This window comes from Oncorhynchus nerka, linkage group LG14 (assembly GCF_034236695.1).
Source record: "Oncorhynchus nerka isolate Pitt River linkage group LG14, Oner_Uvic_2.0, whole genome shotgun sequence".
NCBI classification, from domain to species: domain Eukaryota; kingdom Metazoa; phylum Chordata; class Actinopteri; order Salmoniformes; family Salmonidae; genus Oncorhynchus; species Oncorhynchus nerka.
This window is the reverse complement of record NC_088409.1, coordinates 50,879,796-51,023,974: the sequence shown is the minus strand read 5'-3', so window position 1 is coordinate 51,023,974 and position 144,179 is coordinate 50,879,796. Positions and strand designations below refer to the sequence as shown.

General features: G+C 45.1%; 1 pseudogene; it reads left to right on the top strand.

Moving 5' to 3' along the window:
- Positions 1-24,330: 24,330 nt before the first annotated feature.
- Positions 24,331-142,605, top strand: LOC115141402 (PC3-like endoprotease variant B; annotated as a pseudogene).
- Positions 142,606-144,179: the final 1,574 nt, after the last annotated feature.

Genomic DNA, 144,179 nt, shown 5'->3' with positions numbered 1-144,179 from the left:
AAAAGGGTCACTAACTTTTTTGATGAATTTATGCTAAATTCCCAAAATTCCCAGGCTTAACTTCCCATGGAAAAATTCCTGGAAATTTACCGGAAAGTTTCCAACCCTTTGCAACCGTAGCCTGGGCCATGAATAATACATTGAGTTGACTTTCATCGGGAGTTATTAGACAGTGCCCCTCCATCTTGAACTCATACACACACACAGGCGCATACACACAAGCATACATGCACACACACACACACACATGTGTAAATGTAGCATCTCTTCTCCGGTATTAATGAGAGTGGGATCGGTCTCGAATCACCTCACTCTCTCTCTGTCTCTCTCTCTCTCTTTTTGTGTATAGTATAGTCTCAGCAACTTTTGTCTCAGCAGAAGAGGAACGCCAAGCCAACCATGTCAGGTTCCTGTAGCTCCTCCAATCTGCTGACTGGCCTGTTTTACCTGTCGCCACAGGCTGATGCTAAATGTCAATGACATTAAATCCCTTTGTTAAGTCAAATCCAATTTAATTGTGTCACCGGTGATTTGCTCATTGCATGCATACGACATTGTATATCAAGACGGGCACTTCACAGTTGACTGTGATATTTTTGAAAACATTGAAGTGAAATGAAAAGTTTGACAGCACGGCGGGCTTTGGAGGATTATGAGATCTGCTTCTGGCATTCCAGTGGTAATATCGTATGAACGGAATGGGAATCAAATGTCTACTGATGCTAGCACTCAACATATTGGTGGTCTCTTTGATTTAGTAGCGCACCTAGGAGAATGTCATCCGGTTTCTGTGCATTGTATTGTGCTGGCTTGACATATTCATTTCGACTGGGATAAAAAAGAAAGAAAGCAAAAAGGTAAAAACAGAGACAGCCTTTTTGACATGATACATTTTACAACAATATGCACTATAGGTCTCTTTACTTTCGGGGCACTCTTTCAATACTGTATAATACATCATAGCAGACATTATTGTAGGCAATTCAATATAAATTCATTCAGAAAGTAAAATGACGTTTCCAAATTCTAGTTTTCCTCATTGCTTTTTCAGTGGCAGAATATTCACCTTCCTGTTTTGGATTTTATTTTATGAATTGACTGTCACTGGGGAGATCCAAGAGGACACTTCCAGTTCGCTGTCCAGATATCTCCGTGCTCTTCTTCTTTGGTTTCTGATGATGATGGCCATGATTAAACATCATTTATGTTGTTTTTCTCTTACCATAGCGTACAGCTCCCAGATTTCACAGTCATATCAAAAGGGCCCTAAAGATACCTCTCATTTGAAGGGTGGTATTACAACCTTCAGCAAGCCTGTACTTTAGATGTCTGAACGTCAGAAAATCTTCACACGAGGCGCAGTGAAAATATACAACAGAACAAAACACACGTTTTAAGTTAGTTTCAGTTCTCTCAAGAGAGGATAAGGATGTGAGTTGTAGTATCATAAACTCCCCCATGCATGTGTTTGTGTGTACTCAGGATGGATTATTGTCAGAATGTGTGGTACAGGTACTCTTCCAAACCCATGTAGTATATGGTTGCAGTCAATTGTTGTGGTGTGTGTGTGTGTGTGTGTGTGTGTGTGTGTGTGTGTGTGTGTGTGTGTGTGTGTGTGTGTGTGTGTGTGTGTGTGTGACAAGAGCACGCTCAGACAGGGTAGGTAATAGCAGACATTACTGGTGTGAGGTTTCAGACATGGAAAACAACAGGATCGTTCTCAACCACTTCACACACACACACACACACACACACACACACACACACACACACACACACACACACACACACACACACACACACACACACACACACACACACACATTTCTCATGGCCCCTGGCATGTGTGAAGGATTGGCATGCATACACACCCTCCCCTTAATCTCCTCATACTCATTCTATTACACAGAACATCAGACTGACTCAAAGTACTGTACAGGCTTAAGAGCCCTCGCACTCACATGCGCAAATGCATGTGTATTTGCAAATGTCGTATCATGTTATTGCGTATTTGTTTTAATGACTGTAGATAGTGTGTATATGTGATAGTAGTATATATGACCGTATGTGTGTGTCTGTGTGTGGGTGTGTGTTTGTTGTTGTTGTTGTTGTGTACTCTGAGACCAGGAAGTCCCTCCTCTTCACCCAGTGGTGAAAGGCCTCCCAGAATTCCCCTCTCTCTAGTGATGTGGAACACTGCCGCCAGATTACCATATCATTACCATACCATTACCATACATTACCAAAGCACAGCTTGTGTTAGTGTCTGTGGACATTGTATCAGCTCATCAAGAGATTCAACCCCCCCCATGCCTATTTTACACATACCCTACCTTCCACCTGTCTCTCTCTACCAATCATACATGTGCTCTTGAGGTGTTTTTTCTATCTGAGTAAAGCACATGTAATTGATGTAGAGAACTGGATTTACTGGGCTAAATGAAATCAGAGCGCTCAGAGATCAGTCAACTCGGCTGTCAATCACGCTTAAAACTACCTTTGAACAGGGCTTAGTCTGTATGCTGTACCTCGTTTAGAATCTCAATATCCTTTCAACAAACGATACAAACCTGCGAGTTACAGACTGACCAGTCGACTGAGCGAACGTGCAATATCAAACCAGGACATGCCGACAAACATAAATGCTGCTTACATGAGCTAAAACAGATACAATATTGACAGTATCTGGCTAAATTATTAGAAAGTGCTGGTAAATACACAAATACATATATTCTATAAAGGTTTCAAGGTAATGGACATTTAAGTCTTCCGAACAACCTCCATTCCCGATGTGTTCATATGCATGGTGGATGGATGTTGGCTGAAATGCAATGACCAGACCCCAAAGCACACCTCTCTTTCCTCTCCCTCCTCCATCCCTCTCTCCTGTGTCCTCTCCCTCTCTTTGCGCAGGGCACTTAGGGGCACGGGGAGGAATACCAATACTCTAATGGCTAGTTGTGAGGCCCCATTCCATTAGTTAGAGGGCTGAAGGTTCACTCAACTCTCTCTCTCTCATATCTCTCTCTCTCTCTCTCTCTCTCTCTCTCTCTCTCTCTGTGTGTGTGTGTGTGTGCGTAATGGAGGCAGGTGATGGCCATTGCAGGAGGCTGGGCACCGCTGCACCAGCTGCACACTGTAAAAAGCACCGCATTTATTTGTATTATTTTTTTATTTGTTTTATTTTGTTTTAATTCACCTTTATTTAACCAGGTAGGCCAGTTGAGAACAAGTTCTCATTTACAACTGCGACCTGGCCAAGATAAAGCAAAGCAGTGCGACAAAAAAAACAACAACACAGAGTTACACATGGGACAAACAAACGTACAGTCAATAACACAATAGAAAAATATATATATACAGTGTGTTCAAATGGAGTAAGGAGGTAAGGCCATAGTAGTAATTACAATTTAGCAAATTAACACTGGAGTGATAGATGTGCAGACCATGATATGCAAGTAGAAATACTGGTGTGCAAAATAGAGAAAAAGTAAATAAAAACAATATGGGGATGAGTTAGATAGTTGGATGGGCTATTTACAGATGGGCTGTGTACAGCTGCAGCGATCGGTAAGCTGCTCAGATAGCTTAATGTTGGTGAGGGAGATATAAGTCTCCAACTTCAGTGATTTTTGCAATTCGTTCCAGTCATTAGCAGCAGAGAACTGGAAGGAAAGGCGGCCAAAGTAGGTGTTGGCTTTGGGGATGACCAGTGAGATATACCTGCTGGAATGCGTGCTACGGGTGGGTGTTGCTATGGTGACGAGTGAGCTGAGATAAGGCAGAGCTTTACCTTGCAAAGACTTATAGATGACCTGGAGCCAGTGGGTTTGGCGACAAATATGTAGCGAGGGCAAAGAGAAGAGGCAAAGAGTAGTCTCTGACTCTGGAAGATGGAGATGTTTCCCCCTTCCAGGTGGGAACGCCAGGAAGAAATGGAGGACGAGGAGGAAGAGAGCAGAATTATGTTGGGTGCTCTCTCTCTCTCTCCTCTCTCTCTCTCTCTCTCTCTCTCTCTCTCTCTCTCTCTCTCTCTCCCTCCCTCTCTCTCTCTCTCTCTCTCTCTCTCTCTCTCTCTCTCTCCCTCCCTCTCTCTCTCTCTCTCTCTCTCTCTCTCTCTCTCTCTCTCTCTCTCTCTCTCTCTCTCTCTCTCTCTCTCTCTCTCTCTCTCTCTCTCTCTCTCTCTCTCTCTCTCTCTCTCTCTCTCTCTCTCCCTCTCTCTCTCTAGGCTGAGATGATGTATGGCTGCAAAGGCCACATGTTGGCCGTGTGATGGATTAAAGCACTTTGTAGGAAAATTACCGAGAGCGCCTCAGCACCCCCGAGTCCAGCCTTAAATAAAACTCTCTTCAATATTGAAATGGAGAAAGGAGAGGACAGAGGAGGAAAAAGGTAAAAGAGGAGATGAGAGACAAACACAAACACATTTACCCACACAATGCACTTAAGCTATGTGAAAATAGACTTGCAATGAGAGATATTGCTGTATAGACCTTTCAGCGTATGGGGTTTAGCATTGTTATAGCTTCTGTAGATAAATGGTGATATTTGGAAGAAATTAGACTTAAATAAATGCGCTGAAAACTAAGACAAACACTAGCTTTTTTTAAATCCTTTATTTTTGTTAGATTAAAATCCTTCTTTTTTTTAATGTGCGGTGCAAAAATCATGTCACGCTCATTTTCATTCATAGGTTGTTTACAGTTTTTCTCAATTGCTAAAACACAATTTCTGAAACCCTGTTCCATTTCCTGAAAACATTAAACACAAAACCTCATCTTCAAGCACTATTTACATAACCTCTGACTCCTCTTGCAAAATGAAACATTCGCCTCAAAACAGTTTTTACCTGTGTTCAAAATCAAACACTGCTCTCAAATCATAAACAAAGTGATTAAAATGATATACACTCTCAAGCAGTCAGTGAACAATACACCGAAAAATGGAAAACACATTGATCAAAACATACAATTCTCAGGGAGAAGTACATTTTTTATCTAAAAAAATATTAATATTTTTCCATCATTGTCTTTTGATGAACGAAAACATGTTCTATCATAGTAGCTCAAAATTGATCAGAAATTACTACTCTGCTTTGCTCTTTGCAATTCTGTTTTTTGTTCTTCCTCCTCCTTGTACCCCTATTTTTACAGTACTGTACCCTGCATCTCACAAACGTGTCTTTTGTCTTTGTGATACTGTAATTCTTGTTCTTTGTTGATATGAACCTGCAACCAGTCAAAATCTATTGAGCAGTCAGTACTGTTACAGTTTTTCTCAGTCGCTTTGGTGCATTTTTCACATCATCCCTAACATGTGCAAAATAATAAGTGCATTTCTCAGAACAATTTGTACAAACTGCAATATACAATAGATATGTTTCTAAAGCTAGTCAGTCACTAAAAATCCTTAGTACATCTCTCAAAAGTAAATATTCATGCCAATGATCATGTCAGTGTCATCAGAATGATAAGTCATTGAGTCATTGTTCACGAACAAGGACGTCAAAATGTTTAGGCATGTTGTCAATGTAACTGTGATATCTCAAAGTGCTGTACAGAAACCCAGCCTAAAACCCCAAACAGCAAGCAATGCAGGTGTAGAAGCACGGTGGCTAGGAAAAACTCCCTAGAAAGGCAAAAACCTAGGAAGAAACCTAGAGGGGAACCAGGCTATGTGGGGTGGCCAGTCCTCTTCTGGCTGTGCTGGGTAGAGAGGAACCAGGCTATGTGGGGTGGCCAGTCCTCTTCTGGCTGTGCTGGGTAGAGAGGAACCAGGCTATGTGGGGTGGCCAGTCCTCTTCTGGCTGTGCTGGGTAGAGAGGAACCAGGCTATGAGGGGTGGCCAGTCCTCTTCTGGCTGTGCTGGGTGGAGAGGAACCAGGCTATGAGGGGTGGCCAGTCCTCTTCTGGCTGTGCTGGGTGGAGAGGAACCAGGCTATGAGGGGTGGCCAGGCTATGGCCAGTCCTCTTCTGGCTGTGCTGGGTGGAGCCTATGTCCTCTTCTGCCTCTTCCTCTGTTTTGCCACCATGCATCCTTGCTCCTCTTCCTCCTCCTCCTCTTGGCTGTTGACCCTGTTCATTTCCTGGTCCATCCATTATTGGAAAATTGCAACTCTGTGTTTTTGGTCTGTCTATATATTGCCAATTGATTCTTCATGAGATGCACCTTTGAGAAATTTAGACAACTGGTTGATTGTTGGTTGAACTAACACTTTACATTCCTTCATGAGTGAGGGTGAATTTCACCTGCACGATTCATCAATTCACGTTTTTGTACAAAAGGTCTAATAGAAATGTGTAAAACTATGCTTGACAGTTTATGACAAATAGTTCAACAATTTTGCATGTAATGGCTTATGCAAGGAACTAATGCCTAGATGTTTTGAGGGGTAAGACTATTCAACAGAGAACCATCTACTACATTTTGATCAACATGACATGAGCAATTGATAATGTGGAAAAAAGCTGACACGTGTACATTATCAATTGCAATTTGCTCAAAAGGAATAAGAAATTGCTTTAATGATGTGCACAAGTGACGAGATGATTTGGAATTTGTACAAGTAGTTTCAAGAATTGCACTTTTGATCTAAGAAATGCACCGAAGCGACTGAGAAAAACTGTAATAAATGGAAAGCACAGTGTTCAGGGCCATACAATTCATCCATTGTACTACAGTATCCATTCTCATACTTTCTCCTTCCCACCTTCAACAACCTGTTTGCTCTCTGAACTGGCTTATATTGGGTGTGTCGCATCATTTGAAACAGGTTAAATCATGTTCTCTATTTGTATTTGATTGTTGCCACTTGTGTTTACCAGTATGGATGACATGTGCATTAGAGTGCAGAATGTGTTTTGAGAATGAGAATGTGTTTAGAGTTTTGCTGAAAAGTCTAAGTGAGATCTGCAAATTGTGTTTTACCATGTGAAATGGTTTAAGGTATTGACAACAGACTGCATAATTAGCTAAATGAGTCCAGGCAACTGAGAACTTTGTTCAGCCAATTGGTTTTAGTGTTTTAGCAATTGAGAAAAACTGTAATCATGTAGGTCATTCTGTGTTTTTGATTGGTCAGTGTATTAGTGCTGTTAATGGTACTCTGTTCAGATTGGTCAGTTTAAGGTAGCATGCTGTCTTCCTCTGCTCATCACTTATTGTTCATCCAACCACAGGCAGAAATGAATGAATATTTCACATCTGTGGATAAGCAGTGTGAGGAGGACTCTAGATTAGCGGGCGATGTAAAGACGTTTCAGAACCACTACCACATTACTACCCTTCCCTCTGTGTTAGCAGCAGAGCAGACTTTCATCTAAAACACCTTTGTCCAACTACATAGCCCAGATTTCTCTACCAACCCTGAAGCCAGCAAGACATCACTGCTCACCCCACTTACCCCGTCCAACATGGCACCATTACAGCCCCCCCCCCCCGTTCTCCCTCTCTCTCTATCTCACACACGCAGACACATACACACAGATGCACACACACGCCTGGTCGTATCTCTTAGTTATTGCTTCTATTGGCTTCCACAGGTCTAAACCCCTGTAGAGCAGTAAGCATACACACCAGCTGTCTCTCTCTCCATAGGGTGGGCCCGCCACACGTGGCTCTTGCACATCGCCTCAGTGACTCTTGATGTCTCTGTTTGTTTTTGTTTTTCTTCCACGCTGTCCCCTCCCTTCCTTTGTCTGTCGGAGGCTGTCAGTGGGAGCGGCTCATGCGGCTTCTTTGATAGATGTGTCAGAGAGCTGTTCAAACCCATACTATGGCAGACCTAGGATGCGTCCTAAATGGAACCCTCTTCCCTTTATACTGTACTACTTTTGATCAGGGTCCATATGGCTCTGGTCAAAATGAATGCAAAATATATAGGGAATAGGGTCCCATTTGGGACGCAGGCTGAGAATGGAGGCGGGCATGGCTATAAAGGCACAGATAGGCTGCTACGCATCAGTGTATTGTGACCTGTTAACTCAAAGACATTGACTTGTAGCCCCTTCCTGCACTCAAATAATCAAATCATCCTCTAGTGACCTCATGGGTGGAATGTTATTCATATTTTTCATAATTTCATAATGAATAAAAACCCGCTGAAAATTTCTACGTCAAACGATTTTGTTATATGTCATGTGATGTATATAAAGCATAAAATTGGATGATACATTTCAACTCTTTATCTGACATGGTGTCTTCTTTTATTTAAACTCATTTTTTTTATTACTTTTATTTAACTAGTCAAGTCAGTTAAGAACAAATTCTTATTTTCAATGACAGGAACAGTGGGTTAACTGCCTTATTCAGGGGCAAAACGATTTGTACCTTGTGAGCTTGGGGATTTGAACTTGCAACCTTTTGGTTACTATCCCAACACTCTAACCACTAGGCTACCCTGCCGCCCCATAGAAGCATATCTTGAGGAGGGTTTCAACACCTAAACTCTACATAGATAAACACAAAGCAGACACGCCGTTGTGCACACGCACACACGCACGGACGCACACACACTCAATTAAGGATACCCTTTTCTGCCCATTATGCAATGTGAGTATCCCCCCCCCCCCCCCCTTGGTGGTCCTTATTGCAAAAGGTCACCTCCATAAATTAAAAGCCAATTAGATTTTTTTCCGGTTTAAAAAGAAGCAACATGTTTTCCGTCATATTTCTCTCCTTTCTCTCTTAAAGAGGGACTGGCAGAAATAGGTGCTTCTTTCATAGGTCAGGTCTAGGGGAGAGAGGGGAAGTGCTCGACACACAGCATTAACTGCATCCTCTGTAAACGAGGATCAGAGGGTGAAGGCTGAGAGGTTGGTTGGATGGCTGAGGTCAGTCCTTGGCTGTGAGAATGTTAGGATTCAGCTCATGTTTTATTAATATACAGTACACCAACATCAAGGACCCATGCACTCAAGGCCAAGACCACTTCTATTCTGTACTGCTTTATTCCACTCAGTATCGAGCTTTCGAGACAACACATTATTTTGATGACTCCATACTAAACACAACCTGAAGCTGGACTGATACATTGGCTGATGGGTTATGAGATAAGTTGACGTGTTAACACATAGCGAGGGTTGTAGGGACAGAGGTTCTGTCTGCTCCCGTCTGCGATATGATTAGTGTTCTCTCTCATTGGCGTGTGTGTGTGTGCGCGTGTGTGCGCGTGTGTGCGTGTGTGTGTGTGTGTGTGTGTGTGTGTGTGTGTGTGTGCGTGTGCGCGTGTGTGCGTGTGTGTGTGTGTGTGTGTGTGTGTGTGTGTAAGGCAGACAGGCCTTATACTTCCACACTGGAGGAAATGAGTGAAGGAGCGAATAATTGATAGTGACAAGTCTCTCCCCGCTTTAATTGCTGGTGGTGAATTAGATTACCTTTTCAAAGTGCCTTCATTAGCAGGGGGAAGATCCATACCAACTCTAACTCTGATTGTCCTCATATTGTTCTCCGCTGAACCTGCCCTGGCAGGGTGGCTATGTTTGCTTTGGCGGGATTGGGTAGGGATGTTTTGGTGGGTGTCATTGGTAGATGGATGCAGTCATTTTGTGTAATGTAGGTTGGCTTCCATGGTGTGTGTTCGAGTACAGCACCACCACCAGTCAGAACCCCAGCTCTATACCCTATCACCAGCCCCAGTCATACCCAGCCCCATCTATATCTATCCCTATCCCTATCCCCATCCCCATTGATCCCTATCCCTGTGTCTTATCCCCAGCCATAGTCATCCCCATCCCCATCCTATAGTCTCAGTTCACTTGCCAGCCCCAGTCAGCTCCATCCGCAGTCCCTGTTTCCAGCCTGCCTCCCACTGAGTCTAATGTAGTGTGCAGGAGCCAGGGGAGTCGCATGCGCTCAGCACAGCTCAGCTGGGCTCAGAACGGCCAGCATTATAAACTTACCGTGTGATTATTGTCAGAGCGGGACTCTGCTGCCCGGGGGGTCTGCACTGATGGGTAGTGTGTCACTGAGTACAGCCAGCCTGGGAGGGCGGGAGGGAGGAGGAGGAGAGAGAACAGGGAGTGGAGAACTCTGACTGAAGAGGGAAAAGAAAGCAGAGGGAGGGAAGGCTGAGATGATACATGGTGTGGGAGATAAAGAGAGCACGTAGGGGAGTGATATATAGAGAGAGGAGGATAAGAATAGAATAGTGTGGAAGAAAAAGGTAAGAAAGGAGAAATTAGATGTACCTTGGGGTTTCTCTCTCTCTCCACTTCCTCTCCCTCTCTCTCTAAACGATGAATCTGCCAAGGAAAAGGAACTGAAACTGAAGGAAGATAGAAGAATGAAACTGAAGGAAGATAGAATCAGCAAGAGACACACACACACACACACAGTCCACATACACAAACCCCTCTCGTACAAGGCACACAATTGCCACAAAGTAGATTTCACTTAGTTAGGTCTCCCAGGCGAGTCAAAAGGTTTAAGTTCATAAGGCTTGGAAATGAAAAGCCTGGGATTTGGCCAGATGAAATGTGGGCTATTGGATTTTAGCACCACCACCTCTTACAGAGACAGATGGTCAGGGTAACTGTTGAAATCGTGTTGTGGAAGGGGCCACATGGGTAGTAAAAGGGTATCTTCATGATATGCTCTCGTTTCTACACTTAGCTCAGGTGGAATCCAATCATAAACCTCTCTAACCCTCTACGTACGTAACCCCAACTTGGGGAAAGAGGTCCTAAACGTCATACTGTGTATGACTGCACAGGACATGAATGGAGCGATACTATAGCCGTGTGCTAGCGTAGCGTAGCGTGTGGTGTGTGTTTGTTTTTGTTTGTGTGTGTGTGTGTGTGTGTCAGTAACATGTCTGTGCTCGACCCAAACAGATAGGCCACCTGGAGGGCCACTTCACCCTGAGAGACAGCAGGGGGAGCCCTGGCAGAGAGAGCAGGGGTGAGTGTCTACTGCACTTCAGGTAGAATATTTAACCACTGATCTAGGGTCAGATAACCATATCCCTAATCCTAACCATCAGGGCGATGATAAAATAGCTGACCCCATATCAGTGGTTAGGAGAAGCTATTACCTATTCCATCTGCTATGAGCACAGAGAGACACATAACACCACCTGTGTTGTATCCGTACTGTATATGTATTTCCAAGCCTTTCTAGGGAGTTTTTCCCAGCCACTGTGCTTCTACACCTGCATTGCTTGCTGTTTGGGGGTTTTAGGCTGGGTTTCTGTACAGCACTTTGAGATATCAGCTGATGTAAGAAGGGCTTTATAAATACATTTGATTTGATATGATATGCACACATTATGGTGGGGTTATATGTTATGTGGTGACATGTTGCTTGAGTGTAAGCTGTCTGTAGGAAACTGATGTGAAAGAGAAACTATTCCATTTTATTCCGATGTGGCTATTGTATATATTTACCACGGCCCTGTTCGAAGCAAATTCACACCAACGTATTGAGTTTTAATTTTACGCAGCATGTATATGCAAATGTGGACTCATTTGGTTTTGCGTTGCCGCTTTAATCAAAAGCCTAGTGTTGATGAGAAAAGAGAGAGAGTGTGTGTTGATGTTTACCTCTTTGGTATGGACCCCCCCTAGCACCCCCGCCCGCCCGCCCGCCCTCCCCACCATCCCAACCCTTTTGTACCACCTCTATCACCCCATCCCCGCTCTGCATAACCCTCCGAGCATGCAGCCTCCTCGCACCGAGGCGTTGCTAGGGCAACTGTCACCCACGGCGACATCCCATGACAGCATGGGGCGACTGGAGGGGAGAGAGGGGCTGTGGCACATCCTGTGTCCTCTCTCTAAGGTCCCCTCTCTCTTTCTCCCCTGTAGACCTGGCCCTTTACCAAACCCTGCGCCCCGATCACACCCTTCATTCACTGTCCTGACCCCTCACACACATGCACACGGACGCGTGCAAGCAGACACACACACGCTCGCACAAACAGACATACACCTAGACGCACAACACACACACACACACACGCTCGCACAAACAGGCATACACCTAGACGCACAACACACACACACGCTCGCACAAACAGACATATACCTAGACGCACAACACACACACACACACACGCTCGCACAAACAGACATACACCTAGACGCACAACACACACACACACACGCTCGCACAAACAGACATACACCTAGACGCACAACACACACACACGCTCGCACAAACAGACATACACCTAGACGCACAACACACACACACACACACAATACCCCCTACAGCAGAGAGAAGATCCTCTAACTTTTACCATCTGAATCAGACTCCGTGTGATTAATTGAAGTAATTTATGCATCTCTAGTGACTCCATGTATGCTTCATGATTTCATTAAATTGTAAGTTTAATTACTTTTCTAGCATCTTAACTTTAGGTGAAAATGAATTCACACTCTGACAATATTGCATATTTGATAATGAGTCTCAAATGTAATGGATGGCGCAAATAATGTTTTGTAATCATGAAATATTACACAAATATTGCATATTTACATTGTACAACCATGGCAGTTTCCTTGCTATAACCCTCATTATACAGGTATGTTGTATTTGCATTATATTTACATTCTCCTCTCCATTCCCATTGGTTGGTGTTTGCTGTTTAACCCGCCTGTTGAGGATGTAGTTTAGAGCGGAACTACAGCTCTGACATCACTCTCTATAACATGATTAGAGAATTCCTATGTTTAGGAGTGTGAGACCTAGAACTCCTATGTTTCAGACTAATATAATCAGCTTAATTGATTTTTGGGGGGTTTAAAACAGTCAATATTGTAATAGGGTTATGAGAGACTTTTATTTGTGTGTGTGTGTGTGTGTGTGTGTGTGTGTGTGTGTGTGTGTGTGTGTGTGTGTGTGTGTGTGTGTGTGTGTGTGTGTGTGTGTGTGTGTGTGTGTGTGTGACAAATACAATTAGTGTGCTTCCTGGGCTGTAGCCAAGGCCTGCTGCTCTGCTCTGCAACCCCTGAGCCTCAGCTTTTCTCTGACTTGTTTTCAGCTCAGTTGATAGCAGTGGATCTGTCTACCAGTATAATGTACGTGAGATAACTCTATGGGGCTTACATCTTTATTTGATAGGATTGGTGGTTAGTCTAGTCTTGTTGTCAGTCTTGGTGTGCCGACAACAGACCTTTATGAAATGCAGAAGCAGTCCCAGCCTATGATCCCAATGTAGACCATATTGAGTTTTGAGTTGAGTCTTATTTCATGTGTGCTATGGCAGCTACTGAGTTGCAGACACATTTAAAGCAATAAACTGAGACACAAGAAACGTATAGTTTACTATAACATCCGGATTGCATAGAGATCAGTGAGTTTGTGGATGGGACGTGAGGTAATGTGGGAAGATTGCAAATAGACATTATCTCTCTCAGAGAGAGAAAGAGGGGCATGGTGGAAGAATGGTCTGTTGTGGTCCCCACGAGGGAGTGTGGGTTTGTCACCATGTAATCCCGACCCATGCAGCCCGAGCAAAGCAACAATTAGCCATTGTGCTAATTACACTGCTAATTACATGTTTACCAAGCCTCTGGAAAGCAGCTCATCACAGAGATCTTCAAGGTCTGAGACGACACGCAGATAAGGCCTCAACATACGCACACACGTGCATGAACAGCACACACTCGCACCTGCACACACCACACACACACACACACACACACACGCACACACACAGACTGACTGACTGAGTCTGCTGTGCTGAGTGTAGCTGCTAGGCTTCAGACTGCAGAGTTCCACGCTCTGACAGTAATATCATTTCCCAGTCTTCAGAGGGCATGTCTGTGTGACGTAAAACAGAATGAGATCAGACTCTCCCTCTCTCTCTCCCTCTTCCTCTATCTCTCTTTTTCCCTCTCTCTCTCTCTCTCTCTCTCTCTCTCTCTCTCTCTCTCTCTCTCTCCTCTTCCAGCTCTATGGCACACACTCTTGATTCACCTATCTCAGCCATCTCACCTGAATCACGCTCCCTGGGGGAACACACACACACACTGATTCTCAGAGACTGAACTCCACAGTGACCTTTTACAGAGCGTCTCAGACACAGACCCCCCACCTGCTTCTGACCTACACACACGTCACTGCTAGTGCGGAATAAAAACACACACACACACACACACACACACACACACACACACACACACACACACACACACACACACACACACACACACACACACACACACACACACACACACACACAGGCACACACACACACACACACACACACACACACACACACACACACACACACACACACACACACACACACACACATAGGCACACACATAGGCACACACATGCACACGTATACTCCCAGTGTACATTCAAATCCCCCCCAGTGTAGAATACACTAATTCACACTTAATTGGTGCAAAACCTGAAAGAATGGGACACCAACAAAGATGTCAACAATAGAGCAAATGCAAATGCAAAAAACATGAAGCTATAAATCATTTGTTTACCCGTCACAACGAAAGTAAAACAAAAATATTTTTCGGGGCTTTTTTATGTGGGAAAGATACGTTGTTTTTTTGTTTTTTTTACTAATCTCATGAAGTTATATCATGTAATAAAAATTGAAAATATCGTTATTAAATTACAGAAACATTACACACTGTGGCTTCAATATTCATTCATTTATACATACATACACAGAATACAACACTGTGTGCACTCAAGTACAGCTGACTCATGTAAACACTGTAAATAACAAAAATAGTACACACTATAAGGATGGTGCTCTGTGTCTACAGTGTTTCTCTTTGATGACCCCCCCCCCCCCCCCGTTTCAACCTCATTGTTGTGTGAAGGTTTGATTTTGCTTCTGATTCTAACGATACCCCACAATACCTTCTCTCCTCCCCTCCCGCCCTTCCCCTTCTCAATGCTCCTATCCTCCTCCCAAGGATGGAAAACATTAGATTTATTTTTTCTCTCTTTCTCTCCAACCTCTCTCTGTCGGTGTTGTGTGTGTGTTTTTTAAGACTCCAGTCACATCCGCAATCCCACGGCCCTATAAGGAGCTTTCACGCTTTTTGGTTTGCTTTAGATGTTTAATACCCCTCTCTTTTGTGTCAGGGAGCTGGAGAGGCGTTAAGAAGCACTGATAAACCCACTTAGATCCCTTCCTGGCCCGTCACCCCGGCCTGCCAGGCCGCTTTAGCAGGGAGCTGATCTGTGACGGCCTGCCACTCAAACTGAGAGCTTCTGAAGGCTGACACAATAGAGTGAGCAGCGCACAGGGCCCCGGCAGAGGGAGAGATGGAGGGAGGAGAGAGAGTCTTGGAGGAGAGGGTTGGGAGGGAGTGGGAGAGGGAGTCCAGGGGACAAGAGGTGCAGGGAAGAAGGGGAGAGGGGGTATGAGTCTTCCTTGACCCTCCCCTGTCTTCCACTGTGGCCTCTTCTTTCTGCTGTCCATCGTTCCCCCTTTCTCTCTCCTCTGTCATATCCTCTAACCTTTGTTCCGTCCATTTGCCTCTCACATTCAGCCCCAATCAATCTCCGTTTTGTTTCTCACTCCGGTCCATCCTCCCTCTCTTCATTCTCCACCTTTCTTTCTTCCTATCACAGCCCCTCTCTGTGTTTCCCCCCTTCTCTCCTTCCCTGTCTCTTTGTCCGTCAACCTCCTCCTTGTCTCTCTTTCTCCCCCTCCCTTCTCCCGTCTCTATGGTCAGGCTGTCAGTGAGGGAAAGGATGGAAAGGGGAGAGGAGAGAGGAGGAGATAGGGATCAGTGGCGTGCGTCCAGGCGTGGGGTGGCAATGGTGGTGGTGGTGTGCGACCCCACTCCGCTTCACCATAATGGGCTGGGGCAGACAGACAGACAGACAGCCGGAAGAGTGACAGGGAGTGGGGTGATTGACAGGGGCACACTGGCTCTGGCTCCCGCATCCCAGGGGGCCGTGGGGGGTAGCCGAGCCCGAAATGTCAGCCGTGATATCTGCACAGTTCCCAGTGTCTGCTCTGCCCGTATCGCACGGCTGCAGCTGGCTGCCATCGCCCGCCCTCACTCACACTCGTTCCTGCTCGCCCTCTGTCTCTCACTCTCCTTCACTCTCCCTTGCTCTCTCTCTCCCTCACTCATTCCCTCACTCACGCTCATTCCTGCTTACCCTCTGTTTCTCTCTCTTTCCATCTCTGTCCTCTGTCTCTCTCTCTGTCTTCTTCTCTCTCCCCCTGTTTATCATCTCTCTCTCTCTCTCTCTCTCTCTCTCTCTCTCTCTCCCACTCTCTTGCTGCCTCAGAAACACGCATACTCTTTCAACCAGTTTGTTTATCATAGCTGTCTCCTCATCTCTTTCTCCATTCATCTCTCAATCTCTCTTTCAGCCTCTCCTGTTCTCTCTCCATCTGGCCACACTTCATTGTGATTTGGAAAATGTCAGCTTCAGGTGGTCATCTTTTGTTTTGAACTTGGGTTTGCATTACAATGGCTCACTTTGTGTTCTCTATGAGAGAGAGAGAGAGAGAGAGAGAGAGAGAGAGAGAGAGAGAGAGAGAGTGTGTTTTTCTGGGTATAGAGGCAATAGGCTTTGTTGTGCGTGTGTGTGTTTTATGTTTGCTCATGTCTGTTTGTGTTACGCCCCTGAAAACAGGGGAGAAATAATCACGAGAGTGATACGGTGTTGTATTCTCAATTCAACTTTTAGTTCAATCATTTCACAAAAGTAACACATTACAAAACAACAGAAAACCCATTATACAAATAACACAGCAAAATATCTTATTAACAACGCACATGTTCATTCACAATCGATATAAGATGGCAGCTACTCTCAGTACGATGCTATTCTTCGCTACAACCGAGCAGGGCTAATATTACTCTCTGCAACCTTAACTCTAACTTCCTCAAGACGTTACTAAGACACACCTTACACACTCTTAACATTAGCGAGTTATAACATTTAAATTACTATTTTTATCATCAATAAAGTTTCTGAAAACAGGGGAGAAATAATCACGAGAGTGATACGGTGTTGTATTCTCAAATCAACTTTTAGTTCAATGAGAAAAGACCGCGATTTTCCCCAGGAATATGGGTGGAGACCAGTGCAATCGATCTCCGGCTCATAGATTAAGAGCATTTCGTAGATCACAGATTAACACTTTTAGGCACCACAAAATAAAGTAATCAATATAAAGTTTACACATTACTCTCACAATTCGTACCCTTTGACAGATTTTAACTTTAACACAATTATATGAATGTTATCAATCTCTATCAACTAATACTGAATGCATCTTTTTAACCTTAGATGTTTTAAGATCCTCACATACTATGAACTTACTAATACTTTTTAATGTATAACAGGCTATGAATATTTCCTTTAACCTGTCACACTCTCCCCGACAAAATAAATGTTGTCCCAACATTACCAACATTGTCTTCTTCAACAGTCCGTATGCACTGGACCTAGAAAATCCTCTTCTGTAAGGTAGTACTTGAGCAGAGGTCAAGGGTCACAGTTCAAATATAACTAACAAGTTATATTCACAGTCCATATCTGTTGACCAGCTATATAACATAAGCAGTATTTTCTCATACTATTGATCAACAGTCCATCAATTTTAATGATCTATATGCATAGTCTGCAAATTGTCTCTTTTGACAGTCTGTGAAATCAGACAGTAGTCCATGGTCAAACATGTCAACTCTGTAGCCTCATGTTTGCTGAAGCCCATACATGTAAGGTGGCTGAAAGTAACATTGCTGTAGTGATGGCAGCCATGGAACCAGTCCTGGTGCAGAGTAGACAGGGAACAACTGTGGCTGTGGCTGTATACTGTAGCAGGAAGGGATACCAAGCTGATCATAGGTGATACGTCTTGGAGGGTGTCTCTCTCTTTGTGGCAGCTGGTAGGCTGATTCCTCAGGTTCAGCAGCATCAGTATATGAAGGAAAGGCACTTGGTGGACGATCATCAGGCAAATTTTCAGCAGGCAGGTCTTTAACTGTTGTTGTCTCCTCCAGCCGCTTTTCAACAAGAGGCTGTGCTGGTAGCGTATCAGGGACTGGCACTGCAACTGTCTGTTTCACTGTTGGGGGCCTGTGTTCCCACTCTCTCGCTGGTTCAACATTCCTCTCCTCAGGTACTGTAGGAGATGTGGGAACCTGTAGCGGCTCATGATGAAGGTCATATTCATCCCCACTGTCTTCATCAGAATCTAGAGTCTGTGATGCAGGCTGGTGTCTCCTCGTTTTCTGACTTTTGTCCACTTTGGTCATTTCTGGTTGTGTATCAAAAGGTAAGTGGTCACAGGACATGAGCAGATTTCTGTGCAGGACCCTGGAGCGTCCCCTAACCTTTTCTGGTCTCAATTCATAAATCGGCAGGTCTGAACCCATTTGTCTCACCACTGTGTGAATTGTATCTTCCCAATAGTTACGGAGTTTTCCTGGTCCTCCTCTTGGTGTCAGGTTTTTAATCAGAACTCGCTCGCCAGGCTGTAGCACTGAACTCCTAACTTTAGTGTCATAGTACTTCTTACTTCTTTCAGCAGCTTTCTGAGCATTTTCATTTGCAATGGCGTATGCTTCTTCCATCCCTCGTTTCCAGTTCTCCACGTATTCTCGCTGGTTACTGGAACCTGCCTCTGTGCACAATCCAAAGAGCATATCAACTGGAAGCCTGGGTGATCTCCCAAACAGAAGATAAAATGGTGAATAGCCAGTCACTTTGCAACGGGTGCAGTTATAGGCATAAACCAGTTTGTTCAGAGACTCCTTCCAATTTGACTTTTGTGTCTCAGTTAGTGTCTTTAACATTTGCAACAATGTTCTGTTCATGCGTTCCGCTTGACCGTTTCCCATCGGGTGATAGGGTGTTGTCCTGGACCCCGCCATGCCACTGAGTTTCTTTAACTGATGGAACAACTGATTTTCAAATTCTCCCCCTTGGTCATGGTGGATGCGGGACGGGAACCCAAACTTCAAGGCAAAATCATTGAAGATGAGATTTGCAGCAGTTTTACCTGACTTTGATGTGGTGGCGTAGGCTTGAGTGAAACGTGTAAAATGATCAACAATCACGAGGATGTACTCATATCCCCCTTTGCATCTGTCGAGATGAAGGAAGTCAATACATACCAGTTCAAATGGCTGTGTTGTCACAATGTTTGTCAGAGGAGCTCTTGTTGCATGGGCTGGCTTTTTCTGCTTGACACAGCTACAAGTTTTAGTCACATAGTGCTCGATGTCAGATTGCATATATGGCCAGAAGAAGCGGTCACGTACTAGTGATACAGTGCGGTCAGTACCTTGGTGTCCCATGTTATTGTGCAACTCTTCCATCACTTTACCTTTGTACTGCTCTGGTAGAACTAACTGCTTGCGGGCTGTAGTGATTCTGTACAGAATGCCATCACTGTCTATTGTCAATTTGTCCCATTCTCTGAATAGGCATTTTGTCTTTGGACTGAATTTCTTTTGCTCTTTAACTGGCGGTTTGGAACCAGACAGTTTGAAATTGAGCACAGGACGGATGACCGGATCAGATTCTTGTGCTTCTCTTATCCCATCTTTTGGGATCGAGCTGGTTGTTGCAGTGGTTGTCTCCTCTTCAGCTGATACTGACATAGATGTAGCTGAAAATGACCAAGGTACAACAGCCTCTTTCTGTACCTCAACTGCTTGTATCGTGTCGGCGATGGTGTCTGGTGGAAGCTCCTCAGAACATTCTCTCATCAGTGACTCTACATCCAGTGGCATCCTTGACAAAGCATCTGCATCACCGTTCTCTCTGCCTGGCCTGTACTTTATTGTAAAGTGGAAATCAGCCAAGTCTGCAACCCACCTGGAAGTCGTTGCGTTCAGTTTTGCAGTCGACAGAATGTAGCAGAGCGGGTTGTTATCGCTGTATACAGTGAAGGTCGGAGCATAGTACAAATAGTCATGGAACTTATCAGTGATTGCCCATTTTAGAGCTAGAAATTCTAGCTTGCTCGAGTGGTAGTGATAGTTCTTCTCAGCTGCTGTTAAGGTTCGAGAGCCATAAGCAATGACCCTAAGCTTCCCCTCTTGCTTTTGATAAAGAACTGCTCCCAAGCCTTGGTGTGACGCATCAGTGTGTACAATAAATGGCTGAGTGAAATCAGGGAAACCTTAAACTGGTGGGTGAAGCAAACACTCAATCAGCTGTTTAAGTGCCTGTTGATGCTGGTCAGTCCACAGGATTGGCTTGTTTGAGGGCACCACATGACTTACTTTATTTGTTTTTGTTTTCCGTGGGTGGTCAGGTAATTTCTCTGAATCTGCTTTCAGGAGGTCATACAGGCAGCTGGCACTTTGATGTACTGTCTGTAGTAAGTGAGTAAACCAAGCATTTTTCTGAGCTGGCCCACTGTCTCTGGTCTGATTTCTTTCAATGCTCTTACTGCTTCAAAATCGGCTGGGTCAACTCGGCTGCCCTCTGCAGACACTATTCTGCCCAAATAACGGACCTGGGGTTTAAAGAGATCACACTTACTTGGTTTGAGTTTAATGCCATACTCTCTGAGACGCTGCAAAACTTTTCGCACATCATTCACATGGCTGTTGAATGTTTTACTGAAAACTAGCGTGTCGTCCAGATAAGGAATGCAGATGTTATCCCGGAGCCCTTCCAAACACTCCTCCATACACCGCTGAAAAGCTGCAGGAGCGTTCATGAGGCCGAATGGCATACGTATCCACTCATAGAGTCCCCACGGTGTCACAAATGCTGTCAGTGGTCTGCTTTCTTCAGAGATGAACCCCTGGTGATACGCTTTCCCCTGATCTAAGAGGGAGAACCAGGAATTACCACCTAAACTGTCCATGATGTCTTGGACCCGAGGGATGGGCTGGCGGTCTGGATGTGTCTTTCTGTTCAGGTCTCTGTAATCTATACACAACCGGAGGGTCCCGTCCTTCTTACGAACGCACACGACAGGTGAAGAATATGAAGAGTTTGACTTCCTAACCCAGCCCTGGACTATGAGGTCATAAATGTAACCCTTCATCTCCTGATACAGTGGCCTGGGCACTGACATGTATGTGCGCTTTACTGGTTCAGAGTCCTTTAGAGAAATAGTCATTTTCAATCGTTCAATGCAGCCAATGTCATTGTCTGATCTGGAGTGACACTCTTCTCTAAGCATTTGCCTAACAACCTCTCTCTGCTCTTCGGTTAGGTGAGTTAAACCTACTGGTGGATCCCACTGTTCAGTAGCAGTACATGGGGTTCGAACGCTGGTGTGATTCACTGTGGCTGAGGTGACAGTTTTTTCAAAGACTTGGGCTGGTAACACAGTCATAATGGTGTGTACTGTACCGATTATTGTGCGTCCTAGCAGGGCAATGTCGTGGTCAGTGGGGTTAGAGACATCAAGCAGGATAACTGGAAAAACACCTTTCCTGACTCTGACTAGTGTGTCAAAGAACTCAAGGTCGTCTGGCCACTGCGGGTTCAGGTCTGGCTGGAAAAGCATTGTCATGTCATCTTTGAAAGGCTGGGAAGCTACACGGCACTCAATCTGAATGCTACTGTGTTTTGGTACAGCAACCTTCTCTTTCTTGGTTTTCACTGCATATTCATCTGTCTGTTCTGCGCTAACAGCCTGTATAAAAGCTCTCACCTTGTTTCTTTTGAGGCTTGGGAAAGCTGTTTGTACTGTACTGTATCGTTTAGTCTTTTCGGTCATTGTCAGGATGTGCTCGATAACATTGAAACCTATGATGGGATGAGATAGGTGACAGCCTTTCATTACCAGCACTGGGATGATCAGTTCATTTGTTTGGTCAGTTTCAGAGGCTAGCCGAAAAGTTGTTTCAATCCATCCCAGGTACGGCATTTCAGTCCCATTTGCTGCAGTCAACCTTAGATCATCAGGTGAGTCCAGGATTTCTGAAACATCTCTCAGCCTTGCGTTTGGGAGAGATTCCTCTTTCCATCGTTCATCAATGACCGATACCTGAGAGCCTGTGTCCCATAGAGCTTGGAGGTGGTGGTGATTCAGGTGACACTCAATAAGGCACTGTCTGCCGACTAGCGAGGTGACCTTACGGGGGTGGCAACCTTGAGCTAGGGATGGTAGGAGTGGGCATTTTCCTCTGTGCAGGAAAACCTTTTACTGGTAGAGTCAATTTTCAGGTGAGTGCATTTTTCCTTATGTTTAGTCCAATGTTGGTTTTGACATACTTTGGAACAGTACAGTGTCTCTTTACATGATGTACATTGTTTCAGGTTCTCAAATGAATCTTCTCTGGCACAATTTGCACATTTCTGGGACTTTTTGGTAGCTACGGTTAACACTCGTCCCTCAGCGGTAACCCGTTTCCGTTTAAAGGGGCCTCCCTTGATGGTCTGGCTCCCCGGATTTTACATCCAGCTTGAAAATGTTCTCCACTCTCACATCGGAAGCAGTGTGTGCAGCGTGCATCTGTTCTGGCCTGCTGGCAGACAAAACACCTCCTTGGAGCTTGAGCAGAGCGGTTGGTATACCAGTTAGGTGCATATTGATGCTGCGCAGGGTCAGGTGCTTGGGACCGACTGTAGCTGCTGTAATACTGCTGCTGGGAAACAGGTGGCTGGGGGTCCCTATCTGGCCTCCTAACTGGGGGTGGGGCATAGGCACAAGGCGGTGACTGAAACATAGGCTGCTGTAATGTCTCCTTAATCTGAGCAATCTCTGCACTGAGACCTTTTAGAGAAGCTACACCTGTCTTAAGTTCAGCTAACTCTGTTAACAGTTCTGCGGGTATCGTAGTTTTGGCTTCCTTCACAGGACACTTTGCAGATGGCGTATCTTCTAACTGGACTACACTTACAGTTGTAGCAGGCTGTGGGGCATTAAACCGCTTTTTGTTTCGTCTTTCTCTCTCATTAGCACAAGCAATGTTAAGCTTCTCTAGCAAAACCTCATCTGATGTTTCGCTCTCTAGCAGGAGAGGCTGCATGTCTATCCTGATACTGTCACTCTGGAGACCCGTAAGGACTGTGTGTAAACACATGCTCTGGACTAGAGCAGGGTCATACTTAAGTCCTGATTCTGACTCCTGGGATGCAAACAGTACTTTTTGCCTCAAATCTAAAACGCGCATCAGGAAGCTTTGAGGGGTCTCCTTGCTATGCTGTGCTTCTGAAGCTAGCTGTTTGTAAAGCTCTGTTGCACTCTTCTCTTGGAAGTGGGAACGCAGGATACATCTAAGTGTGGGAAGAGTTAGCTGGGGTTTACCTTCCAAGTAGCTGCGTAGCTGTGAGCCTGGAGAAATAGCCCTGACTACTGCGTCTACTATTTCTACCTCAGGATAGCCTCTGTTAAGTCCATTTTCAATCTGATGGGCAAGGCTGGAAAAAATCTGTTTTTCTTTCTGGCCCGGTTCACCTATCTGACCAGAAATGTTAAACTCTTTGCGCCAGTATGAGCTGGGCTGTGCATTGGGTGAGAGCGGCACGCTCCCCTGAAGATTGGCATGGTGTTGGGGCTGACGCAGAGAATCACTGGCTTTGGCTGCAGTAATCTGCTCAGTTCCCACCCCTTGTTGTGGGGTTACAGTTCTCAGTTCCTCTATTCTGTGATGTGTTCCGGCTGGTTCAATATCATGGTCAATTTGCCCTGTTTTGTTATCTATGCCACTGATCATCTCTGTCATTTCGTCTCTAAATAGCAACAATTCCGACATGCCGCCATCTTCTAACTCTGCGACTTCCTCTCTTTCAAGGAACATCATAATGCGAGTCATTAATGCTATGCGGGATTTGTCTTTAACATCTCTTCTCTGTTCGCCTGATATTTCAAGGAAATCACATATCTCTAGTAATTTGTCTTTAGTCAGGGTGTGCAATTACCCTACTACCTCTTCCTGTAGTTCTTCCAAGGCGCTTGTCATGTTGACAGAACAGGAGGAACTTTTACTGTGCAGGAGTTGACTCTGAATTAGATGGTCCTTACTGTCTCTGATGGTCGATCAATGGCCTCAGTTGACACGTACTTTAACCACTAACTTCCAACTTCCCTCGAACAGCAACACTTTCCTCACTGCAGCCTGCCTGAGTTGTTATGTGGAGATTTAGCTGGCTCGGAATTCAGCGACCAGGGTGTGGAAACTGGACATCTGAGCAGCTATCTCAGCGGAGCCTCCAAAAATATTACGTCCCTGAAAACAGGGGAGAAATAATCACGAGAGTGATACGGTGTTGTATTCTCAATTCAACTTTTAGTTCAATCATTTCACAAAAGTAACACATTACATTTGCTTGTGTGTTTGCGAATGCGTGTGTCTGTACAATGTGTGTGTGTGTGTGTGTGCCTGCATACATGTCATTGCTGGATGATGAATGCATTGACTGTGGAGAGGTCAGTGTCACAGACTGGATGGTCAATGGCCCATGTCCCTGGAGCGGAACCGTGAGTGAGCCTCCCCATAGACTCTGAATCTGCCATTAAGACACACACACAGGCACGGCCACACATGCATGGACACACACACACACACGGCTCCCCTGTGAGTGTGCCATTAGGAGCTGGCAGGCCCCGGTCCTGACAGAGAGCGATTAGCTCCCTATCATGTGTATTGATCACTGTGTTCTGGCTGGCCCTTTCTGGGAGGGGAGGTGTGAGGTACAAGGGCACACGTCCAATCAAATGGCCATTATCTGTGTGTGTGTGTGTGTGTGTGTGTGTGTGTGTGTGTGTGTGTGTGTGTGTGTGTGTGTGTGTGTGTGTGTGTGTGTGTGTGTGTGAGTAGACTGAGGAGAATGAGTGTGTATGAGGAAGTGGGCAGCATTGCTCACTTGACTAAGCTGTGGTGGCTGGCTCGGTGAAGGACAGAGGGGATTGGGGTTGGTGTTTGCCAACAGAGCACCAGAGGTGTGTGTGTGTGTGTGTGTGTGTGTGTGTGTGTGTGTGTGTGTGTGTGTGTGTGTGTGTGTGTGTGTGTGTGTGTGTGTGTGTGTGTGTGTGTGTGTGTGTGTGTGTGTGTGTGTGTGTGTGTGTGTGTGGTGTGTGCGTGCATGCATTTTGGCCTGCCAACACCCTGTCTCAACCTAGCGCATTTCTCCCAGTTTCCTTATTGTTTTTCCCTGTGGGGATACAGATGTTGTCGCTGCTATGGAAAGACTTACACACACACACGTGGCAGGTGTCACTGATGGCAGGAATAAGGGACCTACCTACCTACATTTGGGGTATTATCAATAGCAAAATACTGTGAAACGTTTTACTGCAGCATACTGTAAAATGATAGTGATTGTGGAAAAATGTTGTTGGTGGAGATAATTCCATCCTACAGAATAGATTACAGTACCGTATTTTGGGTGGGTGAATGGTATTGTTGATTCTGTCTCATTCACACATTTTCAGTCGTGCCTTGTAAAAGAGGTTACATTGGCGCCCGTTCGTGAGAGTGCTGTACCAATTGAACTGGTATGTGGGAATAGTGCCCCATCAATTTAAAATGTAGAAGGGACAGATTGGAGTGGCATCACGTCTTCATCGTTGAGCATTTTGCCACGTCTTTTTGGTCTGATTTGCCCTGTAGCCGCTGCCAGTTTGGAAGCCTTTGCTAAGGTCTCTAGAAGTGCATGTGATATATATATATATGATAACTGTTCGCTGCTCTGGCCCCCCAATGGTGGAACAAACTCCCTCACGACGCCAGGACAGCGGAGTCAATCACCACCTTCCGGAGACACCTGAAACCCCACCTCTTTCAGGAATACCTAGGATAGGATAAAGTAATCCTTCTCACCCCCTTAAAAGATTTAGATGCACTATTGTAAAGTGGCTGTTCCACTGGATGTCTTAAGGTGAACGCACCAATTTGTAAGTCGCTCTGGATAAGAGCGTCTGCTAAATGACTTAAATGTAAATGTAAAATGTATATAAAACACAACATATTCATATAGGCTGAAATGTGTATAAAAATGACCTAGCCGCCAACCTACTTGCACCAATCCTATGTAATCCTAAAACACAGTGGAAATATACATTTCATCTCCAATCAATGAATTCCGTTCATCCATCCATTCATTCATTAATTACAATTACAGTAGTATTGACTTGATACAGCCAATTCTGCGGTATTGTACTGTTTGTAATTGCACAGTACTCGCTTTGATACTGTCTTTAGATTACAGTAGGTGTACTGCAATATGAACACTGTAACTTACTTGCCCTCTTCACTCCCTGTAAGTTACTGTCAAATTCACTGCAACCCCAAAGACCTCAGTCTTCTAGGATGGCACTGGCAACTAGATGCTGTTGGTTGCCGCTATGAAGTCCTTACTCGCGTTGGTACCTGTATATACCCAAATAAAAGTGTTACCTACTCAGCTGTAGCATGTTGCTGGTTTTTAATACAGATCTGTGAATGGCTGACTGCCCCACATCCTCAACCGGTCTATGTGTGTGTCTACCTGGCTGTGGGGCCTGTGCCAAGCTTCCCCTTTCCCTCCCACTCAGGTCCATTCAGCAGTAGGCAATAATTCACACACTCCAGCCAAAAAGAGGACACATTTTCAAGTGGACATGTGAATTAGAGGAATTCAGTGTCTGTAGGCGTCTCGCATAGCCCAGTTGTATCTGTCGGTGTTATCTGTTTTTTTTTTAAAGTGTGCTTTTTGTTGTTGATGAAAACTCTGAAAAACACCAAAAAAATGATGACGAAGCCTCGCATGGTTTGTCTATAATTGTTATTCAGGACTTGAAAAGCCATATACAACTTGAAACATTCTCAAGCGTGGTTTGCTTTCATTTGTCCTTTTTAATGGTTCATGATATGTGTAGATGCGTCTTTAAATTCATTTGTTTCATATCAATGTTCCGAGTGACCCATTAGAATTCTGAAGCACCTGTGAAGTACACACTCTGTTAAACACTCTCTCCTGCGTGTATTAGTCTACTCTAGATAATATAGAACAGACACAGTATTGTACACACACACACACATCCTTGTTGGTCCTGACAAGCTCATTTTAAATTGAGCCTAATTGAACAATTGAAAGGGAAATAAAGCCAAGAAGCTTTTAGCACATGAAAGATGCCAGTGTCCTATTGAACGTTATTTATTTTAGCCTCCTCCTCTGTGCTTCAAGTTCATGTCAGATACGGTGTGAGAGACTACAATAGGAGTCATGCACATATCTAAAAGTGGAGCTTGTGTGTGTATGGCAGTGTCCTATTGAACATTATTTATTTTAGCCTCCTCCTCTGTGCTTCAAGTTCATGTCAGATACGGTGTGAGAGACTACAATAGGAGTCATGCACATATCTAAAAGTGGAGCGTGTGTGTGTATGGCAGTGTCCTATTGAACATTATTTATTTTAGCCTCCTCCTCTGTGCTTCAAGTGCATGTCAGATACGGTGTGAGAGACTGCAATAGGAGTCATGCACAGATCTAAAAGTGGAGTGTGTGTGTGTGTGTGTGTGTGTGTGTGTGTGTGTGTGTGTGTGTGTGTGTGTGTGTGTGTGTGTGTGTGTGTGTGTGTGTGTGTGTGTGTATGGCAGTGTCCTATTGAACGTTATTTATTTTAGCCTCCTCCTCTGTGCTTCAAGTGCATGTCAGATACGGTGTGAGAGACTACAATAGGAGTCATGCACAGATCTAAAAGTGGAGCGTGTGTGTGTGTGTGTGTATGGCAGTGTCCTATTGAACGTTATTTATTTTAGCCTCCTCTGTGCTTCAAGTGCATGTCAGATACGGTGTGAGAGACTACAATAGGAGTCATGCACAGATCTAAAAGTGGAGCGTGTGTGTGTGTGTGTGTGTGTGTGTGTGTGTGTGTGTGCGTGCGTGCGTGCGTGCGTGCGTGCGTGCGTCCGTGCGTGTGTGTGTGTGTCTGTATGAGAGAAAGAGAGAGAGGAGACAGGAGAGGGTGCTGTGTCGAGAGAGAGAGAGAGAGAGAGAGAGAGAGAGAGAGAGCCATGAGTGATGCAGGTGGGTTGGAGAGGGGATTTTTTTTTTAGGGCCGATGTGTTTAACCTGGGTGAGAGAGCTAGAAAGAGAGATTGAGAAAGAGAGCGAGAGAACATCCCTTTGAACTGATGAGGAGGGATAGCTGTGGCATCAAAGGCTTCCTTTGTTCCCTGGTCCGTCCCCAATGGAGACCCCAGACCAGTGTCCTATCCGGTCCCATCCACCCTCTGCTCCTACACTCTATTGGGGCTAATATTAGCATTAGAAAGTTAGCATTAGCACCAGGTCGTTGCTGTGTTTTCTGTTTACACTTTGCCACATTCTGTCAATGTGCATACCATCGGAGGCAACCAACAAATACAATGGAGAAAATGTTTTCACATTCAAATAACTTCTCGATTCCTATAAGGAAAATCATTCTGTATTAATGTATTAAAGCTGAAATATGTAGCTTTTTGGGCTATCTGACAAAATGAACATAGAAATGTGAGTTATAGATATTTTATTCTCATTGAAAGCAAGTCTAAGACGTGGTAGAGTTGTTCTATGTGCTCTATTTCTATGCTTCCCATTTTTAAGTTTGGTTTTTGTGTATTTTATTCTCGGGTTTTGTACACCAGCTTCAAACAGCTGAAAATACAATCATTTTGGTTATGGAAAATATATTTCAGTGGTAGAATATTTTAGATGGTATAATGATTCTCTACACTATACTTGCTTGTTTTGTCACATAAACTAAAATTAGGGGAACTACTACATTTTTAGAAACAGGAAATGGCGGGGTGATTTCTTCATAATGAATCTTTAATGGTTGTGGTTGTGTTAATGTTGTATTTACAGTGGGGCAAAAAAGTATTTAGTCAGCCACCAATTGTGCAAGTTCTCCCACTTAAAAAGATGAGAGAGGCCTGTAATTTTCATCATAGGTACACTTAAACTATGACAGACAAAATTAGGAAAATAAATCCAGAAAATAACATTGTAGGATTTTTTATGAATTTATTTGCAAATTATGGTGGAAAATAAGTATTTGGTCAATAACAAAAGTTTATCTCAATACTTTCTTACATACCCTTTTTTGGCAATGACAAACGTTTTCTGTAAGTCTTCACAAGGTTTTCACACACTGTTGCTGGTATTTTGGCCCATTCCTCCATGCAGATCTTCTCTAGACCAGTGATGTTTTGGGGCTGTTGCTGGGCAACACAGACTTTCAACTCTCTCCAAAGATTCTCTATGGGGTTGAGATCTGGAGACTGGCTAGGCCACTCCAGGACCCTGAAATGCTTCATACGAAGCCACTCCTTCGTTGCCCGGGCTGTGTGTTTGGGATCATTGTCATGCTGAAAGACCCAGCCACGTTTCATCTTCAATGCCCTTGCTGATGGAAGGAGGTTTTCACTCAAAATCTCACGATACATGGCCCCATTCATTCTTTCCTTTACACGGATCAGTCGTCTTGGTCCCTTTGCAGAAAAACAGCCCCAAAGCATGATGTTTCCACCCCCATGCTTCACAGTAGGTATGGTGTTCTTTGGATGCAACTCAGCATTCTTTGTCCTCCAAACATGACGAGTTGAGTTTTTACCAAAAAGTTATATTTTGGTTTCATCTGACCATATGATATTCTCCCAATCTTCCTCTGGATCATCCAAATGCTCTCTAGCAAACTTCAGACGGGCCTGGACATGTACTGGCTTAAGCAGGGGGACACGTCTGGCACTGCAGGATTTGAGTCCCTGGTGGCGTAGTGTGTTACTAATGGTAGGCTTTGTTACTTTAGTCCCAGCTCTCTGCAGGTCATTCACTAGGTCCCCCCGTGTGGTTCTGGGATTTTTGCTCACCGTTCTTGTGATCATTTTGACCCCACGGGGTGAGATCTTGCGTGGAGACCCAGATCGAGGGAGATTATCAGTGGTCTTGTATGTCTTCCATTTCCTAATAATTGCTCTCACAGTTGATTTCTTCAAACCAAGCTGCTTACCTATTGCAGATTCAGTCTTCCTAGTCTGGTGCAGGTCTACAATTTTGTTTCTGGTGTCCTTTGACAGCTCTTTGGTCTTGGCCATAGTGGAGTTTGGAGTGTGACTGTTTGAGGTTGTGGACAGGTCTCTTTATACTGATAACAAGTTCAAGCAGGTGCCATTAATACAGGTAACGAGTGGAGGACAGAGGAGCCTCAAAGAAGAAGTTACAGGTCTGTGAGAGCCAGAAATCTTGCTTGTTTGTAGGTGACCAAATACTTATTTTCCACCATAATTTCCACTAAACTCATTAAAAATCCTACCATGTGTTTTTCTGGATTTAAAAAATAATTTTGTCTGTCATAGTTGAAGTGTACCTATGATGAGAATTACAGGCCTCTCTGATCTTTTTAAGTGGGAGAACATGCACAATTGGTGGCTGACTAAATACTTTTTTGCCCCACTGTATGTTAATCTGTGTTTTGTGTTGGTTCTCTAGGTGAGGTGTGTGTGTGTGTGTGTGTGTGTGTGTGTGTGTGTGTGTGTGTGTGTGTGTGTGTGTGTGTGTGTGTGTGTGTGTGTGTGTGTGTGTGTGTGTGTCGTAGACTGTGTACTTGTGTGTATTTGCACAGGCTTGGTTTTGTAATTGTGTGTCTGTATATGTGTGTCCACACGTAGGTAACGTTAAGCATATGTGTGCATGTATGTGTTCTCTCTGCTTTGTGTGAGTGGGGGTTGTGGGTGGGTTTGCAGGAGTGTGTGATGACTCACGTAGGGCTGCGGTGAGCCTCCTCTCTCTCTCTCTCTCTCTCTCTCTTTCTCTCTCTCTCTCTCTCTCTCTCTCTCTGCAGACTGGGACGTGCTTCCAGCCGTGGACATGCCTCGCTCTCTCTCTGCTCCTGGAGAAGGGAGAGGCCAAGGGAAAGAGGGAGAGGGTGTATGTGTGTGAGACAGCAAGGGGAGTGAGTGAAACATAGAAAGAAAGACTGACCGAGTGAAAGAGAAGTGAGCTCTAAGGCCAGCGAGGGACATATTGACACATGAAAGGCAGCGAAGCACTATGCCTACCTTTCGGGGTCTGTTAGCTGGCAGTAAAAGGTAGACACACGCAGGCGCAAATCATGTCAATGCCTTGCATTGTGTTTGAAGGACTGAAAAGGCAGGCACACGGCAAGGCTGCCTTTCCGCTGGCCTTGCGCATTTTTGTACCAAATCATTTTGTACCCGTGTTTGGAAATCTTTTTTTTTTATGCAGGAAAAACATGAAGAAATGTATTATTGATCAAATCTATATAGATTTTTCATTACAGTTCTTTTTTCATAAATTTTCACTACCTACTCTGATCGCACATCAATGTGAGAGAGAGAGATGTGCAGCCGGAGAGAGTGATGAGAGAGAGGCAGACAGTGAGTGAGAGAGTGATTGAGAGAGCGAGAGAGAAAGAGAGTGAGAGAGTGATTGAGCAAACGAGAGAGAAAGCGAGTTAGAGAGTGAGGGAGAGAGAGTGGTAGTGTGTGTGATATATGTGGGGTGAGGTGAATCTCTTGATGAGCTGATATCATGTCCACAGACACCAACACAAGCTGTGCTGTGGTAATGTTATGGTAATGATATGGTAATGCTATGGTAATCTGGTGGCAGTATTCCACATCACTAGAGAGATGGGAATTCTGGGAGGCCTTTCACCACTGGGTGGAGAGGAGGGACTTCCTGGTCTCAGAGTACACAGCAACAACAACACACACAAACACGCACGTGCGCACTCGCGCGCACACACACACACACACCAAAATAAATACACCAAAACAAATACACGCACTTATTCACACACACGCAAACACACAAACACAATGGCTAAAATAAGTACATATCCCCATTTCAATGGATTAAAAAAACCTCATGTAAACAGTTTAGAGCATGTATTAAAAGTGCAGTGAAATGCTTGCGTGCTAGCTCACTCATAGGCTAACACTAAATTGTAGAGCTTATTCATACCCACATCTCATATATGTTCCTGTCTGTCTGTCTGTCTGTCAGAGTTGCAGGAGAAGCAGAGTTAAGTTACCCAGCTGTCGACAGGACACTTTGAAGACTGAAGACCAACTGGATCATGCCCTGACCTTCAACGACCCTCTCTGGCCCATGCAGTGGGAACTGGTGGGTCTCTCCCAGAGTGTGTGTTAGTATGTGTGTGTGTCTGTGAACAGAAAAAGGCCTGGGAAGCATAGTATAGTTGATGTAGTAAAACACACAAACACACTTGCACACACACATACACTACATAGCCAAAAGTATGTGGACATCTGCTCATCGAACATCTCATTCCAAAATCATGCTCCCCCCTTTGATGCAATAATAGCCTCCACTCTTCTGGGAAGGCTTTCCACTAGAGGTTGGATCATTTGCGGGGTGGCAGGTAGCCTAGTGTTTAAAGCGTTGGACTAGTAACCTAAATCGAATCCCCGAGCTGACATGGCAAAAATCTGTCGCTCTGCCCCTGAACAAGGCAGTTAACCCGTCATTGAAAATAAGAATTAGTTCTTAACTGACTTGCCTACTTAAATAAAGGTTTAAAAAAATGATGTGGGGAATTGCTTCCATTCAGCCACAAGAGTATTAGTGAGGTCGGGCACTGATGTTGGGTGATTAGGCAGTCGGTGTTCCAATTCATCCCAAAAGTGTTCGATGGGGTCAGTGCTCTGTGCAGGCCAGTCAAGTTCTTCCACACCAATCTCAACAAACTGTTTCTGTATGGACCTTGTTTTGTGCATGGTGACACTGTCATGCTAAAACAGGAAAGGGCCTTCCCCAAGGCAGAATTGTCTGGAATGTCATGGCATGCTGTAGTGTTAAGATTTCCCTTAACTGGAACTAAGGGGCATAGCCCCAACTATGAAAACAGCCCCAGGCCATTATTGCAGTCAGGCACCATTATGCAGTCGGGCAGGCAGCATTCTCCTGGCATTCGCCAAACCCAGATTCGTCCGCCAGACTGCCAGATGTTCACTCCTGAGAACTCGTTTCCATTACTCCAGAATCCAATGGCGATGAGCTTTTCACCACTCCAGCCAACGCTTGGCATTGCACATGGTGAACTTAGGCTTGTGTCAGCTATTTGGCCATAGAAACCCATTTCACAAAGCTCTTGTGCTGACGTTGCTTCCAGAGGCAAGATTGGAACTCAGTAGTGAGTGTTGAAACAGACGACAGAACATTTTTACATGCAACGCACTCAGCGGTCCCTTTCTGTGGGCTTGTGTGGCCTACCACTTTGCGGCTGAGCCGTTGTTGCTCCTAGACGTTTCCACTTCACAATAACAACACTTACAGTTGACTGGGGCAGCTCTAGCAGGGCAGAAATTTTACAAACTGACTTGTTGGAAAGATGGCATCCTATGACGGTGCCACGTTGAAAGTCACTGAGCTCTTCAGTATGGGACATTCTACTGCCAATATTTGTCTATGGAGATTGCATGTCTGTATGCTTGATTTTATGCACCTGCCAGCAAAGGGTGTGGCTGAAATAGCTGAATCCACTCATTTGAAGGGGTGTCCACATACCTTTGGCCATGTAGTGTATCATACAGATATTCACATGTCCAGACAAACAAGTACACACACAAGGTTGTGTAGGTTCATTTCTAAATGTAATCCATTACAGTTACTAGTTACCTGTCCAAAATTGTAATTAGTAACGTAATTTTTGGGGATTACCCAAACTCAGTAACGCAATCTGATTACTTTCACTTGCCTTTGGATTACTTTCCCCCTATAAGGCATTAGTGGTCTCTGACTTGTGGTTTGACTCACTCAGGTGGAACAAACTTAAACTTGCGCCTCTTTTCAATATTGAATTGAATGCCATTGAGAAAAGAGAAAGGTGTCATAATGTATTTTTTGCAAACATCCTTTCTCAATTTAAAAGTAATCCAACAGGTAATCATCTAGTTTTTCAAAATTCTCTTTTTCAAAATTCTCTGTAATCTGATTACAATATGTTTGCCGGTAACGTAACTGTTTACAGTTACAGTTTTTTTTGTAATGAGATTTCATGTAACTCATTATGTAATAATTTACTCCACAACCCTACACCTAAGGCTGAACTGAACAACCAATCAATACAGCTGTGAGTTTTGATTGACATGTGAGTGTGTAATCTGACGCAGGTTGACTTTTATTTTCATGAATCTTGGACCGGAGGCAGAACTGAGTGATTTCCGCTATATGGGCCAGCTGCAAAGTAAAAAATTGGCTATATTGTACAAATGAATGAAAACAAAAATGTGCTATTTGGTCTTAAAGATCAAATATGCAGAAATCGCTCCACCATTTCCTGGTTGTTAAAATTGTAATAATTTGCCTAATTTCCGTTTATATTACAAAACAAGCACTCATAGTGTAGAGAATCATTGTACTGTCTAAACCATTGTGAAATATATTTTCAATAAGCCAAAATATTGTATTTTCAGCTGTTTGAAGCTGGTGTACAAAACCGAAAGTAAAAGACACAAAAACCACATTTAAGAAAGGGAAGCATAGAAATAGCATACATAGAACAGATCTATTGCTTCTTAGACTTGTTTTCAATGCGAATGACAGATCTACAACTCACATTTCTATGTGCATTTGGCCAGGTCGCTCAAAAAGTTACCTTTTGCAGCTTTAATTTAAGGTTAGGGTTAGGCATTAGGGTTAGCAGTCTGTTTAAGGTTAGGGTTAAGTTAAGGGTTAGGTTTAAAATCCTATTTTATGACTTTGTGGCCATGCCAGCGAGTGGGCACTCTACAGACCTGCCTCCAGAACAACATTCATGACTAAAAACACTAAACTGCTAATCTGACAGCCCTGTGGCTCAGGGGTGGGCTATGTCCCCAGTTCTGATGAACCATGGCAACGAATGACTGACAGGTCAGTTCTCAGGGGAAGATGGAGGGTAGAGAGAGAGACAAAGAAAGAAAGAATCGTGAGAGTGGAAGAATTAGTTTTCTCTGTTGGATGTGAAGTAATTCCAGGTTTCATATGGTCAGGCTAGAGAGGTTTATCCTGACTAAAATCTGTATGTATTCCTTTCTCTCCCCTTCTCTTTCTCTCCATATTTCTCTCTCTCTCCCCCCTCCCTCTCCGTCTCTCTCTCGCTCTCTCTCTCTCCGTCTCTCTCTCGCTCTCTCTCTCTCTCTCTCTCTCTCTCTCTCTCTTTTATCTGTTCTGTTTAATCAGCCTCTAGTGGACATGGATATTGATTGAGGGTCAGTAATCTGCCCAGGGTTGGTAGCCTGCCAGGACCAGATGTGGTGTGTGTGTGTGTGTGTGTGTGTGTGTGTGTGTGTGTGTGTGTGTGTATGTCTACTGTATCTGATCTCATAGTGTGTGTTTGTCTACTCACTCACAGTTGGTCTACGTCTGTGTTCGGTATCATGACAACAGTGTCACATGCACTTTTGTAACACACATACATTCTATTCTAGGAACGCTCCTGTGTATCCAGTGTTGTTCTGTCAATGTGGTTCTCTCTGGAAGTTGTGCATTTGTGTATGAAAGGTGTGTTTGGAAGTGTATCTGCGCATGTGCATTTTGTGTGTGAGTGTGTGTGCGCGCGCGTGCATGTATAATTGCAGTGGCGATTTTAGCATGAAAATCTTGGTGGGGAAAAACGGTGACAAACGGTGCCCACAAACTGCTAGGGCCTAAATAGAGCTGTCCCAACAGCAGTGCCAGCATCTTACCACTGCTACACCTGGCTATCAGTGTTGCCTTGTCCGGCAGGGAAACAGTTCATTCAGCCTCATTTACTGCCTTTAAAAAAAACTAAGCTGATATGGCTGACTTGCTTAAACAAATGTGGTTTCTAATGACAATTGAGACGTGCAAACTATAGCATAAGGGGACGACAAGCGCATGAGTGGCAATCCATAATTTCGGTTATGCCATTAATGAGCGAGCTAGGACGGACGTGGTCTATGTAACTATTTGTTTAGCACTTTTGAAATGTACAGCGACAGAATTCAGAACATGGGCCATTCTTACAGTGTTCTCCCTGTACACCAAGTCAGAACCGTAGGATAAATAAAGGGGGCATATAAGCGGACAATGAAACCTCTTACAATATTCAATGATTACATTTCTCTAAAACAGGTTATAAGCTACATGTGCGCCACCAAGTCAGAACAGTAGGAAAAATGAAGAGGGGTAAATTGACCAAATTATTAGGGTGAAGCACATGGGCTACTAATATCTTACTGCACAACATACACTTAGTATTGCTTTCTTACCTACAGTATACATACCTCCATGGCATATTACATCATTTTTTTGCAGCAGCATACAATACATTTTTGGACTCACCTTGTTGTGCTGAACAGGAAGGTGGCGCGGCGGTCCTTCGTGGGCAAATTTTGTCATCAAAGTCTGGCACTCTGGATTTATGGTGCTTTCAAAACAACTGGGACCTCTGGAAAAAACAAGGTCGAATCATGATGATGGTATTGATCTTCAGGTCGTAGCTCTAGTCTAGAACGAGGCCGGATTTACAGTTCCGAGTTGGATGACCGTTCAAAATGTATTTTCCCAGTCGGAGGTTATTTATTTATTTTATCTATATTTTCTCTTCATTTTTTATCTTCATATGACAAGGATTAAAAAGGATTTGTCAGTAGATTGTCGACTTGATTGCTATCTAAGGTTTTTAAAGTATGATGTTGACATGATCAGTCCATTCAAAGCTACTGTACATATAACATGATTTGACGTAATTCTATCTGTGGCCAATGACATTGAGCCTTCTTGGATTGGCACTTCTAATGTAACTCTGTGGCAGCACCCAAGAGGCTAGAATAGTCTAATTCTACCCGTATACTTGGATTTGACGTTATGTCCCCATGAGTGACAGAACATTGAGCTAATCACGGCGCAACGCTCTGTTTTCTGCTGGCTTGTCCCACCACCACAGAAAGCACTGAGCTAGGCTGAAACACCTGCATTTTGGAGCTGCCTTACTCAAGAAAACAAAATAGAGACCAAGTTTGTATGTGGCTTTATTAACTCAATTTTATATATTTTATTACATTGTCTGCAAACTGATATGTGACATGTATTAATGCCAAAATAACATGCAAACAGGCAAGCCCCCCACCCCCCAATTATTTTTTGTTTTTGCTAAAAATGTAGGGCTCAAAACAGGTGGGGTTCTCCCACCGGTTTGTATGTAAGGTACTTGTGTGTGTGTATGTGGATTTTTCTGTATGCGTGAAAGTGTGTGTGCACTTATTTCTCTCTCTCTGTGTGTGTGTGTGTGTGTGTGTGTGTGTGTGTGTGTGTGTGTGTGTGTGTGTGTGTGTGCATCCGCCCGTATGCTGAGCGCCGTCCCCCCAGTGTGCTGGTGGATTCCCGAGGGCCAGGCCTGTTCTGGTGGACGCTGGCTCCATTCATCTGGCAGGCCTTTTCTTCTTCCACTACAAAGCAGCACCGCTCCCCTGGCGCACCCCCCCCCCCCCCCCCACAGAGCACTATTTATCTATTGTATTTAGTTAGACTCATCTGAGCTGCTCGCTCTCTCTCTCTCTCTCTCTCTCTCTCTCGCTCTACATCTATTTTTTGCTCTCTTCCCCATTTTCTCTCCTCTCATTCCATCCCTCCTCCCTCGCTCATTAACTTTCACTCTTTACCTCTATTTATCTCTCGCTGTCTCTCCCTTTTTTCTCTTCTCCTCACTTTATTTTCCCTCAATCCACTCCACTTCTCTGTATTTCTCTCTCTTCCCCTCTCTCTTCATTATGAGAACAATAACAGAATAGAAACCTCTCAAAACACTCACTTTAAATATCAAATTGTCTTTGTGCATGTGAGGGAGTTTGACATTTTGGGGAAGGCTCTTGTTTGTTTTGTGCCCGTGTGGGTTCACCTTGTTCGTGTGTGTGTGTGACTGAATGGGCGCTGTGCGCTGGTTGTGGGGACCGGAGAGGCTTCTGGGTAGTTCTGCTCCTAGCTCTCTCTACTCTCTCTCCTCGTCACATGGGGTGTGTTATGGAGGCTGTTTTGATGTGTGGAGAGTAGGGCCTCTCTCTCGAGCGCTACACTGAACCTTTTCAGCCCTGTGCTTAGTCAAGGGGCTGTGACATTCGGGTATACACTCTCACACACACACTCACTGAAGAAAACACACAAATGCACATGCATACATGGACGGACACACACACGCACACACACACACACACGCACACACACACACACACACATGCACACATGCACACAAAAATACACACACATTCCCCCATTTGAATGACTGCATTTCTCCTAATCTTACCAATCCGCTTTTGTTCTCAACTTCTACGTAGCATGAGATTCAGTGGCCACTAAGGTAGGTTTTGTGATGCCTTTTGTTGGCAGAGTGTTGAACAGAAGAGGGTGAAAAGGCTTCCCTACCTGAATGGATTTAAATAGCACTACAGGAGTGAGTGATTTTAAGCAGTGAGAGAGGAGAGGGAGTGAGCAGATGAGGGAGTAAGACGTGGATTTAAATGACCATAAGTGAGGGACATGAACATATGATTAGTTATGTGATAGTACAGTAGTAGAAACTTTGTGGTTCCAGGTAGAACCCTTTTGAGTTCCATGTAGAGCCCTCTGTGGAAAGGGTTCAAGGAACCCAAAATGGTTCTACTTGGAACTAAAAGGTTTCTACCTGGGACCAAAAAGGGTTCTTCAGAGTGTTCTCTTATGAGGACAGCTGTAGGAATCATTTTAGGTGTTATCTTTTCTCCAAGAGTGTTTTGTCTTATAGCTATTATCTATGTGACATATATATGACTATGATGTGTGTGTGTGTGTGTGTGTGTGTGTGTGTGTGTGTGTGTGTGTGTGTGTGTGTGTGTGTGTGTGTGTGTGTGTGTGTGTGTGTGTGTGTGTGTGTGTGTGTGTGTGTGTGTGTGTGTGCGCGCGCGTGCGTGCGTGACTATGTTTTATTTTATATACCTGTGTTTTACTACAGTTCAACCATGGCCAATACAGCTCCTGTCACTTTGACCTGAACGTGATGCCAGTGTGGAGCAGGAACAGCACAGGGAATGGAGTGGAGGTCAGCATCATCGATGACGGTATGGCAAGACCAATCCAATACAAGACAGGGCCACGTTAAGCAGCGCACAATTTCTACAGATAGAAACCAATAATATAGAACAAACATGCCTCTATGACACATAGAATAAGGAATCACATCAACTCAATTCATGACTTTTATAACTGCAAGTTCCACAGCCATTGCCTACTGAACGTGGCTCAGCCATGCAGGGCATTTTATTCTGTATTAATGAACATCATTATTTATTTGTTTGTATTTTAATCTCCTCTCCTGTGGATTCTCTGCCTTCATTAACATAATAAGGGGTCGGAAAAAATAATCATTATTGTATTAGCTAAGGACTAATACAAGGTGTTTCAGATGTGTATATTTATACGTCCAAATCTGTTTTTATAATAGGAGGAGAGGATAGTGTAGGTAGTTTATTCGAGAAGATGTGTAGAAAGTGTGAAGGAGTGAGTCAGGGAGTCCCGTGTAAAAGTTGTGTATATCTTATCCCATCCACCTCGTCTACTGTTGGAATAGAGTGGTGTTATTTAGCCAAGCCAGCCAATCAGAGTGGCTGGTACTGGTCGCCTCTCAGTCACAGCAGCGCAATGAGGATACTTTTCACTACGATTAGTGGAATATCTGGCAACAAGGGAAATGAAAGAACAGCATCTTATGGGCTCATTCATCAAGAACTAATTAAGGCCTGGGTACACTCAAGTGCTGATAGAAATGGAGAAGTGTGCGTGTGTGTTTGTGTGAAAGCGTGTATGTCAGTGTGTGTGTTTGCGCATGTGTGTAGCTGAATTGTGCTGTGTGAGATTTGTTTTCCATGAGGAAGTGGCTCCGTGTAGTGGCAGGGTTGCTGTAGGCGGACGACTCCTATCTGCTCTGCATACTGAGAGAAGGAGAAAGAGAGAGAGAGAGTTAAAGAGAGAGAGAGAGTTGAAGGGAGAGAGAGAGAGAGAGAGAGAGAGAGAGAGAGAGTTAAAGAGAGAGAGAGAGTTGAAGGGAGAGAGAGAGAGAGAGAGAGAGAGAGAGAGAGAGAAGGATACAGATACAGAGAAAGAGAGAGAGAGAGAGATAAGGATACAGATACAGAGAATGAGAGAGAGAGAGAGAGAGAGAGAGAGAGAGGGAGAGATAAGGATACAGATACAGAGAAAGAGCAAGAGAGAGATAAGGATACAGAGAAAGAGAAAGAGCGAGAGAGAGAGAGAGAAGGATACAGATACAGAGAAAGAGAGAGAGAGAGAAGGATACAGATGCAGAGAAAGAGAGAGAGAAGGATACAGATACAGAGAAAGAGAGAGAGAGAGAGAGAGGATACAGAGAAAGAGAGAGAGAGAGAGAAGGATACAGATACAGAGAAAGAGAGAGAGAGAAGGATACAGATACAGAGAAAGAGAGAGAGAGAGAGAGAGATAAGGATACAGATACAGAAAAAGTGAGAGGGAGAGATTAAGCATAGAGAGGATGAAAAATAACAAGGAGAGAGAGAGAGTGAGAGAGGATGAAAGAAGACAATAGAGGAAGAGAGAGAAAGTATTAGACCTGCACCACTGACTCTCCTTTGAGGACATTGTTCCACCTCTCTGTATTGATTCCACCAAGCATGAATTCTCCCTCCGTCTTTCTCTCTTTTCTCTCTGTTCTTTATCTCTTTATTCCTTCCTTCCTCCTTTCATTTTGTTTCTGCCAAGCTGTCATCTTACCTTTCTCTAAATGCACTCCCTCTCTGTATCTCTTTCGCTGTCTCTCTCTATCCCCCTCTCTCTTTCTCCCTCTCCCTATCTCTCTCGTATGTCTGAGAGCCAGACTCTGAGACCTGAAGGATCATGTACACACACACATCACCTTTAGCCACCTTTAAATCAATGCTTATTGATTTTAATAGTGAAGGTGCCCACCTCTTCTCCTTCCTTCCATTCCTCCCTCCTCTATCTCCATCCTTCTATTTTAGAGGTAATGTCATCAGAGACTGAGACTATTCTTGCACAGAGCTCTATCAAATGTACCCCGCCACCCCCAATCTGGGTATGTGCTACATGAGTGAGAGTGTGTGTGTGTGTGTGTGTGTGTGTGTGTGTGTGTGTGTGTGTGTGTGTGTGTGTGTGTGTGTGTGTGTGTGTGTGTGTGTGTGTGTGTGTGTGTGTGTGTGTTTCAACCACTCATAATTGTTTTATACTGCAACATTATATTATAAAAATAGTATGATACTTTACATCAATATTTGACTTATTCTAATTATTGTACTGCATGTCATGGATTATCTACTAGTATGAAAAAAACATAACTTTTCATCATTTGATTAATTCTAAATGTTAGTGGCTTAAACCTAGACAGAAGTTCATTAAAAACAGTGAGAATAGGCATTGGTCTGAAGCCAAAAAATAAAGAAATTCACATGGGCACCACAAAGCCTACAGTACTTTCCCCAGGCTCTACCAAGGTCTTCCAGCGCACAGCTTTGACCTACTACAGTAGCTATGTTGGTATTGTACTTCAAACTATGTGTAGGAAGGTTGCTTAGGATTCAAACCTTCTCAAACAGCCTAATTCACACTCTTAGCGGAGGTGCTTCCACAATAATGTGATTTGTACCTCATACAAGGTAAAGTATTGGATTCTTCACACACCACAGTAAGACAGTATTCCATTACGCTACATTTTCATACTTTTAAAAATTAAAATAAAAACAAGCTTTGCTTTTATACTTACAAGACCACCAGGCTTGATTGAGCTGTTTTGTATTGTAGTAATGTGCTGCATGCCTGTATTTCCTTCAGTCCTTATTTTAGCAACACATGTCATAGAACAACGAAAAGCAGTAGGTGCCCAACATAACAACAGTTGGTGGTGTGTTGGACACAGTAGCTCAGATAGAGAGTCTGTCTGTATTCCTGATTTCTGTAACTATTACCTGTGTAATATTGAATTAAGCTCAGAACCACTTGTGTTTCAAACATGCTCCTGTTTTATCAGTTGCTGTGCTGATCCAATGGACAGTTCATTGACCTCTGCCGCCTAATAAAGCAATGTTTGTATTTGCATTTCTTTTTGCGATAAAGATGGTAATGCAACGATAATGCACATTCACAAATAAGCCTATATCAAAAAATATAAACAGCCAAACGTAACATATCATACGAATTTCAGTGTCCCGTATTTACTTTAACTATGTTACGTCTAATCTATGCGACCAGGCTGGCACGCAGCATGTCATGCAAGCAATGATCCTGATGTTGTTTTACCCTGATGCACCGTGGGCAGCCAGCCCCCTGACTACTTTCTACTTGTGTTTGGCAACTTCCGCATTTTCCGTGAACACACTGAAAAGTCATGTGAAACGGTGTTGATCAGTCAGCACAAATGTGGAGTATAAGACAGACAAAGACGGCAGGAGAGAAAGTGCATGCCGGATCCGGGAAATGTATTCTACACATGTTTGAAACAGTTCTTGATTAACCTCAGCTTGAATACCACCATATAGCTAGCTATGTACAGTAGCCTTAGTTTGTTCACGTACACTTCTATGACTGGCAGCCTGGTGCAAGCGGCTGCGTTGTTGCAGAGCAACCGACCTGGTGTTATTGAATTCTGAGCTTCGGCTAAAGAAGAGGTCAGCATTGTCAGAAATGCTACAAAAAGGTTGCACATCGTTGGTTAGTAACAGACGGGAATGTGCATGTGAGAGCGATAAATTATAAATGTAATAGAAAAACTGCTCCACCTACAAAATGAGTCAATCTGGCATTGTTTAAGTCACTTTGTGGACTCTATAGTCTAGAATATGAGCTAGGTAGGCGCAGGAAATACTCTTAAAACTCAATCGCTAACGACCCTGTTACAAAATCTGATATGTGTTTCTCGGTAGCGGACAAACGGCTCATGACGAGAAGCGGGGGGAGTGTGTTGTGTACCTCCAATCAAGTTGATCGAGATTGGTGTCATATTGACTTAGATATGATGGTAGAGAGATTTAAATTTAACACTGAGCTTCAACCAGTACCTATATATTGTTATTATAATACACGGTAATAGACGATCTAATGAAACTAAAAGTCCTTGGTCAATCACGTGAAAGGAGAGGGAACGTCATAAAATGCAAAAAAACACAATTCTTCATGTCCAATGCATTGCACTTCAACATCAACTGGAGAGATTTAGTCATATTATGATGATCATGAGAAGTGATCCGTAGTGCTGGGCAGATTAATCAGCTAATGGTGATGCCCCACCATCCCAGAGTGTCCCTGTCACCACACCATCAACACTGATTGGCCACTGTTCATCTCACCCCTAGTGCACTCAAACATCCATTCCCTACCTACCATACACCACTCTCCTTGCATGTCATTGGAACAGAGATAATAGGAACTCAGTTGGATGGAGAAAGGCTTGTCATGTTATCTCAAATCAAATCAAATTTTATTTGTCACATGCGCTGAATCCAACAGGTACAGTGAAATGCTTCCTTACAAGCCCTTAAGCAACAATGCAATTTTAAGAAAAATACCTACAAAAATATGAAGTAAAAGCAACAAATAATTAAAGAGCAGCAGGAAAATAACAATAGGCTATATACAGGGGGTACCGGTACAGAGTCAATGTGTGGGGGCATTGGTGTCGAGGTAATTGAGGGTAATATGTACATGTAGGTAGAGTTATTAAAGTGACTGCATAGATAATAACAGAGAGTAGCAGCAGTGTAAAAGAGGGGGAGCAATGCAAATAGTCTGGGGAGCCATTTGATTAGATGTTCAGGAGTCTTATGGCTTGGGGGTAGAAGCTGTTTAGAAGCCTCTTGGACCTAGACTTGGCGCTCCGGTACTGCGTGCCGTGTGGTAGTAGAGAGAACAGTCTGTGACTGGAGTCTGACCATTTTTAGGGCCTTCCTCTGACACTGCCTGGTATAGAGGTCCTGGATGGCTGGAAGCTTGGCCCCAGTGATGTACTGGGTCGTACGCACTACACTCTGTAGTGCCTTGCGAACGGAGGCCGAGCAGTTGCCATACCAGGCAGTGATGCAACCGGTCAGGATGCTCTCGATGGTGCAGCTGTAGAACCTTTTGAGGATCTGAGGACCCTTGCCAAGTCTTTTCAGTCTCCTGAGGGGGAATAGGTTTTGTCGTGCCCTCTTTATGACTGTCTTGGTGTGCTTGGACCATGTTAGTTTGTTGATGTGGACACCAAAGAACTTGAAGCTCTCAACCTGTTCCACTACAGCCCTGTCAATAAGAATAGAGGCTTGCCTCGGTCCTCCTTTTCCTGTAGTCCACAATCATCTCCTTTTGTTTTGGTCACGTTGAGTGAGAGGTTGTTGTCCTGACACCACACGACCAGGTCTCTGACCTCCTCCCTATAGGCCGTCTCATCGTTGTAGGTGATCAGGCTCACCACTGTTGTGTCATCGGCAAACTTAATAATGGTGTTTGTGCCTGGCCACGCAGTCGTGCGTGAACAGGGAGTACAGGAGGGGACTGAGCACTCACACCCGAGGGGCCCCCGTGTTGAGTATCAGCGTGGCGGATGTGTTGTTACCTACCCTCACCACCTGGGGGCGGCCCGTCAGGAAGTCCAGGATCCAGTTACAGAGGGGGGGTTTAGTTCCAGGGTCCTGTGTATAGGTGGGTGTTTGCTTGTATTTCAGAGGTACAGTATTTGAGACCACTATTCCTAAGGGATCTTGATCTAGTAGACATAACACTGTTATTAGCATTCACAGACTCTTACGAAGTGTCATGGAGCAATCAACACTTTCTAACGTCATGGCATGATACGGTATAACACCATTTACAGAGGCGTACGTAGAAGCACTGTATACTGTTTGTTGTATTGTCATACCGCCTTAGCTAATTGAGGTAATATACAGTAGGTATACATTACTTACATGACAAGCATTTATATGGTCACCTTGGGGTTAGTAGTGACTTAAAGTATTAGTAGTATGATGCATCTGTAGTGCTGCTAGTTAATTGACTCATGCAATAATAAAGACAGCCATTTTTCCACCTTTGATTTATTTAATCGCATCCTTCTTTGTGTTATTTCATGTCAAGGGCATATTTGTTTAATGTGTTTTATCCAAATGAGCCTTTTACATACAGTATATCCACATACAAGCATTTTGTTTCATAGTTGTTGAGTACCTGAGATCCCATAACAATATGTGAGCATGACACGAGTGGAAACGGTTACAAGGTACAGGTCTTAACACTTTGTGTTTGTGGTCATTTCTAAGTGTGTTTGTATGTCCAGTAAGTGGGCTTTTGACTTCAGTTTAACCCATCCTTTAAAGGTGCGTGTGTATGCGCGTGCGTCTGTTCGTGTGTGTGGATGCGCGCGGGCGCAGATAATATATCCACGCTTGCGTCCGTGTGTGAGAGTGCATGATTGCTCGTGTTATAGGGTTGAGATGTGTGTATGCGGGTAGCCTAGTTGTTTGGTATAAAATGACACTGTAAAAATCTTTCTGACAGGGGGAGTGACTGGAGTCAGCGCTTTTCCTCCCCCTTCTTCCTCACCCCCCAGCCCCCCTCACTGTTCAATCCATCCAGCCGCTGTCACGGCGGGGGAGAAGACAATCTATCAAGGCATCGGGAGGCATTCTCCTCACCTGCACCGCGCCTTTAATGAACAGCCAACGTGATCCCGGCTGACAAGCAGGAAATGGATGTAATAAAGATTGTTTCTGCATGCTCTTTGCATCCCTGATAAATCACCTCGCTGTGCAACAGATACGGGAGCCACATGGAAATTTGATTTCACACGGTGAGGCAGAGAGAGAGGAGAGGGGAGAAAGTAAGAGCTGGCAGTGGCAGGGTCACTTTATATTTTTTGTTCTCTATAGCTGGGACGTGGGCGGTGGCGGTGGTGTGTATTGGTTTATTGGGACCCTCCCTGGGTCCTCTAGTCCTGCCGAGCGTTGCTGGTTCTGTGGTGCCCCCAGCGATCGGATGATTTTCCTCTGAGCGGCCTCCTCCACACCTACTGCTCAACCATCTACACTTCTCACACCCACACACCTACCTTTCCCAAATCCTGTTCCACGCATACTGTAGTCTCCCTCAGTAGGTTTCTGAGGGCATTGAGGTCAGAAGGTCACTGTGACCACTCTTCTCTACGTACTGTCCAGGCTCTCCATCACCACCCACCCACACTCATCTGCCCTAACATCCCTGGTTCCCTCGAGACTTTGAATATGGCTTGTGAGATTACTAGTACTCTAACAGTAGAGAATGCAGGGAGGGGACAACGTGGGAGGATAGGGGAGAGGAGGGGACAGCGAAATAATGATTATAAGAGTAAGATAGAGGGAGTGAGGGGGCAAAAGCAAATGCTGGGAAGATGGAAAGGGGGGAGAATTAAAGGGATTGAGAGAGAGACAGGGAGATGCAGATATGTATAGAGTGGGCAATTTATGATTTAATCGAATGCAGCCCAGGTCTGCTGTAACTCACCACAGCAGAAAGAGAGAGAGCGGGAGAGAGAGGGGGGGGCTAGAGAAAGGGATAGTGAGAGACATTAGCCTTTCCTCAGAGAGACGCGAGCCGTTTTATCTGACTACACTCTTAGAAAAAAATGTTCTTTGGCTGTCCTCATAGGAGAACCCTTTGAAGAACCCTTTTTGGTTCCAGGTAGAACCCTTTTGGACCCTTTCCACAGAGGGTTTTTTACGTTGAACCAAAAAGGGCTCTCCCTGGAATCAAAAAGGGTTCTCCTACGGTAACAGCTGAATAACCCGTTTGGAACCCTTTTTTCTAAGTATTACCATCCACCCCACGTAAACCTTGGGTCTCCTCTCCTTTCCTCTTATATCCTCTCCCTCTCTTCCTCCTCATCCACCCTTCTCTACCCTTCTCCACAACCACCTCACCCAACATAGAACCTCGCCCTCCATATGCCTATAGTAGCTGTGTGTGTGGCAGTCTTTCACAACACCCTACAGTCAATTAATGCATTTTCAGAATGAATTACGGCCAGCCTCTTTGGTCTCAAGACTAGTCTTCATTATCATTGCACTGAATGAACCAATGATTTCCAACCACAACATCAGGAATGAGCCAATGAGACTGAGTAAGTTGGTGGCTGAGAGGCCAACTTGCCTCTCTCTTTCTCACTGCGACTTGTATGTATGTATTTGTATTTGTGTGTATCTCTCTAGAGACACATTAGCTAGGCTCTACATTGGTTTGGTGGCTGCCCCATTACATTTACATTTAAGTCATTTAGCAGACGCTCTTATCCAGAGCGACTTACAAATTGGTGCATTCACCTTATGACATCCAGTGGAACAGTAGTGCATCTAAATCTTTTAAGGGGGTGAGAGGGATTACTTTATCCTATCCTAGGTATTCCTTAAAGAGGTGGGGTTTCAGGTGTCTCCGGAAGGTGGTGATTGACTCCGCTGTCCTGGCGTCGTGAGGGAGTTTGTTCCACCATTGGGGGGCCAGAGCAGCGAACAGTTTTGACTGGGCTGAGCGGGAACTGTACTTCCTCAGTGGTAGGGAGGCGAGCAGGCCATGTAATGGGTTATGGGTTATGTGATGTTGTCTCTCACCGCAGCGTTGTCTGCTGTGGACGGGGATGGTGGATAAGCATCTGCCTCTGATTCCAAAGTCTGAATCCAGTGATACAAAGTTGTCTCAAAAAAAAAAGCCTATTCCAAACCTTAACTGTTACCTTCACCATTTGGAGTTAATGTCTGAACTTAACCCTAACCTTAAAAATGTGGAGTTAATGTCTGAACTTAATCCTAATCTTAAAAATGTGGAGTTAATGCATGTACTTAATCCTAACCTTAAACATTTGGAGTTAATGTCTGAACTTAATCCTAACCTTAAAAATGTGGAGTTAATGCATGTACTTAACCCTAACCTTAAAAATGTGGAGTTAATTCATGAATTTAACCCTAACCTTAAAAATGTGGAGTTAATGCATGAACTTAACCCTAACCTTAAAAATGTGGAGTTAATGCATGTACTTAACCCTAACCTTAAAAATGTGGAGTTAATTCATGAATTTAACCCTAACCTTAAAAATGTGGAGTTAATGCATGTACTTAAACCTAACCTTAAAAATGTGGAGTTAATGTCTTAACTTAACCCTAACCTTACATTACATTTACATTTAAGTCATTTAGCAGACCCTCTTATCCAGAGCGACTTACAAATTGGTGCGTTCACCTTAAGACATCCAGTGGAACAGCCACTTTACAATAGTGCATCTAAATCTTTTAAGGGGGTGAGAAGGATTACTTTATCCTATCCTAGGTATTCCTGAAAGAGGTGGGGTTTCAGGTGTCTCCGGAAGGTGGTGATTGACTCCGCTGTCCTGGCGTCGTGAGGGAGTTTGTTCCACCATTGGGGGGCCAGAGCAGCGAACAGTTTTGACTGGGCTGCGCGGGAACTGTACTTCCTCAGTGGTAGGGAGGCGAGCAGGCCAGAGGTGGATGAACGCAGTGCCCTTGTTTGGGTGTAGGGCCTGATCAGAGCCTGGAGGTACTGAGGTGCCGTTCCCCCTCACAGCTCCGTAGGCAAGCACCATGGTCTTGTAGCGGATGCGAGCTTCAACTGGAAGCCAGTGGAGAGAGCGGAGGAGCGGGTGACGTGAGAGAACTTGGGAAGGTTGAACACCAGACGGGCTGCGGCGTTCTGGATGAGTTGTAGGGGTTTAATGGCACAGGCAGGGAGCCCAGCCAACAGCGAGTTGCAGTAATCCAGACGGGAGATGACAAGTGCCTGGATTAGGACCTGCGCTGCTTCCTGTGTGAGGCAGGGTCGTACTCTGCGGATGTTGTAGAGCATGAACCTACAAGAACGGGCCACCGCCTTGATGTTAGTTGAGAACGACAGGGTGTTGTCCAGGATCACGCCAAGGTTCTTAGCGCTCTGGGAGGAGGACACAATGGAGTTGTCAACCGTGATGGCGAGATCATGGAACGGGCAGTCCTTCCCGGGAGGAAGAGAAGCTCCGTCTTGCCGAGGTTCAGCTTGAGGTGGTGATCCGTCATCCACACTGATATGTCTGCCAGACATGCAGAGATGCGATTCGCCACCTGGTCATCAGAAGGGGGAAAGGAGAAGATTAATTGTGTGTCGTCTGCATAGCAATGATAGGAGAGACCATGTGAGGTTATGACAGAGCCAAGTGACTTGGTGTATAGCGAGAATAGGAGAGGGCCTAGAACAGAGCCCTGGGGACGCCAGTGGTGAGAGCGCGTGGTGAGGAGACAGATTCTCGCCACGCCACCTGGTAGGAGCGACCTGTCAGGTAGGACGCAATCCAAGCGTGGGCCGCGCCGGAGATGCCCAACTCGGAGAGGGTGGAGAGGAGGATCTGATGGTTCACAGTATCGAAGGCAGCCGATAGGTCTAGAAGGATGAGAGCAGAGGAGAGAGAGTTAGCTTTAGCAGTGCGGAGGGCCTCCGTGATACAGAGAAGAGCAGTCTCAGTTGAATGACTAGTCTTGAAACCTGACTGATTTGGATCAAGAAGGTCATTCTGAGAGAGATAGCGGGAGAGCTGGCCAAGGACGGCACGTTCAAGAGTTTTGGAGAGAAAAGAAAGAAGGGATACTGGTCTGTAGTTGTTGACATTGGAGGGATCGAGTGTAGGTTTTTTCAGAAGGGGTGCAACTCTCGCTCTCTTGAAGACAGAAGGGAGCCAGCGGTCAGGGATGAGTTGATGAGCGAGGTGAGGTAAGGGAGAAGGTCTCCGGAAATGGTCTGGAGAAGAGAGGAGGGAATAGGGTCAAGCGGGCAGGTTGTTGGGCGGCCGGACGTCACAAGACGCGAGATTTCATCTGGAGAGAGAGGGGAGAAAGAGGTCAGAGCACAGGGTAGGGCAGTGTGAGCAGAACCAGCGGTGTCGTTTGACTTAGCAAACGAGGATCGGATGTCGTCGACCTTCTTTTCAAAATGGTTGACGAAGTCATCTGCAGAGAGGGAGGAGGGGGGGGAGGGGGAGGAGGATTCAGGAGGGAGGAGAAGGTGGCAAAGAGCTTCCTAGGGTTAGAGGCAGATGCTTGGACTTTAGAGTGGTAGAAAGTGGCTTTAGCAGCAGAGACAGAAGAGGAAAATGTAGAGAGGAGGGAGTGAAAGGATGCCAGGTCCGCAGGGAGGCGAGTTTTCCTCCATTTCCGCTCGGCTGCCCGGAGCCCTGTTCTGTGAGCTCGCAATGAGTCGTCGAGCCACGGAGCAGGAGGGGAGGACCGAGCCGGCCTGGAGGATAGGGGACATAGAGAATCAAGGGATGCAGAAAGGGAGGAGAGGAGGGTTGAGGAGGCAGAATCAGGAGATAGGTTGGAGAAGGTTTGAGCAGAGGGAAGAGATGATAGGATGGAAGAGGAGAGAGTAGCGGGGGAGAGAGAGCGAAGATTGGGACGGCGCGATACCATCCGAATAGGGGCAGTGTGGGAAGTGTTGGATGAGATGAGAGCAAGAGGGAAAAGGATACAAGGTAGTGGTCGGAGACTTGGAGGGGAGTTGCAGTGAGGTTAGTGGAAGAACAGCATCTAGTAAAGATGAGGTCGAGCGTATTGCCTGCCTTGTGAGTAGAGGGGGAAGGTGAGAGGGTGAGGTCAAAAGAGGAGAGGAGTGGAAAGAAGGAGGCAGAGAGGAATGAGTCAAAGGTAGACGTGGGGAGGTTAAAGTCGCCCAGAACTGTGAGAGGTGAGCCATCCTCAGGAAAGGAGCTTATCAAGGCATCAAGCTCATTGATGAACTCTCCGAGGGAACCTGGAGGGCGATAAATGATAAGGATGTTAAGCTTGAAAGGGCTGGTAACTGTGACAGCATGGAATTCAAAGGAGGCGATAGACAGATGGGTAAGGGGAGAAAGAGAGAATGACCACTTGGGAGAGATGAGGATCCCGGTGCCACCACCCCGCTGACCAGAAGCTCTCGGGGTGTGCGAGAGCACGTGGGCGGACGAAGAGAGAGCAGTAGGAGTAGCAGTGTTATCTGTGGTGATCCATGTTTCCGTCAGTGCCAAGAAGTCGAGGACTGGAGGGAGGCATAGGCTGAGATGAACTCTGCCTTGTTGGCCGCAGATCGGCAGTTCCAGAGGCTACCGGAGACCTGGAACTCCACGTGGGTCGTGCGCGCTGGGACCACCAGATTAGAGTGGCCGCGGCCACGCGGTGTGGAGCGTTTGTATGGTCTGTGCAGAGAGGAGAGAACAGGGATAGACAGACACATAGTTGACAGGCTACAGAAGAGGCTACGCTAATGCAAAGGAGATTGGAATGACAAATGGACTACACGTCTCGAATGTTCAGAAAGTTAAGCTTACGTAGCAGGAATCTTATTGACTAAAATAATTCAAATGATACAGTACTGCTGAAGTAGGCTAGCTGGCAGTGGCTGCGTTGTTGTTGTTCTATCTCTCTATAGTGCTGTTTCTTGTATTATGGTCTCTTGTTTCTTTAGAGGTTTCACTTTGTTGTCCTTTTTCTTTTCCTTTTTCTTCTGAAAAATTCTTCTTAAAAATGTGGAGTTAATGCATGAACTTAACCCTAACCTTAACAATGTGGAGTTAATGCATGAACTTAACCCTAACCTTAACAATGTGGAGTTAATGCATGAACTTAACCCTAACCTTAACAATGTGGAGTTAATGCATGAACTTAACCCTAACCTTAACAATGTGGAGTTAATGCATGAACTTAACCCTAACCTTAAAAATGTGGAGTTAATGCATGAACTTAACCCTAACCTTAAAAATGTGGAGTTAATGCATGAACTTAACCCTAACCTTAACAATGTGGAGTTAATGCATGAACTTAACCCTAACCTTAACAATGTGGAGTTAATGCATGAACTTAACCCTAACCTTAAAAATGTGGAGTTAATGCATGAACTTAACCCTAACCTTAACAATGTGGAGTTAATGCATGAACTTAACCCTAACCTTAAAAATGTGGAGTTAATGTCTGAACTTAATCCTAACCTTAACAATGTGGAGTTAATGCATGAACTTAACCCTAACCTTAAAAATGTGGAGTTAATGCATGTACTTTTTTTCTAACCTTAAAAATGTGGAGTTAATGTCTTAACTTAACCCTAACCTTAAAAATGTGGAGTTAATGCATGAACTTAACCCTAACCTTAAAAATGTGGAGTTAATGCATGAACTTAACCCTAACCTTAAAAATGTGGAGTTAATGCATGAACTTAACCCTAACCTTAACAATGTGGAGTTAATGCATGAACTTAACCCTAACCTTAAAAATGTGGAGTTAATGCATGAACTTAACCCTAACCTTAAAAATGTGGAGTTAATGCATGAATTTAACCCTAACCTTAACAATGTGGAGTTAATGCATGTACTTAACCCCAACCTTAAACATTTGGAGTTAATGCCTAAACGTACCCCCCCTTCCCCCCAAATCACACCTCCACTACTACACACAACAGAACATAACCACTACCTGTTTAGGCTGCCCCCATGCTCATTTGCATGAAATAGGATGGAAATGCAGCCCTTATTTATGCCAACAGAAATGGAGTGTTACTAAGGGCACCATTGTGCAACAGTGACGGTCGCACTGAGAATACATTACAGAGGCTATTTCTGGAGAGGCTCCAGCCACACAGAGGGTAATGCTTTACTGCTCCCTGATGGCATCGTCACTCCAGGTACCAGGGCTCTGTGTGTGAGTGTGTGTGTTTGTGTGTTTATAGGGCTCTCTGTGTGTGTGTGTGTGTGTGTGTGTGTGTGTGTGTGTGTGTGTGTGTGTGTGTGTGTGTGTGTGTGTGTGTGTGTGTGTGTGTGTGTGTGTGTGTGTGTGTGTGTGTGTGTGTGTATGTGTGTGTGTGTGTGTGTGTGTTTGGGGCTGTGCAGGTGGGAGAGTGGGTGCGTGTGTGTGTGTGTGTGTGAGCATATTTTCCGTGATTGTCAGTGATGGAGAGGTTACCAGTGATTGACAGTGTACGCTGCCCCTGCTGAATAACAGTTTGTGAGCTGTGGGTTGAGGTGAGAGGCAGATAGAGCCACAGTAGTACTCGCCATCTGTCTACTGGGCTGTGCAGCACGGTGTAGTTAGAAATGATCCTGTGTCAGATTCTATTCTTAATCCTACAATTATTAAGGTTATAACCAAAGAGGAAATCTGGTCTTAGACCAGTTTAACACACTAACATACACCCTCTAGAGTGACCCTGTTGGCCAGCCAGTAGCCTCAGTCTGACCTGTTCCCAGACCAGTCACCCCTGACCTCAGTTCACCCAAACCTGAACCTGCTCCCCACTGATCCCCCTCTGTGACCTTTGACCTTTGCCCTGGCTAGGCGCCGTCACTTGACCACGACTTCCTTGGGTAAATATGATGAGTTTCTCAACTGCATGCAGCTGCACGGGAGCAGAGACAAAGGACAGAGGGAGAGGGGGAGGTGTGTGTGTTCGTGTGTGTGTGTTTCAGAGAGGTTTAGCATCTTATTTAATGCTATGCAGGGGGTGGGGGAAGCCACCTGGGTGTGTGTGCTGTGATGTAGGGATTGAGTGAGTGAGTGAGTGAGAGCGAGAGAGAGAGAGAGAGAGAGCGAGAGAGACTGATTTGTGGACATGCTGCCTTTTTAAAGGCCTTGTAATGGATTTTATTAGCATGTGAGTAGCGGTAGGGGAGCATATGTAATCTGTCCTGTGCAAGGGTGGCCATTTTGAATACAGGATGGTAAAACAAAAGCAAAACAAGCTTGAGTCCATTAAATGAAAATCTTTCCTAGCTGAATGAGTACGTGTGAATGGTATTATTCCCCTTGTCAAAGAGATATTTAATGTTATGTACCGATGCCTAGTGTAAATTATATTGTCAGATAGGTGTATAGAAGTAACAGATCTGTTCTATGAATGTATCTACCCACTGAGCTGTGTAACTGTCCTCGCACAACAACATTTGTCATCATCTGTGTGTGTGTGTGTTTGTGTTTGTGTTTTTGTGTGAGAGAGAAAGAGGGAGAGGGAGGGTGAGAGAAAGAAAAGGAGGGGGGGTGACAAGGACTGGAAAAAAGAGAGAGCGAGAGAAAGAGAGTGGGTAGCCCGAGACAGCTGTTGTGTCTTGGAAAATACAGATCAAATAAGTTAATGTCAAGGCCTGCGCCGGCCCATAACTTCTCCATTCAAGCAGAGGGCAAACTGAGGTCAAATTCTATTGATTCTTCCGTAGGCTTGTTGCAATATATCTTTCTACTGAACCAAGTAGACCTTTCCAGTATTAACATTGGAAGTATTTCTGAGCAACATACATTATGAGAATACTATTTTTAGTGTAATTTTTTAACTAAATATGTTACTTGACACTTTATGTCCATCATACACGGGCAACATTACTTTGGAAACATCCCATTTTAAAAACCGATCCCTGTTTGTGATGGGTATTCCCCAAACCAATAAGCTTAATGTGGTCATTTTGAGTTTGAGAGGCTCTATAATAGTTGTGTTTGTGAGCGACCATGTGTGCGTGTGCAGTTGTGTGCATGTTTGTATGAATTTCAGTATGTGATTATATACATTAAGTGTTTATCAGTGTGTGTGTGTAATATGTGTTTATCAGTGAGTGTGTGTATATGTGTGTTTATCAGCATGTGTGTATTTGTGTTTATCAGCGTGTGTGTGTGTGTATTTGTGTTTATCAGCGTGTGTGTTTGTGTGTGCGTGGGTGATGGATCGCGCCCGCTCCGTGTTTACCTATCCCATGATTTCCTGTGTGCGTGCGGGTAACAAGTGGAGTTTGTCAGGATTAATGAGCGTGTGGGTGCTGAATGGATGTTTGGGGCTGTGTGGTGCTCCATCATGGTCCTAGCAGCCCAGAACCCCCCCAGAGCTTAGCCTCAGCCCCACCACCGCCAGCCGCCACAACCGCTAACGCTAGCTACCGCTCAGCCTGCTCTTAATTATGCATGCTTAGCAAAGTCCCATTAAACAAGCAGCAGCGTTAAACAAAGGCAAAGCGTTCACATCCTTTACTTACTTAGAGCTGTGGTTTAAAGGACTTCTCCAGTAGGGGGGGGGGGGGGGACGTCATGTTTGAAATGAAGGTACAGTAAATCAACGATAGTTCAAATCACAGGGTTCATTTACTCTACTGGGAGTTATCGTAACCCTCAAGAGAGTGATATGCTCCCTTGAGTTAGTGTTGATCACTGGAGCTCATTATGACGGAGTACTTTTAACTCCATTAAGAATAACCAGAGACAGGGAGTTAAAGCTATGGAGTTATCCACAGATGTGGGAGGGGCAGGTGAATTTTTTTAATTGTTTGTTTCAATATTTGTGTTTGTCGCATGTACATTGATTGTTTTTGATCTCACACAAAGATAAGAAACGTGCATTTTTGTAAAATAATCCAATCTTTAAGTGGTTCGATTTATAGCAACCATTAGTCAAGTCAAATGTTATTGGTCACATGCGCCCAATACAACAGGTATAGACTTTAAAGTGAATGCTAACATACGAATGCTAACATACGAATGCTAACATACGAGCCCATTCCCAACAGTTAAAACGTAAGACAAATATTTGCAAAAAGAAAAAGAAAACTATATATACAAAGAGTAATATAGTATGTACATGTGAGGAGGGGTAAAAGTGACTAGGCAATCAGGATATATAATAAACAGAGGAGAAGCAGCGTATGTAAAGTGTGTCGATGTGTGTGTGTGTGTGTGTGTTTGTGGCATCAGTATGCATGTGTGTGTGTGTGTGTTTTGTGTGTGTGTGAGCGTATGTACTGTGCGTGAGCGTATTGTGTGTGTGTGTTTGTGGCATCAGTATGCATGTGTGTGTGTGTGTGTGTGTTTTGTGTGTGTGTGAGCGTATGTACTGTGCGTGAGCGTATGGTGTGTGTGTTGGGGTGAGTGTGCATAGAATCAGTGCAACACTATTAAGACAAAGAAATAAATAGTAAAGGGGTCAATGTAAATGTTCCGGATAGACATTTGATTAACTGTTCAGCAGTCTTGGGGGTGAAAGCTGTTCAGTTGCCTATTGGTCACAGACTTGCTGCTCCGGTACAGCTAGCAGAGAGAACAGTCTATGACTAGGGTGGCTGGAGTCTTTTACATTTTTTAGGGCCTCCCTCTGACACTGCATAGTATAGAGGTCCTGAATGGCTGGGAGTTCGGCCTCAGTGATGTACTGGGCCGTACGCACTACCCTCTGTAGTGCCTTGTGATTGGAAGCCGAGCAGTTGCCATGCCAAGCGGTGATGTAGCCAGTCAAGATGCTCTCAATGGTGCAGCTGTAGAACCTTTTAGATGAATCCCGGAGCATATCCCAGTCTTTGCTAGCAAAACAGACCTGTAGCTTAGCATCCATATCCTTGGACCACTTCAGTATTGAGTGCGTCACTGGTACTTCCTGTTTGAGTTTTTGCTTGTAAACAGGATTCAGGAGGATAGTGTTATGGTCCGATTTGCCAAATGGACGGCGGGGGAGAGCTTTGTATGCGTCTCTGTGTGTGGAGTTAAGGTGATCTAGAGTTTTTATCCCTCTTGTTGCACAGGTGACATGCTGGTAGAAATGAGGTAAAATGGATTTTAGTTTTTCTGCATTGAAATCACCGGCCACTAGGAGCGCCGGCTCTGGATGAGCATTTTCTTGTTTGCTTATGGCCCAATACAGCTCATTGAGTGCAGTCTTGGTGCCAGCATCAGTCTGTGGTGGTAAATCGACTGCTACGAATAATACAGATCAACAGTCTATTGATAAAAATAGTATGGTCTACAGCTTGTCATGGGGTATTCTAACTCGAGACTCTAGATTTATACATTATCTGCCGTAGTCTCACCAGGGTGCCCGCACAATGGCCTCTATAGTGCCGTTTTCGCCTTTTACGAGTGTTGGGGATTAGGGCCTGGTCCGGCTCGTTGAAGTCCTTGTCCAAATTGAGGATAGTGATAGCTGTTTGAATGTCCAGAAGCTATTTTGGGTCATAGGAAACAATGGCAGACACATTATGTACAAGAAAAGTTATGAAAAAAATTCAGTTAAAAAAAGACACAAAATAGCACAATTGGTCAGGGGTCGTAAAACGGCCTCCATTCTGTTGATACACCCTAGTGAGATATTGTTCCAGTTTACATCGTGTCGGTAGTCTCCATGTACTGTATTTCTTTCCTTACTCTGACAGGAACTTTAAATGCAAGTGGTGATGTACAAGTGCTGTATATCTTCCTGCAAGTTGGATTCCAACAGAGATTGCATATCACATTGTAAACCACCATAATGTGACACATTAAGAAATATTCCAACAAGGTCTTACACCCTTGTAACTCAAAATAAGTTAACCCGGAAGAGAAATGTACTCTGCTGGAGTTGATTGTAAAAGAAAAAGAAAAATACAAATACAACTCTGAAAACAGTCAAATGGCAGTTGGAGGAAAATTTGAGAAACTCTCTGAAAGTTGAATATTTATTTAATTTAGTGTCGTTTTAACTCCAAAAATATCAACACCATCACCAGAGTAGTGTTAACACAAAATGGGGGAAGGGACCAGGTAAATCCCCAAATAGTCTTAAATTTGACTCCGTAGGAGTTGACTTAACTCCTATGGAGTTATGGTGCATTATCCAAGGAGAGTTCCGAAATCGAATATGGTGACTAGCTATGAAGTGCAATTCATTTTTGTTCTGTTTACGCATGACCCTTTTTGACCTCCGACCTCCAATGTTATGACATAATTCCCCAACATGACATTCTGTTGAGAAAGTAGACCACAAGTCATGCTATTAATTAACTCACCATCGAACCAATATGATTGATGAGGACTATGACTGTCTTGGTGGGGGACGCTGAGTGAAACAGGCAGATATTTTGTAGCCATTTTGACAGTCGGTTATTGGTGCTTCACAGTGATAATTCTAGAAGTGGTGTTTTCCATATTGGCAAAGATCACTTACTAACTTTTTTCCTCATCAATCTCCTCAAGGTGATTCCGTCAATTATTTATGTGTTGCAGGTGTCGGATGATGCTAATGCTTAGGTGGGATGTATAGTGGGAGTACTAATAAGCAGTACATACTGTATTGCCAACTCTTTGCATGTATGTGTCTTTATATATATGTGTGTGTGTGTGTGTGTGTGTGTGTGTGTGTGTGTGTGTGTGTGTGTGTGTGTGTGTGTGTGTGTGGTGAGCAGGGCTGGGAGAAAGGGACAGCATGGTAGAGCAGAAATCAAATCACTTAATTGCAGCATTTTTCATCTCCATCTTTTGTTTTATGGCGGTAGAGGGCCGGCGAGTGGCTGCCTGTGATTCATGGGCATCACAGCGCCCGCGAGCAGTGCCATCCCTCATTGCCGCCCGCCACTGCTACCCAAAGCACCCGCACAATTACGGTGATGAATATGACTTGTTTTTCTTTTTTTTTACTGTGTTTTTAGCAGGAGCAGGTTGTGCTTAATGCAGCCACTGAGCCGGGGAATCAGGGACAGCCTCTCTACCTCTCTCGCTGCTGCTCCTTTTCTCTGAGGAGAGCCTGCTGGGCCCACTGGGACTTTGAGTCACAGGGAGATACAGGGAGAGAGATACAGAAAAATAACGATATGGGGAGGGAGGAAGAGGGAGATATAGGGAACGAGAGAGATATGGGGAGGGAGGAAGAAAGAGATACAGAGGGAGAGAGGGAGAGATGGGGAAGGAGGAAGCGAGAGATACAGGGAGAGATATGGGAAGAGAGGAGGCGAGAGATACAGGAGATAGATCCAGGGAAATAATGATACATGCAGGGAAGGAGGAAGGAGGAGGGTGAAAAGGGAAAGACTGAAGGTGGAGAGGGGAGGGAAGTAGAGCAGATATAGCTAGAAAGGGAGGAAGATGAAGGTTGTAGTGGTTGAGGGAGGAATGGAGGTCCTACAGTAGCACATGGCCTTTAGATTTATACAGCCAAAGCATCACCGCAGAGAGCACTGTGTCATTCAATTCTACCTCTCCTCACAGTGACTCCTCACCTGAGTTCCTCTGATTTGGTCCAGACCGGTTTGAGTATGCCATTCTTTTCCCCGCTCCCAGATGCAGGCCTCCAGATCAACCCGTCAACACACACCCTTTGATCACACACTCTGGAGTGTAAACCCGTTCTGTCAGGCAGGGTTACCTCCCCATTGACTTTCCAAAAGGAGTCTCTGGGAGAGTCCCAAATGACACCCTATTCTCTATTCACTGGACTACTTTTAACCAGGAGCCGATAGGGCTCTGGTCAAAAGTAGTGCGCTGTATAGGGAATAGGGTGCAATTTGAGACACGGCCTCTCTCTTGCTTTGGGGGCTTCACACAGTGTTAAACAGAGAGGAAGAAGAAACGAAACCAAAGGTTCAGCTGTCACGCTTTTTCATTTGTTTGTTTGTTTGGTTTTGGACTCTTCATAGAGGGCGACAGGTGCGTGTTTGAGAGTGGCGGGGTGTGGGGTTTTTTGGAGCGTACAGACCTCGTCTGGCTCGCTCTCTGATGGTTGTGTGTTTGTGTACCGCTTCTCCCCTGGCCCCTGCCTGACTAAATGCGGGAGAGGAAGTGAGATGAGAGGATTCTGTCATGAAGCGAAAATGTGGAATCAGACGTTACTTCCATTTTCTCAGCCCCCAAACGGCTTAAGATACAATTTGCTTTCCCACCCAGAGAGAGAGAGAGAGAGAGAGAGAGAGAGAGAGATTGAGAGTGAGAGAATGGGGAGGCGGAGAATGATAGAGAGGGTGAATAAGGAACAGAATGTGAAAAAGGAGATGGACAGGGAGAAAGGATAGGGGGAGGAGGGAGGTTGGGGCAGGGAGAAGAGAAAGATGGCATGTGATCGAGGCTATATGCTCTCCCATCCAGCCTTCCCCACAACAACACTCCTCCTCCATCTTCTCTCACAGGCACTCACGCAAAAAAAAATTATAATAAGGAAAGGCTTCTAATAAGGAGGGCTACGTCAATGGCCAGCGGGTTTACAGTCTGCATGAGCCTTTGTGTGTGCTTTGGTGCATGCGTATATGTGTGTGTGTGTGTGTGTGTGTGTGTGTGTGTGTGTGTGTGTGTGTGTGTGTGTGTGTGTGTGTGTGTGTGTGTGTGTGTGTGTGTGTGTGTGCGCGTGCGTGCGTGTTTGTGTGTGTGTGCATGTTTGTGTGTGCGTGTTTGTGTGTGCGCAAGGGCGTTTGTGTGTTTAGAGACAGACAGTTTTTAAATATTAATCTCAAGGTCAAAGGCATAGAGGGTTTTGATATTCATGCAGCAGCCAGAATGTTGTTACCCTGTGTACTGGTGTCTCACCCCTACTGCTGCTGCTGATGCTACGCTCTCTGGCTCTCTGGGTCATTAGGACTGCTTGTCTGCTTCCCTATGCCTTTATATCGTTCGTGTGAGTGTGTGTCTGCATACATGGACTCAAGTCTGTTTGTGCTTAAAGTGTGCTGTGTGTGCTGTGTGTGTGTGTGTGTGTGTGTGTGTGTGTGTGTGTGTGTGTGTGTGTGTGTGTGTGTGTGTGTGTGTGTGTGTGTGTGTGTGTGTGTGTGTGTGTGTGTGCGTGCGAGCAAACATGTGTCTGTGTGTGTGTTATGTGTGTATATGCAGGAGTGTGTGTGCTTGTGTGTCGCCATTGTTTTCTGTATCTGTATCTGAGGCAATCCTACAGTCTAGTTAAGTGGAGAACTCCTGGGACTCTTTCATTATTTAAGTAATTCATCAAACTGGCCACCTCCTCCCCTGTGCCCCAGCATAGATCCACCACACACACACACACACACATACACACACACACACACACACAGAATCAACACATAATTTACAGTAGCAGTGTGAGAGTGACTAAAGGGAAAAGAATGACTAAAGTAAATCTCAATTCTCAACCTCTGCCTAGGATGGTGAGGTTTCCATATAGAAGGAGATGGGGTTTATTATGAATCAAATCAATCACATTTTATTTGTCACATGCGCCGAATACAACAGATGTAGACTTACTTATGAGCCCTTTAATGCAGAGTTAAAAAGTAAGAACATTTGCAAATAAGAATAATGCAAATAGTAACGCAATAAATAACAATAACAAGGCTATATACAGTACAAGGAGGACCAGTACTGAGTCAATGTGCAGGGGTACGAGTTAGTTGAGGTAATATTATGTCCACGTAGGTAAAAGTTAAAGTGTGTGTGTGTGTGTGTGTGTGTGTGTGTGTGTGTGTGTGTGTGTGTGTGTGTGTGTGTGTGTGTGTGTGTGTGTGTGTGTGTGTGTGTGTGTGTGTGTGTCAGTGTAAGTATGTGTGTGTGGGTAGAGTACAGTGAGTGTGTATAGAGTCAGTGCAAGAGAGTCCGTGCAAAAAAGTGTCAATGCAAATAGTATGGGTAGCCATGTCATTAACTGTTCAGCAGTCTTATGGCTTGGGGGTAGAAGCTGTTCAGGAGTCTTTTGGTCCCAGACTTGGTGTTCCGGTAACGCTTGCCGTGCGTAGCAGAGTGAACAGTTTGTGGCTTGGGTGGCTGGGCCATCTGCACCCCCCTCTGTAGTGCCTTGCGATCAAGGGCGGTGAAGTTCCCATACCAAGCGGTGATGCAGCCACTCAAGATGCTCTCAATGGTGCAGCTTTGTAACTTTTTGAGGATCTGAAGGGCCATGCCAAATCTTTACAACCTCCTGAGGGGGAAAATATGTGTTGTTTCCTACCTTCACCACCTGGGGGAGGCCCATCAGAAAGTCCAGGATCCAGTTGCAGAGGGAGGTGTTTAGCCCCAGGGTTCCTAGCTTGGCGATGAGTTTGGAGGGGATTATGGTGTTGAACGCTGAGCTGTAGTCAATGAACGGCATTCTTACATAATTTCTCACATAGTAGAATGGAGTGGAGAATAGTCATTTGATATTGATGATCTCCTTTCATGTTACTCCATCCATAATTTTGGAACCCAGAACCAGATCTTGGGACAATTAACATTCTAGTCACAAGAGCCTACTTCATCTATTACACCAATGGAACAGACAATAATTGCTTTTCAGGACTGGGCTTATACACATTCCCATATACCCAACAACCGCAGCATAAACATGTCCACGATGTAGTTGTCTGTCACTATTTTTACAGACTAACTCTCATTCAATGTCAATGTGACATTGTAGTGGGGCTGCCATCAGAAGTAAGTGACTCCCTTTCCCCTTGCCCTGTTTCTATCTCTCTCTCACTCTCTCACTCTCTCTCTCTCTCTCTGGCTGTAATTACATTGTGAACCTCGCTGAGTCGCCGGTGTGTGTGTTTGATGTTCGCCCCCGGCACAAACATGTCACTTCCCATGCTCCAGTCCTTGTCTGAGACATACAATATGAAACAGGAACCTGTAGTTGGTTTGTCTGGAGAGCTAGAGTCTCTGTGGTAGTGCTGTATTCTGTTTGTCTGTCTGTCTGACATCTGAAGTTAAAAGACAGACAGTTTCACGTTACTGTCAGTCTGAGGAATCTGAGGCTGCTACCCAAATGGCACCCTAGTCCCAATATAGTGCACTTTTTCTTTTCTTTTTTACCAGAGCCCTATAGGGCCTGCTCAAAGGTAGTGCACTGTAAAGGTAATAGGCTACCATTTAAGACTCACCCTGAGTTTCAGTCACAGTCTTTTTTATTATATTTTTCAGGTTGCAAAGTGCTCGATAGGATGTCACTCACTACTCAATCATTCCATTGCATATTCTACTGATGTTTCTTTATGTTGAGCAAAGTCGGGAATGTGTTTTCCAATAGAGGACAGTCAGACTCGATTTTCATAGATTACAGTTATATGTTTTCCCATAGAGCACAGTTACATTTCCCTATAGAGCAAAGCTACATGTTTCCCCATAGAGCACAAATATAAGTTTCCCCATAGAGTGCAGCTACATGTTTAACCATACAGCACAGTTACTGTACATGTTTCTCCTTAGAGCACAGCTACTTGCTTTCCATGGAGCAGAGTCAAATGTATTCATCCCCATAGAGCACAGCTACATGTTTCCTCATTGAGCAAAATTATGTATATGTTTCCCGTTAGAGCACAGTTATGTACACGTTTTCCCATAGAGCAGAGCACAGTCAGACCCATGTTCTCCCATAGAGCAGAGCACAGTCAGACCCATGTTCTCCCATAGAGCACAGTCAGAGCCCTGCTTTCCCTGCGGTATAGTCAGATCGCTGCTCCATAGGTCACGCTAGGAGGCACGCACACTTGAGCCCTTTTGACAGCTTGTTGTTTACAGTATGTGTAGCCAGTGTGGGGTGGTGCGGATGGGGCCTGGCAGGGGGTGGGAGGGGGTGGGAGGGGTTGTGCTGGCAGGGGGCTGGGGTAGGGTGCCTAGCAGGGGGGCCTGGCAGGACCCAGGCGCTCTTTGATGCTTCTACCGGCTCAGAGAAGGCAGCCGAGGGAGGGAAGTGCTGCTAGAGACGACGTGGAATGAAAGAGAAAAGGTTACCTGTAGATCCGCCAAACCTCCAGCGAGGAGGTTGGAAGGGTGAGGGGAGTAGGAGGGTGCTTTGATGTGAGGCCAGGTTGAAGGAGTGCATCGATCGCTGGGGGAAGGGGGGGTGGATCAGCTGGGGGCCACATCTCATCCATGCCATACTTCCAGTTTTCAGAGAGATCCATAGCCCAGGATGTGGGGTTTTATCCTCCATGCGGATAAGGTGGGAGATGTGTTAACTTTGCATGTGTTGATACAGAAAGTGCATTTTGGTTTGGAAAAGTTCAAGGGGTCCATCTTTTGCTGCATATACTGAAACAGAGTATTTCATATTTCTGAAGTATTTTTGTTGGGGTAGCATCCAGCAGGTACTCCACACTCTTTCAAATGATTTGGCAGATGTAGTGTTCTGTGTGTGTGTGCACGCAACTCTGTGAATGTCCATGCTGGGGTAATAGAGGGGGACTAGAGATCGTTTCCGGGGTCACCCATACATAAAATGTAAGCATGCATGACTTTGGATAAAAGTGTCTGCTAAATGGCATATATTTATATAAACTCAGCAAAAAAAGAAACGTTCCTTTTTCAGGACCCGGTCTTTCAAAGATCATTCGTAAAAATCCAAATAACTTCACAGATCTCCATTGTAAAGCGTTTAAACACTGTTTTCCGTGCTTGTTCAATGAACCATAAACAATTAATGAACATGCACCTGTGGAACGGTCGTTAAGACCGTAACAGCTTACAGACGGTAGGCAATTAAGGTCACAGTTATGAAAACTTAGGACACTAAAGAGGGCTTTCTACTGACTCTCAAAAACACCAAAAGAAAGATGCCCAGGGACCCTGCTCATCTGTGTAAACGTGCCTCAAGCATGCTTGGGGCGGCAGGGTAGCCTAGTGGTTAGAGCATTGGACTAGTAACCGAAAGGTTGCAAGTTCAAATCCCCGAGCTGACAAGGTACAAAATCTGTCATTCTGCCCCTGAACAGGCAGTTAACCCACTGTTCCTAGGCCATCATTGAAAATAAGAATTTGTTCTTAACTGACTTGCCTAGTAAAATAAAGGTAAAACATTTTTTTTAAATTAAATGCTCCAAGGAGGCATGCGGACTGCAGACGTGGCAGGGCATTAAATTGCAATGTCCGTACTGTGAGACGCCTAAGACAGCGCAACAGGGAGACAGGACCGACAGCTGATCGTCCTCGCAGTGGCAGACCACGTGTAACAACACCTGCACAGGATCGGTACATACGAACAACACACCTGCGGGACAGGTACAGGATGGCAACAACAACTGCCTGAGTTACACCAGGAACCTGCCTGTTCTAAGGCAGATCCTCACCAGACATCACCGGCAACAATGTCACCGTTGCTGGACCAGACAGGACTGGCAAAAAGTGCTCTTCACTGATGAGTCACGGTTTTGTCTCACCTGGGGTGATGGTCGAATTTGAGTTTATTGTCGAAGGAATGAGTGTTACACTGAGGCCTGTACTCTGGAGCGGGATCGATTTGGAGGTGGAGGGTCCGTCATGGTCTGGGACGGTGTGTCACAGCCTCATTGGACTGAGCTTGTTGTCATTGCAGGCAATCTCAACGCTGTGTGTTACAGGGAAGACATCCTCCTCCCTCATGTGGTACCCTTCCTGCAGGCTCATCCTGACATGACCCTCCAGCATGACAATGCCACCAGCCATACTGCTCGTTCTGTGCGTGATTTCCTGCAAGACAGGAACGTCAAATATAAATAGTCAAGTACAGATACCTAAAAAAAAGCAGTGCTTTAATGTATTTTTACTTAAGTACTTTACACCACTGCATCTGGCATTCTGTCTCAATGCTCCCTCACACTGAGAATGTTCTTACTCAAAAAGTAAAGTTTGTGGTCAGGGGGCACCAGAGGAAGCAAGAGTTTAAATTCATGTCAGCCGTCAAAGTCTCTCTGACTATATGCATGCCTAAGTGAATGTGATTATGTGGGGAAGGTGAGAATGTAAATGTGGATGTGGATGTAAGAAACACCATCTCATTTTGATAAGTTAAACTACTATACCTCCAGATGCTCTGAAGTGGGTTTCCCTAAACCTTTGTAGCTAAAGCACTATGTTATTTCTCTCTTGTAAAAATGACAAAATTGCTGTTTGACGGTCAGTCTTCTGTGCCTGCACGAACGTTATTCACCAAATGTAGCGTTTTGCTGTTCTACAAGAGGCATGAGTCCGGGTCAGTTAAAAAAGAACGTACTACAAAACCGACCCCTGCCCAGTTGCAGTTTGTTGGCAGGACTAAGGGAAGACTCCCCATGTCCTCTCCCCAAGCCTCTTCCTTCTTCCTGATATGTGCCCTGCCTCCAGTCACCCTTTGACCCCCCACACCCCAGTTGGCTTCAATCCTTCCTCTTGCGATGTGGTGCTCACCATGCTGGCCTTCCACACTCCAGGACACTGGCCACCACCAAATGTGGGAGTGATTTCAGAGTACAGAGGCTTTAGCCCATTCAGCCTGGCTAAGTGGAGTCCCTCGATTACAATGTCATCTTTGAGTGACTGACATCGGGTGGTGAGATGAACAGGGGACTTCCAGTGGGGTGTAAAGCTCTATGGGCACAGATGGACGGGGATATGCCTGTTTTTTTGCTGGGAACGCTGACAGACGGTAGGCAATTAAGGTCACAGTTATGAAAACTTAGGACACTAAAGAGGGCTTTCTACTGACTCTCAAAAGAAAGATGCCCAGGGACCCTGCTCATCTGTGTAAACGTGCCTCAAGCACTAGAAGCGCTAGAAGGAGCGAGTGAGAGAGATAACACGAGAAGGACTTGGAAAATGTGGGAGTGATTTCAGAGTACAGAGGCTTTAGCCAAATGTGCGTGTGGGCTGGGTGGCAACGGTACGTGCGTGCGTGCGGGCGTACACAACAGCGCCCTGTGATAGTTTATTGGTTTGGAGGACCTTCGATCATACCCTGATATAATTATACTGTATATCTATGCATCCGTGTTGCAGTTCCGAGGCTAGTGTTGTATCTCACGAGCTCACTTGGGTCTGTTTTTTTATTAGTGTCAATGGACTCAATCAATTGTGGTGACACACGCCACAGGCCAAACCCTACGACCACGCCATTGACTTGATACGACACACGCTGCAGATTGCTGGTATTTTTAAGGCATAATTGATTTCTTATTGAGGAGCTGCCAAGCAAATGAGAAAATTGCATTTCCCGCGAAGGTATTAGCCGAGCCGAGAGTGTTTAAGATGTTTTCAATGATCGTGCAGCGGCGCTGCTTTTCTGCCCCCGAGTCGCTTGTGTATAATGGACTGCGGTGAAATCATAATTGCGTGTTTATGAACAAACCAGCTGGAGGAGGCCGAGGGTAATTATTTTCTCGCCGTTCGCCTCCGCACTCACGCACACTTGCGTCCAACAACGGCTCTGATGGGAAAAAGAGGGGGGAAATACAGGTTCATTCTGACCACATGGTTGCTGTGTTTATCCATCCCTTTCACCTTCTACAGCCTTCCATTTTCCCCATTCTGCCAACAGGAATGTGAATTGTAGACTGGGATGTTTTTGTGTTACAGTATTATGACAGGGGCCTAAACAAAGAATTGACACATGCACGTACACACACACGCACGCACGCACGCACGCACGCACGCACGCACGCACGCACACACACACGCACACACACACACACACACACACACACACACACACACACACACAGGCACAAATGTGTTCATGCACGCATGCACAGACGGACGCACACATACCTCTGTGAGCTGACCTGTCCACACAGTAACACAGCCAGGCTGGCTAGCCTCATTACTGCAGCCACTGTTTCCACATCAGCCACATTAGCCTCGTTAGTGGTTCCTAAAGAGCATCCTCTCATCCCTGGGGGCTGAAGGGGTTAATTGTGGATCATTTCAACTTGGACCTGGCTAGCTCAATGACTGCAGTTATTGGCTCCTTTTGTGTGTGTGTGTGTGTGTGTGTGTGTGTGTGTGTGTGTGTGTGTGTGTGTGTGTGTGTGTGTGTGTGTGTGTGTGTGTGTGTGTGTGTGTGTGTGTGTGTGTGTGTATGCATGACAGCAGATATTGCCATTGGTTTGACCCAGGAGCAACCCCATATCACTCCTTGCTCTATTGACAGACTGTCAACCCCTGTCCTTGCTCCTGACACTGAACCTGTCCTATTTACACTCCTATATTTACACTGGTGGGCACCAGACACACACACACACATGCATGTGCACTCACACACATACCATCTACACGCACACACACACACATCCTTCCTCCCCAGCCCATGGGTATTAGACTATCGACAGTGATGGATTGTCCTGGGACCCCCAGCTCCCCCCTGGCCCTGTCCTGGCCCCTTGACACCCCCGAGCCCCTGACAGTGACCCTGCTGTAATGACAGAGCCTGGGCCTCTTAAATCATGCATGGTCGTTAGGTATGCACTACACGCCTGCTGATGTGCGACATGTGTTGGATATCTCCGGGGCAATCATGTGTGACAGAAATGAGGGGGGGTGGGTTCGGTCTCCTGATCACAAGGATTGGTTTCCTCTTCGGCCCCCTCCTCCTCATCCTTCATTGAAATCCCACGTCAGCATCTTTGTAGATTAAGTTTACATACAGTTTATAGGCGTGTACGCCACCTTCCTGATTAATGCAGCATTCTGTGAATTCTGTCTCAGTGTGGTAACACAGTGTATAACACTGCAGTGTATGAAACCTTTCCATTTGTTAACATATATCTGGAGTCAGGCAGGCAAACAGGCGTCCAGCTGACTGGCCGTGCGTGTGTATTTTGTGAGTGTGTAGTGTCAGGGTCTTAAGTGAGTGGACCACAGTCATTCAGCTCTATGCTGAACAATGGGACCGGGAGCAGTGTTCAAGTGCACTGAGAAGTACTCTGTGTATTTATGGCATTTCCTAATGGTGTTTAAAGTGCTCAGCAGGCTTTTTATTTTAATGAGAGCTGTGCCATGGTAAAGCACCCTAGTGTGTGTGTGTGTGTGTGTGTGTGTGTGTGTGTGTGTGTGTGTGTGTGTGTGTGTGTGTGTGTGTGTGTGTGTGTGTGTGTGTGTGTGTGTGTGTGTGTGTGTGTGTGTGTGTGTGTGTGTGTGTGTGTGTGCGTGCGTGCGTGTGTTCTTTTATGTGTGTTTATATCTCTCTCGTGTCTCGTTTTACATCTGTGTGCTTGTGTGTTTCCATTTTCTCGTGTGTGTGTGTGTGTGTGTGTGTGTGTGTGTGTGTGTGTGTGTGTGTGTGTGTGTGTGTGTGTGTGTGTGTGTGTGTGTGTGTGTGTGTGTGTGTACATTATCAGGCCATACCGACCTTTCAGGGGGAGGGAGCTCAAAATGTTAAAAAAAGAGCGCACCCTTTCAGAATCTTTTCTCGAAATTCATAACATACCAACTGCCTCTGTAGTGTAAATGAATAATGTAGTTATAGACATGATTGACATCGGGAAAAGAGGGTTGGCTGATCATTGATGTTGATGATTGTGTAAATCTGTTAGGTAGCTTGATTTGTTTTTCAGTGATTGTGCTTTATCTTTAATGCTCTTCAATTCTTAAATAACTTCACAATAGAATAGAATATTCTAACTCTTGGTATATGGCTGGCTGGCTGCCGGCTTGTGTGGATATTTTAGAATATGGTCGTCAGCTGGAGTCTAGACTACCTGCGTTGCTGCTGCCCTGACACACCTGTGCAAGTTGAGTCAGATGAATCCGCTCCTCATGCCTTTCTGCCTCTCTCTGCTGTGCGTATCAGCCAACCAGACCGAACATTAATGATGATGTAAATCAAGTGTTTTCAAGTGTTAATCAAATGTTATGCTACTGTGGCAGTACTGTTGCTATTTAAACTAGGTAGCTAGCTACATAAACTCAACCGGCGACTGCATCTCCAGTCGTACAGACCAGACCAACAGGCACAACCAATGGACAGGGTGGGGGTAAGGGGTGGCGAACTTGACGACGTCGACTTGCGGGCAATGGGTTTAGAACAACAATGACAAAATCTGTATACCAAAATTATACCAACACCCAAAAGGGCACTTGGTGAGTGGGAGGGCAAAGGGTGTGTGTATCACCACAGTGATCCTTTTTCATGCTCTGTCGTGTCTCAGCAGCTATCCTTTCTCAGATTAGATTTCTCGCTCTCACGCACGCACACACACACACACACACACACACACACACACACACACACAGGAACCAGGAACACTATCTCTGTTGACAGGGGAAATTGTATGAAGAGCTTTTAAGGCAATTAGTGGATTGATCCGGAGCCTTTCTTCCCATTCACGCTGTTCATTAGCAGCTCCTCCAGACCAAAAAAAAAAGGGGACGTGGATACCGCAATCACTCCCTTCCTGGCAGGAAAGCCGCTCCACCGCGTGCGTATGTGTGTGTGTGTGTGTGTGTGTGTGTGTGTGTGTGTGTGTGTGTGTGTGTGTGTGTGTGTGTGTGTGTGTGTGTGTGTGTGTGTGTGTGTGTGTGTGTGTGTGTGTGTGTGTGTGCGCGCGTGTGCGTGCCTTACACAACCTATGTCGACAAAGTTGCATAGTACCGAATCTGAAAATATATTCTTGCCTCCTTCGTTTTGGAGTAGACCTATATTTAACTCATGCAGTTCAACATGATCAGCATATCCAAGTGAATGAATGATCCATTTCAGTACTGTCATGTTGGTGAGTAACCGTTTTATTGTTAAGTGCGTCAAGAGGAGTTCATAAAACAGACTGTGGCCAAAAGCTCTCTCTGGACCGTACTTCTCCATTGTGTGGTACTGGAATGGGTTTTGCTCCATTTATTTTTTATTTGTTTGAAGATCCTTATACATCATGTTGACCAGTACATTGCTGTAGGAGCTCTGAGTTTATTCTATTTATTTTTTTGCTGGAGTAACTTTTGTATGAGCATGTTTACGGTTTCTTCCTTAGCTGTGTGTTAATTATGTAGAACACTAGAACATCTGGGAACATGGCCTTTGATGAGGGTATAACCAGGGGACTGCATTATTGATGACTGACACACATTGGTAGTCACACACACACACACAAGGATGCATGTACACACACATACATAGAGCCCCTTGTGCCCCATGAGTGAAATGTGTTACTTGCCACAGTGTCAATACCCAAGGTTTCCATCTCTCTCTCTCTCTCTCTCTCTCTCTCTCTCTCTCTCTCTCTCTCTCTTTTTTTTTTTCTCTCTCTTTTTCTCTCTCTCTCTTTCTCTCTCTCTTTTCTCTCTCTCTCTTTTCTCTCTCTCTTTTTCTCTCTCTCTCTTTCTCTCTCTCTCTCTCTCTCTCTCTCTCTCTCTCTCTCTTTCTTTCTCTCTCTCTCTCTCTCTCTCTCTCTCTCTCTTTTTCTCTCTCTCTTTTTCTCTCTCTCTTTTCTCTCTCTCTCTTTTTCTCTCTCTCTCTCTTTCTCTCTCTCTCTCTCTCTCTCTCTCTCTCTCTCTCTCTTTTCTCTCTCTCTCTTTTTCTCTCTCTCTTCTCTCTCTCTCTCTCTCTCTCTCTCTCTTTCTTTCTCTCTCTCTCTTCTCTCTCTCTTTTCTCTCTCTCTCTCTCTCTCTCTTTTTTCTCTCTCTCTTTTTTCTCTCTCTCTTTTTCTCTCTCTCTCTCTCTCTCTTTTTTTCTCTCTCTCTCTCTCTCTCTTTCTTTCTCTCTCTCTCTCTCTCTTTTTTCTCTCTCTCTCTTCTCTCTCTCTCTCTCTTTTTCTCTCTCTCTTTTCTCTCTCTCTCTCATCTCTTTTTTTCTCTCTCTCTCTCTCTCTTTTTCTTTCTCTCTCTCTCTCTCTTTCTAAAACCTCTGATCTGGGAGGGAATGTCACAGGCCCCCACCCACTACATTATTTAGCAGACAGAGTATTCAATACCTTTGCTGGGGTTGATCTGAGTCAATCATTAATGCTGAATCTGGTTGGAACCAGAGCATGTTTATTACACACACACACACACACACACACACACACACACACACACACACACACACACACACACACACACACACACACACACACACAGTTATTATTATCAGCAGTAAGTGCCCTAAATTAATAATAATCTGCTTCTTATTTGTGTTTCTCAAACTGACTGACTCTGTATATCACTAGTAAGGGTCTTGGATAAATAGAGCAACAATTTAAAGGCGGAAAAAAAACATTCAATTATTATCTATTGAGATCATACAGTGATTATAATGAGGGATACAGTGAACCCACATACACACAAAGTACCATACACAGAATGGTAGCTCCCTAAAGAATGCCATGCTGAGATGTTTAGAACTGTTTGTAAATGCACAGAGATCAAAAGATTTGGAGAGAAATATAAAATATTATTATATACCAAATTTTAGTTTGAAACTAGTTTGAACGTCTTGGAACATTACAAACACACACATTCTCACTCTTAGCAGCCACACCCAACAGTAATTTAAGGCCATGTATTTGACTAGCTGGTATTTGGCTAGCTATCAGTATAGTGCCATTTATGCCCGGTCCAGTGGGACACATTTGTTTTTATGGAAGGATATTATATTTTTATGGGGTCAGAGTTCAACCTGCGTACTCTAGGCTGGAGCTGGGGATCAATACTCTGCATTTCATATGTGGCCCTGATATTGATTAATGAATATAAATCGTATGTCCTACAGCATTTCTGTGTACATAGATACGCATTCGTATGCACACACATGCTCACGCACCCTGATGATGTTTCTTGAGACTAGGGTTGCACATTTTGGGGAATAGTCAGAGGTGGAAACTTTCCCTGGGAATTAACGGGAATATATGGGAATTAACGCCCTTGCTTGGAAGTGTACTTTGCCAGACTGCCAAGAACCTTGCCCTCATCCAGGCCAAGGTGGCGAGACACGGTAGTGATGACACCATAGGCCTTGTTGATCTCGGCACCAGACAGGATGCTCTTGCTAACATACTTGGGGTCCAACATGTACGCTGCGGCGTGTATGGGCTTCAGGCAGAAGTCTTCACGCTTTTTGATGTATTTCATAACTGCAGTTTCCTCTGCTTGGAGCAGCAGTGAAGTGGGCAGGACAGTACAGATTTCTTCTCTTACATCTGCAGCAGAGTCTGAACATCAGGCAGGATGGCATTGTCTCCCTCAATCCGAGCAATGGCTACTGCTATTGGTTTCAGGAGTTTCAGGCTGCTTACCACTCTCTCTCAAAATACATCATCCAGGAGGATCTTCTTGATGGGGCTGTACATATCGACAGATTGTGATATGGCCATTTCTTGGAGAGTCTACTTCCCCTCAAGGAGACTGTCAAACATGATGACAACACCACCCCAACGGGTGTTGCTGGGCAGCTTCAATGTGGTGCTCTTATTCTTCTCACTTTGCTTGGTGAGGTAGATTACTGCTATAACTTGATGACCCTGCAATTCAGTCTGCTTTCTCTATGATTTGCTTGACCTTCACTTGAACTCTGTTGAACTCTGCATCCGGCAAATGAATAGATATAGCATGTCTGGTTGGAGGGGTGTATGCTGGGCGAAGAACATTCAGAAATCTATTCCGATACAGACACACTTTACTGTAGGCTACTAATTACTAGTTAACAAAAAATCATGTATGTCATATAATATATATTCACCCCACCCAGTATTGTAATCAAAACCAGAAAACAGGTAATCCTTGGCTCAGACAGTGTAGTAGTGAGGGCTCAATAGCATCTCATTAGTGTGCAAGATCTAGAATTGCCTTATGTGTATCCCACAAAAAAAATGTCACTGTTTTTTTATGGTAGTGGTTGTATTCATTTGGGATCTATTGCACCCCACAACTGTCCCAGATCATGTTTAAAATGTTTATTTATTGCACAGAATAGTAGATTGACATAGGCTAGTGCTTTTGCTGTTCGTTAGACCTACTCATCTTGTTGGCTGACGAAAAGTACATTCGGACAGCTCTTATGCGCTTCGGAATTGGATAAGGATGCGTAAAACCCGATCACGTATTGGAGAGCCATGTGAGTGAGAGACGCTTCGGATTGCGCAGTACCCAGGAGAAGGGCACAACGCAGCACTCCCGGGCAGCAAAAGGCATGGATTTTTTTAGTCTGCATTAAGGCCACAAAGGGGATGCCGCCGTGAAATGTGAGACTATTGAAGTGTGCACAGCCTGGGCAAAAAAACAAAGCAGAGCTCATGGCTTTCAACTGACTTTTTTCAAATCATCATTAGTCTCATCATGCAGCCTTACAATGGATTTCAAATCAAAACATATAGCCCAACGTTTGTAGAACAACTAAAATTACATTAATAACTCTAAATTAAGTATATAGGAGTACCTATTTATTTGTTAACCACTCAACACAGAATAGCTGCGTGTGCCCACTCCCTCAAATCGTTCAATTGTATTCTTCATGCTATAAAATAATATCAAATAATGCCATTTGGCATAGCCACATCAGGACAACTCAGAGTATGGTATACTTTTCTTCTGAAATAACTACATTTTCTTCATATCATGCCTCTTTAGACCTGTCTAAAATAAATAATGGATTTATTGTGAAAGTGTAGGCTATATAACATGAATTTATTAGACTTTTTAAAATGTAGATGTTCCAAAGGTCTGCATGTGTGGAAGCCAGGAGATGTGTTTCTGTTAAAATTAACGGTCAGTTACCGGTAGACCGACAGTTATATGCTTGACAATCACTGGCTGACAAAATGTTGTGACCTCCACAGCCCTAGTCGAGATTGGTGTGGAAGAACTTGACTGGCCTCCACAGAGTCCTGACCTCAACTCCATCGAACACCTTCGCGATAAATTGGAATGCCAACTGCAAGCCAGGCCTAATCGCCCAACATCAACATCTAATGCTCTTATGGCTGAATGGAAGCAAGTCCCCGCAGCAATGTTCCAACATCTAGTGGAAAGCCTTCCCAGAAGAGTGGAGGCTGTTATAGCAGCAAAGGGGGGATTCAACTCCATATTGATGCCCATGATTTTGGAATGAGATGTTCGATGAGCAGGTGTCCACATACTTTTGGTCATGTAGTGTGGTGATACGGATTAGGACACGTCCTTGCAATTTGAAAGCGTTGCTGATGTAGAGGTGAAGAAAAGAAGGTAACATCAGATATATGTTTGATGTTGTCGATGTTTGATGGTGTGAAACTTGGGGAATACCTCTCAGATTAGCCAGTCCTGTCACCGGGTTGATACAGGCAAGTACATCAGTAGGGCAGCGGTGTTTAGCTGTATGTAGGCCCTGAATATTCAGCTAACTAACACTGAAAAAATATATAAATCGCAGTAAAAATCGAAAAAAATATAAAACATAAATCGTTAAAGTTCATATAATGAAATGAAGTCACTTGAAATGAATTCATTAGGCCCTAATCTATGGATTTCACATGACTGGGAATACAGATATGCATCTGTTGGTATCAGATACCTTTTAAAAAAGTAAGGACTTGGATCAGACCAGTCAGTATCTGGTGGCACCACCATTTGCCTCATGCAGCGCAACACATCTCCTTCGAGTTGATATGGCTGTTGATTGTGGCCTGTGTGTAGGGGGTGTGTACTGGCGGCAGAGAAGTCAGGCGCAGGAGAGCAAAAAACGATTTCCAACGGAGCAGTTTAATAAACAAAACCACCGTAAACAGAACCATAAAACAATGGGTAAACAAAACCCGTTACACACCAGCATAACGAGCACAAGCACGACAATAAACAATTCCGGACAAGGACATGGGGGGGAACAGATGGTTAAATACACAACATGTAACAAATAGAATTGAAACCAGGTGGGTGGGAAGACAAGACAAAACAAATGGAAAATTAAAGGTGGATCGGCGATGGCTAGAAGACCGGTGACGTCGACCACCGAAAGCCGCCCGAACAAGGAGAGGGACCGACTTCGGCGGAAGTCGTGACACTGTGGAATGTTGTCCCACTCCTATTCAATGGCTGTGTAAAGTTGCTGGATACTCAATGGGTGAAATGTCTGGTGAGTATGCAGGCCATGGAAAAACTGGGACATTTTCAGCTTCCAGGAATTGTGTACAGATCTGTGGAACATGGGGTTGTGCATTATCATGCTGTAACCTGAGGTGATGGCGGTATCTCATCACGGTATCTCTGTGCATTCAATTTGCCATTGATAAGATGCAATTGTGTTTGTTGTCCGTAGATGACACCATCAAGCCACTGAAATTTCTAAAACGGCGTTGTAGGCGGCTTATGGTAGAGAAATTGACATTCAATTCTCTGGCAACAGCTCTGGTGGACATTCCTGCAATCAGCATACTACTTGCACGCTCCCCCAAACTTGAGACATCTGTGGAATTGTTTTGTGTGACAAAACTGCCCATTTAGAGTGGCCTTTTACTGTCCCTAGCACACTGTGTAATGATATGCTGTTTAATCAGCGTCTTGATATGTCACACCTGTCTGGTGTGATGCTCACTAACAGAGATGTAAACACATTTTTGCACAACATTTGAGAGAAATAAGGTTTTTGTGCTTATGGAACATTTCAGAGATCTTTTATTTCAGCTCATGAAACATGGGTCCAACACTTTATATGTTGCGTTTATATTTTTGGTCAGTGTATATACTGTATTGCCTTCTAATATTGTATCTGTTTGCCACTTCATTGGCCTGGGCTATTGTTAATTTATTTAAATGTTTTATTTAACTAGGCAAGTACGTTAAGAACAAATTCTTATTTACAACAACGGCCTACTCCAGCCAAACCCAGACGACGCCGGGCCAATTGTGCACTGCCCTATGGAACTCCCAATCATGGCCAGATGTGATACATCCTGGATTCAAACCAGGGACTGTATTGACACCTCTTGCACTGAGATGCAGTGCCTTAGACCGCTGCGCCACCAGATTGATCTCAGTTTGTCAGTGTCAGAGTAGCCACTCATTTTGTGTGGTATTAAAAAAGATTCAACTAATGTCTTCTGTCATGTAAATGGCGTGGAATTGCATGAAATGCATTTTTATAAGGCCCATTTTTGGGAAGAACCCTGCTAACAAACGTTCTCCACGTGTGGAAATCCTAAAAACACCTCAACTGCCACATCGCAAATGTTATTTTGGATGTATTATTTAAGGGGCTTTTACATCAACAGTAAATCATAGCCAAGCTGTCGCCAAACCAAGCGTTGATGCAGCCAGTCAAGATGCTCACAATGGTAAAGCTGTAGAACTTTGTGAAGACCTGTGGGCCAATGACACAACTGTGTTTGTGTGTGGACCATGATAATTCTTTAGTGAGGTGGACATCGAGAAACTTGATTCTCTCGACCCGCTCCACTACAGCCCCGTCTATGTGGATGGGGGGTTGCTCGGCCCTCCGTTTCCCATAGTCCACGATCAGCTCCTTTCTCTTGCTGAAGTTGAGTGAGAGGTTGTTGTCCTGGCACCACACTGCCAGGTGACTGACCTCCTCCCTATAGGCTGTCTCAGGCCAACCACCGTGGTGTTGTCAGAAAACTTAACCATGGTGTTTGAGTCTTTTCGTGGCCACGCAGTCGTGGGTGAACAGGGAGTACAAGAGGCGACTAAGCACGCACCCCTGAGGGGCCTCCGTGTTGAGGGTCAGCATGGTAAATGTGTTGTTGCCTACCCTCACCACCTGGGGTAGGCATGTCAGGAAGTCCAGGATCCAGTTGCAGAGGAAGGGGTTCAGTCCCAGCTGTGATGAGTTTGGAAGGCACGATGGTGTTGAATGCTGAGCTATAGTCAAAGAACAGCATTCTCACATAGGTGGTCCTCTTGTCCAGTGGGGAGAGGGCAGTGTGGATTGCAATAGAGATTGCGTCTTCTGTATATCTGTTTGTGTGGTATGCAAATTGGAGTGGGTCCAGGGTGTCTGGGGTGACAGTGTTGATGTGTGCCATGACCAGCCTTTCAAAGAATTTCATGGCTACAGATGTGAGTGCTATGGGGCGATAGTCATTTAGACAGGTTACCTTGGTGTTCTTGGGCACAGGGACTATGGTGGTCTGCTTGACACATGTAGGTATTATAGACGGGGTCAGGGAGATTAGTCCGGATTAGTGTCCCGTTCCTTGAAAGCGGCAGCCCTAACCTTTAGCTCAGTGCAGATGTTGCCTGTAATCCATAGCTTCTAGTTGGGATATGTACGTGTGGGGACAACATCGTCACACATTAATGAAGCCGGTGACTGATGTGGTAAACTCCTCAATGGGCGAGGGAGAGCTTTGTATGCGTTTCTGTGTGTGGAGTAAAGGTGATCTAGACTTTTGTCTCCTCTAGTTGCACAGGTGACCTGCTGGTAGAAATGAGGGGGGAAAAAAACAGATTTCAGTTTCCTTGCATTAAAATCACCGGCCACTTGGAGCGCTGCCTCTGGATGTGCATTTTCTTGGTTTCTTACGGATATGCAGCTCGTTGAGTGCAGTTTCAGTGTCATCATCGGTTTGTGGTGGTAAATAGTATGGTCTGCAGCTCCTCATGAGGTATCTGACTCAAGACAAGCACAACCTCAAGGCTTAGAGATTGCGTACCAACAGTTGTCAACAAAGAGACTCACACCTCTCACCTTAACCTTACCCGAAGCTGCCGTTCGGTCTTCACGATGCATAGAGAAAAACACCTAGATGTATATTATCCATTTTCAGCCGGTTTGTGTGTGTGTGTGTACTGTAACTTCAACCCTTTACCCGTGTCATATTATGTTGAACTGTATCATGGAAATCAATGGGTGTGGATGAAGCAGTACCTCTTGATTTATTTAAGACATAAGACCCTGACTTCAGAGGGATCTGTACTGGATGTTACTGAAGGCCTTTGAACCCATAACCTCCTTAGATCCAGTACTTCATGTCTCAGCAATTCCAGCATCCTTCTTTTCTACCTCTGCACTCTCTCTTTCTGTCTTTTGCTTTGAACGGAGCATACTGATGTTTAGTGATATGGAGAGCATTTAGTGCCTCCCCTCTCCTCCTCTCTCTCTCGCCCCCCCCTCTCTCTCTCTCTCTCTGTCACCCCTCTCTCAGTGACGGGTGACATGGCTGCTTCTGGGTTGCCATGGTGACAGTGCCCTGGTATGGTAGCGGGAGATGTGCGTGTGTGTTCCCTTGGGTGAGAGTTGCCAAGTGGCTGTGTATGTGTTTGTGTTTGTGTGTGGATGTGTGTGCGTGGTGCATGTGTGTGTGGTGTACTGGCCTCCTGCAGATGTTCCCTGGCCCTCACACCTCCTGCCAGCTGCTCCCCCCCCCCCCCCCCCTCTCTCTTAATTAAGTGCCCGCTCCATAGCGAGGCATGATTACACCCCCGACACACACGCACGCACACAAACACGCGCACCAGCGGTGCACACCAGGACGTGTCCATTAGATGTTCTCTAGGAGCAGAGTGTCCAGTGCTGGTGCCCTTGAAGCCCTGTAGTTATGATGGGAAACATAAACAGGCTGCTAATCATGGCTATGTGGCTACACTCTGACACCACACCACACAACCCCCATACACACCAGCAGGCAGTGTACTGTACTTGGAGCACGGAGAGGGGGAAGTGAAGAGGCAGGGGGAGGAAGAGGAGAGAAAGGATGAGGAAGCGGAGAGGAAGGATGAGCAGAAGGTGGAAGGGGAGGACGAGTAGGAGGTAATGACAAGAAGGAGCAGTTTGGAGAAGAGGTTTATTTTAGGCCACTTCATCTGTTCTGCCCCTCTTCCCTCCCTCCTCACTCTCTGTCCTTCTCTCCTCTCACTAATTCAACCCTCTATCCCTTCATTATTTTTTTCTCCTACCTGCTACCTGCTCTATAGTCACTTAGTCTGCCTCTTCTGTATTCACCCTCCCACTACCTCTCTCTCTCTCTCTCACACACGAGACAGAACACCACAGTTAATAATTCCCTAATTTCCTCTCTTAACGGCAAGTGGAATGTGTCGCAGATAAACGGATTTATCAGAAGGGTATTAGAATGTGAATCAGGGGTGTTACAGCAACGGACAGTAATGGGCGCATCGTTTAAACAACGTCACGAGACTAATGGATTTCAAAATGAATTTGTCAACACGGTTCGCCATGAATACAATTAGCTGAATGAGAACGAAGCTGCGGCGGTCGAGGCAGCGGCGACCTGAGTAGCGGGGAGCTGCAGTGTTCAGTATGGAAGTCAGGGATGATCTCTAGGCTATACTGTACAGTGGGGGAGATATGCATGTACTGTAGACAGCTGTCCATATTGCTGCTGGGTGGAAATGCTTGGTTGTGTTGAAGGGAGATTATGAGTGGATCAGTTGATTGTAGAGGTGCTGAGTTTTGAAGTGGTATCCTTGTGTTCGTGTCATTCCAGCACAAGCTATCAAAAGATTTCCATGTGACAATGTTGTATTCAATTGGGGAAATTATTGACTCACATTTTGTGTCTTATTTTCCAGCCAATTTTTAACCAAAGTCCAGTGACATGGCTCCAAGTTGGTTTGATTTCACCTTGAATCCACATTAGACAACTTAATCACTGATGTCTGTGCCCAGTGGGGTGTTCCTTAATTGCTCTGGGGGTCAGTGGTTAGGGAGAGGACATCACAGTGCTGCTTTAGTAAGGGCTTGTTTCGTAAGAGACACCCAGCCAAGATGGGAGGTGGTGTGATGTGTGTGATGCAGTGTGCGCTATGTTACGTCTCACCACTGTTGTTGTTATTACTGTAATGTCCCAGAACATGACATTAGCCTTAATAACATAATCACTCATCCACTGTGATCAGACAGCAAGAGAGCAGAGCAGAAATACAGGGAGAGGAGGAGAGAAAGGGAAAGAGAGTGGGGGGAGAGATGCAGAACCAGGGGTGAGAGGGAGTGGGGGAGAGACGCAGAACCAGGGGTGAGAGAGAGTGGGGGAGAGACGCAGAACCAGGGGTGAGAGAGAGTGGGGGAGAGACGCAGAACCAGGGGTGAGAGAGAGTGGGGGAGAGACGCAGAACCAGGGGTGAGAGAGAGTGGGGGAGAGACGCAGAACCAGGGGTGAGAGAGAGTGGGGGAGAGACGCAGAACCAGGGGTGAGAGAGAGTGGGGGAGAGACGCAGAACCAGGGGTGAGAGGGAGGGTGGGGAGAGACGCAGAACCAGGGGTGAGAGAGAGTGGGGGAGAGACGCAGAACCAGGGGTGAGAGAGAGTGGGGAGGGAGACGCAGAACCAGGGGTGAGAGGGAGTGGGGGAGAGACGCAGAACCAGGGGTGAGAGAGTGGGGGAGAGACGCAGAACCAGGGGTGAGAGAGAGTGGGGGAGAGACGCAGAACCAGGGGTGAGAGAGAGTGGGGGAGAGACGCAGAACCAGGGGTGAGAGAGAGTGGGGGAGAGACGCAGAACCAGGGGTGAGAGAGAGTGGGGGGAGAGACGCAGAACCAGGGGTGAGAGGGAGTGGGGGGAGAAAAAGGGAGGACGGGATAGAAAGAGATAGGTAGGGAGAGAAACAGAGAGAAATACAGTCATGGAGGAGAGACAGGGTGGGAGTTCATTAGCAAATCTTCTGCACGTGATCCACCTATATCCATCCACATATGAACATGATGTCAGTGTGCTGAATTGGCTGAGATTGGTCTGCAATACAGACCTGTAACACTCTGTCACTGTTGGCCATAGATAAAAAGGATCAGTTATGCAGTTATGTATGTCATTATATGACTATAAGCCATTGAAATATGGATTTTTGAAGGACAAATGATGCTGCCAAGACATACACTTAGTTGAAAACATAAAGCTGTGGATGGTTGATATCAGCTACTGCCGATCCCGCCCCACCGCCACATTAGCCCACTCCACTCAGCCTCCTCCAGCGTCCAGGGAGAGAGAGGGTCTGTGGGAAGGCAGGCAGGGAAACGGTAGGGGCGCTCTGAGCCGCCTGAATACTAATGTCCCACTTTACAACTCACCCTCACTCATACACACACACACACACACCACGCTCTCTCTCTCTCTCTCTCTCTCTCTCTCTCTCTCCCTCCCTCCCTCCACACACACACACACACAAACACACACACACACACACACACACACACACACACACACACACACACACACACACACACACACCACGCTCTCTCTCTCTCTCTCTCCCTCCCTCCCTCCCTCCCTCCACACACACACACACACACACACACACACACACACACACACAAAGTGCCACGCTCTGCTCTCCCGCCCCTTTGCAGCCCCTCCACAGCCCCTCACAGCCAGCGCTGAACAAAGCTCCCTAATTATGGGCAGATCTCCATGTCCACCCGGGCGCTCTTAACGACGTCGCTGATTAATTAGAGGGAGGTGTGGGGGCAGGAAGTCTCACCCTCGCCACCGCTGCCACCACGATAACACCAGCTTCACCCAGCGCCACAGCGTCACACCTCGCCCGCACACACATGCACTTGCGTTAACACACACACACTCTCTCAGAGACGTGTGGCGAGAGCAGGATTAGTGTGGGATTATATGACAACGTGAGACACAGCCAGCTTTAGACACTGAGAATGATAAACTGCGTGAACTAGACACAGACGAAGTTGACACTCTTCCGTTGCCAGGTCTGTATTGTAAAATATACATAGTAACCTACCAGGTTAAATACAGGTGAGTGGGTATATAGACTCACAGACAGAAATAGCTGGGGGGTGTTGGACACGGCTCATTATTCAAATCATTACAATTTCATTTCCATATCTCCTCAGTGCCATAGTCGTCGGTTTACAGATGTCTACATCCTCCACCTCATACACATACAACAAACGCCACAATCCGCCAATGCAATATGGCCATGTTAAGTTTGTAAGAAAGAAAGAGGTTCGCTAGCCCTATTTACCGTGAATCCTTTGGAAAATCAGGCAAATTTGAGAGCAGGAAGTGAGACCCAGGTGTGTTTGGTCTCCTCTGAAGGGATGTGTATTCATTGCCACTGCTGCTCGCGGCTCACTGTTGCCGCAAAATGGCCTCTGCCGCATCTATATGTGTGATTTGTGTGTGTCCGACCCTGAGGTCCACAATGAATACAGGGCACAAAGAGACAGAGTATTGCCGCTGCACGCACACACACACACACACACACACACACACACACACACACACACACACACACACACACACACACACGCAAGCTTCAGACTGGGTCACTCAGGTTCAAGGCATTTGTATTCACCGTATGTTTTTACATTTGCTTTACCACCTACAGTGTTCCGTCTAGCTGAGACATGACTGTCTGCTCTCTGACTCTGTATACCTTGATGCACTTGAATATGCACGCGAGATATGTGGGTGTCTGAGTGTGTGGTGCGTTTGTACTTTGACCCACCTTTTCTCGAACTCCATTTTAGGATGTTACAATAGCTCTTCGTGACAGGGAGCGTTGGATACCGCACACACACTGAAACACGCACGCACACAAACACACACACACAGCCGCCCCTCCCCATAGTCCCCCCCCCCCATCCTAAAACACACCGACACACACAATCCACACACCACTCCTATTACAGCCAGTGTTGGACGGCTAATTTCCACTGTGGCTGCTGAGATCTTCATTAGGCTGGCAGAGGGCTGCCCTGTTAGACATGGCTATTATCAGGATGATTACCACCACACCACATCCCATCATCGTTACTGTTGTCACCGGCCGCCCACGGGGGCCTCCTCAGTCGGGACGAGGCTGTGGGTTTTGTCCTCTGTGCCCTTCCGTGTCCCCTCCCTTGGTGGCTTGACGCTAATGCCTGATGACATCCCCGCAGCAGTGAGCGGTGCGTGTCACCTTTTTAGCGGTGACGTGAGTAGTGTGAAGATGGCTCAGACACACGCGCGGGCACACACACACACACACACACTTGGACGCATGAACAGAAACGCTGCTCGCTGAACTTTGTCAATAAGGCAAGCTCCTTTACCACCTGCAGCCTGGTGGTAATTCACTACACCGCAGAGAACGGGCCCAGACTTTATACGGGTGACGCTCACAGGAATGCATTCCCTCTGCTACAGGTAGATGTGCTGTAGGGTTTTGGAGTTCACCGTTAATATGTGTAAAGGACAATGGGTCGATTTCTTTTTGGGCTTCATGATCTATTAAGCTGGCTGTTTGGGCTAGGAGAGGAAATAAAAGAAGGACAAGAATGGAGAATGGAAGACAAGACTAGGGGGAGAGGAGAAAGGAAAGGAGGATGCAGCAGGAGGATAGAGAGGAAATATAGATATTTAGTGGGAGGCTAAGATTTACACACACACACACAGAGACAGAGAGACAGAGAGAGAGAGAGAGAGAGAGTAGTGAGATGGAGGTTGTGCAGAGCGGGCCAGGCGTGGCGTGCTTGTACTCACCCGGGCTCTAACCCGCCACAGATGAACACAATCAGGCCGCCTCGTCCAACGGCGGGTAGTCATGGCAACCTGGCGGCACAGCCTGCGTGGGACAAAGGGCTGGCAGGTCCTGTGTGTGTGAGCGTGTTTGTGCGTGTGTGTGTGTGGCAGAGAGGGCTGAGCCCTCCTGGGGCCTCCATTCGCCTGTCTGTGAGAGAGTCCACAGGGGCCCTGCAACAGGAGGAGAGAAGAGAAAGAGGGGAAGAGAGATGGAGAGATGGGGATGAGAGGGAGGAGGGAGGGAGGGAGAGCTAGAGAGACAGATGGAGAAAGTGTAGCTAGAGTCCTCAGGGGCTCAGCCACAGGAGGGGAGAGGGAGGGGAGATGGAGGGAGGAGGAAAAGAGGGAGAAATGGGGTGAGAGAGCAGAAAAAGGACCTAGTAGAGAGAGCCTGTTCCACATGAGAAAGAAAAGGAGAGGGAGAGAGAGAGAGAGAGAGAGAGAGAGAGGCTAGGGAGAGAGAGAGAGAGGCTAGGGAGAGAGAGAGAGAGAGAGCGAGAGAGAGGAAGAGGCTAGGGAGAGAACCCATATTTGTATTTCCCTAGGAGCTGGATCAGAGCTAGTTGAAAGGGAGAATAGGGTGGAAGGAGGGATGCAGGTAGAAGGGATAAAATGAGAGTGAGATACAGAGGGCAAGATGTTATCCATCTTCTCTGTCCTCTCCTTGTCTTTTCTTCTCTCTCCCAGCCCAACCGCTTACATTTTATTTCAATCCCTTCAGGTTCGAAGAAGGGAGTAGAGGAACATCCAGACTCATCACGTGTTAAATCATGCTTCCTTTTAGTTCCTGTATCCCTCATTATGTACAAACACTGATATTTCATTTCCTGCCTCCCCTTTAGGTGTGGATCATACAAACCTGGATCTGAATCTAAACTTTGTGAGTAAACTTGATCGATTTATTTTTGAAGTGACCATCTATGTCATCTGTCCTAATGGACCATTACACAATTAATGAGTTCAACATGTACTGTATATACAGTAGATAATGCTGTACAGTAGATAGATAAACACCCATGTCAAATCGATGAAGCTATAGTGAAGTGAATGCTAACTGCTTCAGGTGAAGTTTCAACCTAGACACAGATCTAGGATCAGCTTCCCCTCCTCAAATCCCAACCTTAACCAATGGCAACTTCACACTAAACCAACTCACCAAGAGTAGAGCCACTGTGGTGGACTGAGTGCCAGACAATTGACTGGCTACTACTGCTTTCTATCATTTAGAATCCAAGAGCCACAGTTCAGATCAAAGCCAACAGGCCAACATGTAGTTTGGCACTCATGTACAGCCTGAGAGAGAGATTGAAGCAGGGCTACATGGGATTGACTCCTGTCTCCTCGAGTGCACCCCCTTGATCATATTTGACTCGATAGACACAGATCACTCTTCTGCGGTGTAGCCTGTCATCTCCTCCCCTCACAGTGAACAGCTTGTCCTCGTACAGAAGGAGAGAGCAGGACAATACATAGAGGATTATCATGACACATCAATATGCTTCCAGAAATGCCATTTTATTATTTCCTGTGTCATTTCCACGTCCTCCCTATTCTGATGCCAGATCTGTTTTGAGCCGTATAGCCAACTCCTAACAACCATAAGAGTTGACTATACAGCAAAAACAGATCTGGGATCAGGCTCCATGCTCTCCATGTTGTTCCCTGACATTACACTATGGTGTGTCTCTCAGGAGGCCTTGGCCAGTTTTGACCTGCGTGGCTCACACGGCCTTTCCCGTGACCCCATGCCACTCAGAGACGAGGAGAACAGGTAACGCACTTCTTAATCTCTACATTCGTCTCACTCTTTTCACCCCCCTCTCTCGTTCTACCTGTACCTCTGTCATCTCTCACTATTTGCAGTCGTCTTTCCTTTTTAGTTTTGTTTTCCTCATTTTTGGAATGGGTTATTTGTGTAGAGATGCAGTCGTTTTTGTTTCTCTGTGTGTGTGTGTGTGTGTGTGTGTGTGTGTGTGTGTGTGTGTGTGTGTGTGTGTGTGTGTGTGTGTGTGTGTGTGTGTGTGTGTGTGTGTGTGTGTGTGTGTGTGTGTGTGTGTGTGTGTGTGTGTGTGTGTGTGTGTGTGTGTGTGTGTGTGTGTGTGTGTGTGTGTGTGTGTGTGTGTGTGTGTGCATGACATAATGTTCTCATCTGTCACCAGTCATGGCACCAGGTGTGGAGGGGAAGTGGCCATGGAGGCCAGCAGCTCTTACTGTGGCGTGGGCATGGCTTTCAACGCCAGGATCGGTGGGGAGTACAACACAGCCCATGTCCAATGCCAATGTGATCTATCAAAATAAAATACCGGCAGATGTGATTGTACGATTCAAATAATGCGTCTATTATAATATGTACGTGTAAAATGATTGCGCGGTACTGTGACAAATTTCCATTGTCTGTGAGACGCGATATCGTCGCCTTACAGTGTGCCATTCGGAAATAGAAAATAATATTACAGCAAATGAAATATATCATTTAAGCCGTGCCTTAATGACAACATAAAGAATAGGGTTCAATCAGACTGTATAGGAGACGCTAGGCGAGGTGACAATGAACAACACAGTAACAGTGTGTTCGTGAAGAAGAGAAGAGCCGCGTTTATATTACCAGACAAATTACATGATATGTAGCCAGGGCAGTGATAACATACTATGAGGACAATCACACATCAAATGTATTGGAAATGTGATGCAAAGTGATTGGTTGTGACATCAGCTGGAGAGATAATGAGTCCCAAATTGCTCCCCATTTTCTATATAGCGTACTACTTTTGATGGGGCCGTGGTCAAAAGCAGTGCACCAAAAAAAATTTGGGAACAGGGTGGTTTTTGGGAGGCAGACCTAGTTCAAGTGAATCACAGTGCTGAGGCTTGATAATGATGACAAAGGGACCACGGGCGTATCCACAACAGAACAATGAATTTGCAGTGCATTTCTTCCATAAAGCCCAGTAATCAATACGTCTATTGCAGCCAGTTTAGGTGTTGATGTTCAGCTGTATTTGTGAATTAGATTTTACACAAGTGGTGATGAGAGAAATCAATCTAATTAGTGTGTGTGTTATTGAGAACATACAGACCTAATTTAACATCTCATTTTTGGTTTGATGTGCTGTAATTCGTTTTTTAGTGAGGATGACTAATATAATACAGCCGTACAGTCCAGAGAGTAAGTATGCGTCAACAAGAAAATGTATTGGGACATTTGAATAAGAATATCCTCTGAAAATCATTGTTTTGATTCTAGTGTCACTCTATAACGCTAAAAGCCAACAGCTGTTCAAACCAATTCACAGAGCTGGATCGGCATCATAATTAATGAGCAGTAATAAATAATCCTTGGAATGAACTGTTACCCCTGACCTCTTCCCTCTGCAACATGACCTCTGACCTTTGACCCGGCCAGGTATCGATCTTCTGGACGGCACGGTGACGGACTCCGTGGAGGCCACATCTCTGACCTTCAACAACGACGTCATTGATGTGTACGTGTGCTGCTGAGGCCCGCGGGACGACGGACAGGAAATGGCCGGGGACACTCACACGGAAAGCACTGAGGCTGGGCAAGGTAAGGTTAACACACACACACACACACACACAGGCAAAGTACATGCAGGCACGCAAGTATACACACACCCATTCTGTACATGCACATGCACGTCCACACACAAAAACTCATGCGCACATGCATACTCGCTTTTCTCTATTCAATGTAATTCTATTATATTTGATCCTTCCACCAACTCCCCTCTCCTCTCTCTTCCACCTTAATACAGGGGCGAGGTAGGCAGCATCTTTGTGTGGGCGTCTGGTAATGGTGGGTTGGTGAACGATCACTGTGGAGCAGACGGCTATATCAACAGTGTCTACAGCATTGCCGTTGGGGCTGTCACTCACACGGGCAAGCCCGCCTTTTTAGGTGAGCCCTGCCCTGCCGTTATGGCTGTCACTCTAACTGGAGCCAGTTTGGGAAACACACTTCCCCTAGTAAGTCTCTCTGTGTGTGGGTGGGTGTGTGTGTGCGTGCTTGCATGGGTGTATATCTATTTGATGCTGTGTGTATATGTGTGTGTGTGTGTGTGTGTGTGTGTGTGTGTGTGTGTGTGTGTGTGTGTGTGTGTGTGTGTGCGTGTGCGCGTGCGTGCGTATCTATTCGACACTGTGTGAGAGTGAGTGCAGCCCTGCTCTTTAGCTCCTGTTAGCAGCCTGTTAACTGCTGTGATATTTGTAGCAGCCTCACGGTTGACCTGGGCTGGCAGATATGTGTGGATGCACACACACACACACACACACACACACAATCGTAAGTGTTAATTGGAGGTGAGGCGTAGCACCGCGGCTGAAGCGGCAGAGAAAAAGAGTGAACGAGAGAAGGAAGAGGGGTGTTGATGCGCACTCAGTTCAGGAGTGTGACAAAGTCGAAGGCCAGGAAAGAAACATGTCTGTATGCTCAGCTCCATGGATACAGACTAACAGTCTAATATTACCCAGTAACACCTACCACTGGCTGTGACTGTGACTATTGCTACTTCCAGTCTACTCCCCTGAGGGATTCAGTCAGTCACCACATTGATGATCGGAGGTGTTTCCGGCGAAGCAAGCTAGATTTACTCAGGGTTTTCTAAAGCTAACCGGGCTTCAATTAGCGTCACATTTCAGCTCAGGCTTCATCCGTACAACGACGGTGGATATTGCTTGTCCGCCTGCCACTAACTGTAGCAGGCTTGTAACTGCGTGTGCATGTTGCACATGGCTAGTGGAATACTCAACTCTTCATTGAGACAATGCTGAAACATCAGTCCATGTGTGAGTCAGTGTCACACTTACCTTTGTGCCAAAATCTAAATGAAAGGAAAGTTATCGTGCAAATTCAGCAGGCTATGTTGTGAAATAGGCTTTTAAAAGTGCACTCTTTATTTGATTATTTATCGTTAATGCCTATTTTGGTGTGCTTATCAATGCACAACCACAAGCACTGTTTTTCCCACTGCTGTCAATAGCATCATTTTATTAAGCCATACAAAAGTTTTACTGTGTGTGAAGTTTAAAATGCATTCTGTCATTGCTAAATATGTAAGGCGATATATTTTAACACACACACAAAAAAAAAAGTTGAAATAATCAAATATTTATTCAGTCGTCTTCCTCAAGTGGATGGGATGATGACATAGTCGTTGCAAGAGGGAGGGACTATGGTTTCATTTGTCCTCAACTTGTGGCTCAGCCATTCAATTCAGGGTAAGTGGAGTAGTCGTGAGTTAGCCTGCCCCGGAGCAGGTTAGTTCTGAAGGCTTCGTCGCCGTACCTAGCTCAAAGGTGAGCCACTTCCGTATGACTCGTTATCCCGAGTTACCTCACTAACTCCTCAAAACTGCTTTTGTAGGATACCCCTCAGGTTTGGAGGAACGTTGGGTGTGTATATGTGAGAGTGAGTGAGAAATATTCCCCAGTGTGACTTCACTGAATTCTTCACCCGAGAGCAAAATAGCTAACTACAGAGTGTGTGTGTGAAGTTGTTTGTTTGGTTAGAAAAATAGTGTACACACATTCTGTTAAGGTTTTCTTCCGTCGAAGGTAGAGGACCAAAATGCAGTGTGGTTATTTCGATACATCTTTAATAAAGAGAATAACGAACAATACAAAGCAATAAACGTAACGCGCAAAAACCGAAACAGCCCTATCTGGTGCATACAAACACAGAGACAGGAACAATCACCCACGAAACACTCAAATAATATGGCTGCCTAAATATGGTTCCCAATCAGAGACAACGATAAACACCTGCCTCTGATTGAGAACCACTCCAGGCAACCATAGACTTTTCTAGACTACTATACTAAACAACAATCCCATAACCTACAAAAAACCCTAGACACAACACACCACATAAATACCCATGTCACACCCTGGACCTGACCAAAATAATGAAGAAAACACAAAATACTAAGGCCAGGGCGTGACCCATTCAACAATTGTCCCAGGTGCATGGTCTAAAAAAACTATACTGAACAAAAATATAAACGCAACATACAACAATTTCGAAGATTTTCCTGAGTTACAGTTCGTGTGAAGAAATCAGTCATTTGAAATAAAGTCATTAAGCCCTAATCTATGGATTTCACGTGTGCGAATACAGATATGGATCTGTATTAGATCTGTTAGTCACAGATACCTTAAAAGAAATGGGCCTCACGATCTCATCATGGTATTTCTGTGCATTCAAATTGCCATCGATAAAATGCTATTGTGTTCGTTGTCCGTAGCTTATGCTATACCATAACCCCACCATGGGGCACTCTGTTCACAACGTTGAAATCAGCAAACCGCTCGCCCACACAACGCTATACACGTGTTCTACGGTTGTGAGGCCAGTTCGACGTACAGACATTCTCTAAAACGATCTTGGAGGTGACTTAAGGTAGAGAAATTAACATTACATTCTCTGGCACCAGCTCTGGTAGACATTCCTGCAGTCAGCATGCCAATTGCAGGCTCCGTCAAAACTTGAGATGGCATATTTTAGAATGGTAATTTGTTGGCCCCAGCACAAGGGGCACCTGCGTAATGATCATGCTGTTTAATCAGCTTCCCGATATGACACAACTGTCAGGTGGATGGATTATCTTGGCAAAGGAGAAATGCTCACTAACAGGGATGTAAACACATTTGTGGGGTTTTTACATGGAAACCAAAAGGGTTTTTACATGGAACCCAAAGGGGTTCTACCTGGAACCGAACGGGTTCTCCAAATGGTTCTCCTAACCCTTTTAGGTTTTTGACAGCACCTTTTTTTTCTAAGAGTATACCCTGCACAAGGAACATTATTGTTGTTGTGTGTGTACACCACTATATTTGTTAAGTTGCAACTGAAATGTGCAGCATTCTGTTGTGTGCCCTGCAGGTGACAGTGTCCAATCTAGGGGACGGTTGTGTCACCGACTTTGCGGGGACATCCAGTGCTGCACCCATCCCGGCTGGGATTCTGGCCCTTGTCTTGGAGAACAAGTAAGCCTTGGTCCTCCTCTCCCCTCCTGAACCTTACTCAACTGTTGCGTCATTTTCTCCACTATCGTTTTTTCATCTACAATTCCATGCGGCTTAGGTAGTTCGCTTTGTATTTATTAGCAGTCTTAGTTTCCCATCTTTATGTCTAAGTTCAAGTAGCTCCCTTTCTCTCTGTGTCTATTTGTGCAAGTGTTTTTTTTCTCTCTCTCTCTCTCTCAAATATAGATGGCTTTATTGACACGAAGTACAATTTGGAGATATTGCCAAAGCAACATTGTAGTACAGTGTTTCAGTAAATAATGAATAAAGGATGAAATACAGTTTATTTCAGTAGTGGAGCGGCAGGTAGCCTAGCAGTTAAGAGCGCTGGACCAGTAACCCAAAGATCGTTGGTTCGAATCCTCGAGATGACTTAGGTGAAAAGTCTGTCAATGTGCCCTTCACTTAACCCTAATTGCTCCAGTAAGTCGCTCTGGGTAAGAGTGTTTACTAAAATGTAATAATTATAGTTCATTGTAGTGGTAGTAATAATAATACTACATACTGTATAATCACTACTGTTGTTGTATTGTGTCATTTTTGGTTGATACATTTCATTTAATAAGATTAACAATGGCTAATAAATGAATAACAAAATGTACATGGATGATGGTTACACTATGTATTGCTTGTACGTTATATACAATGTAAAAACTTCAGGGAATCCATGTTCGTGGGGTGTCCCTCAGGCTATGGCAATCATGTACATAACTGGCAGTAATAGAGTCGGCAAAAAAATAAACCTCCCTTTTTCAGGACCCTGTCTTTCAAAGATCATTTGTACAAATCCAAATAACGTCACAGATCTTCATTGTAAAGGGTTTAAAAACTCTGTTTCCCGTGCTTGTTCAAGGAACCGTAAACAATTAATGAACATGCACCTGCGGAACGGTGCATGTTCCGGCTTACAGACGGTAGGTAATTGAGGTCACAGTTATGAAAACGTAGGACACTATAGAGGCCGTTCTACTGACTCTGAAAAACACCAAAAGAAAGATGCCCAGGGTCCCTGCTCATCGGCATGAACGTGCCTTAGGCATGCTGCAAGGAGGCATGACGACTGCAGATGTGGCCAGGGCAATACATTGCAATATCTGTACTGTGAGATGCCTTAGACAGCACTACAGGGAGACAGGACGGACAGCTAATAGTCCTCGCAGTGGCAGACCACGTGTAACAACACATGCAGAATATCGGTACACCTGCAGGACAGGTACAGGATGGTAACAACAACTGCCCGAGTTACACCAGGAACACACAATCCCTCCATCAGTGCTCAGACTGTCCGCAATAGGTTGAGAGAGGCTGGACTGAGGGCTTGTTGACCTGTTGTAAGGCAGGTCCTCACCAGACATCACCGGCAACAACGTTGCCTATGTGCACAAACCCACAGTTGCTGGACGAAACAGGACTGGCGAAAAGTGCTCTTCACTGTTCACTGACGAGTCGCGGTTTTGACTCACCTGGGGTGATGGTCGGATTTGCGTTTATCGTCAAAGGAATGAACGTTACACCGAGGCCTGTACTCTGGAGGGTTAGGCCTGGCTCACAGTTCATCCCAAAAGTGTTTGGTGGGGTTGAGTCAGGGATCTGTGCAGGCCAGTCAAATTCTTCCACACCATTTCTGTATGGACCTCACTTTGTGCACGGGAGCATTGTCATGCTGTAACAGGAAAGGGCCTTCCCCAACTATTGCCACAAAGTCGGAAGCACAGGATCGTCTAGAATGTCATCGTATGCTGTAGCTTTAAGATTTTCCTTCACTGACACTATAAGGGGGCTAGCCCGAACCATGAAAAACAGCCCCAGACCATTATTCCTCCTCCACCAAACTGTATAGTTAGCACTATGCATTCGGGCAGGTAGCGTTCTCCTGGCATCCGCCAAACCCAGATTTGTCCGTCGGACTGCCTGGTGGTAAAGCTTGATTCATCATTCTGTGCTTTTCCACTGCTTCCACAGAGTCCAAATGGCGGCAAGCTTTACACCACTCCAGCCGAATCTTGTCATTGCGCATGGTGATCTTAGGCTTGTGTGCAGATGATCGGCCATGGAAACCCATTGTGCTGACGTTGCTTTCAGAGGCAGTTTGAACTCGGTATTGAGTGTTGCAACAGCAGACAGACGATTTGTCCGTGCTAGGTGCTTCATCACTCAGCTGTCCCATTCTGTGAGCTTGTATGGCCTACCACTTTGCGGCTGAGCCGTTGTTGCTCATAGATGTTTCCACTTCACAATAACATCACTAACAGTTGACCGGGGCAGCTCTAGCAAGGCAGAAATTTGATGAACTGAGTTGTTGGAAAGGTGGCATCCGATGATGGTGCCACATTGAAAGTCACAGAGCTCTTCAGTAACGCCATTCTACTGCCGGTGTTTGTCTATGGAGATTGCATGGCTGTGTGCTTGATTTTATAAAGCTGTCAGCAATGGGTGTGGCTGAAATAGCCAAATCCATCAATTTGAAGGGGTGTCAATATACTTTGTGTATATATAGTGTATTTCCTAATTTCCTAATCTCTCTCTCTCTCTCGCTCACTCTCTCTCACTCTTTCTGCACTGCGTTGGTGTGTGGACTTGGGCCCTAGTCGTGATTGTAGCTCTGTAACGTTGTAGCTGTCTGTGGCGTCTGCCTGCTGCCGTTCCTCAGTGTTATTGATGAGCCCGGGGCAGGGCTTTACCGCTCCACCTGTCACGCCACGCCGGCCCAGTCTCGCCCGCTTGGCTATAAAATGGACCGGAGGTCCCCTGGGGGAGTTGCACTCCCAGGACATTACTGGTTAAGGGCTTGTATGACCTGCACCACACAGCCTATTCTATATATCACATCCCAGGGCTGATATTTCCCTCACATCTTAATGGAGCTGAGCTGAGCAGAGCACATGCACTGAAACACACACTGACACACACACACACATTAGTACTGTCATAACACCCACAACTTCACAAACAGAGTACAAAAAAAGGGGACAAAATGTTTTTTAAAATAATTATCTCTGTCTACTCTCCAACCATTTTCTCCTGGTTCAATGTGTTGACTCCAAATCTCTTTTCCAGTTTTAGTCCCTCTATGTAAATATCACATAATTCATTCCATCCTTTCATCAGTTTTACAACTTTTTAATATTCTGTACGTCTGTGCCAATCTTTTACATTCTCAACATTCTCAACCCCATTTTGCCTACTTTGCCTCATCACTAATTCTCTCAACCTCTGTTCATTCCCTCCATCTTCAGTCCACCTTTTATCATCCCTCTCTTTTACCTGCTCCCGACAATCATCCCTCTCTTTTACCCGCTCCCGACAATCATCCCTCTCTTTTACCCACTCCCGACAATCATCCCTCTCTTTTACCCGCTCCCGACAATCATCCCTCTCTTTTACCCGCTCCCGACAATCATCCCTCTCTTTTACCCGCTCCCGACAATCATCCCTCTCTTTTACCCGCTCCCGACAATCATCCCTCTTTTACCCACTCCCGACAATCATCCCTCTCTTTTACCCACTCCCGACAATCACCCCTCTCTTTTACCCACTCCCGACAATCATCCCTCTCTTTTACCCACTCCCGACAATCACCCCTCTCTTTTACCCGCTCCCGACAATCATCCCTCTCTTTTACCCACTCCCGACAATCATCCCTCTCTTTTACCCGCTCCCGACAATCATCCCTCTCTTTTACCCACTCCCGACAATCATCCCTCTCTTTTACCCGCTCCCGACAATCACCCCTCTCTTTTACCCGCTCCCGACAATCATCCCTCTCTTTTACCCACTCCCGACAATCATCCCTCTCTTTTACCCACTCCCGACAATCACCCCTCTCTTTTACCCGCTCCCGACAATCATCCCTCTCTTTTACCCGCTCCCGACTCTCTTAGAGTCTGTCTATACCGCTCTAGTCTCCCATCACCAATGACAACCCCACGCTCTACCCTTACATTTACTGTATTCTATTATAACTGTATTTAACCAGACAAGTCAGTTGAGAACCAGTTCCTATTTACAATGATGGCCTGGCCAGTGGCGAGACTAAAGCATCTCCCGTCACTCTGTCTGTGTGTGAGTATGTGGTGTGACTCTGTGGTCAGGTTATTAATGGAAGATGGTGTGTGAGAGATGATTCCTCATTAACCCCGGTGGCCAGTGCTCAGCCAGGGGTCAGCCAGCCCCGCTCTGGGAAAGGTCCCGTATTCAGACACATGAGCGCAAACAAATGATCTTTTAATTTGCTCCAATCACAGACCGGTGTAAGTGAACTGACAGTTCTCTCTCTCTTTACCTCTCTCTCGTTCTCTCTCCACCTCTCCACCCCACTTTTTCACCCTCTCTTTCTTTCTCCCCCTTCCTCTGTCTGTTCCAACCCTGTTTCTTTTTTTTCTGTCTCCTCTCTTCCTCTCTGCGTTGTCCATCTTCACCTGTCTGTCTATCTGTCTGAGCCACTGAGAGCAGGATAGCAGGGTGCTCAGTAGGGGTTGATGTGGTGTGTAATCAGCTAGGGTTCTCAGTGGGGACAGCACCCTCTAATTGGTCTCAACTCAAACACTCCCTGAGACACAAACTGATGATTGGGGTATTATGTGTGGTTTGCGTATTATCAGGGCCTTACATGCAACGGTCCCTGGACCTCACCCACAACCTCAGAAACACACTAAAAGACAGGATCTTCATCATCTCTGCTCTGCTCTCCCTGCTCTGTCTTCGTTTTGCCCCTATTAATCCTCCCAGAAATCGGAGCCAGAGTCATAGGAACTCTCCACGTTTGGCCATAATCTTTTAATGTGGCGTACTTTAAGCCTAAGTGAGCCCATTTGGAGTGACTGTGCGCAGACTAGGATTCTCCCTATCTGTTATCTGCACAAGTGTTACTAATGGTTTTATCAATTAGGCCTCGTCCAATAACTGCATGCCTGTGATCTCCTTTAAATACAACCAGTGCAGTGCTGATTTGTGTTGTTAATGAGTGTGTGGATGTGTGTCGGACTGTATGTAGTCTCACTCTCTCTCTCTTTCCCCCCTCTTTCCTCTCTCTCTTTCCTCTCTCTCTCTTTCCTCTCCCCCCCCCTTCTCTCTCTCTCTTTCCTCTCTCTTTCCTCTCTCTCTTTCCTCTCTCTCTTTCCTCTCCCCCCCTCTCTCTCTTTTTCACCTCTCTCTCTGACTCTCTCTTCTCTCTCTTTCCTGTAATGTCTGATGTGCTTCTTCAGAAGATCCTAATGCGATGTGTACCCTAGCTGAATATATGTTTGCTTCCTAAAATGAGAGAGTCAAGTCCAGGCTAGAGTGTCGTGTTCTAACGGATCACATCCTTCTGAGTGAAAAGCATCACACTTATCACACAGATATACCCCTCAGTCATTGCTCAAAATAGGAAATATTGATCACTGTATTTATTGTATGTGTGCTTTGCGTAAGTCTATATATATCAGCACTTTTATCACTTTCTTTCCCTTAACCTCTGTACTTACCCTAGTTTTAATTTTTTCCCTTCCCCTCTTTTCCTCCCTGTAGACTCCCCAGTGAAGAAATAAATAGTTTATTGTTGATTTGCTCTGTCTTCATGTAAATGATTTAACAGGGACAATTTTATTCCTGTGGGTCCTGACCTTGTCCCTCTCTCGCTCTCTCTTCCTATCTCTCTCGTCCTCGCTCGATCCCTCTCTTGCTCTCTTTTTCTCTCTCTCTCTCTCTCTCTCTCTCTCTCTCTCTCTCTCTCTCTCTCTCTCTCTCTCTCTCTCTCTCTCTCTATCCCTGCTGCATAGCCTCCTCCTGTAGGCTGGACACTCCGTCCTTGTGGCTCTCCCCCCTTCTCCACCTCCCCACCCCATCCTCCCCACTCTCCCCCTGCCCAGACCCTGTGTGTGTGATAAATTATTCGTGGGCATGCTCCGAGGGCCCAGGGCTGCTCATTCCTACACACAGAGGGGCCGCATTGATCCGGCCTGTGGTTCAACTTAATTGGAAACACAGTTATACCTACTAGCTAGAGACACACTCGAAAACATATACACACACACACTCACTCAGAACAAACACACACACATATGCATACGCACAAGTATACACAGCACCAGCAATATACTCCAGCATGCACACACAGATTCACACGAAACATCTTCCCCTATTAGCGGGCAAAAAATAAACACAGAACATTCGCTTGGAAATAGCTCTTACAGATATCAAACACTCACAGCTCCTATACTCGCCAGCATGCACACATGCACACACAGACACACACATAAACACACACGCGCACAGGCGCATGCCTGCACACACTCACCACGCGCGTACACACACACACACACACACACACACACACACACACACACACACACACACACACACACACACACACACACACACACACACACACAGAGATGCACGCACGCACACCCTACACCGTTAAACATGCATGCTATTCCTAACCAGCAGCAGTAAAGAGGAGTAACAGTACACAGTGGAGTAATAAGAAGGCCAGGGTTATTGATCTGCCCAGCACACTGACTATCATACAGCTAATAGATTACATCAGACGCATCAGAGCAGTCAAGTCAATGAGGGGTGATCCTATTAACTGGGGATTTGTAAATAGTTGTGTGTTTGCTCACTCAGACGTCTGCCCAGGGTTTGGGAGGGTCTGTGGGGCTTGGCAAGTGGACAGAGGGTGGCTGCTATGGGGGGTTTTGGGGCATATTTAGTAGTTCTGTCTCTGGCTGTCCTGGGTAAAATGCCAGGAGGTACTCTGAGCTTTCTGAGGCTGTTTCTGCTGTGGCCCAAACCCTGCTCATGCCTGTAGGGGGAAAACAGAGATGTGGTGCCAAAACAGAGAGAAGGAAAGAGAGAGAGAGGGAGAAAGAAAGAGGGAGAGAGAGAAAGAGAAAGAAAGAGGGAGCGAGAGGGAGAAAACAGACCCACAAATAGACAGAGAGAAATTAAATCAGGTTCCCAGCCAATAGTGTGTTTTTAAGAGCAAAATGCCCTTTTCCAAATAAATAGATCTGTGTCACTGTGTGCTAAGAGACAGAGAAACCCGCGCCAGGGTTCAATAATTCATTCCCGAGTCGAGGGTGTTGGAGAGGCGCTGATTGGGCTGATTTTTTTTATTCTGTTATGATACAAAGGAGGCCGTTTGAAGTAATTTGTCCCAGAGAGAGCAGCTTGGAATACCATACAGGCTTTGATTTAGCAAAGCAAATGTAATTTAGTTGGCTTTATGCAAACCAGTCGGGGCCGGGGGGGTGCTTCTCTGATTTCACCGGAGGGGTGGGGGGTGGGGGGAGTGCACGCTAACCGAATCACGCCACAGCACTGCCTATATTTACTACAGAACATACACACACACACACACTGTGAGCAACAGTTCAAAAGTACAAAGCCCAGCTCCCCACTCTGGATCCCTTTGAAATCAAAGCCTAAAATAATTGATTGTGCTGTGCTCTCCTTTAAAAAAAAAAAAAAAGGATATTTTCTATTATTAGTGGTATTACTCCTATGGTGTACCGTAGCACTCGCCGGTTGCACTTGCCGGTTGCCAGTTTTTTGTTTGTTTTGTTGTCTATTGTAAAGGAAAGCTTTTTGAAAGCATTTCCCCACCCCCCTGAATGAGACTGAAATGATATTTCCTGCCCATAGATGACGTCTTCCAGCACCATAAATGGGTGATGCATTACGGATGTTCTTGTATTCACCATGGCCTTGGGATTGTCATATGACTGTAAGTCGCTCTGGAGAAGAGTGTCTGTTAAAGGACATACATACACATGTAAAATGACAGTTGTATTGAGCCGGGTAGAATCTCGTTCCACAATTGAAACGCATGCGTCTTGTCTAAAATGGGACTTGTTCATTAAGCCGCTATTTTAAAACCCGAAAACACTGGGACGTTGTAGTTGGACATAGTACAGTTTAGCTACAAGCTGATCGTGTTACGTAAAGGACATCAACGTGTCACAGTATGTGAGCTTGACACGGCGGCGTGGCCACAACCGTATTAACTACCTTGAATCAATCTTTGTTGCGCTTTTGCGTAGCAAAACAGGACAGCTTCTCTTCTGGCTGTCGAAGCCGACACCGGTGCTATTTATAGTCCGAGAACTTTATGTTGGAAATGGGTGGTCGACACAGTTTTTACATTCCATGCAAGTCTATTTTCTTAGCCAGTAATAATGAGTGGATAAAGGGAGAAAACCCAATTTCCTTTATGTTTTTTATATCCTGAGAAGGGCTCTCCTTGACGACCCTTTGGTCTTTTGTTAGAGAAAACGGAGCTCATATCCTCCAGCTCTCTGTGCAGTTTAAAGGTCTTAATTGGATTCCATTAGTATATTGCTTGACATGACACTTGAGTCTGCTGTATTAGAATACCCTGCTCGGGATTAAAAGTATCCTCCATTCATTCTGTCCGCCAGCCCCTTTGTTAACGTCTCCAATATACTTTGTTGAATTCATAGTTTTCGACAAATTTATTAAGCTTGAAATGACTTAAACAGAGGATTTTACTTGTAGAGGACATGCAGTAATGGGCACAATGGCAGGCCCAAATCATGTGCACTTATTCATGTGTGTGTGTCCACTTTCTATGCTAAGCCAAATATACATGTGTTTCATACCAAATCGTGTATAGCCTACGTGTGTTTTTGTGTATGTTCAACTCCCTCTAGATTTCATCATAAGGGAATATCAGGAGTATCACAAAGGAATGAATGCTTATTGCTGTGGTTTGATGCAGTGTACAAATACACAAATAGTACGTTCATGTATTTGATGATATTCGTCTTTATCTTCCCAGTCCTGACTTGACATGGAGGGATGTGCAGCATCTGATCGCCATGACAGCCAAGGTCCCCGACCCCAAAGAGCCAGGATGGAGTATCAACGGAGCAGGGTACCACATCCACGACAGATACTAGTTCCACACACGGTGTAAGGGTTTTCTTCTGGTGAAAGAGAGGCGGACCAAAATGCAGCGTGGTGGTTATTCATGTTTTTAATAAAGACGACTATACATGAACAGACTAAACAAAACAAGAAAAGTGAAAACCTAAACAGTCCTATCTGGTGCAAACACAGAGACAGGAACAATCACCCACAAAACCCAACACAAAACAGGCTACCTAAATATGGTTCCCAATCAGAGACAATGACTAACACCTGCCTCTGATTGAGAACCATATCAGGCCAAACATAGAAATAGACAAACCAGACACACAACATAGAATGCCCACCCAGCTCACGTCCTGACCAACACAAAAACAAGGAAAACACATACGAACGATGGACAGAACGTGACACACGGTGTAAACACACCACACACATCATGTATACCACATATACTGTACTGTAGCCAGTGTTGGGATTAGTTACTTGGGGAAAGTAATGTATTACATATTACTCATTGAGTTTAACAAAAGTAACATGTTACTTAACAATATTACTTTTTGTGGAAATTCATGCATTATATTACTCATTATATTACTTTGTGTTACTTTCCTGATAGTTTGTTTGATTATCGGGGGGAGTAAGGCGAGCTACTTACTAACTCAGGTTTGATAACTGGTTTCTCTTTTCATCTGTGGCACTGCTTTCCTGTGCTACTCTGAAAGTGCTGCTTAATTATCCATATATGCTGTAAGCCAAAGATCTGTACAGATTTACTATCTTTTCAGTCAAAGTCTTTCTCTAGAGCCTCCAGTTCTGGTTATAGAGCGCACGAACATGGACCCATAGAGACGTATAGATGACACACTTGCCACTATCACAGAAGCAATCAATGGCAAAGAGCATAGGTTTATCCTCTATACGTTTTCATGGAGGTAGCTGTCATGACATTTCTCCAAACAGCCTTTCTCCGCTCGCTTGCGAGAACTAAATTAAGTTGAGATCGGATCATGGAAACGCGCCCAGTAGAGATAGGATTCTGAAAGTAACGCATGCATTAGTTGACAAAGTAACTGTAACAATATTACCCAATTTTTAAAAAGAACGCTACTTTACTCATACAAGTAATCTGATTACGTAACATGTTACTTTTGTAGCACATTACCCCCAAGCCTACAAACAGCGCACATACCATTGACATATCATGAACATGATTTGACGCACGCACACAGAAACACACAGACACATACGAACTAGGGACACATGTTACATACACCACACACCTATGGAAAACACACATGCTACAGCCAAACAGTCCCACAGACAACACCTGTACCCTACACAACACATCCTACACTAGAGACAACATATATATATATACCTCAGATACTACACAATGCTACTGATATTACACCCACATTGTAAAACAGACACCCGTTTATGACTTGGGAATAAATTATTTTGGCAGGGCAGAAGTAGCGTTGTTAGTGTCACCATTCATGTGTCTGACGGGTGTGTCTGAGCGTGTATAGATGCTGTGATTTACTGCACCGAGCAGGGCTCAGGAAAATGAAAGCCCTCTCTCCTAATGTGGGGCGGCAGGTAGCCTTAGTGGTTAGAGCGTTGGGCCAGTAACCGAAAGGTTGCAAGATTGAATCCCCGAGCTGACAAGATAAAAATCTGTCGTTCTGCCCCTGAACAAGGCAGTTAACCCACTATTCCTAGGCCGTCGTTGAAAATATGAACTGACCTGCCTAGTTTAAAAATTTTAAAAAAATTAAATGCAGAGTGAGTGAGGCTTTAAGCGGCAGGCTCCCTACAGATACAGTCATATAAATTATTTTACAACGCCTTTACAATGTCAGCCGGGCAATGGCATTGCAGTAATCAGTCTAGAGTTGTAATGTATTTTTGCTCTCTCTCTCTCTCTCTCTCTCTCTCTCTCTCGAAATCTCTCTCCCCCTTCTCCCCTCTGTTCTTATCTCAGTCACTCTCTCCCGTCATCTCCCCTCTGTTCTTATCTCAGTCACTCTCTCCCCCTTCTCCCCTCTGTTCTTATCTCAGTCACTCTCTCCCCCTTCTCCCCTCTGTTCTTATCCCAGTCACTCTCTCCCGTCATCTCCCCTCTGTTCTTATCTCAGTCACTCTCTCCCCTTCTCCCCTGTTCTTATCTCAGTCACTCTCTCCCCCTTCTCCCCTCTGTTCTTATCTCAGTCACTCTCTCCCGTCATCTCCCCTCTGTTCTTATCTCAGTCACTCTCTCCCCCTTCTCCCCTCTGTTCTTATCTCAGTCACTCTCTCCCCCTTCTCCCCTCTGTTCTTATCTCAGTCACTCTCTCCCGTCATCTCTGTACTTTATCTTTCCTTCTATCTGTCTTTTTTGTCTCCGCCTCGATACTGTTTCTCTCTCTCTCTCCTTCCTTTCTCTCTCTTTCTTTTGGTCTAATCCTCCTCTCGCTCTCTCTCTCTCTCCTTCCTTCCTCTCTCTTTCTTTTGGTCTAATCCTCCTCTCGCTCTCTCTCTCGGCGACATGTAGTAAAACAGATTATAACCCGCCTGTTTCTCTGAGAAGAATAGATTCATTAGATTATAATGATTCATCACATCACAATGCAGTTGTTGCTGAAATACATCAATTTGGGTGATGTGGCTGAGGACGGTAATGCCCTGATCATACTGTTGCTCTGTTCTCAGTAATTACAACTAATGGTTCATTGCGGGGATAAAGACCGTCGGAGCAGTGCATGGGTTTAGGGTCACTTAACATGGGTACAGTTGTTAGGAGATGGGGATAAAATACAACATATTTTAGGATTAGGCTAAGAGGAGATATCGTGTTGCAGTAGAAATTAGGGGAGAGTGTGATGATGCTGGCTATTGCCTCGTTCACGTAAACATGTTTCTCTACAGGTCAAGAACAGTTTTATTCTACGATGGTAAAGTATATGAAAGCTGATTGAAAAACATGGTTAACAAAGCAGAAACAACACCACAAATTCACACGACACATTAAAGATGGCAAATGTAGGAGTATTCCCAAAGAGGTTCAGGTGTAAGGAAGTCCGTTGGGTAGGGAGTGGGATCTGGGATGGGTTTTTCCCTCTGGTTCTCTGAGGATCGGGTTTACTTTTCAGGAACGATTGTCGAGGTTATAGCGGAGTTATAGCTGTGTCGGGAGGTGTATTTCTGTGCATGATATATGTGTATGTGTTGTGTACGAGTGGTGTTTGCGTAGTTTGTGGTTTAGTTTAACAAGGTAGGCTAAAGGTTTCATTGGGGACATGTGTGTACTGTATTGAGGACAGATGGCTGTTGTGATAGGAGCAACTGCATGGTGTTACGTGTAAATGAGTGAAGAGGTGTGGAGTCAGGCGCAGAGAGCAAAGGATGTGGGAAAAACAACACGCTTTAATGTCCTGGAAACATCACATGTACAAAAGTGGAAACACAAATGAACAGAAATATAAACGGACAGCGTGAAACCCAAATGCCAACCAAAATACACTCAAACAAAGAAACAGGAGAACAAGCCCGCACGAAACAGAAGCGGACTGAACAGACTATATATAACCCTATCCTAACAACCAAACAAGAAACAGGTGCTACCAATTAGACAGAACTAAACAAACACAGAACAACGGATCGGCGATAGCTAGTAGACCGGCGACGACGACCGCCGAGCGCCACCCGAACAAGAAGGGGAGTCACCTTCGGTAATATTCGTGACACATGGCTTCTAGGGCTGCAATAGAATAGTTGTTTCACAGGAGGTTGATGTAGAGGAGAAAGGGGGGCGAGTGTATACCCAGAATTCCATCTGCGTGACCTCCATATAGACTACGGAGCTTTAGAAACACTGATGTCGTAGACCGACCCCCAGCTCCCATCGCCACGGCGACAATAAACATGTCAGCCGCCACACGCCAGCGCAATCTGCCATCAGATTTACTGTGCGTGAAATATGCCAGCTCTTTTATTGGTCTAAAGGCTTGTCACTCATCATTTATTGTCTGTTGCTAGGCCTGCTGGGATGTCAGTGAGTTGCCTGCCCCCTCTGGAGCAAGAGAGAGAAAGCGAGAGAGAGAGGGAGGGAGAGAGGAAGCGGAAAAGGAGGCGCAGAGTGAGCGAGGCAGAAGGAGAGAGAAGGGGGCAGAGATTGGAAGAAGGGAGGGGGAAGAAATAGAGAGAGTGATGGAGCTGGAGAAAAAGAGCAAAAAATAACATGCATCCATCCTATTTCATTGTGAAATGGGTTTATCATGTTGACAGAGTAACAGTGTCAGTGCAAGCCCAGGTCCATACAAATGAAGCAGCTCTGGCACCCCCTCATACAGCTTTGTATTCCTTTGAACACTGACACCTATTGATCATGTAGTTGACAGTGGAAAAATGTATCTCTGGTTAGTATCTTCACTTGAAGTGTCTGACCCAGAAATAGCAAGTCGGGGTGTGTCAGCACTTGGGGAAGATATAGTCCAAAGCACTGCAAGTCCAAACAGGCTTCATTTCCTTTAATCTCTGGATAGAATAGGTGAAACTATTGTAATTACACCGTGGAAGATTGGACGGAAAATAATTGAGAGAAAAGATCAAAGAAATGGTGCCGTCCCTGCAAAGACAAAGTGAATATCAAGGAGAATGAAAAGCGAAATGGTATTAAAAAATTTAAAAAGAAAGAAAAAAATGAGAAGATTCCAATCCCCCTTTTTGAAAAATGATGCTCCGCTCATGGAGAACTATTAGAATGTTTACATTTGCGGCATTTTGTTCCATATCAAAATAATTAATTGCCTCCGTTTTCAAATTAAAAGTACATTACAATGCAATTAAGGATGCAAATGAGTCTAGGCCTGTCGCATACAGCCAGAGAAAGTGAGAGACGGAAATAGAGAGAGAATGTGGTGATGCATGAGAGTTGGTGTGCATTTTTGTGTATTAGTAGTAATGTATCTTTGTGTGTGTCCATGTGTGTGTCCATGTGTGTGTCCATATGTGTGCATTTGTTTGTGTGTGCATTTTTATGTGCGTGTGTGTTTACGTGTGTGCGTGCATTTTCTGTGTGTGTGTGTGTGTGTGTGTGTGTGTGTGTGTGTGTGTGTGTGTGTGTGTGCATTTGTGTTGTATGCTAATGCATGCATTTGTGTGTGTCTTTGAATGAAGAGGATCATGTTTGAATTGTGTCCTCTTAAACAACTACAGGGTAATCAGGTCACTCTTCCCATAGTAACTAATGGACCATAGGATGGTACATATCTCTTACACACACACTAAGATCCTCCTTGTTTTGTATCTTATAACTAGGCATACACATCAATACAAAACACACACAACACAGCACACCGCAAAACACCCCTCTCTGTCTTCCCTCCCTCCCTCGGGCTGTGACCTCCAAGCCAGCGTTTCATGAAAGATTTCTCCATCCCTGCCGAACTGTGGACCGTAAAACATCATTTTGCCATAACGTTCCCTCTTTGGAGAGAAAACAGATATAAAAGTATATAGCGTGTGGTTTACTGCGGCCCCTTCACCCATCCTGGCAGAGGCACCGGCTGATGGATGCTCCACATCGCCCGCCTTTTAATTGCTCGTAAATTTTTGATCCAGGGGAAACGCCACGTTCTCCTTGTCCCCTCGGCGACATGGGTGACAGAGCAGCTGGAGGGGGACAGGGTGAGGGACTGGGAGGTGTGTGTGTGTGTGGGGGGGGGGCTATAAAAGACCCTGACACAGACAGAAGAACCATGGAGACAACAGAACAGGAATATCTAGGATAGAGGACAGGATGCAGACGATAGAAACAACGTTTGAACATGAGAATAAAAAGTTCAAGCTGTGTCTTATATGTTGATTTATTGACAGGTACTTTGAGTATCAAGTCTCATTTAATTCAATCTGAGAATAATGTTTCATTGTGTGTGTGGGTTGGTCTGGGCCTGTATTGCAAGGAGCTTGTGTACAACTGACACTCATGTCATTTGGACACACTTTTAAGGGGGTTACGGGCTGGAAGCTTGCCTTACCACAAAATAAAACAGATTTTCTTGCTGTAGCTTGGTTATTTTGAAACGAAACTCCTGATGTTTGCGCAAATTGCCTGCCTCAGAAACCTAAAAGAATTATACGAGAAGCTTGGTTGAAAACTAAACACGGAGAGTTCTTTAAGCACTGAAATATAGTCTGCTAAATTTGCATACTCACAGGCCGTTGTGGTAAAGTAGTCCTTTAAGTGCCTTTACAGTGTTGACAGTAATGGATGAAAGTGAGCAGTTTGATAAATGACTCATCAGAATTCACATCTCTGTGACTGGTGGGTCCCCGAGTGGAACGGATGTGCATATGGTCTTGTTTTGTTGTGAATTATGTTGAGGTGATTATACAGATACAGTACATCCAGAAGTATTTAGGTTTGCTTGACCATTTCCTGTAGTGTAAAGAAAAACATGCGGTATAGATATAATTGTGAGTGGGGGGTAATCAGAGGTAAAAGTGATTATTAAAACGTTCTATAGAAGGGGAGTATCTAAATCAATGACAAATAGGAAATGTGAAGCTTTAATGTGAAATCATGCAAATATCTATACAATTACATCACAATTTGGAACAATTTGAAATGATCAGGTCTAATGGTTTTTGATACACCTTGTGTGTATTGGCTCAATGTAAATGTATGCCACCTCATCACTGTGCTAGTACAGTTTACTATGGATAGAGACTGCATATGAGATTTCCGGGGACTCCTCTGTACCAGACTAGCTTGTTCTTTGAAGGAAACTAAATTAAATTCTCTCTCACCTCCCTCCCTCGCTCCCCACTCCCTGTTCTCTGTTCTGCTCTCTGTCCTCCCTGCTGTCCGGGCCTGCTGTGTGAGTGTTCTTGGCCAGTCTCATTAGTTAGTGTTCCACTAGGTGGGTCTGTCTATAGTGATCTCTCCTCACATTGATTCTGATCCCTCTACACCCAGCAGCAGCCCTGGATGGCCAACACACACATTGATATTCCACGGGTCACTGTCTAGGGCCAGGGGTTAGAGGTCAGAGGGCACTCTGTATGGCTCACGCTCATCTTTTCAGGCTCATCAATGTTTAGGAGCAAGTACAGGGGAGGGGGACGATTGAATCACACACACATACTAACAAAAACACACATACTGTACATACCGTGGGTTGGAACCGATGTAGGGAATAGAACCAAAAGCCGGAAAATAACAGCATTTTTCGAGGAATGGAGACAGATCTGGAAAATGAAAGTGATCTCTAGTGGACCATATTTTAATATATTCCTAATATCTACGATATAATTATGTAATTCAGGGAAGTTCTGGTGCTAGTAAAAGCCTAATCACATGTCATGTCATGATGTTCGATGCTTCAGGCCAAGCCCCCTACATGTCCACCCCACTCTCTCGCTCTCTACCCACCTGTGAAATTTCAGTTGTATATCATTTAGGTTTCAACCCCATATACATACACACCTGCATGGACGCACACACATACTGTACACACACTTCCACTCGACCGATACACAATGGCCAGGGCTTGTTCTGCTGGCCACAGAGGGAGAGAGATGGGTTACCATGATCAACCTCGCCAGCATCACCCCCAATTACTCATTCTCTTAAAGGCCTATTAAAACATAATTGCCCAGCGATTTACATCCAAGTTAATGTGGCCCTGGATAATGTATTATTTTCCATAAGCCTTTTTCTTTTGTGTTGAAAAGGAGAGAGAGACTGTAATTTCCTGAGTCATGAGGAAAAGGCATGTTGGCAGCCGAGTGTAATTGTTTAAAGCCCCTCGCAGACACCTTCCAGTCGCCCCTTTTAATCCTCGTTATCGCTCTCATTAGCCTGAGGTCAAAGGTCACCCAGCGCCCCAGAAACACAAACACAGGCACCGTGGAGGGGCGGGAGAGTGGGGTCCTTCTCCTATCTGTACACTCTACTGCGGCTCCACCGAGGATGCATCTCCCACCCCTGCTTAGGGCTTAGGATGTGTGTTGGAGGCTAGTTGAGCCACCTCACCTCTGCTTGTTGTCTGTCTGCAGGAATCAGGACCTTGTTTTCCCCCCAGTGTCCCTCTCTAATTGAAGCTAATAATGATCAATTTAAGTAATTAAGTGCTTTGCCTGCTTGGATGAGGGCTGACTGGTGAATGCATTTGCAGAGCAGGGCTGCACTTGTCTACCTTCCCTGCTGCTACCGGTGGGGCTGTGGATGGAGGATGGAGCTGAGGGTAGGGTTGGAGGTTCCAGGGTCACGTCAATAAGCAGGCTCCCTGCAGCTCCTCTGGCTTACATGCACTGCTTGGCCAGGACTCAGCACACACACGCATGTACACACACACGCACACACAAATATACACACATATAGCTATCCATCTCATGGTGCATGCAGTCAGCTGGGGTGTTGGTGGGAATCTGTTTCATTAGTGCTGCTTCTTTCATCGCCCTGACTGGATCTAGGGATGAGCTGGGGATATCCCATTTATTCACTGGCCCCCACGTCCCTCTCCATATGGCCCCGGAACCTGCCTCTCCCTCCCTGGTCCCGTGTTAGTGGAAAGCAATTGTGTGGAATGTGTAAGAATTAAGTGTCCCATCATTCAGAGTAGACATGCAATTAGAGGAGCTTGAACCAGTTTCCAGCAGACAAGCTCCGAATCCTGTCACTATAACTCACACCCAGCTCTTTCTTCCCTGGTTCTCAGGGAGTGGCACACGCACCCACGTGTACGTGGGTACACACGCAAACATGCACGCGTGCACATATGCACGGACACACACACAAAACACACGCACACTGACACACACAGTGGATGTAAACGGAAACTTTAGCGCCCATATTCGCATGCTAAAAGCACACCCACAAGGACATGCAGAAGCCTCCCTTACTGCACTATTGCATTCAAGCATAATGCAGTTCTAGCTGTGTGATAAGAGACGACACATACCTACTGCTGTGGGTGCACACCATTTCTGTTTGCTCACATGGGTATGATGCACCCCTTGCCATTCTTCAGTCAGCTCTTCCATCTCTAGTCTAATACCTCTAAGCTATTGAGCTAACCAGGAATGGCCTCTGCTGTATGCTATACGTCCTAGACACATTTTTTTGCTCAGAATTTCATCGCTGTCGTCGAGCAACTAAGTACAAAATAGTGAATTGCAGACATAGGGAGATAATTGCCGTTCACGCAAAAATTTTGGCAAGCGCCTTTCCCACGAGACCCTGATGAAATGGTGCTTCAGCCCCCCGAAACTGTCATTCTTAATGAAATGGTAATTACTAACACAGCCGAACAGCTGAGGGGCCCGCCAAGCTCAGCTAGCAGGACAAACTGGCTACACAAACCAGGAGAGACTACAGACACGGAGATAGAAAGATTAGGGGGAGACAACAGAGAAGAGAAGAGAAGAGAAGAGAAGAGAAGAGAAGAGAAGAGAAGAGAGAAGAGAAGAGAAAGATACGAGAGATGTGGAGAGAGAGCCCATGAGGAAAACCGAGGGAGAGAAAAAATACAGACACAGACAGAAATACGGAGGAGGAGAGAGAAACAGAGAAAGAGAAAGATACCGATGGAGAGAGAGAGCCCAGGGAGGAAAACGGAGAGTGTAGAACAAGAGAAAGGCAGATACAGATACACAAGAGAGGGAAGGCAAAACATAGCTTGTTTAAGAGTTGTGTTGTAATTGTGAAACTGCAACACACCCTGTACTGTAGATTGGGGGGTGTCTCCACAGTAGCGTTACTCATTAATAAGCCTGGCTGTTTTCGGAGTGTGGCTGTCGTTGCGAGGGAGGGGAGCGTTTGTTAAAAGGGGCCACGCAGCCCCGATAATTGATTGCTTTGTAAGTGAACGTGCCTTTAACCTTTGGGAGGTCAGGCCCGGTCAGATGCCATCAGTCCCGGGGGTTTGAACCGCCTGCAGCCATTTGTCTTGTGCCGCTCCATTGTCTGTGGAGCCGATTTGTCGAGCGTGAGATGCTTTAGGTGTTTAGATTACAGGCGGAGTGGGAGAAGAAGAAAAAAAGTGCCACCCCAAACAAAGGGCTCTGCTGGGATCTCCCACTGATCTGCGCGGGCAGGGAGCCAACAACCCAGGGTGCTGAAACTGAAGGGGCCCTGCCTGAAACAGAGCCACATACAACCACAATGGAGGCTGAAGCACACAGCCCAGTGTGGGCCTTGAAACCCAGCCAGCACGAAGCCTGAATGGGAGCCAATGTGAGGTTTGAACCGCTGCCAGAATGGTGACATGAGATAGAGCCAGAATGGTGCCTTGAGACTGAGCTAGAATGGCAATTTGAGACTGCAGGCTTTGGATGTTGCTGCTCTTTTACACAGGGAAACTGGGGTCCCGGGTTGGAGCGGTGAATACTGGAGGCCTTTAAACCACCCTGCTAACCTCCCAGGTATTTAGAGCTGTCATTCATCATGGCTGTAGAGGCAGGCTGCACTGAGGTGATTTATCATAAAGATTATCAGGGCCTCTGGCCATCGCGTCACTCACACACCGACATACACACACACACACATACACACACGCAGGCAAGCAGCCCACCTATAGGACACCACACAGACAAGGTCACACGCACTGCTACACTCTGACTGGTGTCTCTACGATTTATAGATACCGCCACAACTCAGCGTGGTCTATAAAATCCAGATGAATATGGAGAATCCATGGTCTCAGGGCAGAGTCTGAGCTCTCCCTTGACGACTTGTAAAACCGGCCCAGAGGCGGCTCTACCCTGCTAACTCTCATGGCCAGCCTGATAGATGTATTAATTATGGACACCTTTTTCTTCTTGCTTTTTTGTACATCTTCTCCAAGCCAATTACGCTGAGCCTCTGAACTGTATGTGTTTTGCTACAGAGAGGCAAGGTAATTAAAGATATGGTTCATTCAATCCCACTTTTAATAGAACGATCGTTTAATGTAATAATATATGAGTGGATCCAAAATAATATAATTTCCAATGAATGAAAGAATCTATATGTGTAATTGTTACTTAATTAGTGAGGGAGACAGGAAGGAGAAGTCCTGTGTGTGCGTGTGCGCATGCATGGGTGCTCATGCATGGGTGCGCGCATGCATGGGTGCTCATGCATGGGTGCGCGTATGGATGCTTGTGCATGTGTATATGTGCATCGTGTGTGATATGCTGGCTTTCTTGTTGATTAGGAGGCTTAATGAGCAGCAGGAGTATGAGAATGGGGGCCAGTGTGGTGATGTGATTTTGACCTCTGACCCTGATTCCTGATTGGGTGTTTATATTGAATTAGACGGTGTTGGATAAACACAGAGACGATCCAATTTCTATCCTTAATACAGTCAACTTCATCAGCTAGTCTTCTTTCTTCACATTGGATGTGACTGAATTTAAATGTGGCTTCTGACCTAAGAAATATATGTTCTTGCTTGTGTACCCAAAGTATTTGATTGATGGGTCAGTAAATAAAGTGGGCTGAGTAAGGGAAGGGAAAGGGGATACCTAGTCAGTTGCACAACTGAATGCATTCAACCGAAATGTGTCTTCAGCCCAACCCCTCTGAATCTGTGTGTGTGTGTGTGTGTGTGTGTGTGTGTGTGTGTGTGTGTGTGTGTGTGTGTGTGTGTGTGTGTGTGTGTGTGTGTGTGTGTCACATCAACAGGGCTACAGTGGAGAGGGTCAAAAGTTTCACGTTCCTCTGAGTGCACATCACTGAGGATCTGAAATGGTCCCTCCACACCAACACCCTGGCGAAGAAGGTGCAACAGCTTCTCTTCAACCTCAGGAGGCTGAGGAAATTTGGCGTGGCCCCTAAGACTACAGATGCACCATTGAGAGCATTCTGTCGGGCTGTTTCACCACCTGGTACGGCAACTGCATCGCCCGCAACCACAGAGCTCTCCAGAGGGGGGTGCAGTCAGCCTAATGCATCCTTGGGGGCACACTGCCTGCCCTCCAGGTCATCTACAGCACCCGGTGTCACAGGCCAAAGAAATAATCAAGGCTCTCAGCCACTCGATCCACGGCCTGCTTACCCTGCTACCATCTAGCAGTTGGAGACAGTACAGGTGCATCAAATCTGGGACCGAAATAAATAAAAAAAACAGCTTCTCCAGACTGTTTAACAGCCATCACTAGCCGGCCCCACCCAGTACCCTGCCCTGCACCTTAGACCCTGTTGCTAGCCGGTTACCACCCGGTATCCTGCCCTGCACCTTAGACACTGTTGCTAGCCGGCTACCACCCGGTACCCTGCCCTGCACCTTAGACACTGTTGCTAGCCGGCTACCATCCGATACACAACCCTGCACCTTAGACACTGTTGCTAGCCAGCTACCACCCGGTACCCTGCCCTGCACCTTAGACCCTGTTGCTAGCCGGCTACCACCCGGTACCCTGCCCTGCACCTTAGACACTGTTGCTAGCCGGCTACCATCCGGTACCCTGCCCTGCACCTTAGACACTGTTGCTAGCCGGCTACCACCCGGTACCCTGCCCTGCACCTTAGACACTGTTGCTAGCCAGCTACCACCCGGTACCCTGCCCTGCACCTTAGACACTGTTGCTAGCCGGCTACCATCCGGTACCCTGCCCTGCACCTTAGACACTGTTGCTAGCCGGCTACCATCCGGTACCCTGCCCTGCACCTTAGACACTGTTGCTAGCCGGCTACCATCCGGTACCCTGCCCTGCACCTTAGACACTGTTGCTACCTGGCTACCATCCGGTACACAACCCTGCACCTTAGACACTGTTGCTAGCCAGCTACCACCCGGTACCCTGCCCTGCACCATAGACACTGTTGTTAGCCGGCTACCATCCGGTACACAACCCTGCACCTTAGACACTGTTGCTAGCCGGCTACCACCCGGTACACAACCCTGCACCTTAGACCCTGTTGCTAGCCGGCTACCACCCGGTACACAACCCTGCACCCTAGAGGCTGCTGCCCTATGTACATAGAGTCATTGAACACTGGTCACTTTAATCATGTTTACACATCGTATGTAGCTACTGCTGTACATACTGTTTGTATTTAAATACTGTAATCTCGATTTATCTCGTTCTAATATTTCTACTACCATACATATAGCGTTTTAGTTACACTGTTTATACACATTGCATATTTATTTATTTATATACTATAGCTCACTATAGACAAAGCTAACTCTAATATATCTACTGCTGTACATATCATTCTTAGTATATATTGTGTAAATATCGTGTGTATATATGTATAGATTGCATTTGGATTACTGTTACAGTGCTACTTCTGTTGTTGATTGGATGCGTTCCTACATTTCTTGATTTTGACATTTTATTTAAAACGTTAAATTGTTTTATTATTTGTGTACTTGTTTGACATTTTACTGCATTGTTAAAAGCTAGCAACATAAGTATTTTGCTGCACCCGCTATAACATCTGCTAAACTGTTTACACGACCAATAAACTTTGATTTGATTTTGATTTGTGTGTGACACACAGCTGTGCCCAGAGGGACAGGGGAAGTGGAGCGCTGCACTTCCTGCGGGAGGGGGGCTTTCTCTCGGCGGGGGTGTGCAGCAGGCGTGCGGACAGCGTCTACACCCCCACCCCACCCCCACAGCGCTGCGGGCGAGAGGAACCCCGTGCTCTCCACCCCCACTAATGTATAATTCATGCTAAGTAGCCATTTTTATGTTTTGCTAGAGGGAGAGAAAAATACAAGAAATTTCAAAATAAGGTTGCCAGTTTTTTTCCCCAATCCAGAGTTAATTTGCGATACCACACAATTAGTCGACACAGAATCTGAGGATATATGGCTGCCCTAGAGTTGCACCAGTAATAACCAAGGGAGCAAAATTCACCCAATAACTTTGTCCCGAGTGTTTCAAGTCCCTAAAAGTGCCTGATGGAGAGAGTTGCTAACAAGAGTATATGAATCTCTATATGGACTAATGAACCCCAAATGCCCCATGGCAACAAAAAAAAGTCCATATCAGACCAATGACTGTGGGTATCAGACACTTTAATAAACTAAAAAGGAGAGATTCAACTATGTTTGATGCTCATGTACTACACTATAGATGACAGATGTGTTCTAATCTATGGTATCAAGGACTAGTTACTTTGCTCAGCAACAAAAACAAACAAAAAACTCTTGGGACCTTGAACGGTATCTTCTGCCAAGTTTTTGGCACTATTCTCACTCACGAGGGCCCCAGCCTTCCGAGGGACCGGGGCTTGGTGTGCATCCAACAAAAGTGTCCCCCCAGAATTTCATCTTCAAACCCACTTTGAATTTGTGTTTGAATTAACACTCAGGCGACAAATCAAAATATGTTGAACGCTAATAATGAGGTCACCTGCTATTGATCCTTAAAATGTTCCTAGATAAGTCTCCTTGTGTAAAGGGATGTTTACACTGTTGTTTCTTTGAGTGATAGGCCCAGTGATGGACGGTCATTTTGCTGCCCTCTCTTTCTCTCTCTCTCTCTCTCTGAAGAGACTGTACCAGGGCCTGTGCCAAACCCATAATTTTCTCCTGCCAGATATTTCATTAAACTTTTAACTCTTTGCAAGGTAATTCACTTGACATTTCAGGAGAATGGTTTTAACACTACTTATTGTTGCCTCTGCAATTTACTGTCAGATGGACACTTGTCTAATACATCTCCAAAAGCCATTTAAAGGAAACCTAAAAGGAGTGTCAAATGCTGTGAAAACCATCAATATTTCAGTCCAATAAATTGTATTGTGTGTCTTACAATTAACATTTAAAACCAACAAAGGAGGAAAGTGTTTTATGGCAAGGCCTTGCGCTGTGTAGGTCCCAGTGGCACCGATTTAATTAAGACCTCTTGTCTTAATTACTTAATAAGCCTAATTAGTAACATTTCTGGAGAGAGGTATTTGGCTGTAAGTGAGATGAAAATCGGTGGAATTTCCATTTGTCCATTTGTTATTTCGTTTAAGTCCAAAGTTAATCAAATCAATGTATGTGTGTTGTACAGCTCGGGGAGATGTTTGATCACTGTGGGATTTGTCAGGACCTCCAATCCTGCATTAAACACATACTGCTGTGAATCATGATACATACGGATAAAAAAAACATAATAATCTAGGCTAATAGCTTGTAAAACCACAGAAAGAGTCTGTGCAGCAGTCGGATCAAGCCTATAATACTGCCGGTGTTTTGTCATTGTTACCTGCCATACATAGACAGATGTGTGGAGGAGAGGGGGTGAGAGGAGGGTGTGGAGTGGCGGCTCGCCGTGTCACTGCGGCGATAAGCAGGGGCCGAACCCACCAATCACATGGTCTGCCGCTGGCACATTCCTGGCCACTTAATTAGGGGTTGTTGGTACCACAGAAGGTGTCACCAACCTTTTCACTGGGAGAACAGATGGTGTCCTTTTTCTGAGGTCCTGCCAATGCCCCACTCTCCCGCGCTCCTGGGAAAATGACCTAACTCAAAGGCAGCTGCTTAGTCCAGCTTGAGTGATTCTTTAGTGACACTTCTATTGAGGACTTAGCAGTGCGTACCACTGCAGAGAGAGAGAGGGGGGGGGGGGACCAAGAGGACTGTATCCCTTACCAGTCATTAGTTCTGTGTTTTTACAATGTTGTGATATATGGAGTTATATTAGGCTTACAAATCCATGTTTCTTAGACACCGACTGCAGAAAGGAAGTGAGGGTCGGACCTCAAAAGTGCGTGACGAGTTCACATTCTGCGTGTGGAATCACCTCCCCCCACCACAACCAGATGGTGTGAATGTCAACAGAGAATGGTCCTGTCCTGGGTAGGACTGTCTGGGGAACAAAAAATGAAAGGGTTCCTCGACAGTTACAAAGAGGGGCCATGGAGAGACTGTGAGGGGAGAGGCCTGAGTCCTAATAGATAAAAAAAAGAACAGGAGAGTTGTGAGAGGGCAGAACTTGCCACTGGGGAGTGAAAGGAGATGCAGAGAATCTGAGGCTGCAGATTGGTCTGGAAGGGGGTCAGGGTTTTAACATGCCCCGTGCTGGGTGGACAGAAGATGGCCTGTCACTCATTCGTCAGCTTGACTCAGACTGGGGAACCAGAGGGGTTGAATAGAGCGTATGGGACCATACAGCGCAGGCAGAATCACAGGGTCACATGACTGTTTTGTTATTGGAGGCTGGGGATATCTAGTTTGCCTGCATATGGTATATCTGTTGATTTTTAGATACATTTTGCACTTTGTAAGTTTAGTTTTAATATTAGCTCTTGGGATTTTCTTTTTCATTCATACCCTTTCGTTTAAGACTTGTGAAAGAAATGCAAATGGTTATACAATAGGAATAATGTTTGTTTGTTTTGCTTTCTGATTAATAATTTATTTCAAGAAAGGTGAAAATACATGTATATAAAATTTGGCATAAGTGAAAATGTATGGTAGGAAAAACACATTTTACTCAGGTTTTATGTTATAGTCAGGTGATTCTTCCGATGCAGTGTATTATATCCCCCCTGTTAGCCGAGGGATCTCATCTGATGGCAGAGTGGGGAGTTTCACTGGAAATAGACTCAGCTCAGTTCAGCTGTAGCATTTTATTGGCGTGGCAGGACATAAACTATGTCAGTTTCATCATGTCCTATAGTGGGTAAACCTGTTTCCTACTGCTTTTTCTATCAGATATATGTCTGAACAGTTTTATGGTTGTGGAGTTGGGGCCAACCCTGATCGATCTATTGAAGCTTGGGATTTAATAGCTGCACAGCGCCCTGTTCAGGGCAATGGGGAGGAAGGTATATTTAATCACTAAACAGGAGAAAGGTGACAGGCCCCGGTCGCTAACACTTTCTGTTTTATGAGGGGGAGCAGAAGCACGGCTCACACAGTGACACACTGTGGTGTTAGGACACGATGGATGGAAGACAGGCCTACAATAGCACAATGGGTCTTTGCCATCAAATTTATTTTTTTTATCCTGAATTTGACTTGTCATACATCAAAGATTAAACCTGCTAGTTTAAGTTTAACTGTTTAAAAGTACTATTGTGTAAATATTGCCCACAGTATTGAAATGAACCCAAATGATCTTGTCCCAGACGACTACAGTCGCTCCCACTCTCTGGCGCTCGACGTCGCCAGTTTATTCATTATTACACACACCTGCCACCATCGTTACGCACACCTGCGCTTCATGAGACTCACCTGGACTCCATCACCTTCCTGATTACCTCCCCTATAACTGTCACTCCCTTTGGTTCTTTCATCAGGCGTTATTGACTCTGTTTCATGTCTGTACGCTGCTCATGTTTCTTGTTTTGTTCTATGTCCTGTTATTTATTTGAATTCACTCACTGTACTTGCTTCCTGATTCTTAGCGTACACGTTATAAAATAAAGCCTCACCAAAGGGAACCAACAGGGATTTTTTCTTTTTTTACTGTTGATGTCGGGTCCAAGTGCCGCTGCCGAAGTAACCGGGGATGCCTCAGCTGGCTCGTCAGGCTCCCATGCCTCAGCTGGCTCGTCAGGCTCCCATGCCTCAGCTGGCTCGTCAGGCTCCCATGCCTCAGCTGGCTCGTCAGGCTTCCATACCTCAGCTGGCTCGTCAGGCTCCCATGCCTCAGCTGGCTCGTCAGGCTCCCATGCCTCAGCTGGCTCGTCAGGCTCCCATGCCTCAGCTGGCTCGTCAGGCTCCCATGCCTCAGCTGGCTCGTCAGGCTTCCATACCTCAGCTGGCTCGTCAGGCTTCCATACCTCAGCTGGCTCGTCAGGCTTCCATACCTCAGCTGGCTCGTCAGGCTTCCATACCTCAGCTGGCTCGTCAGGCTCCCATGCCTCAGCTGGCTCGTCAGGCTTCCATACCTCAGCTGGCTCGTCAGGCTTCCATACCTCAGCTGGCTCGTCAGGCTTCCATACCTTAGCTGGCTCGTCAGGCTTCCATACCTCAGCCGGCTCGTCAGGCTCCGCATGCTCTGCCGGCTCGTCAGGCTTCCATACCTCAGCCGGCTCGTCAGGCTTCCATACCTCAGCCGGCTCGTCAGGCTCCGCATGCTCTGCCGGCTCGTCAGGCTCCCATGCCTCTGCCGGCTCTTCAGGCGCCCATGCCTCTGCCGGCTCGTCAGGCTCCCATGCCTCTGCCGGCTCGTCAGGCCCCCATGCCTCTGCCGGCTCGTCAGGCTCCCATGCCTTTGCCGGCTCGTCAGGCTCCCATGCCTTTGCCGGCTCGTCAGGCTCCCATTCCCCTTCTGGCTCGTCAGGCTCCCATGCCTCAGTAGAAACGACCGGCTCGCTCCTGGTCATCGGGACAGTCCCTCCGGTCAGCGTCCTGCGGCTGGAGCCGGGCGTGAGGGAGGGGGTACTATCACGTCTACTCCCCCTCTCCGGCACTCGACATTGGCAGTTTATTAATTATTACCCACACCTGCCACAATTGTTACGCGCGCCTGCGCTTCATGAGACTCACCTGGACTCCATCACCTTCCTGATTACCTCCCCTATAACTGTTACTCCCTTTGGTTCTTTCATCAGGCGTTATTGACTCTGTTTCATGTCTATACGCTGCTCGTGTTTCTTGTTTTGTTCTATGTCCTGTTATTTATTGAATTCACTCACTGTACTTGCTTCCTGATTCTTAGCGTACACGTTATAAAATAAAGCCTCACCAAAGGGAACCAACAGGGATTTTTTCTTTTTTTACTGTTGACGTCGGGTCCAAGTGCCGCTGCCGAAGTAACCGGGGATGCCTCAGCTGGCTCGTCAGGCTTCCATACCTCAGCTGGCTCGTCAGGCTTCCATACCTCAGCTGGCTCGTCAGGCTTCCATACCTCAGCTGGCTCGTCAGGCTTCCATACCTCAGCTGGCTCGTCAGGCTTCCATACCTCAGCCGGCTCGTCAGGCTCCGCATGCTCTGCCGGCTCGTCAGGCTTCCATACCTCAACTGGCTCGTCAGGCTCCGCATGCTCTGCCGGCTCGTCAGGCTCCCATGCCTCTGCCGGCTCTTCAGGCGCCCATGCCTCTGCCGGCTCGTCAGGCTCCCATGCCTCTGCCGGCTCGTCAGGCCCCCATGCCTCTGCCGGCTCGTCAGGCCCCCATGCCTCTGCCGGCTCGTCAGGCTCCCATGCCTTTGCCGGCTCGTCAGGCTCCCATTCCTCTTCTGGCTCGTCAGGCTCCCATGCCTCAGTAGAAACGACCGGCTCGCTCCTGGTCATCGGGACAGTCCCTCCGGTCAGCGTCCTGCGGCTGGAGCCGGGCGTCAGGGAGGGGGTACTATCACGTCTACTCCCCCTCTCCGGCACTCGACATTGGCAGTTTATTAATTATTACCCACACCTGCCACCATTGTTACGCGCGCCTGCGCTTCATGAGACTCACCTGGACTCCATCACCTTCCTGATTACCTCCCCTATAACTGTCACTCCCTTTGGTTCTTTCATCAGGCGTTATTGACTCTGTTTCATGTCTATATGCTGCTCGTGTTTCTTGTTTTATTCTATGTCCTGTTATTTATTGAATTCACTCACTGTACTTGCTTCCTGATTCTTAGCGTACACATTATAACAGTAGCATGATGAGTTGTGGCAGGTGATTCAGTGGCGGTGATAGTGTGGGATTAGATTCTGTCCATTGAGCCGGTTGTTGCTTTTTGGGGACACAGACGGGGTTCTGTGGTCCCCCCTCAGATAGATAGACAGAGCTGAGAGAGATGTGGGGGTAGAGAGAGAGAAAGATTATTAATTTATTAAATACTTAATATCTATTGCTTTGGCAACCGTAGCAACCATCAATTCATGCCAATAAAGCATTTATTGAATTGAGAGAGTGCAAGAGCGGGGAGATTGGGCAGCAAAAGGATGTCAGTCACTGGGCCTATCACTCAATGAACTGACGGAGCGCACATCCCTTTATACAAGGAGACATATCTAGGAAAATGTAAATGATCAATAGAAGGTGACTTTGCCTTTTGTCTCACTAATGAGACCTCCTCATAGAGAGAGAGAGGTCCTCTAACATTTTTGGCACTGGGAGCTTATAGAGCACCATTCACCTGTGCCCTGCCCTGCCATGCTCTCAGACCCCTCTTCCCCCTGCCACTGATGCCCCTTCACTTCCACTAAGCTCATGATGTGTCTAACGTTGACGCTGAGGGTGTACAGCGCCTTGCCCACCACCTACGCATATTAAAAGTCAGTAAGTCCTCCGGACCCCCCTGCCAGTCCTCATTCTCTCTTGTCTCTTGCAGTGACGGAAATGGTGGTGGAGAGAGGGAGGTAGAGAGAGAGAGAGAGAGAGGTAGAGAGAGAGAGGTAGAGCGGTAGAGAGGGGTAGAGGTAGAGAGAGAGAGAGGTAGAGAGAGAGAGAGAGGTAGAGAGAGAGGTAGAGAGAGAGAGAGAGGTAGAGAGAGAGAGAGAGAGAGGTAGAGAGAGAGAGAGAGGTAGAGAGAGAGAGAGAGAGGTAGAGAGAGAGAGAGAGAGAGAGAGGTAGAGAGAGAGGGGTAGAGAGAGCGAGGTAGAGAGAGAGAGGGGTAGAGAGAGAGAGAGGCCCGTCATCCAAACTAATGACTTTCACTTATTGCAGATTAATGATGGAGCGATGTTAATTACACTACGAGCTCTTTGTCACCCTCTGAGGTTACCACTGGGAATGTTGTGGGAGCGTTACGGCAGCATTCGGCCTAACAACCGTGATTATTACAGCCTTCGTCTCTGGGAGAGAGGGATGGAGAGTTGGAGGATAGAGGGAAAGAGGGGTGGAGAAGCAAGAGAGGGAAAGATGGATGGAGGAGAGACAGAGGCGGAGGGTTTGGTGTGAAGGCAGTCTGGGAGGATAGAGGGGCATAGGAAAGAGTGATAGATGGGCGGAGGACAGAGGTAAAGAGGAATAGAGGAGAGAGAGAGACACAGAGAGATAGAGGTGGGTGGGAATAAGGCAGAGCTGTTTAAGGGAAAGCCATTGTGTAGCGACCGCCTGATCGTGCCAGTAAAGAGTGAATAATGGGGCTTGATTACAGTCCATGAACGGCACATCGTTCAGAATCAATCGTCGAGCACAATTACAGGAGCGCCAACAGCAGCCCTCTCTCTCCCCGGACAGAATAGGAAGGGATTGTGTCAGAGGACAACATCATCCTCCTGAAAATGACTTGTTGCCTCCTCGTATGGAACCATTAGAGCAGGTGCACCCACACCCACGAGCATTTCCTTATGCACTTAGGACACACACACACCTTCTAAAAAAGCTTTCACAGTCACCTTAACATGCACATTCACACACCTCACACAACGCTGCATCAATTAAAGCACATTAGAATAAAATCTACTCTGACAAAGACTGAGTGGTGTCTGTACACATGGACACACAAAAGCAATATATAAGTGATATACCAGATGATACAGATGGTCCTTGTCTCAGGTATGGGTTTGGGGTTCTGGATGCAGGGTTGATGGTGCAGCAGGCCTTACAGTTCCAGGCTGTTGCCCCTCACAGGAAGTGCACACAGGAAGTCCCTCTTGACCCCATCAGGTGCTGTCACAATTCGATAGCATCAATTTAAAAACATATTGGTGCAGAGGAGGGGCAGGAAGGCTAAGAATTTATATATGGGACAAGATGTCTATACTTTATGATGTTTTCTGTACTTTGGGAAAACACAAATTAAAAGTAAAGAAATAGTAAAGAAAACAAAACGATTAAAAACAGCCAGGTGAGGTATCTGGCAGCAGGTTTGTGTGTTGTTGACATTTGATTGACAGCTGTGTGGATGGTTGTGATGGTGACTGTTTCTCTGAGGATCCTGCCCTCCGAGGGAGTGGTCAGTGTGAACATCCAATCAGCAGGCTGCTTGGGGACGGACACTGAGGTCAAGACGCTGGAGCATGTACAGGTCAGAAAGACAGGTTCAAATGTTATTACCAAGACACCACTTCCCCTAACTGTGTGTGTGTGTGTGTGTGTGTGTGTGTGTTTGTGTGTGTGTGTGTGTGTGTGTGTGTGTACGCGCACGCTTGCTTGCATGCGTTTGTGTCAGTATGTAAATTGAAAAGGTTTTGTTTTTTGGCTGCTTTCTCCTTTCAGAAAGCGTTGGTCAGGGCATCGCTGCAAGTGTGATTGATGGATGTGTTGCCATGGGAATGTGCTGTAAACAGGAGCAGGCTGTCAGTCTTTTAAAGCTCGGCAGCAGCTCACTCTGCAATGTGCCATTGTCACACCAGATGTGCTGTGTGAGATGAACGGGGGCGGGTGGGTGTACACTTCATCTGTTTATTTAAGTCATTCATCTAATACTAATACACCCCTACCTCTCTCTCTGTCTGTATCCTTCTCTCTCAAACATACACACACACAATTGTCCCTTTCTCTTTCTATCACATACTCTCCCTCGCTCTCATACTCAAGTACACACGCCAGGTGAAGGTGAGTCTCAGCAGTGTGTGTCGTGGTGACCTCTCCATAGCCTTCGGCTGCTGGCCTGAGGAACTGTACCCTGATGAGTGTTCAGTCCTGTGGGGAACATCCTCACGGCGTCTGGACACTCAAGGTTAGCTGCAGTCCTTTACCATGTTTACACCCACAGAGAACTTTAAATTCACCTCACACAGCAAATTCACGAGTGTACATTTAATGTCACGAATCCCGCTTCCTGAGTCTGTGTTTGCCTGTGTTTCTGTCCTGGAGTGTGTTTCCTTCAAAGGCTCTGACCTGACATCCATTCCCTGCCGGATCGTTAGCCATGAACAGTATGTTGTGCCATAGTATCAGCCTCAAGTTGGATAGAATTTGTTTTTTTGTTTATTTACGTATTGCTTGCCTTAAACTTACCTCCGTTTGTTCTGTCTTCAGTTACTCACCCGGATCATTTACCCCATTCCCGCCTGGTCGGAGGAGGATTCCGCTACCCCATTGGATCCACCTATTTTACTCCCATCAACTCACCACCGCTGCCCGCTACGCCACCTGGATATATCTACCCATTCACATTCACTTGTAAATAAATACTCAACTTCTTCCTACTCTCCTTGTCCTGGTCTGCTTCTGGGTTCGATTTTGAAAGAACGTGACATTTAACTCAGAAAGGGTTACATTCATCACTTCGACAGTGTTCATATAAATAATTTTAATCTAGTTAAATGAACACTTTTGAGACTAACCTCAGTTCACGCCAATGTCCCATGTTTGTGTGTGTGTGTGTGTGTGTGTGTGTGTGTGTGTGTGTGTGTGTGTGTGTGTGTGTGTGTGTGTGTGTGTGTGTGCATGTGTAGGTCAAATGGGAATCAGGCCTTGTAAACAGTTGGAGGTTTATATATAATTTTTTTAAAGCTGGCAAGAGGAAAGGGACCTCCCCCTCCCTACACACAGACAGACAGACAGACAGACAGACAGACACACACACACACACACACATACACACACACACACAGACAGACATACATACACACTCACGTCCTCCTGCAGATTTACTGTCCCCTTTGTGACCAATTACTCAGGCCCAACGCTGTGGAGACACAGAGAAGACAGCAGAGCGACACACAGGCTAGAGTCACAGTGCTCAACACGCATTAACACTGGGAGTTGACGATGCTCGGGTTCCGCCTCGACAACATCAGCTGAAATGGCAGAGTGCGAAATTCAAAATAAATTACTATAAATATTAAACTTTCATACATTCACATGTGCAAAACACCAAATTAAAGGTGTACTTCTTGTTAATCTAGCCATCATGTCAGATTTCCAAAAAGGCTTTACAGCGAAAGCACACCATGCAATTATGTTAGGTAGTCACAAAAAACATACAGCTATTTTCCAGCCAACCTTTGATGATCTTCATCAGATGGCACTCATAGGACTTCATGTGTCACGTTCGTCGTAACGAGAAGACCAAGGCGCAGCGTGATGAGAATACATTCCTCTTTATTAAACGAAGAATACTTAAACAAACTAACAAAACAATAAAACGAACATGAAGCTATAAACAATAGTGCTGACACAGGCAACTATACATAGACCATAACCCACAGATAAACCAAGGAATATGGCTACCTAAATATGGTTCCCAATCAGAGACAACGATAAACAGCTGCCTCTAATTGAGAACCAATCTAGGCAACCATAAACAAATAAACCCCTAGACAATACAAAAACTAAACACACCACCCTTGTCACACCCTGACGTGACATCATGTTACACAATACATGTATGTTTTGTTCGGTAAAGTTAATATTTATATCCAAAAATGTCAGTTTATATTGGCGCGTTATGTTCAGTAATGTTTTGCCTCGAAAACATCCAGGGGAATTTGCAGAGAGCCACATCAATTTACAGAAATACTCATCATAAACTTTGATGAAAGATGGAAGTGTTATGCATAGGATTAAAGATAAACTTCTCCTTAATGCAACCGCTGTGTCAGATTTTAAAAAAAAGCTTTATAGCAAAAGCACACCATGCACACCATGCAATAATCTGAGTACAGCGCCGAGCCACCAAAACAAGCCATGTTGTGGAGTCAGTAAAAGTCAGAAATAGCGTTATAAATATTCACTTACCTTTGATGATCTTCATCGGAATGCACTCCCAGGAATCCCAGTTCCACAATAAATGTTTGTTTTGTTCGATTAAGTTCATCTTTATGTCCAAATACATCCTTTTTGTTTGCGCGTTTAGTTCACCAATCCAAATGCACAAGGCGCGAGCACAGACGAAAAGTCAAAATTTGCATTGAAGTTTGTAGAAACATGTCAAACGATGTATATAATCAATCTTTAGGATGTTTTTATCATAAATCTTCAATCATGTTTCAACCGGACAATTCCTTTGTCTTTAGAAATGAAAGGGAACGGAGCTAGTGCTCACGGCCGCACGCGATCAACAACTCAAAGCTTTCAGCCAGACCCCTGGTTGAAACAGCTCTTATTCGCTCCCCTTTCACAGTAGAAGCCTGAAACATGTTCTAAAGACTGTTGACATCTAGTGGAAGCCTTAGGAAGTGCAATCTGACCACATTTACACTACTATATTGGATAGGCAATCACTTGAAAAACTACAAACCTCAGATTTCTCACTTCCTGGTTGGATTCTTATCCTCACAGACATCATTCAAACAGTTTTAGAAACTTCAGAGTGTTTTTTATCCAAATATACTAATAATATGCATATCTTAGCTTCTTGGCCTGAGTAGCAGTCAGTTTACTCTGGGCACACTTTTCATCCGAACGTGAAACTACTTCCCCTTAGCCCAAAGAGGATTTATTAACATACTGCTAATCAGCAAACACAGCACACAACACAACTCTTGCCCTTAATTTACAGCAGCTTACTGTAAATCAGCTGACAGACAACACATAATGTTTGTATGCATACACACATACACACACACCCTCAACACGCAAAAACGTACTGTAACTTAGCACACAAACAACACACACACACACATTTACAGTAAACATGAACACAAATATGAATACAACGCACACTTTGCATTAGACACTTGGCCACAGAGAGAGGGATGCCTTAAGACACAGACTAGGTGAGGATTTAACACAGCTATCTCCTGTATCAGTGTTTTACTCAAGGACAGTGGAGGGTGTGGAGGAGGCTGGAGGGGTGTTTCTGGCAGGACTGGAGATAGTCTTTATTGATTTGTCATGATGACAATTGTCAAAGAACATGGTGGTGAAAGAGCTAGATGGAATTGAAAGAGAAAAAGGAAAGCTCCGCGCCGTGACCTTCCAGCACGCTGAAGGATATCACCGCAGGGCAGTAAACGCTGTAAGACATGGTAGACTCTCTCTTTCTCTATGAGCTCACACTCTCTCTCTCCTCACTCTCTCCCTCCCTTTTTTTCTCATCGTTTCAGCACATTCTCTCTCTTTGAGCTCTCTTTTTCTGTCTCCACTCTCTATATACTCTACACTCTCTCTCTCTCTCTCTCTCTCTCTCTCTCTCTCTCTCTCTCTCTCACCCTCTCTCTCTCTCTCTCTCTCTCTCTCTCACCCTCTCTCTCTCACCCTCTCTCTCTCTCTCTCTCTCTCTTCCTCCTTTCTCTCAACCTGCACAACCTGTCTCTAACTCGCCTCTGTAATAGCCCAGAGGAGGCAGAGGAAGCTGGCTGGTTTGTTTACACTGGAGTGGGAACATTAGTGTACATGAATATATCCCTGCTCAGTAGAACACCGTTGCCCTTCTGCAGTGTGAAACTGAGGTAACGTCACATAGGAAATGAAAAGTACAGTATGACAATTTAGACCCAATTGCTTTGTTTAGTGTTGGTTTCTACAACAATAAAGACTAGTACCCATGCACACACACACACACACTGGCACATTGATATCGAACACATATACACACACAGACCGACAAACACACACACACCCCTGCTCAACCTCCTCTGGTTCACAACTGCCCCCTCTCTGCCCACTCAGCACACCACAGCCCCTGGTGCCCACACGGATGGCATGGTAGCATGGCATCATAGCACTATGGCTCGGCTTCAGAGTTTTTCGAGGAGAGGTCCCTATTCCCAGTCGACTGAATAGAGCTGGGATAGAGAACTAACTGCTAGAGTAATACAATAAGTGTATTTAGCCTACAACAGTGTGGCTGTCATGGCTGACAGATGATGTACAGTGCCTTCAGAAAGTGTGAAGACCCCTGGAATTTTTACACATTTTGTTATGTTACAGCCTTATTCTAATATTGATTTCCCTCATCAATCTACACACAAATCCCCATAATGACAAAGCAAAACAGGTTTATAGACATTTATTGATAAAAAAATGTTTTTTAATGTAAACTGAAATATAACATTCACATAAATATTCACACACTTTGCTCGGTACTTTGTTGAAGCACCTTTGCAGCGATTACAGCATTGAGTCTTGTTGGGTATGACACTACAAGCTTGGCACACCTGTATTTTGGGAGTTTCTCCCATTCTTCTCTGCAGATCCTCTCAAGCTCTGTCAGGTTGGATGGGGAGCGTTGCTGCACAGCTGTTTTCAAGTGTTAATCGGAATGGCCGATTAGTTAGGGCCGATTTCAAGTTTTCATTTTTGGGCACCGATCATGGCCGATTACATTGCACTCCACGAGGAGACTGCGTGGCAGGCTGCCTACCTGTTATACGAGTGCAGTAAGGAGCCACGGTAAGGTGCTAGCTAGCATTAAACATATCTTATATATTATATATATATATATATTATATTATATTATTATAAAACAATCAATCTTAACATAATCACTAGTTAACTACACATGGTTGATGATATTACTAGTTTATCTAGCTTGTCCTGCATTGCATATAATCAATGCGGTGCCTGTTAATTTATCATTGAATCACAAACTACTTCGCCAAACGGGTGATTTAACAAGTGCATTCACGAAAAAAGCACTGTCATTGCACCAATGTGTACCTAACCATAAACGTCAACACCTTTCTTAAAATCAATACACAAGTATATATTTTTAAACCTGCATATTTAGTTAATATTGCCTGCTAACATTAATTTATTTTAACTGGGGAAATTGTGTCACTTCTCTTGGGTTCTGTGCAACAGAGTCAGGGTATATGCAGCAGCTCGGGCCGCCTGGCTCGTTGCGAACTGTGTGAAGACTATTTCTTCATAACAAAGACAGCCAACTTGGCCAAACGGGGGATGATTTAACAAAGGCGTCTTTTCGAAAAAAGCACAATCGTTGCACGAATGTACCTAACCATAAACATCAATGCCTTTCTTAAAATCAATACACAGAAGTATATTTTTTTAACCCTGCATATATAGTTAAAAGAAATCCAGGTTAGCAGGCAATATTAAACTAGGGAAATTGTGTCACACCTCTTGCGTTCATTGCACGCAGAGTCAGGGTATGTGCAACAGTTTGGGCCGCCTGGCTCGTTGCAAACTAATTTTCCAGAATTTTACGTAATTATGACATAATATTGAAGGTTGTGCAATGTAACAGGAATATTTAGACTTATGGATGCCACCCGTTAGATAAAATACGGAACGGTTACGTATTTCACTGAAAGAATACACTTTTTGTTTTCGAAATGATCGTTTTTGGATTTTACCATATTAATGACCGAAGGCTCGTATTTCTGCGTGTTATTATGTTATAATTAAGTCTATGATTTGATATTTGATAGAGCAGTCTGACTGAGCGGTGGTGGGCACTAGCAGGCTTATAAGCATTCATTCAAACAGCACTTTCGTGCGTTTGCCAGCAGCTCTTCGGTGTGCTTCAAGCAATTGAGCTGTTTATGACTTCAAGCCTATCAACTCCCGAGATTAGGCTGGTATAACCGATGTGAAATGCCTAGCTAGTTACACTGTTACACTGGCAATACTAAAGTGCCTATAAGAACATCCAATAGTCAAAGGTTAATGAAATACAAATGGTATAGAGAGAAATAGTCCTATAATTCCTATAATAACTACAACCTAAAACTTCTTACCTGGGAATATTGAAGACTCGTGTTAAAAGGATCCACCAGCTTTCATATGTTCTCATGTTCTGAGCAAGGAACTTAAATGTTAGCTTTTTTACATGGCACATATTGCACTTTTACTTTCTTCTCCAACACTTTGTTTTTGCATTATTTAAACCAAATTGAACATGTTTCATCATTTATTTGCAAAATCATAATCGGTCGACCTCTACTCCAAAGATGTTTTATTGGGTTCAAGTGCAGGCTCTGGCTGGGCCACTCAAGGACGTTCAGAGACTTGTCCCGAAGCCACTCCTGCGTTGTCTTGGCTGTTTGCTTAAGGTCGTTGACCTGTTGGAAGGTGAACCTTTGCCTCAGCCTGAGGTCCTGAGCACTCTGGAGCAGGTTTTCATCTCCTAGTCCCTACCGCTGAAAAACATCCCCACAACATGACGCTGCCACCACCATGTTTCACCATAGGGATGGTGCCAGGTTTACTCCAGATGTGATTCTTGGTATTCAGGCCAAAGAGTTCAATCTTGGTTTCATCAGACCAGAAAATATCTCATGGTCTGAGAGCCCTTTAGGTGCCTTTTGGCAAACTCCAAGTGGGCTGTCATATGCCTTTTACTGAAGAGTGGCTTCTGTCAGAGTGACCATCAGGTTCTTGGTCACCTCTCTGACCAAGGCCCTTCTCGCCTGATTGCTCAGTATGGCCGGGCGGCCAGCTCTAGGAAGAGTCTTGGTGGTTCCAAACTTCTTTCATTTAAGAATGATGGAGGCCACTGTGTTTTTTGGGTTCTTAAATGTTGCAGAAATGTTTTGGTACCCTTCCCCAGATCTGTGCCTCGACACAATCCTGTCTCTGAGCTTTACGGACAATTCCTTCGACCACATGGCTTGGTTTTTGCTCAGACATGCACTGTCAACTGATATAGACAGGTGTGTGCCTTTCCAAATCATGTCCAATCAATTTAATTGTTTTATTTTATTTTATTTAACCTTAATTTAACTAGGCAATTTACCACAGGTGGACTTCAATCCAAATATATTTTTATTTTTATTTTTATAAATATGCAAAAATGCCTAAAAACCTGTTTTCGCTTTGTCATTATGAGGTATTGTGTGTAGATTGATGAGGAAAACAATACATTTCATCCGTTTTATAATAAGGCTGTAACGTAACAAAATGTGGAAAAAGTCAAAGGGTCTGAATACTTTCCGAAGGCTCTGTATATACTAATAATACTAATACAATCTCTGGTGGCACATCTGAATTCCCTCCTTCTATGCCCCCAAAAGAACCCAGATAATTCCTACATAAACACAAATGGCATACAAACAGTTATAAAGTAGATACATGTACTGCAAAATATATTCAAATACACATTCATTCTCACAAGCACACAAACACTCACTCTGGCCCAAGGTGGATTTCTAAAGGTGCATGCATTTGCATGCATTTGCATGTATAATTAGTTTGGGGAGATCAAGCGATCCAACCGCCCCTTTGTGATTATTTATTTTTCTTTTTTGGGGGAGCGGCCCTCCATGTGAATATCGCCACTGGCACCGCATCGCAGATGGTCGGGCTGAGGGCACCCTGTGGGCACAGGGTACCACTGAGTGTGTGTGTATATGTGCCCGCACTTGCGTGTGTATTTGTGTGTATGCATTTGTGGCGTGTGTGTGTGTGGGGGGGCTCCCAGCGTGCTGAGCGGCCACCGTGGCCCTGTTGTGGATGATTTATGCATTAGAGGGAGCAGAGAGAAGCTCGGGTTCAGCCAGAACCTCCAGTCTCACACACTGCTGGTCCCCCGTTGCTTTACATATGTAAGCCCAGCAAGACTTCTGCTGGCATCCTCCAAAGCACCCCCCTCCTCCCTCTCTCGCTCTCTCTCTCTCCCTCTATCTCTTTTACTCAATCACACACTTTCTCTGTGTATATATGTATATTTCTCTCCTTCTCTCTGTCTTACTCTTCCTCATTTTTCATACATTGTCTTTCACTCACACGCGGTTCTTCTTCTCTTGTCTTTTTAGTCTTTCCTACCTTGTCTTACTCTTCATCTCCAGCAATCAACTACTTCTTGGTCTATCTATCACTTATGATCTCTGATGCTTCATCTCTAATCTCCTTGTCTCTATGTACCCTATACCTCTCTACATCTTTGTAATCTCCCCCCACTCCGGCTGAGTTAAGTACAGGTAAATGGAATGTAATACCCGTTTTCAGCACTTTTCTCTCTATGCGTATTCGGACCTTGAACTTAAGCATGAGAATAGTGTGCTATTCACCTGCTATTCGTTTTGGGTGGAGATGGAATAAATGAAGGTGTGGCGGAGGTGTGTCTACAGACAGGCCTATTCTGACCTTGACTTAGTTCCCTAATATTCCAACACCTTTACGCACAAGGAGACCGTGAATAAGGTCTAGCCAATCTACCGGTTCCAAGTGGAAAGAGCATCTACTTGATTTTTTTCCGATAGAAATATCATCATTCTCCATGCACTGTAATTTACCATTTGAAAAGAGCTATTGATAAGAACTAGGTAAATATATATTACACTTGTTTTAAATATATTTTACCTTATAATCGCTGGAGATAAATGTGAAACCAGTCATTTGCAGCAAACGGAAGCATATCTACATATCAACTTCCCCACAGTAAAGTTTATGAAATGCTGCGCCAACATGCAGTTATCATGTTAAATATTAGCCACTATCAGTATCAACCTTCAGTAGGCCTAATAAGAACACATATTCAACTGCCAATTTACTGTTAGTTCTCTTTAGCTGGTATAGCCTACATTATCATTCCATTTAATGACATTGTTTAGTTTACCTGCATTTGCTTCCTCTGCACAAGCTGTCACAGACATGTGGTTGTTGCTGAGGATCATTAGTAGCAGTTGATAATATAAAAAAAGACATGTAAAATAATTTAATCTAATCGTTATGGAGCAAAGCACAGACCAAGCCATTACAGTTGGAACCCGACACAATGGTCAATGCTTGGCTGTGTCATCACACAGTTCCATGGTTACTGCAGGCAATAGACGAGGGTATAGCCTACTATTGTACACTATTCTCCCTATTATAATTCTATGTACACTAATCTTCCAACATTACCTTGGGTTAAAGAACGGAATGTGGCAATATTCAGAATTCATCAAACCACTGATTTCTTTCTTTCCTGCATTAAGGCTCGACAAACCTGTTTTTTTTATGATTCATAACTACTTTCCTAACCAAATATGCATATAGTTAGATGGCTTTCTTCATTGATGCCTCATATTCTGAATATATTCTATTAAGTCTGTCGACAAAACTCCAACTAAAAGGTACACCGTATTTAAAGGGATGGCTTAAGATACACATTTTGTTACGTTACAGCCTTATTCTTAAAAGAGATCAAGTTAATTGTTTTCCTCGGCAATCTACAAACAATACCCCATAATGACAAAGCAAAAACAGGGTTTTAGATATTTTTGCACATTTATTAAAAATAATAAACTGAAATACCTTATTCATATAAGTAATCAGACCCTTTGCTATGAGACTCGAAATTGAGCTCAGGTGCATCCTATTTCCATTGAACATCCTTGAGATGTTTCTACAACTTGATTGGAGTCCACTTGTGGTAAATTCAATTGATTGGACATGATTTGGAAAGGCACACACCTGCCTATATAAGGTCCCACAGTTGACAGTGCATGTCAGAGCAAAAAACAAGCCATGAGGTCGAAGGAATTGTCCATAGAGCTCCGAGACAGGATTGTGTCAAGGCACAGATGTGAGGAAGGGTACCAAAACATTTCTGCAGCATTGAAGGTCCCTAAGAACACAGAGGCCTCAATCGTTCTTAAAAGGAACACGTTTGGAACCACCAAGACTCTTAGAGCTGGCCGCCCGGCCAAACTGAGCAATCGGGGGAGAAGGGCCTCTTAGGGAGGTGACCAAGAACCCAATGGTCACTCTTACAGAGCTCCAGAGTTCCTCTGTGGAGATGGGAGAACCTTCCAGAAGGACAACCATCTCTACAGCATTCCACCAATCAGGCTTTTGTGGTAGAGTGGCCAGACGGAAGCCACTCCTCAGTAAAAGGCACAAGACAGCCCATGTGGAGTTTGACAAAAGGCACCTAAAGGACTCTCAGACCATGAGAAATAAGATTGGCCTGATGAAATCAAGATTGAACTCTTTGGCCTGAATGCCAAGCGTCACGTCTGGAGGAAAACTTGCACCATCCCTACGGTGAAGCATGGAGATGGCAGCATCATGCTGTGGGTATGTTTTTCAGCGGCAGGGACTGGGAGACTAGTCAGGATCAAGGGAAAGATGAATGGAGCAATGTACTGAGAGATCCTTGATGAAAACCTGCTCAGGACTGGGGTGGAGGTTTAACTTCCAACAGGACAACGACCCTAAGCACACAGCCAAGACAACGCAGGAGTGGCTTCGGGACAAGTCTCTGAATGTCCTTGAGTGGCCCAGCCAGAGCCTGGACTTGAACCCGATAAAACATCTCTGGAGAGACCTAAAAATAGCTATGCAGCACGAGAAAATCCAGCGGTTCAATAACATTTATTCAGCGTGGAAGGGAACCACGCTTGCAAAGCCCATTACGCACCCTCATGCGTAAGTCTGAATACCAACTACTGAGAAGTGCGTAGGAAAGGCGAGTGTAAGAAAGACGGAAATCTGGACCTAGGTGGCGCCTTTGTTTCTTATAATGTAGCTGTTTCTCACTCTGTTTTGTCTCAAAGTATTAGTTAATTATATTGCCTCTCACTTTCCTTTTTTTCTCTTACATTATACAACGTAACGTGCAATTTCACATATTTTTTAATATTTTTAATATACAAATACTAGTCCCATAACATTTGTACAGACAACAGGGGATTACGACGTTTGACATTTACAGCAAATCCAACAAAAAATCTATTGTTAGACACAGACAGACCAAACAAACAAACCAATCAGATATACTGATCATCACCTATAAATCATCAATCATAGTTCCATATCCATACGATCTATGATTGTGATGTTATAAATATGTTTTCGCATAAAGTCACACATAAAGTGCCCTGTCAGGGAAATAAAAGTGAATTGAATAGAATTTTATTTAATTAAAATTGAAACTCAATTGAATTGATTGGAATTTGGGTTTCCATTTCACCTGTGAGACTATTGGTGTCAGAAAGCGATCCGGCTCTACATTAGAGCATGGTCTCCTCTCTCTCCTCTCAGCCATGGACGGCCGGCTATCGACCCACCTGTGGCATCACACTGTTTGTTTACCAACAACAAATCAATGCTGCGCTCAGCTGGGGGCTGCTGGGAATGGTCTCTGTTCCCCTCGCATACTCACTCAACAAACACACACACACACCGTCAACACACAAAAACACGGCCAGTGTGGTCAATGCCACACAAATTGACTGGGCTATAATGTGTTGGACTGTCTGTGAGTGTTTGACTTATTGTTGCCTTAGGGCCTAGTACCTGACAATACATGTGTATCTTTACACACATTGACAGAGTGCTACGGTGAAGATAGGTCTATTAAGATTAGATTAAAGGAATTCTGTAAAGACATCAAACTAAATGCTGTAAAGAAATGCTTGTTTATATATAATGAACAAAAATATAAACACAACATGTAAAGTGTTGATCCCATGTTTCATGAGCCAAAATAAAAGATCCCCAAATTTTTACAAATGCACAAAAACCTTATTTCTCTAAAATGTTGCGCACAAATTTGTTTACATCCCTGTAAGTGAGTATTTCTTCTTTGCAAAGATAATCCATCCACCTGACAGGCGTGGCATATCAAGAAGCTGATTAAACAGCATAATCATTACACAGGTGCACCTTGTGCTAGGGATGATAAAAGGCCACTCTAAAATGTGAAAAACGAATTCTGATTGGCTGGGCCTGGCTCACCCAACTGGGTGGGTTGGGCCCCTGACCAGTCCTGTAAAATCCATAGATTAGGGCCTCATTTATTTATTTCAATTGGCTGATTTCCTTCAATGAACTGTAACTCAGTCAAATCTTTGAAATTGTTGCATGTTATATTTTTGTTCAGTATAAATTCTCTATTAACTAAGTGTTTCTATGTGTAAAGTGTTGATATTAGTTTGTGTATGTAACAGTCCTGTGTCCCGGACCCCCAGGTGACAGACAACAAGGGGACAGTGGGCCCCTGTGTGAGGGTTAGCTCAGAGGAGGCAGAGGGAGCCCTCCTTAGTGTCACACTTCTCCTCTACGGCACCTCCAACCCACACAGCAGCCTACACGGTACGAGGCATCCGTGTTTGTGTATGTGTGTGCGTCATTCTGTCTGCCTGTCCGTCCGTCCGTTTTTCTATTCTTGCGTCCGTCAGTCTGTCTGCTCTCTATCACCCATCATGAAAGTCTCTCTCTCCTCATACCAACTGTGAGTCCACTCCCATTTCCCCACTGCTGTACAGTGACTGTTGTGAAGTCAGTTCTACAGTACGTCTCTCTCCCTCTTATCCGTCTCTTCAACCTCTCCCCTCCCTCCTCCCCTCTGTGATAACTGCAGTCATTTCTCTTGGCCGCTGCGGCAGGTGGTGACCAGGGGAAGTCTGATGTGTAATTACTGAGTGACCCCGGCTGACCCCTGGAGCCCCCCTCCTCAGTGTGTATCAGCTCCCGGTGCCCTCACACACACATGCACACACACACACACACACACACACACACACACACACACACACACACACACACACACACACACACACACACATACAGTTGAAGTCGGAGGTTTACATACGCCTTAGCCAAATACATTTAAACTCTGTTTTTCACAATTCTTGACATTTAATCCTAGTAAACATTTCATGTCTTAGGTCAGTTAGGATCACCACTTTATTTTAAGAATGTGAAATGTCAGAATAGTAGTAGAGAGAATTATTTATTTCAGCTTTTATTTCTTTCATCACATTCCCAGTGGGTCAGAAGTTTACATACACTCAATTAGTATTTGGTAGCGTTGCCTTTAAATTGTTTATAACTTGGGTCAAACGTTTTGGGTAGCCTTCCACAATAAGTTGGGTGAATTTTGGCCCATTCCTCCTGACAGAGCTGGTGTAACTGAGTCAGGTGTGTAGGCCAGCTTGCTCGCACACGCTTTTTCAGTTCTGCCCATACATTCACAGGGTCCTTTGCTGTTGTTATGGGATTGATTTGCACTTTTCGCACCAAAGTACGTTCATCTCTAGGAGACAGAACGCGTCTCTTTCCTGAGCGGTATGATGGGTGCGTGGTCCCATGGTGTTTATACTTGCGTACTATTATAAGTGAAATAATCTGTCTGTAAACAATTGTTGGGAAAATGACTTGTGTCATGCACAAAGGAGATGTCCTATCTGACTTGCCAAACTATAGTTTCTTAACAAGAAATTTGTGGTGGTTGAAAAACGAGTTTTAATGACTCCAACCCAAGTGTATGTAAACTTCCAACTTCAACTGTACACACACACACACACAGACACACACACATACAGAATACAGACAAACACACATACACACGCACACACACATACAGGCACACATTCACACATACACACACACCAGGCCGTTCAGGCCAGGGGCCGTGTTTAAGAGGTAGGAGCTGGTGTTGTGACAGAGACACGTAAGCCGTTTCATAGACCACCACTTCTTTTGTTCCCACTCTCTCTCTTCCTCCCTCCCTCCTCACTCTCTATCCATCTCTTCATTCCTGGATCTAGCTGTAGTTCATGCTGTTAGTCCATCTGCTGTCCGTGTGAAGACACACTTTGAACTAGGAACGCAAACACAACAAGCTCTCAGTCTCACTGCATAATTAGACATTTATCCATGTTTCTCAAAACGTCAAATTTCGAAGTTGCTCCAAACGTCAAATTTAGATGGTCAAGGTTTTTGGATAGGGTTAAAACATTACGTTTAGGCAGTCATTCCGAATGGCTATGGTAAGGGTTAAGGTTTGGGATAAGTTTAAAACAAAACAATTCAAAACGAGTGACAGGCAATGGGATCAAACACGCAACCTTCCAATCCAGTCATGGGATTATGCCCATCTGCTACCCTCATTCACAATAGCCTTGCAAAACCCAAGCCTCTTTGATGATAACAGCGCTCACTGTTGCACCTAGTGGCTGATTTGGAAGGTATTTCCTGACGTCCCCGGGACATGAATAGACCTCCAATTTCGAAGTCACTCTTGAGCGATCTGCCTGCGCAAACACTTGCAGACTGAAAACATACTTTTATGAACACATACACAAAAACACATTCACACACACACACACATCCACACACACGCACACAAACACACAAAAGCACAGATACTCACAAAATACACACACATCTCTATCCAGTTCCATCACCAATGATATCATAGAGTTGTACATTTGCACTGAATTTGAGGGCTTTCCAAGTGTGACTCGAATCTGCAACCCTGTGCCTGTCAGTCCAACAGCTAACCTCTTGATGAGATTGCTGGTGTTAAAGACGCTACAATAGACCATCATTACAGCCATCATTAGGTATAGTTAACTATTAGTCAATGCCACTCAATACAGTCATACTTCGTGTGAGTGTGTGTGTGTGTGTTCCCTCTGTACAGTATGCTGCTGTGTTAAGACAACAGGTATGTTGCTGCATACTTCCATGTGTAGGATGAAACCAGCTAGATGCTGTCTTTGTGATTTTGCTGTCTGGGTGTTTCTGCTTGTGTTTCACTCTCACTGCGTGCTTGTTGTGTGTTGTAAGGGAAAGTAAATTGCTGTGATTATGTGGCAGTAATTGAACAGGGACGGTGTGTTTAATTGAGTTGTTTGTCCCTGATGTTCCTCTATAGTAGCAGCTCTGCGCTAGTGACAAGTGTGCTGTGTGTGTGTGTGTGTGTGTGTGTGTGTGTGTGTGTGTGTGTGTGTGTGTGTGTGTGTGTGTGTGTGTGTGTGTGTGTGTGTGTGTGTGTGTGTGTGTGGGAGATGCTTTACTGTTTGTTGGTTTACTGCATTTTTAAGCCATTTAAATATGTTTGTGTTGTTCTTTAGCTTTTTGTACAATAGGCTACTGTATGTGTTTTGTTGTGTCTGTAAGGCTTTAGGCCGTTATGTTATCCTTGGTTGGGTGTGAGTGTTTGTGTACGTGCATGTGCACGTGCACAAACGTGTGCTTATGCGCCCGTGCATACACATGCATGTGTGTGTATTTGTATAGGCACTGGCTCTCTATCTGATATGCCTCCTGGGTTCTCTCACCCAAATCAAATGGTAGGAAACATCAATTTCACCACTCTCCCCTCTCTTCTTATCTACTCCTCCCCTGTCTCTCAAGGCTCTTCTATCCTTCTCCCCCTCCTCCTCTTCTAGTCTACCTTCCTCTTCTCCTCCCCACCAGCTCCTCTCCTCCTCCTCCTCCTCCTGTCTCTGTCTCTCTTCTCCTCCTCCCCCTCTCCTCTCCCTGCTCTCTCTGTGGAGGTGTGATTACCCTCCTCCCCTGAACAGTGGTGATCTGAGCATCCGTATGTGTGTCTGTCTGTCTGCATGCGTGCGTGCTTGTGTGTGCGCGTTTGTGTGAATGCGTGCGTGCGTGTGTGTGTGTGTGTGTGTGAGCAATGGTGATCTGAGCATCCTGGCGCTGGGCATTGTGCAGAGCGATTCATGGGCCACGTCTCCAGATGAATGCCTCCATTCACAATTACACCCTCTCCATTAGACGCTGCCTCCACTGTGTCGGAACGCCTTGTTGTCTTCTTTTTTCCCCATTAAAAAAAGCAATTAAATCTGGACAAAACAAGCCAGGATGGAACGGTGTACCTGAGAACAGCAAGGGCCGAATCTTTAACTGGCACAATCAGTCTCATAACCTGTACCCTTTAGTCATACACATGTATGCATAATATACATTCTTGTACATATGTATGTTTGTGTGTCTATTTTATAGGCACGCACACAAGCATACTCTCTCTCTCTCTCTCACCCTCAAAGCACGCATGCATGCACTCACACACACAAGTATAAACACACATACAACATAATGATGTTCTGTGCATCCCGCTTCCTTTTTCACTCTCTTAGAGCCCCTGCAGAGTTTTTTGTCCATGGGGGCATACCACCCGGTCCCTCGGGCGGGGCTGTACGTCTGGGACAGGGACCCACTTCAAGACCTGATCCAGTGGGCCTTTGAGCTAGAAAGAGACAGGAAGGTGGGCACTGATGACATCCCCGTCCCGCGCCAACGCAAGGTATACAGCACACGCACACATACACACACACACACATTTGCACACACTGGCACATACACACAATCATTCTCGCGCACACACACGTACACATTACACACAGTGATTTACTATTACAATAAATCACTGGCGCCGCCTAATTTCCTATGGATTTCAATTTCCCCTGGACAAATCTGCATTGATCAACTTCAGGTGTAAGGATGTGCCAGGCGTTGCTCACGTTGACAGAGTGACGAATGGCTTTCAAGCAACTGCGCGCGTCTACGTGTGTGTGTGGAGTAGTGTTACCTCACTTTGAATGTTGTTTTGTGTGTTGGTGGTTCATGATTACCATCATTTACAAAATATACATTATAGTATGAGGCCACAGATTGCACTGTTTATTATTCAATGGAAATTCAAAGGCAATGTACTTGAAAGGGGATACCTAGTTAGTTGCACAACTGAATGCATTCAACCCAACCCCTCTGAATCAGAGAGGTGTGGGGGGCTGCCTTAATCGATGTCATCAGCGCCCAGGGAGCAGTTGTTGTTTGGGGGTTAACTGCCTTGCTCAAGGGCCCTTGTTTACTCAGGGATTCAAACCAGCAACTTTTCAGTTACTGGCCCAATGCTTTACCAGGTGTCTTTCATGCCTTTCTGTAGGTAGCCAGTCACAGTGGGAGACAACCTTAGGTTTCCGTTAGTGAAGTATGTTTCAGTCTAAACTGTCAGTCAGTGTAGATGGCCCACGTTTTCTATCTGTGTTCTAGATGAGTTGTGTCAGTGTTCGGCTACGTTGAGGGCTTGTTCACTTGGGAAGACAATGTCTTTCCTGGGGTTGTTCCCCCCCAGAGGCTGATCTGAATGGATTGCAGAGGCGTGGAGGAGAAATAAATTGGAGAAAATAATAAATCGATGCTTGACGGAGAGTAAACAGACCTTCTAACCCCCGGTCCAAACGCTAGCGCTGAGGTTTTCTCCTTGGGCTGTATTGGATTGGTATGCGGAGCTGAGGAGAGGGGGCTCAGAAAAAGACTTGGCCTACAAATGATGTCCTTTGTTTGATCCATTAGGGAGGGGACCTCTACTGTCCCAGGGTGACAGTGGGGGAGGGACGGTTCTAAGAAGCATCTCTGTCAGCTTCCTCTAACGGCTCTTCTTCTCTGGACAGAGCGAGCGATACCTGCTGTAGGTTTCATCCTTTGGGGAAATTAGTGTGAGGAGAGTATATGGTGGTATGCTGCTGGTGTGTGCGTGCGTGTATTTGTGTGTGTGTGGGGAGGGGGGGGTTCAACTAAATATTATTAAGTTACTTGAATTTAAGTGAGCATTAAACATGAGAAACCAACATAAAAGTATGTGTTTACTCAATTTGTTTCTAATGTTCATTCAGCTAGATGTTTTTTGTGGAATTTTACAAAAGAATGGCTGTGGAACTAAATCAAAAGTATCAACAGCAACATGCAACAATTTCAAGGACTTTACTCCAGCATGCCAGTGGCCATCGACGGTGAGCATTTGCCCACTGAAGTCGATTACGACAACGAACTGCAGTCAGGTAAAGATCCTGGTGAGGATGACAATTTTGTGCAGAAATTCATCGGTTCTGCAAACCCACAGTTTCATCAGCTGTCCGGGTGACTGGTGTCAGATGATCCTGCAGGAGAAGAAGCCGGATGTGGAAGTCCTGGGCTGGCGTGGTTACACGTGGTCTGAGGTCGTGAGGCCGACTGGACATACCGCCAAATTCTCTAAAACAATGTTGGAAGCGGCTTATGGTAGAGAAATTTACATTAAATTCTCTGGCAACAGCTCTGGTGGACATTCCTGTAGTCAGCATGCCAATTGCACGCTCCCTCAAAACTTGAGACTTCTTTTGCATTGTGTTTGCACTAACAGGGATTTAAGCAAAATTGTGCACATTTTAGAGAAATAAGCTTTCTGTGCATATGGAACATTTCTGGGATCTTTTATTTCAGCTCATGAAACATGGGACCAACACTTTACATGTTGAATTTATATTTTTGTTCAGTATAGTTAGTGACACACAGTGCTTTTTTTATGTTTTTACTCCTTTTTCTCCCCAATTGGTAGTCACAGTCTTGTCCCATCACTGCAACTCCCATACGGACTCGGGGGAGAAAAAGGTCAAGAGCCGTGCATCCTCCAAAACACAACCCAGCCAAGCCGCCCTGCTTCTTGACACAATGCCCGCTTAACCTGGAAGCCAGCCGCACCAATGTGTCAGAGGAAACACCGTACACCTGGCAAATGTGTCAGCATGCACTGCATCCAGCTTGCCACAGGAGTCGCTAGAGCACGATGGGACAAGGAAATCCCTGCCAGCCAAACCCTCCCCTAACCCGGACAACACTTGGCCAATTGTGTGCCGCCCCATGGGTCTCCCGGTCACGGCCGGCTGCAACAGAGCCTGGACTCAAACCAGGATCTCTAGTGGCACAGCTAGCACTGCGAGGCAGTGCCTTAGACCACTGCACCACTCGGGAGGCATACGCATTGTGCATGTTCATTTATACAGTAATTAGTATACAACATGTCCTCACCTGGGATTTAAACTCACAACCTCTTGGTCGCAGCATTTCAATTTTCTGCGACGCCACCATTTCTGTGTCAATAACTGATTTCACCTGTGTTGCTACACTTTGCACTTGAAAGTAAATCTAAGCTCTGTTAAATGTACACTCAATAATTTGTATTTTATTTATCATAGTGATTAAGGAGTAACATTAAAACAGAGTAATATGCCCCACCAATATTAGACAACTATACAGAAAAACCGACAATTGCTTAAATAAGTAAACCAAACCAATGACGAGAGAATAGTCAAATGAACTGATAATTGACACAGACATGGTGGTGTGGCAGGAAGATCAGCATGCCATGAAGCAAGGAGTTGAGAGTTCAAATTCCAGGCGTGAACATGTTGAATAATAATTACTGTATAAGTGAACATGCACAATGTAACCATGTACAGTATGTCAATGTGGTTCAAATATGCATTTTGAAAATATTGTATGTGTGTAACTAGCTCCAGTGCTTTTTAGGTAAGATGCCAAGAATAACCATTTCTAGAATTAACATATGTGGCTGAATGTGAACTAGCGGAATCAGCGCCTCCCCACTATGAACTTTCCGGTTCAAATCCTCCACCTCACCAACATTTTTGTTTTACCCAAATATCACATTCACCAACCTTTGCCGATAGATTTTTCATTTTTAAATCACAAGAGATTATTTTGAAATGGAAGTGATGTGCTTGACTTTAAAGTTCAAACATTCCTACGATTTTATGTTCAGTTTGATTTCTATTTGGACTATTTTGGCAGTGGTGGAAAAAGTACCCAATCGTCATACTTTGGTAAAAGTAAATGGTACCTTTTACATATAGAACATGACTCAAGTAAAAGTGAAATTCTCTCAGTAAAATACTACTTGAGTAAAAGTCTAAAAGTATTTGGTTTTAAATATACTTAAGTATCAAAGTAAATGTAATTGCTAAAATATACTTAAGTATCAAAAGTACAAGTATAAATAATTTTAAATTTCTTGTATTAAGCAAAGCAGGCGGCCACATTTTCTAGTTTTAATTTTTTTTTACAGTCCTTTCTGTCCTACTAACCATTCAAAATGTAACGGGTACTTTTGTGTGTCAGGGGAAATGTATAGAGTTAAAAGTACATAATTTTCTTTAGGAATGTAGTGAAGTAAAAGTCAAATTTGTATTACATATAAATAGTAAAGTAAAGTACATATACCCCAAAAAACTACTTAAGAAGTACTTTAAAGTATTTTTACTTAGGTACTTTACACCACTGTACATTTTCTACTGTGTTCCAAAAACAAGGTATGATGGCATTTACTGTAGTTCTCTAGGTTATTCTCTCTGTGTTTAAAAAAATATATAGTTTTGCAGTTGTTCATATCCCCTGCTAGGGTTTTATTTTCACTAATTCTGTTACAAGGAACTAAAATGCCTCAGTGCACGTGTAGTTTATGTGAGTGTTTGAAGAGCCATTATCTCTTTTGTAATGGATGAATACAGATCCATTCTATTCTATCCTATTCTAATCACTTTTATTCTATTCCATTGAAACATACCAGTAAGATCTCCCTGGATTCTGAATGTCTTTCATTTATTTACCACCATGTCTCATGTTTGGGATGTGTCTATTTTTGATCTTTTAGAATTCCAAACTGGTTGACCATCCGGTGCAGTCCTTCAATTCCCTGGATCTGGATGATACCGATGGAACAGACCTCCAACTCCCACCTGAAGCTCATGTGGAACACTCTCAGGGATAAAGTGAAGACCAACTGGTTTCTCTATAAGTCAGACCATGGGCACGGGCAGGGGCAGGGGCAGAAGAGGAGGGGCACCGGGCAGTGAGGGCAGGGGCACAGCATATCTCAGCCCTGGTCCAACAGAGACTGTAAAGAGGGGGCACGGGCAGGGACAGGGGCAGAAGAGGAGGGCACCGGGCAGTGAGGGCAGGGGCACAGCATATCTCAGCCCTGGTCCAACAGAGACTGGCATGAGAGGATGAGGTTGGTGCTTAAAATACATTCTCACACTCTTACACAAAAATGTTTTTGTTTAAAAAAAGAATGCTTCTGCACAATTCTCAATAACCACCTCCTATTTTGACTCTTGCTGCCAAAGTTGTAGAAGTTGCATTTGTGTTTTTGTTTTGTACTTCATGGAAGTGTGAATTCAGCTCAGGAAATGAATTACATTCTCATTAACTGACTGTGTCATTCCTCATTGGGTTGGACAAACAACAAATTACATTTCAGCTGTCTAATGTCTCTCTGTCCTCGACTGATCTCAAATAACCACATGATAATCCATGATAATAATAGCAATTTGAGTGCTCTCAACCTTTGATCAATTCATTAAAAAACACACACACAGAGAAACAAGTAATTGGTTGGCTCATATCCTCAGTGTTTTCAGGACCCCAATTTACGCTTGTAATGGGGGGGGGGTTAGGTACTTATATAAGACAATACAATCACAAGTTGGGCATTGAGGAGTGAGATACATTGTTTTATTAAGGTGAGGTCTAAGACAACCATCTACACACCTTTGATAACAGCAACATCAAGGTAGGCCTTTAAACAACAGTATTAAAACATTTATCAAGTCAAAAGAAATACAATCAAAAAATTTATTTCCCAAGATGTGGTGTGTGATCATAAGATCTTTCTCCCAGTTTACCATGGTACTGCTGTGAAGTACCTCCGCCGTATTGACACGGCTACATTGATGTTTCAATTAGAATAGTGTCGCGTAGCGCAGCCGCATGGTAACACCGCATCACCAACCATCTGCTCTGACTCCACGTCTGACGAACGAGGCACGTGGGGCTAATCGAGCCGCACATGAGCAATGGGACCGTGAGATCTCGCGCACACGCATGCACACTCACAAAGACATACCTTCACTCTCTCTCACACATGCACACACATGGACACACACTCTGTCTGTCCCACACACTCTCACACATGCACACACATGGACACACACTCTGTCTGTCCCACACACATGTTTCTATGCAGAGAAAGAAGGAACGGAAGGGAGGCTCCTCACCCTCTAGTTTAGACACCCTATTAACTATAAGGACAACCTCGGATTCCATCTCTCCCTTTTCCCTTTCGTTTTAATAGGATCACCTAACAGGGTAATAATGCATTGACAGGGAAGAGAGAACCATACCAGATGTGCGTGGAGAATTCTTCAAAAGCGCATCCGGCAAAATATTTGAAAAGGAAATGCTTTGTGCCAGGTTGGCGTGCTGGGAGGGTATGAAATAATACAGGGCATTATGCTTGGCATTACTGTCTGCCAATCCTAGAATCAAAGACGTGGTTGTGTGGATTACCTCCCTAATCTGTTGATACTTTTGAGGAGCGATGCAGGTGTTTATGTGCCAGCTTTTTTTTTCGGGAGGAGTGTTAGGT